The 144,179-nt window shown below is 43.1% G+C and overlaps 1 protein-coding gene across 2 annotated transcripts; it reads left to right on the forward strand.

Moving 5' to 3' along the window:
* Window positions 1-512: 512 nt before the first annotated feature.
* TAFA3 (TAFA chemokine like family member 3) lies at window positions 513-95,990 on the forward strand. 2 transcript variants are annotated; one of them, XM_083617652.1, is made up of 6 exons: window positions 513-777; window positions 31,074-31,162; window positions 32,359-32,474; window positions 78,017-78,166; window positions 86,566-86,690; window positions 93,971-95,990. In XM_083617652.1, the coding sequence occupies exons 3-6, from the start codon at window positions 32,360-32,362 to the stop codon at window positions 93,980-93,982; spliced, it is 402 nt and encodes a 133-aa protein (XP_083473778.1). In that variant the 5' UTR covers window positions 513-777; window positions 31,074-31,162; window position 32,359; the 3' UTR covers window positions 93,983-95,990. The 2 variants fall into 2 exon arrangements, with proteins under 2 accessions (XP_083473778.1, XP_083473779.1); XM_083617653.1 differs by lacking the exon at window positions 513-777 and adding an exon at window positions 1,245-1,263.
* Window positions 95,991-144,179: the final 48,189 nt, after the last annotated feature.

A 144,179-nucleotide genomic window follows, 5' to 3' on the forward strand; every position in this document is an offset into this window, starting at 1 on the left:
AGCGCGGATGGGAGAGCAAACTTGATCGACCTCCAGCGACCCCCAAAATGCAGCTCCTCACCCAAAGGCAAGGAAGGAAATGCATCTCTTTCCTTGTAGCCTTGGAAGCGAAGGGACAACGCAGGCTCGCCACTTTTGCTCTCGAACAGCCTCGCGTCAGGCAGACAGTCACGCTTTCCTTACCTCTGCACCAGCATGCCAGAGAAAAGGCTCCACCTGTTGAATTTCCGCCTGCCACACCGCTGATGCTGAAGGTTTAACGACTCTTACCTGCCGCGGGAAGAAGCGCAGCGCCAGCCCCTACGCCCAGACGGAAGGGAGGAATCTAGTAAGGGGACCTCCCTAGATCCCTGGAGCCTAAGACGCTCCTCCAAAAAACGGAAGAATGCCCCTGCCGGCCTGTAGGGGTCGCTGCGGTCCTTCCGTGCGCCCGCCTCTGCGCGCCCAGCAGCCCCCGGAGGAGGCTGAGGCTCAGGCTGGCAGCGTGCGGAGCAAAGGCAGCCGGATGCCGTGGCGAGCGGAGCCTCCTGCAAAGGCTGCGCGCGCGTGCCGAGCGGCAGCAGGGAGACGCCGGGCAGCCCCGCCGGAGAGACTGGCCGAGGCGATGCCAGCCGGCTCCGGGCGCCAGAGCCGAGGAGGCGCGGGCACGAGGCACCGTTGCTGACTCGCAGCCGCGACGGAAGGATCCCGACGGCCCTCCCGGGGCGCAGCAAGCTGGGCAGAGCGAGAGGGGCGCCAGAGCCGAGGGGGCCCGCCGCCAGGACGCGCCGCCCACCGGTAAGGGAAGCACGTCGGGGATGGCTCGGCGCGGCCGCTTCGGAGGGGGGCGAGCGCGCCAAGTTTCCTCGCGGGCTCTACGGGGCAGCGAGCCGCCTCTGGGCTCCTCTCGCGCAAGTTTGGGGGCTTGGCGGTGGTCCTGCAGCCGGCTGGACGGCGAGAGCTGCGCCGCTCCGTCGCGCCTGCTTGTGCCTGGCCGGCTCACCGGGGACGCGGTGGCTTCGGCCAGCAGGCCGGTCAGGGTGCCTGCGTTGCGCGCTCTCGGGGTTGGAGCGACGGGCGAGCTAGTTTGGGAACTGAACTTCATCGTTCTCAGCGCCGAGCGCGTTGTCGAGATCGGATCTGGGATGGGGGTCCCTTCGCTCTCGCTTCAAGGGAAACTGGAGCGCCGGCAGTCAGAAGAATGAAACGGGGTCTGCTAAGCCAGGCTCCGCTTGTAAGGGACGGCGATCGGAGTTCGCGGCGGCTCCGATGCCGTCTGGGCAGGTCTGACGTGCACTCCATTTTGGCTGGGCTTTGGCAGTGCGCACGTTTGAAGACAACTGGCGTTCTTGAGAGGTGTGTGTGTGTGTGTGTGTGTGTGTGAGAGAGAGAGAGAGAGAGAGAGAGAGAGAATGATTTAAAGCTTTCCGAACACGGTGGAAAGCAAAACTCCGAGTACAAAACTAAATGGCACCGGCCACTAACAAGAAATCCAGGAATTCTAACAACAGCAATTGCTCCTAATACTCCTCGGTCAGCCCTACTGTTAATTCAGCAGTCTTCCATGCGTAGAATAGGAAAGCACAGTACGGGCGGGGTATCTGCAAGAGGCAGTGAATCTTTGGAGGTCTTCATACCTTCCCCAACAATGTTTGCAGGCGGATTTGTTGAGTTCTCGTTCTTAGCATGCAAAATCAGCACCTTGCTCTCCGCAGAGGTCGATCTCGGGCCCGCATAGAACATAGGAAAGAACATTCCTGCCCCACTTGTGTCCTGCCAGTCCCAGATTCCGTTGCTGACTTGCATTCCCCTTGCAGCCTCACCCTCGTGCGAGGGAGCTCCCTAGCTGGCTCACAGAAGCAATGGAGAAGCTCAGGAAGGGTAGGATGGAGGCTGTTGGCATCAACCACAGAATGGAGAGCACCTCCTGGGTCCCCTCAGGAGAAGTGTTTACCTACAAGGGGAGTTGCCCTGTCTCACCCCTGATTATTATTATTTTTTTGGGGGGTGTTGGATCAAGGTAATTTTTTCTGCAGTAAGAGTGGCATTTTGTTGCATCACTTTCAAGATAACCCTGATGTCACAGTAGGTGGCAGAGAAGCAGGCTGCTGCTGAGGGCTGCAGCACAGCCACATGGAGGGCACCCCCAGCTGGGGCCTCCCCATTTCCCCTGCTGCTACTTTCTCTCAGGGCCACCCAACCTGCAGGTTAAGACACCTGCTTCACTGGATGCTGTTGCAGGGCGAACCCTACTATTAGGCAGAGGGAGGCGGCTGCCTCAGGCAGCTGATTGTGGGTGTTGTGAAAGGGTAGCAGATTCGTAATTAGGCGTGTTGTTGCATTTGTAGTTCCAGGGAGGGGAAGAAGCAGCGTGTGCTGGATTTTCTGCCTCAGATGTCGAAACAGCTTGACTTGCATGGAGTGTTTCACTTGTGATCTGCCCAGGTGGCAAAATGTCTTGGGCTGGCCTTGGAAGCATAAACCAAAATAATTTTGTTTCTCAAATTACACTCAAGGCATCTGTCTAGAAATGCTTTCCCCCTTTATCCTATTATACACTTAAAGTCACCTGTTTACATGTAGGCCTGTTTTGGTTTGTGAGCATCTGATCCTACAGTACAGGTGAACTTAGGAGGTGCTGGACCACCCATGCTTGAGTGGGAGACCCCCATGAGCCTCATGGAAAGCCACTCTCAAGGAAGAGCAGGACATAAGTAAGATGATGATGATAACATAGGCCAACTCATGAAAATGTTGTGGCTTGTGTCTAGTGGAATGATGGTCTCCTCGCAACACATTGCATTCCTTGGAATGTGAGTTCTGATGTGCACCATCCAAATTCATATTCTTTTGAAAGCAATGCAGTGTTGATAGACATTCTGCACTGGGATGTATATTTGGAGGTGCATACTGTTACTACTAGTAATTCTAACAGTGGAGGAAAGTTGGATTCAGAGAATGTCTGCTTAAAGCTGTGTATTTTCCAAGACTTATCTCCTCCTTTAATCCTTTCTCTCTCCCTCCTTCCACCAATCATTTAAGCTGTATGGGAGCAGTCCTCCTTGCAGCTTAAAACACTGTCCATTGTCTGGCGACCTCTTCTCTTGACTAGCAGAAACTGCTGGTCAAGAGGACCTCAAGAGGGCCATACTGGCCAAGACTATGTGCCCAGTTAGCCTCAGCCAGCACAATTTCCCTGCAGCATTTTAATTGCATTCCCTCTCTTTTCCTTGCCTAATTTCATGGATGCATGAGAACACCTGGCTTAGCAAAGCAATTGGTACAAGTGGCAGGGGCTTGTCAAAAGTTCGCTGCTGCTCACAATTGACAGCAGCTTGTGGCTGCAGTGAGCTGGGCACAGAATGATACCCTGATATGTGCTTAAGGGCCACAGGTCTCTTCTGTGTGATTTCAGGAATTGCAGGTCCAATTCTGTGTGCACTTGTATCTGTATAAATGCAGAACATGTTTTAGTTTTTCTTTTCATGGGCAGTAGCAGATGAGCCTATGTTGATCTCTACATTTCCTTCCCCCATAAATAAATAATGCTGACACCTTTCCTTGATAGGAGGGTGACATCACGGGGTAGAGACATTTCTACCACTTTTTCCTGGAGAAAATATGATGTTTGGAAGGCTGCTGTAAATTCACCCCTTTGGCCTTGCAGGTAGCAGCAGAGCCCTGATGCCATCTTACTCAAAATCTTGGCTGTCTCAAATCAGGTAGTCTTACTGAAATGAGTGGCTTGTGGCCATCAGAGTTCAGAGTATCTACAAAATTCAGAAATCTTGAGTCGTCTCCTCCTTTTGGCCACTAATCTGTTACACAAATAGAAGAGCAAATATCTTCTTTACAACTGTTTAAAATTATACATGGTCTCAGGCATGCTGAAACCAGGATGTTATGAGGTCACCAGCTGCCCACAACCAGATGATAAATATATTCAGCTGCCAAAGACGGAACCATCACAAAATTGACTGAGGGCAACTTCATGGCCAGATTCCAAAGAAACGTGCTTGCCCCAAAATGGCTTCGCCGGTGGTTGAACCATAACACTCTCAAGCTCCTTTATCACATAGTGATGGCAGCAATGGATCTGTAAGATGAAAGAGAGAAAATGGTGGTGGTGATTTGTTAGCATCCTCTGCTCAAGGTTTTTTTTAAATGGAATCACCTGCAGCATAAGGAGGATACAATTGAGAACCAGGAGCTCACTAAATTTTGTAGTGTACAAAATTGAGAAACTGATTATTTTTCATAGCGACAATACCGTTTAAGGTGCCTGACCCTCCCACTTTTACCACAAAAGTGTGCTTCTGTAGATGGTATCCAATTCCTTCATCTCACCAGTGCACAGATTTCTGCTTGCGCAGTGGGGTCCCCCCCATCTCCTCCCCCTGTGTGCCCTGTTCCCTCTCTAAATCTGCTCTGAAGATTTCAGAGAACCCCCTGAACAGATGTAGGGGCCGGGTGGAGGGAGGAGGGTCTTGTGACCCAAGTGAAAATCCTTGCCTTGACAGGACAGTTACTTACTGCTGCAACTGGATACTGTATAAGCCTATATTTTTCTGTGGTTGTTTTCTATAAATTCCTATATACTACAGTGGTACCTTGGGTTACATACGCTTCAGGTTACAGACTCCGCTAACCCAGAAATAGTACCTCGGGTTAAGAACTTTGGTTCAGGATGAGAACAGAAATCGTACCTCGGCGGTGCGGCGGCAGCAGGAGGCCCCATTAGCTAAAGTGGTGCTTCAGGTTAAGAACAGTTTCAGGTTAAGAACGGACCTCCGGAACGAATTAAGTTCTTAACCCGAGGTACCACTGTATTGGAATGTGGGCTAGAAAGATGGAGATGGAGCGACTATGAACATAGCAATGAGTAGGATAGTTTCCAATTCTGAGGAGTAGAAGGGCTTTGGGAACTATGTTTGTTAAGCTGAAAACAGAACAAAATGAGTGAGCACTCTATACTGCAACATTTTGCTACAGTCCCACTTGTCTGTAACTATTTTAAGGCATGAGAACTTACAGACACAAATTTCCCTTTAAAAAATTGTTTGATTTTTTTAAGGCCAGGGGAGCTAGAAACTGACACTGGGTTTCTAGTGCTGCTGTCAGTATTTCCAGTATTCCATGAGTGGGAAGTGGTCCCAGTCCTTAGGCTCAACTCTCTGGCTCTCCCCTGGCTAAGGATGCCATGAGGCTATTGTGGACAGATGCTGATGGCAAAGGAAACTGTGGAGAGGGACGATGAAGCAAAATCATAGCATGTGCTGGGAGATGCGATGGTCTAATTTCTGTAAGCCTGTCTGCTCTTGTTTTTATTATGGAATATTCCTTGCAGAATGGCCCTGGAGCATGTGGTGTTTTCTGAGGCTCTGCTTTCTAGGCTGGATCTTTCCAGCAGCATTACAAAGAGACTCCCAGGTTCTCCACAGCTACCTGTATTTTGTGGAACTTGCTGCCACAGAATGGCACTGAGGTTTAGGATTCAGCTGTGGGTCCGAGTGGTCATCGGCTGGATAACCAGTATAGGAAAGCTCATATTTTAAATATATGAGCAACCTTGCATGCAGACAGCTGTGTGGAAAATCTACTTTGTCCTGAGTGTGGACATTAAGGAAATAATGGTGTGTTTGAGGTATCCCTAATGGTTCAGATTAGGGCTGCCAAACCCTGCCTCGTGGGTTCTGTAAATGGGTGTAGTTTCAGCTGCTGGAGTGGCTTGAGAGATTACTCTAAACCTCTTACTGACTAGAGCAGGCATGGGCAAACTCAGCCCTCCAGATGTTTTGGGACTACAATTCCCATCATCCTGTTAGCTTTGGATGATGGGAGTTGTAGTCCCAAAACATCTGGAGGGCCAAGTTTGCCCATGCCTGGACTAGAGGCTTTCCTCTCCTTCCCCCATGAAAACCCGGAAATTGGCTCTCGGGGTGACAGAAGAGCCCACAGAACAGATTGCTCCATCTGGCCAGGTGATGCATTTATGCAGGTGGAACATTTGTAATAGAGTGATGTCCACCAGTGCACTAAGTGTGAGAGCAGGGGTTGGAAACCTCAGGCCCTGGGGGCCAAATACCACTCACCAGACCTCTCTGTTTAGGCCCTCAGGTCTATCTCCAGGCCCCACCCCCTCTCAGAAGTCCCACCCACATGTACTTTTGCTGGGCTGAAATACGTCCCTTGAACTGTATTAATACCTCTTGCTTGCCTGAAAGGAGGAAGGAGAGGTGTGTATGTAAGACCTCTGCCTTTTGCATGGCTGAGATGTAACCTACCGTACAAAAGCAAGGATTACATCCATTGCTATGTCCATTTTCATGTCTGGACCCTTCCATCCTTTGTATTAGTTCCACAGAAAGTTATCCACAAGGAAATGTGGCCCCTACTTTTAAGGCATTTTGTTGAATGGCATTGTATGGTGGTTATTGTTCAAAAACATGTTAGTTGGTGTCTTATTGTTGGCAGTTTTGAGGGCCATTGATGGGAAAGTGCACCATTAAATAGAATAAATGAAGAAAGCATAATGAGGAAAACATGATGTACCAAAGTGGAGAATGGTGCAGAACTGGCACTTTTTTACTTTTGTCCAAATAATGATATAACTAGTCTTGGCATAATTACATTGGAGTCATAGTTAGTGATTCATAATTAGTAGATTCCATTAGAGAAGGTTTTTCCCCTAAATGTTACTGCTAGGTTTGGTATAAATCTAATGCTGGCATCATGTTTTGTGGAGTAGTGTTAAAGCCCATTATATGCCACTCATCCATTTATGTGGAAGTCCTTCCAGTTGTTCATCTGGAGTCCGTTTCTGCAAGGTGCCAGAAATGACAGAAATCATACTTGGAGATTTAGCTTGGATTGTGTAGACCACAGAATTTGAGAGGAGTTATTGTTGTTTAGTCATTTAGTCATGTTCGACTCTTCGTGACCCCCGGACCAGAGCACGCCAGGCACGCCTGTCTTCCACTGCCTCCCGCAGTTTGGTCAGACTCATGTTTGTAGCTTCGAGAACACTGTCCAACCATCTCGTCCTCTGTCGTCCCCTTCTCCTTGTGCCCTCCATCTTTCCCAGCATCAGGGTCTTTTCCAGGGAGTCTTCTCTTCTCATTAGGTGGCCAAAGTATTGGAGCCTCAGCTTCATGATCTGTCCTTCCAGTGAGCACTCAGGGCTGATTTCCCTAAGAATGGATAGGTTTGATCTTTTTGCAGTCCATGGGACTCTCAAGAATCAACTCCAGCACCATAACTCAAAAGCATTGAGAGTTGTTAGATGATCCCTATTCCCTTCGCAGAGGTACATTTCACAGAATTCCCTGGGAAGCATTGTAGCTCTGTGAGGGGACTAGGGGTCTCCTAACAACTCTTAGCACCCTTAACAAACTATAGTCCCTAGGATTGTTTGGTGGAAGCCATGAATGTTTAAATAGCTTTAAATGTGTAATGCAGATGGGCCTCATTTTCCTCAATATTCTGTGTCACTGAGTTCTTATGAGGTTGTTTTGAGGGTCCTCCCTTTAGTATCTCCCACTAACACATTCACAAACCTCAGGGTTACTTTGAGTCTGCTGGAACCTTTCTCTTGTGTGTGGGTGGTGCAGTTTTGGCTATATAAACACAAGCATGAGGCGACTTGAACTGAAATTAGAAGGAACTGTGATGAAGAACATAAGATGTGATACCTGGTTGCAGAGACCATTTGTGTGGCCCAGCAAAGCTGTTAACATAGGCTTGTTTGCAGCACACAGAACTGCACTTCCCTGAACCCTGAGCATAATTCAGTGTGATAGGTAAAGGTAAAGGGACCCCTGACCGGTAGGTCCAGTCGTGGCCGACTCTGGGGTTGCGGCGCTCATCTTGCTTTATTGGCCAAGGGAGCCAGCATACAGCTTCCGGGTCATGTGGTCAGCATGGCTAAGCCTCTTCTGGCGAACCAGAGCAGCGCACGGAAACGCTGTTTACCTTCCCGCCGGAGCAGTACCTATTTATCTATTTGCACTTTGATGTGCTTTTGAACTGCTAGGTTGGCAGGAGCTGGGACCGAGCAATGGGAGCTCACCCCGTCGTGGGGATTCGAACCACCGACCTTCTGATCGGCAAGCCCTAGGCTCAGTCCCTCATTTACATCACGTACTGCCCATCAAGTAGAGTCTTATACAGTCTGGTGGAAAGAGGAGGGTGTATGTTTTACAGCAGCTTTTTTCCATCAGTGGTGGAGGGATGACTTGTTTTTAATGTTCACTCTGGACCATATAACCTTTTAGAAATGAAATCAACACTTTAGTGCTGAGATCATAATTTTCCTTGACTCTTGGTGATTAGCCCCTGCTAACTCACTGTAGCAATTTATTTCTCGCAGTTCGACGCTGTGGGTCTTTTGAAAAAAAGGACCGCATTGAAAAATTAAATAAAATGCCTTAATGATGGTGGCACAATAGGGGCTGAGTGGACCAAGGCTAGAAAATGGAATTTTTTATTATTATTATTTTAAAAAGTGTGCTCTATCACTTAGTAATTATTAGCCTTTGCTGGAATGGGGGCACTAGATGTGGCTTCTCTTTTATCTTGATAATATAATCTCATCAGTGTCTGACAGCCTCGCTAGCAGCACCCCTGGGGTATTAAATGCTTGGGGGATGAACACATGAAAATCATAAAAGTAAGTTGGAAAGCTGTGAGGGATAGTGAACCCTAGAAGGCATTGTGCCTCTCTGTCTTTAATATTCCTGTCAGAGCCCCTTTTGGCAACTGAGCTGACAGGAGCCCGTAGTATCTTAACTGGCATTGTCACAAAACGCATTGTCTGGCTTGCAAGTCAAGGCTCCATGCCTGGCTTGCCTCATTTGCTGATTACAATAGAGCATTTTGGCAGTGGTCATGCAGGCTTGGGGCTTTGAAGATTTAGGGGGTGGGGAGAAGAGGGGGTGGGCCTGTCACTGCTCCTTCCTGTTTTGCTTTGGGCAAGGCATCTATTCCTATCTGGTTTGTAGGGAGTGAAAATTCCCCCAGCAGGGATCACGAGAAGCATTATGCACAGTTGTGTGTGGGAAGAAGGGAGGAGGTTTTTCCTTCCTTTTTTATATTTCTCAAAAATGGAATCTGTAACACAGGGGCCAAAGGTATCATGTTGATATTGTCTGAAGACACAAATGGTACGCTGATAGGCCAATTTTACTGTGTAGCTCAAGAAACGGGTCTCAGGCCACAGATCCTGGCTTACCTGTGGACACTGACAAATGGATTCTGCATAACTTGAGGCATCTGTTAGAGCCGGCGGTGCCATAATTCAAAAGATGACATCCCCACAGAAACAAGTAATGCAAATGGAGTGCAGCAGTATCATTAATAACAGGGCTGTATCTTCCAATGTACCTTGCATTGCTGTTTCCTATGTCCACAACTCCAGGTGATGGGAATTGTCTTTGAATCTGTTGTGGAACCAGTATGGACGGATCTTGGGAGTCCTAAATATGCTTCTCCAAGCCTCCCAACAGAAAGAACAGGGTCTAATATTTTTGCCATTGTTTCATGGGGCCCACATCACATGGGAAATGTGTGCAGAAATGTGAGCCAACATTCCCTCTGTATGTCTGGGACGCAGAGGACTGTCTTTGGAAAAATATTCAATGTAATGTATAATAATAATAGTCATGTGTATTTACATCCCACCTTTCTCCCAGAACTGGGACAAACCGGGACTCAAGGCAGCTCACAAAAATCAAAACAAACACAAATAGAACTCAGAAAGCTAAAAGCCTATAAAAGATAATGGTAAAAAAAATTAAAGTATACATGTGTCAAATTCAGATATCCAAGAATCCCTTGCCAAACTAATTAGTGAAAACTGGCTTTTATGATGTGTTCTGCTGCTTTTCTTTTTTTACATTATCTGCTCTGTATTCAACCTTTGTGCTGCTCTTGTGTTTTGTAACTTAGATTATATTTTGCTTATATATTTGATTTTATGTTGAGGAAGAATAACAATAAAATAAAATGCTCAAAGCCAGCTGCAGGTAAAGCCAAGAGGACACAAGGCACAAAAACATGCAGTAATTGGTAGGATAAGGGAAGTTGGGAGGAGGTTATTTCCACTGAGCTTGAGATTAGCCTAGGACCACTGTGCAAGCCTCCAGGACTTCTCTTGCACTTCTCTTGCTCTTCTCTTGCCTCAAACAGGTGCTCTGGTTAGCAAATGTGAAAATGGAACAAAGATTGTTGCAGTCAAGTTGAAACCCCCTTCTGATCTATCAGCCGATTTCAGTTGAAGGTCTGCCTGGCCCTTCATTACAGGAAGGTGGTGATAAGGCTCCTCCTCCACCTCCTCCTTCTTCATATTAGTTTAAGTACTGCCTGTTGATTAACCCAATTTAAACACATCTTGCAGTCTTGTGGCTGGAGCAATAGGTCTTCCTTTCAGAAGGAATCTCTTGCTCCTGCCACATGGCTGTACCAGATGAATTTAAAATCCCTGAGTATGGTCACCATGCTAGGTAATGAGGCTCAACATTCAGAATGGGGAGTGTCTTTAGCATATATTATTTTCCATGTATTTGGAAGGAAGGGGGTTGAGATTAAGAGTGGAGGGTCAAAGAGTTGTGGCTGATGATGGTAAGATGCTTTCAGGGTGCAGGACAGCACGTGGTGTAAGCTGCCTCGTTGCTCTGTTCTTGCAACCTGGCTATCCCTGTGAGAGAACTGAATTGGCTGCTCTATATGCAGATGCTGCTGCTCAAGTAATTCATTCATGTGATAAGCATTTCTCTGACTTGCTCAAGGACAGAGACTCACATTTCAATTGCCTGGAGGATCTGCGAACATCTGGCTGTTATTGACTGACCTTCAGCAGATGGATGAGGCACCCAAGCAGGGAAAGGTTGGGAGTCCCTTATGAACTGTCTGCTGTTGTACCTCTTGGGGCTCAGAATAAGGAGGCAGGCTCCTTACTAGAGATGCTTTGAAAAGTGTGCCATATATATAATTTTCTGGCTACATTCTGGTATGAGGGGAAGAGAAGAAAGCAACACTCTGTGCATCTAGGCAGGTCCACTTCTCTTCTGTCTGATAGCAGAGGACTCTGATTGCCACAGCCACATTGCCATGCTATAAGAACATATACTGTAGTTTCTGTGTCCCTTCTGCATCTCAGCAACAATAAATGGCATATTCATGTATTTTGTTTTGGAACTGGCGTTTCTCTTCCAGATGCTCTCAGTCTCTTTTCTCTTGGGCCAGCTTGGTATGTAGGCAGGACACTACAGTGTGCAAGAAGATGTGGCTCTGTTCTGCCTTCAGCACCACTGGCTGTGGACAGCTGCCTGACTTCAAGTCCTATTGTAGAAGCAGGAGTGCCCCTAGCTCAGGCATGGCCAAACTTGGCCCTCCAGCTATTTTGGGACTACAGATCCCATCATCCCTGACCACTGGTCCTGTTAGCTAGGAATGATGGGAGTTGTAGTCCCAAAACAGCTGGAGGGCCAAGTTTGGCCATGCCTATCCCTAGCTGGTCTGATGCATTGTTACTACTTTTGCATTTACCATGTCAAATTGTGAGGGTCTTTCCAAATTATTGTTTCCCCTTCCCAGTACTCTTACAATTATACTGGCTCTAATGCTAATTCAGGCCTATTGTGGGTGGGATAGATGGTTAATCCATAGGTAGAGGAAGCGATTCAGCAAGGGCAAGCAGACTTTAAAGAACCATACCATTTTCTTTTCATGGAGATATAGGGAACAAGATTCACTTATGAGGTTGAGCATTCTTCTTCTTCTTCTTCTTCTTCTTCTTCTTCTTCTTCTTCTTCTTCTTCTTCTTCAAAAGAGCTAGTGACTGTTTCTATGCTTGAGTGCTAGTACCATCTTCTTGCTCTTCCTTTCAGAGAAGGGATGGGTGGACACCAAGTTTTAAGGATCTACTTTTTCTTTTTAACCAGACCCCTGAATTTTACCAACCAGAACCTAGTGCAAAACAGGGGTGGGCTAAAAAATAGAGAAGAGGGTGCCTCTGGGCACATGCTCAGCTCAGAAATTTTGCAGTCAGTTCCAGAACCAAGCCCAGAAGTCCCTTTCATGGAAATCCACTCCATTTCTTTCTTTTTTTTAAATATTCTTTTTCAGCCACCTAATTTTGGGGACAAACTTTTTAGTTGTTGCTATTGTTAGACAATTGGCAGCTGATCTGCTGCAACTCACTCAGAGATATACTAGTAGATCTCAATTTACCTTCTGTCCATCCCAGTTTTAGAAGATGGGTCTCTTCCCCCTCCTCCCAATACCTGAGCTTGCTATCAATTTTTGATACCCATTCCTTGATACTTTCACCATCCCTCTCAAGCAGGCATGCTGTTTTTTGGTTGTGGAGAGCCCCTTTCACTCGGAGTACAATGTCTTCTTCCTGTGGCCTGCAGGCATCTAGGAGCTCTGATGGGAAGCTGATAAATCAGCTGTAACATCCCTCTTATAATGCTGAACTGTGGACGACCTTGACAGAGACAGGCATCTGATGGCAGGTTGGTAAGTGCAGCTGACAAGATGTTTAATCCTGCAGAAATAGTGCTATGGAGAAGAGGCTCTTGTGACACTTCGTTCCCCTGCCTTGGTGGATAAAATTGCTCGCAGAGGTCAGGAGGTGGTGCTTCGTGAAAAAAACAACTGGGATGCCTGAAAGTAGTTTGGCCACTTCCTCATTACTCTCTCTATCCTAATTGCATTTCAATAGTGCTGATCATGAATGCACAATGACTTCTTCACCCTTTTCACAATGGTGTTTATGTGTGAAATAGATTGTTACACAGACAGGCTTAGATCCCTATATATATTCCATCCAGGCCTGTTTGTCACAGGAGAGATTGGAGATGCATATGGAGTAAATGTTTTGCGAGGGGCTCCCTAGTGAGTGGGTCAATTCCTTCCCAGCCACCCACAGGTCAAAGAAAGCGAATAATGAATTCTCTGCCTCCCCAGAACTGACTTTTCAATAAAGTCTTTTCCCTGCCGGGACATCTTTTGTTCATTACCTTTCTCTCTCAGAGAGAGCAGGAGTAGGGTGGGGAGAGAGAGATCCTTTTTCTGTGAGTTTCTCTTGTTCTAATTCTCTTTTCCTAAATCTTTTCTATTTCTATTTTTTCCATCAATGATTCAGTGATACTTGGGGGTGGGGGAGAGACTGAGCAAAGGAAATAGGACATAAGGAGAAAAAGGGAATCTTGACAGGAATCCCACTGAAGTTAGATACCAGTGTATATCTACTTTTTTGCTTTTTGCCTTCCACAATCATTTTCAGATTTGGGGGATTCAGACACTCCTGGAATGTGCATGTATATTTATTTTATAGACTTTTTCAAAGTTGGTCCTTGTATAACCAAATCTCACATGTGTGTTTGGAGAGTGGAGTAAGAGTGGTAAGAATATCTGGGGAGGCATTGGTTGAAGTTCCCATGCATTCACAAAATCCACTGTGTCTTTGAGCCAATCACTATTGGGATACCTGACAGTGTTCTTGTCAGGATAAAGTGGATTATTATTATTATTATTATTATTATTATTATTATTATTATTTCATTTATACACTGCCTCATTGCCAAGGTGGTTTCAAAATGGTTTGCAAGTGTAAAACCAATTACAGAAGCGCACATAATTAAAATGCATAATAAGACACTTTCATCAAAACATTAAAATAAGCACCTGCAATTAAAATGTACAATGAAACAATCCCACTCAAACAGCACAACAATCAGAAACCGTTTAAACAACCATAAAAACAGGAGTTTCAAGTCAGGAGATCAGGGGAATGCTAACAGGTGTGTCTTCAAGAACTGACAGAATGTCAATATCAATGGGCCTTTTATATTTCAGTAGGGAGAGCATTCCACAACACTGGTGTCACCAGTGAAAAGTCCTGCCTCTTTGTCAGCGAAAGCCAACAATCATCAGGTCATGGCAAAATGACGTGTTGGGTTTCATTTGTTTATCTTAATACCCTTGCTGTGGGTTGAAGGGGAAGACACCCTACCTCTCTGGAATAAAAGCGGGGGGGGGGGGACCCGACACAACAGTTTCTGACTCTTCCAATGCATGCTTGGGGCCAAGTGTGGGTCATGACTTCAGTTGAGTTCTCTGAATTCAGAATTGGGGTAATGGGGCTTAACAGTGGTTGACTGGAAAGGTGTGAGGGACCATGGTGGTTTGAGTGTCAGACTTGGATCAAGAAGACTTGGGTTCAAATGTGAGCTCTGCCATAACACTGATTGGGCTAGCCAGGTTAGGCAGTGAGGATAAAGTAGCAGTAACCCCCATGTATGCCATCCTCAGCTTCCCTCAACGTCAGGATTGTTCTTTGATGAATAAGCAGCTGGAAGGATTATTATTTAAGGGCAGCTAACCAATGCAAATGTGTTAATATCCTATTTCACATGCACTGGGGATTAAATCTGGCATTGAAAATCTATTTGGGAGCCGAGTCCTGGTGATTCAATCAAGCCTGGAGGAAAAGCTGCGTGGGGATTTCAAGTGACTTGACTGCAGCTTTCTTTGGACTTTGATGAATTGCAAATGGTTGGTACAAAAAAGCAAGGTAGTGGCTCTAGTTTGCTATTCCAGACTGTCCCCAGCTTTGGGCAGCTTTGTCCCCAGCCTGGCTCAAGTCTTGCTGCTCTCCAGTGTCACAGATGATTCTTTACAGCCAGGTAGCTCCCAATTTATGTGGGGATTACATTCTGAGGCACCGCACATTTCCGTGAAATTGTGTATATTTGAAAACACTATTGGGAAAGCCTGCAAGCACCCTCTAAACTTCTGGAAACCCTTGAAAAACACCAGCAGCACATACTAGATGCCAAACTCTACTGCAATTGCTCCATCCATACCTCCTTGCCCAAACTCCCAACTCTCCACAGGCCTCAAGAGTCAGTACAAAGGCTCCTGGGATTGCTAAGTACTGTTTTCACACATTTCCTGCCCTTTCTGGACTCTTTTAGGGCTGTTTTTGCCAGTCACTTTCAGTTTTGGTACAATGTGTGCGTAAATTAGAGAAAGAAGCACAGGCTTTGCTTTGAAATGTAATGAGCCCTTCCTGAGCAGTGGTCTTTCCCTGCTGCTTCCACCGAGAAATCTTCCTGGCTCAGCTGCCTCCCCTCTACAGCTCAAACCAAGTCTCTCTTTAAAAACAAAAAAGCGCAGAACCCCTTTCATGGTGCATGTTTGCCCCAAACCAGCCCCCGCCTCATCTCTAGAACCCCACATGCACATCTCTAGGTGGACCTAGCATGGGTTGCTCCCCGGTTTCAGAGATGCTCTTGAAAATGGGTTATCTGAGGGGAAGCTCTTGTGATAAGCATTCAAGCTACAATTCTCTTTAGCTTGTCATTTGAACCTCCTGCAAAGATTGCAGTCTCTGTACATTGTAAAAAGAAGACCAGGAATCCCCAGAGGCTGGGATAATATGGAACATGCCACGCTGGAGTAAGGAATGCAGAAAAGAACATAAAGGGCTTTTTAAAAAGAAAGCCAGATCCCTTTGTCATCAGTTAAATACATCAAGCAAGAGGGGTTGGTTTTCTCTTTTGCTTTTTTTGGGGGGGGGTGTATGTAACTTGCTTCATTGTGTTATCATATGCAACTAAACTTCAGAAATATGGAGCCAATAGAATTTAATATGAGGTCTTCTTAACATGAGGAAATTCTCTAAAGTACAGAATCTTTATTGCATTGGGGAAAGAGCTGCTTGAGATAAATATGGGTTTTTAATACATATGTGGAGAAAACAAAACTTGGGGATGGGCTATAGCTCTGTTGTAGAGCATGTTCTTTGCATGCAGGAGTTCCCAAATTCAGTGCCTGCCATCTTCCAAGTAGGGCTAGAAAGGAAAACGTACCTGAAACCCAGGAAAGATGCTTCCACTCAGCATAGACAATACAGTGGTACCTCGGGTTACATACGCTTCAGGTTACATACGCTTCAGGTTACAGACTCCGCTAACCCAGAAATAGTGCTTCAGGTTAAGAACTTTGCTTCAGGATGAGAACAGAAATCGTGCTCCAGCGGCGCGGCAGCAGCAGGAGGCCCCATTAGCTAAAGTTGTGCTTTAGGTTAAGAACAGTTTCAGGTTAAGTACAGACCTCCAGAACGAATTAAGTACTTAACCCGAGGTACCACTGTATACAGTACTGTTTACTCACTTTCCCACTGCTGGCCTTTGAAACTGAGAACACATTATCATTATTATTATTGAGTTTAATAGATAACAAAACATTCTTATATATGCTATTTCAAAAAAGGATTACAAATAAAAATCAGTTCGTATACAAAACATTTCACCACACATTCTTACATGAATACGTATGACTTCCCGCCACCCCCCAATGTATTCACATTTTCTATTATACAGTTATACAAATAGCTATTGCTTTATTCTAGTTATAATATCTTGTAATTTCTTACTACTTACAAAACCTTTTGCTTTGGTTTTATAGTTCATATATACAGAAATAATTCAAATGCTGTCATTGACGCCACACCACTATTGTATTTCATTAAATATTTCTTAAACATGTCCCATTTTTGAATAAAATTTTGATTTATATTGCCTCTCAGCCTGTTTGCCACTTGAGCCATTTCGGTGAACTCTACCAACTTATTTAGCCACTCTGTTTTTGTAGGAACCCTCTCCCCCTTCCAGTTCTGTTCAGTTAGGATTCTTACAGCAGCAGTTGTATACAAAAAAATTCTTTTACGTTTCTTGCTATCTCTCTATTTACTGTTCCAAGTATAAGAAGGCCTCAGGTTTTTTGGGAAATGTTACTTTTATAATTTTTTCCAGTTCATCATATATAACATTCCAAAACTCTTTTATTTTTGGACATGCCCACCACATGTGGAACATATTTCCTTCAGATACTCCACACCACCATCATTTGTTCGAACTGTTTTTGTACATCTTAGATAACTTTGACGGCGTCAGGTACCCATCTAAACTGCATCTTCATGAGAACACATGTTAGTCACAATCCAGATCTGTCCTGTGGTTTCTTGAGAAATACTCCTGTTGGAAACTCTGTTTCCCTTTGAACCAGTTTCCATCCAATTGGAAAACATTAGCCACATACTCACTTGGCAGTGGAAGCTGAGGTGTGTACAGTTGAGACAGCCATTGCACACATGGAGAGGACAGGCCATGTGCATGGAACAGCTGTATGGGTTGGAGTCTGATGAGGTTGCAGAGGTGGAGAACCAAATCAAGTAATGTACATCAAGGGAAGACATTCCTGCCCCTTCTGTGATGTGTACAGCAGCGTGGAATTGTAACCTGAAAAGCAGCAGGGCGTGTGTGGAAGCAATAATGCTGCATTTCAAGCCACTAATGCATACATACTCTCCCTCCCTCTCTCCTCTACCTCCCCTCTCAACCATATTCTGCAAGGCAGCTCACAATTTACTTTATGATATACAGTGGTACCTCGGGTTAAGTACTTAATTCGTTCCGGAGGTCCATACTTAACCTGAAACTGTTCTTAACCTGAAGCACCACTTTAGCTAATGGGGCCTCCTGCTGCTGCCGCGCCGCCGGAGCACAATTTCTGTTCTCATCCTGAAGCAAAGTTCTTAACCCGGGGTAATATTTCTGGGTTAGCGGAGTCTGTAACCTGAAGCGTATGTAACCTGAAGCGTATGCAACCCGAAGTACCAGTGTATTGTTTTTCAACAATTTTTTTTTCTTAAAGCCAAAACAAACCAACAATGGCTACTGTCTTAATCTCCTGAAAGGACATCATCACATGCCTGGGCAAAAAGCCCCAAAACCTGTATGTTTCTCTAGCCTGAAAGGCATCAAATTCTATGTCAGTCCAATAGATATGGGGAGGCAGTAATTCTACACATGTTGGACTGCAGAATGAGGCTTTCACAGTTGCGGTTGTCTTCTTCCCGGGGCTGAACTGCACTGAGAAGCATGTCCAGGTCCATCCTTGCTCTCTTTTTGCCAGCAAGTGAGTTTAAAGCTGGACTGGGGAGGAATTCAGGAAGGTTTTTCAGCATAATGCTGTTAAATAGCTTAAGTTGAGCTTGATTTTAAATGGAGATTTTATTGCTGCTGGTTTGCTAAACAGCCACTGGTTGGTTTGTTTTTTAAAGAATGCATTGCGTTAAACAGATGCATCTCCTCCCCTTTTGCTTCGCTGTACATTGCTTCGGGTGTTTTCCAGAGAAGGAGCTAATGCCTTTTTATGAATAAAAATAAATGCCGAGAGAGTATGAATCTTAACCTTTCAGTGGAAATGGGGTACTTTGTAGCAGGGAACGGAAATTGGTTCTGTGAGTTTTGTTTGCTGCCATAATGCCTTTTGGCAACAAGAGCTCTTGGCTGCTAAAGATGGGCAAGCCTAATCGGCCTAACAGTATAATATCTTTTATGAACACAATGGTATTGGGGTGGGTGGGAACTGGCCTTGCTACAGTAGGAAACTGTGAGGTTTATTGCATGTTTGACCTTTTCAGAACCATGTTAAAAGTGTGCTTAGTCACTTGAGTGTTTAGACAGCCGCCAGAGGCCCTGTTTCTTTCCCCCCAGTCTTCCCCCCAAAAGTGGGGCAGACCTTGTTAGTGGTTATGCCCCAGCAACTGCCTCCTTTTTAAGGCTTTCCAGTGGAGGGGAAAGTTGCTATTTTAGAATTATCATTATCATTATTATTTCCCGCCCATTTGGCTGGTCTTTTCCCCAGTCACTCTGGGCAGCTTACAGTGCTTCTGTCGTCAAATTTCCCATTATTTGCTGGTCATAGTTTTTACGATGCTATATGGGTGAGTTATGTTCTTTGTTGTCATGTTAAAATTATTTGTTTGTTTATATTTTTTAAGGAGAAAATCTTACGACCTTCACATTTTTATTTATGTTTCTCTTATTTAACAAAATTTATACTTGATGGTAAGAACCTCTTAAGTGGTTTACAAAAATATAAAATAAAGCATTTTAAAAATAAAATAAAAATAAAAACAGTTAAAGAGGGTATCTAAAAATCTTCAAAAGATGATAAATGTCAAAAAAAGCTAAAAAAAAATAAGCATGTAACTTCTACATGTCTGGATAGGCGTGCCTAAACTAAAATGTTTTTAGCAGGTGGTGAAAAGAGTACAGCGAAGGCACCTGCCTGATGTCAATAGACAAGGAATTCCAAAGTGTAAATGTTGCCACGCTAAGCAGTTTCTTACAAGTGCAGAACGAATGTCCAGTTCCACAGATTGAAGCAGTCAAGTGGGCACACCTGGGTAAGGGGCTCCTGCAAGTAATTGTGCTTGGGATTTTCAATTTGTTTTTGCCACTTTGAGCATTTTCTATAGAAATATGGGAGAATTATGTTTTCGGTAAATGGAAAAGAGAGCCCACAGCCCACAATGAGGGTGATGCTGGAGATTTATTTTTTTAAAAAACCCCCAGCTAAAACAACTTCATGGAATTAAGGGGTCATACTTCTTTTATCTGTCAAAAAGGTGCCTCTGGCTTAGTGCAGAACAGAGTGTTCAGCCTCCGAGAAGAAATAGGAAAAGTCCATAAAGAATTCCACATCTCAACCTTCGCCATCATCCTTCCCTCTGATGTTTTGCATAACATGGATTGGACATCTAGCTGTTTTTCTTTTTGTAAGGATTTGAAGACTTGTCACCCTCCATCCTTAAACATGCTCTTCCTGCCTTTACTCCCCGACAGGTCATGGAATGCAGTGCATATGAAGGTTTTGATGAACTCAGGATAGGGCGAGCCATCAGGTAGATGACACTAAGGAAGTCCCAGTAGGTTGAGGCACAAGGACCTAGGGAACGTATGCAGATTATTGGTTGTTTTTTAACCTGAGGGGGACAGCAGAATCAGGCAATCACCTAGTTTTCACATCACGGTAAACCATAGCTAGTTGATTATTGTGATTCTGCTGGTATCACTGACTTTGCTTTGGGGTGTGTGGAAGGAACACACCACAATCCCTGGTTTGGCGTTCTTGTTGTTACCTTCATTACCTGCCCTTCACCAGCACGGACTTTAGTGCGAATTTCTCCAAATAAACATTTTTTTGTATGCAGTTTCCCCAAGCAATGTCCCCTAATATAATGCATTATTTAATGTTATTTTCACTAATGCATACTTTGCTGTGCAGCGTTTTTGTATACCTTACTTGGCTGGAGACCTGCACTGCAAAATTCAGAAAAGTGTGACTTTCAAAGAGTGGCTGTGTTTCAGTTTGCCTGTTGTTTCAAAAAGTGTGACTTCTGTAGGTTTGCCTTTAAATGCAGACTGAACCTCATTTCTTGCCCAGCCTTTCTTGGGAAGCCTGGGCTTGTGTTATCTTATCTGAGGCATATGGCTTGTTGCCATCCGAGCCATTGGAGCATTCCCTTGTCCCTCTGTCTGCCCTAGAAATAACTCTCAGTGCCATTCTCCAAGCTTGACTGCTTTTTAAAAATAGCATTTGTTATCCCTCACTGGGGATCTTCTTTCCCCTGGTGAATCTCAGGGCGATCTTATTTGAGATGACCTTGGGGCAGGTAAAAAAAAATAATTGGGTGATTCGGAGGGAATAAGCAGGGTGGCGTGGTTGACTTTCATTAGGATCCCCCAGATTCCAGAGTCTGAGTTGCCTTTTCTTTGACACTTTCCAGAGTCACCTAGTATGCATCCCTCATTCATTAATATTTGCTGGGCGTGGTGTATATTCCCATGCTTCCACAGTACTGTAATAAAATCATCATCTGGGAAGCAAGCAAGGTCTGTTCAGAGTGGCTCACAGTGTACATTACATTTACCACTGCAAATTACCCACACCATCACTTAGCTCTGCTTGAATCATTTATTAAGTTAGGGTGCTCTGTAGCAATGCCTGGATGCTGGAAAGGATAATGAACCCTCCAGTGGTGAGAGCGCCTGGGGGTGCAGTGTGGGGAAACTATCCAGACCTTACAGGCTAAATGGAGATCCCTTTGGGACAGGATGCACTTTTTGCTTAAGGGTCTGTGTCACTCCGATCTCATTTCATCTCTCTGCAGGCATAAAGGGGTGTAAATGACACTGACACTTGCTCTAAGCCTCTTTACACTGACAATCCAATGCAAAGCAGCCTTTGTGTAACCGAGATCTCATCGGCACTCTGTGTATGTGTTTTTTCTTTCCAGAGGATCAATTAACCTGCATTAGTTAATGCAGTTTCACCCTCCCTCCTCTTCTTCTGGCTTTTCCTTGGAGCCTTCTCCGCACATCACATATTTATGATGCACCCACAAATGTGGTAATGCAAGCGCACACAGATTAATGATGGGTGACCTACCCACCACACAGTTCAGAATTGGCCTTGGCGAAATGAGTGATTTCCCTCGCCCCGAGAAAGTAAACAAAACCCCTTCATTATTTCTTGACCCTACTTCTGAATTCAAAACTGCATCGTGCTCCCTATGACATCAGGAGCACAACAGGACCCAGACACCTCTCCAGCCCAATCCTCCAGGTCTGAATTCAGAAGAACCCAGGGTCAATTTGTTATTGAATTGAGGCTGTTCAGACTTCAAGAGTTGGTTATTCCGAACTTCCCAAGTTTGGAATCTACTCTCATCACTTACAGAAAAACGCGCTGTAAGATTATGACAAATGCATGTTCAGGTTGGTTGTTAGTATTCAGCTGTCTTGAGAGACAATGGAGTGTGCCTCTGAGGGGGAAGCCAAACCACTGTTTTAGCAGCACCCAAGTTGTAGCATCACCAAAGTCTCCCCGGGGCAAATACCTGGGCAGTATGTATGGTGGTCCTGGGCTGCCTAGACAACACAACGCTGATGTGCTAGAGTGGCAAGAAAGGCTGCATGGCCACATTTCTGTTCTAACCTATTCGCTGTGTGGAGGATCCTCACATAATTTAGAACCCTGAGCACTCAAGAGTTCCAACTCCATGGGAAGCCCCCACTTACAGAGAAGATACAGATATATCTAAATAGATAGGTGTAGATATTGGGCTCAACACAGCAGTGGAAGAATAATAGGAGTAGAAGGAATGTGGGGTTTTGGGGCCAAACACATGGCTCCACAGCCCCATTCACTTTTCTTGCCCTCTATGTGCAAGTAAAAAGTAAGCAAAGGACCCCTGGGCAGTTAAGTCCAGTGAAAGGGTTACGTCCAGTGAAATGGGATGCGGCACTCATCTCACTTTCAGGCTGAGGGGGCCGGTGTTTGTCCACAGACAGCTTTCTGGGTCATGTGGCCAGCATGACTAAACCGCTTCTGGTGCAATGGGACACCATGACGAGTGCCAGAGTGCACATAAATGCTGTTTACCTTCCTGCTGCAGTGGTACCTATTTATCTACTCGCACTGGTGTGCTTTCAAACTGCTAGGTTGGCAAGAGCTGGGACAAAGCAATGGGAGCTCACCCTGTCGTGCGGATTCGAACCGCCAACCTTCCCTTCGGCAAGCCCAAGACGCTCAGTGGTTTAGACCACAGCACCACCCGTGTCCCTTAGGTTGGTTGTTAACTGTTTTGGACATCAGGCTTTTCCATGAATACAAACCCACACAATATAGTTGCCCCAAGTGGGATGCTGGCCAAGGCCCTCCAAGGAGTGTTAATTTGGTAGTAAGTAAGGTTTGCTGTCATGTAATGTACCATGGAAGATGTCTCTCAAGTGAGTTCAAAAAGGCTCTGTTGGTTGCAGAGTCTTGGCATGAGACTGTATCCTTTGATCATCATAGCCATTTCTCCAGTATGTGTTTTTTCTTCTTAAAGCAAGGGATGATTTGGCTCTTTTCCCAACCTTAATCCATTTAGGGCTGTCCAATCCACCACACACTGTAAGTCAGCACAGCAGGGGGAGGACTTGATGGTGTTGGCTGATGTGGGCTTGCTTTCGGAAGGAAGCAAATTGATGGAGATCCTCTCTTGCTCCTTCTGTGAGCAACACATAGCATGGCAGTTTCCCCATATAGGATAGGGTTCTGTCTTTCTTCGGCTGCATCATATAATGGTGTGTTATGTATTACATCTACTTAGGAGATGCATATTTTGCAGTGCAAGTACCAGGTGATTTTGAGAGACTTTCAAACTAAACGGAAGTTTCACTGCAAAGAGAGTGGGACTGACCAAGTGCATCTGTGTGTGTTCATTTATCTTTCCTTCATTTAGCTCTTTCACACAATGCTGGCATTTGAGCTTTAGATCTGTAGTGTTTGTAACATGAGCAGCACGGTTCTCATGATATGTTTGCAAGGGGCATTTCTGAGCAATCGGATGCAATCTTTCAGTTCATCCGAAGGTCACAGAGTGTCCGTATTCAGTTGCCATTTGCTCTTGGTCTCTTTGCACTGTGTTATCAGACAGTCGTGTGATTAGAGGCCTCCATATGGAGGTCTTCTCCATTTGTGGGGGTGCTGTTGACAATGAGGGTCCCGCATATTATGACTCCGCAGAACCTAGTCTTATCGTCCCCTACTGACACTCCTGCATCTGTCTGTGAGGTTTAACTGAAGATTATGGGACACACTACTCCATGTTCTCAGAGGTTCCAGATTGTGCAGCTGCTCTTATTGTGTTGATATGTGTAAGCTGCTGTATAATAACAGTTTTCAAGCACTTTCTAAACAGCTGCTTCACCACTTTGATGCATGACCAGATTAGCCGATCTTGTTGTTTCAACAGACATATACCACACAGCAGGGTGTGAGTAGTCCAGGCATGAGAAAATAAGCCTAGTTTTTTAAAAAAAAAAGTTTTAAGAGCTATAATGGAGCATTTTGTATTTCTTAATTTTCTTCTGCATTTTTTTTGGGGGGGGGGGGAGAAAAGCATTTATATAAACTCACATACTGCTCATATAAACTAAGATATATATTTTTAATGCATCCTATAGGAACATTTTATTATGAAGCATTGCATTATGAAATATATTGTATGTATGTTTATGTGTGTTATAAACATCTACCATTTAGAAAAAGGGCAACTTGCTGCATCTAGTTTCTGTAGCTCTAGTGTGGTGGGTTCCAGATGGACTACAACTCCCATCAGCTTGTATTGCTTGGGGCTGCTGTGAATTGTGGTCTGAAACATCTGGAGGCGATCACATTGGAGGAGACAGTTATAGCAAAATAAAGGGAGGGAAGGGGTCCTGGACCTTTAAAAACACTTGCACAGAAGAGTACCATTCACGAGTACTATATTTTATTATACATGCTATGTTATTAAAATTGTCAAAGATTTCAAACACTCGATTAAAACCGCAATAAAAAATAATGCAACATTATAAATACAAAGGCTAAAATGGAAGAAGCAGCCGTAAAACAGAACAAGCGTTAAATACAGGGGCGCATTAAAGTTACTCATTCAATGCCTGGACCAAATAAATAAACGAAAGTCTGCATTCCAGGTAACAAAGTGAGCCTCTGGCAAGCTACCCTGCATAGAGTTTTTTCCGAAGCTGCAATGTCGCAACCATCAGGCTCTCCACTTTCTGTGGATGCCACTTTCGAAAGGACCTTGGAGACAGGGCTGCTGATTGCAAACAATACATTTAATAAAATACCCTTCCTGTGAAGAGCTTTTTCCTGACCCACTGGTGCCAAGATGTACCCACTTGAAAGTGCAAGACCTTAGCAATGGGCTTCCCTTGCTCCCTTGCCGCCGCCTTCCATCTTTCTTTTGTCTAAGGTTCTGCACTAGATCTTTGTGTGTGACTTTCAATCAGTCAGAGCCCTAATGGCCACAGCCTCGCAATCTCTCTTAATTTCAAGCATATTAGTACCGCATGCAATCAGCCAATCATGCTAGTTGCCCCCTCAGCAGTGCTAGGAATGTGGGAAGGGCATGTATAATGATAGGTATAGAGCAGAAAGCGCTCAGCTTGATTGCCCTTTGGCCAGTGTTAAATCATTTCAGTGCATGCAAACTGTGCACTGCAAAGCACCAAAGCCATGTGACAAGCCCTGTGCAGGATGATTCTGCCAGAACTTAAGAGTTGAGGGCACGTTTTTTAGTCTGGAGCTCCCAGCTGCTGTGAGCAGCACTGCTGAAAGGACAGTGAGTTAGGGCTACAAGTTTTCAAACAAAGCAATGACAATAATCCACCAACAGCATACAAATCAATATGGCTAACCTGATCCCAAACACCCACTCACCCCACTCACACACGAAAACAAAGATCACCACAGCCAATCACAAACAACCACACCCTAGGCCAACTCCAACCTCTCTCACCACCAAAGGAACACAAGTGAACAGCACAAGCAACACTGACACCAAACCCTACATACATTAAGCATAACAGAAACATCGCCACCCGACCCCACCCCCACCCATCATCCCTCCCTCCACCCCTTCTTTCTTTCTTTTTTTTCTCCCCCTAATGTCTCAACAAATGAAACGGATTTGTAAAAATGTTACATGGAAAAAATATGAGACATTACACTTACGTCTGTAAAACAAGAAAATCTTTAATAAAAAAATTAATAAATAATAATAAAGCATTTATATAAATATCATGCCTGAGACTATAAATTTCCATCTGAACCTGGTAACATTAGGTCAGGAGGTTTTAGTCTTTTAGTCTTTGGGATTTCTAGTACGTACGCCTATACTCTGTGTGGCTCCTTCTTTTCCCCAGCTGGAAACTCTTATGCACACTTCTCATTTTTGGGTCAATGGCTTGTATACTTTATGGGGCAGAGTGTGCATATATGTGTATCTACATTAAGAGTCTGACTGTGAACCTCTGCTTGGTTCAGGTGTTCAGTGTTAGTGCTCAGTTAAATAGAGCTCCTCCCCTTTTCCAGCTCCAATCAGAATTAGGCAGAATAAGACTCTTCGTTAAGTCAGAACTCTGGCTTAGCTCAATCAAGTTTAACACCCTCTTTAAATTGGTTAAAATTCATGCAAGCACCCCTGCACTATTTCAGGATTAAGACATACAGAATAATCAAAATAACAAATCCTGACCAGTAGATTAAGTAATATTAAATTAGCAAATAGCTGAGGTCAAATGTGTCTTTGGGAGCAAGGCATATTTCTATTCCTTTTGCCAGAGTTTGCCAAGAAGAACAAGCAAATCAGCAGTGCAGATTTGCATCAGTGAGTTTGGAAAAAAACACATCCCAACAATCCTTTAAATTACTTCCAGTGGCTGTGATATCTAATACAAACAATGGAGATTTGATCGTGTAGGCACTGCTGTTTTCATACATTTCATGAAGAAGAGGAGCAGGTGAAGTTCAAATGCACTCTCCGGAGAATGAAAATATCTCACAGGGCAAGTCACTATTGTGATGTTTAATTTCATCCTAGGTGGGCTGGCTTAAAACTGTTTGTGGAGAGGATACTGCCAGGTTAAAAGATGCTACCTGATAGCTCCCCTGGGTTGCCCTACCAGCCACTCCTGCTCATCATGCTTTCTCTGGCATGGCATGCTCAGCACAGGATGCTCCAAGGAGCCGTTCGCCTGGCTACCACCCCCCATCGCCTGCTTTGCTCCTCTTGGGGTTGCAGACACAGGGAAGTGCCCCAGCTGGGACAGAGCATTGGTGGGTGGACTAGCTAGCTGGCAGCTGCCTCCTTGCTTGCTCCCGGTCTCCTTGCTTAGTGGGGTTTGGCTGTGTTCTGTGCTGCTGTTGCCTGTAAAGGGATGAGATTCCTGGCTGGCTAGGCCCACTATGAGTCCACTTCAGGGTACTGGGAGGCAACAGGCTAGCGGCCTGTTGCTTAATTGAAAATGGAACTGAGAGGAAGTGGGAATGACAAATAGTTCAGAAAGACCCTGAGTTGAGCTGGGCAGCCTATGAAGAGCCTCGGACTGAGGTAGGCTGTTTTCTGACATCCCAAATCAAGGTCAGAATTTATGTAAAAAGTTGGGTCTCAGTAGGTGCTCCATTAACTTTTTTGTGGTTGAGTGGGCAATGGATCTGTGTTGGTCATAGGATTACCATTGAAAAAGTACATGAAAACCACTTGTTTCAACACGCATGAATTCACAAGAACGCATTTAGAAGTCATCTTGTGTACAGCTGGTTCCGTGCTGGATTCGGCTGTTCCCTCTCTCCAACATTCCTCCTCATGAGATTATTGTTGCGTGAGAAGGGAGTGTGAGGCTCTGCTTCCTGGTTCCTTTCCTTCTGTTGCAATTCTCATAGCCCTCTATGTGTTGGGAGCTTTTTCTATTCTAGGCTCCCCTTGTGAGTTCTGAATAAGCTTGTAGCTAGAATCATATAAAATTGGGTCACTAAAAGGATCCCAAATGGCTGTGAGTCAACATTTTCCTTATTAGTTTGGAAATTCATGCAGGACCTTTTTATACTACCACTTTGCAAGTGGATCTCACCATTGTCTGACTAGAAAAATGTGAAGAAGGCTGTTTGAATTGAACATTAGTCTCTGTAATGTCTGTGTCATTGATTCCCATGCCATAGCATGACTTGCATGTTATGAGACCTTACAAAAAAATTATCTGAGAATAGGGAAAAATTGGAAGGGTTTGTGATTGTGCTTGTACAACTGAGTGCCCACCTGTCAAGGCTTGAATCGGTCAGCAACAAAATATATCACCCGAGGCCAGTTTTTATTCAAGAAAACAAACCACAGAGCTCCAGCCTAGTGGTCTCAGCAACTCTTCCTAGGAGGTCCTGCCCTGATGAAGCAGTTGCAAGCACCCTTTTCTAAGACTTCTCCTTTTCAGGGTTTAACCCACACAGTCTCAAACTGTGTCTGTGCACAACTAACCTCTTTTCATTTTTCTATGTGTTCTTGGAGACCAAGGGGGAAGGGGAGCTGGTCTCAGCAGGAGGGGGAGGCTCCCTGGATTCTTCAGCAAGCTTTCGACCCCCTCCTTTCCAGCCTCTGCTTCAGCCTCAGACACTGAACTGTATTTTGTCACAGACTCCTCTTGCTCACTAAACCCTGTCACCTGCTGCTGACACCTCCTCCTCACAGCCTGCTCCTTCTCCCTCTGACCGCTCATCATTGTCCCACCACCACTCCCCTGGTTCTGGGCCTTCCTTCCCATGGGGGTGTCAGTATATGGAAACATCACAGCTGCAAACAGCCAGATTGTTGACATCACATGATGCGCCTATCTGTAGGAAAGAAGAATTTCCCAGGAAGTTCACAGGCTGGAAAAGTCTCTGTGAAGAGTGTAATTTGAAACCTTCCATGTGCGCATGTACAGGAAGTTTGTTAGACGTGCTGGAAGAACTGAACTGAAAGGACGTGTTTGTCTGTAGTGCTGTAATGTCAGAAATAAACATCATGTAAATAGATTTCTGACTACTTTTCTTTCCCCTGCGGAAGCAGGAGGAGGGGGTGTGCATTTCCCCACGCTTGGGAGAATGTTGCCTATCAAAATCTCCCTGGTCTGTCTGGATGTCAGGCAGAGGAGGTTACCGGTAAGCAAGCTCCAAGGACAGTGAGAGGGGCCAGCCTCTGTGGAGGGGGCTTGCAAACCCTGGCTGGTGCCTCCCACCACTTCTCTGCATCCAGCCAGTCCATGGCATCACCATAATACCATAGCTATAAGACAGCAGGCGCTGGGGAGTAGGGCTATAAGAAGGCAGCAAGTTCCAATCCAACCTGTATTCATCATAATCCACATGGTTTCTGCTCTGCTGCAGTTCAGTTTCTGCCAAATACTGTGTTCGCCATCTCACAATCTGCTAGTTAACATAAGTTATGCAATTTATGAAACTATTCGTGTAACTTGCATTCATTTCAATGTAAAGGAAATGTCAAAAACAATGTATTCAAAGTAATGAATTATGTATCATTTGCATGTTTAAAACAACATCAATGTGAATGAATACAGATTATATTGGCTGGATTGAGTTCCGTTCCTGACCACAGGTGAACATACAACCTGCAGCCTTTCCACTTCCCTTTGCTGTTTTTGTCAGAATCCTCCAGCATCTCTACTGAGGGGATGGTGCAGTTGGTCATCAAGTAAACGGCATCCATTGAGACGCATAGCTCTTCTCATATTAAGCAACAAGCCCTCTTGCTAATGTGGCCCTAACTTTGTCCCCATGCTCCTCACAGATGAATTGAACAAGGGCAACACTGAGTCTGTGGGGGATGAAACCAGCAGGCACTGCCATACCCTGGGCTACATCTAAGTAAGAAAGCAGGCAAGGAAGGGCTCTCTGAGGGCAGGTGGGGGTTGGTAGGGCAATGCCGCATCCACTGTAATGGATCGGCCCCCCACTACTGGCCTTGCTTAACAAATACAACTCAGTAACATGGTGCATACACAAACTATGCTCCCCCTTCTGTGCATTCGCTACAGCCGTTTCAGAGTTTGGAAGGAGATTAGTTCTCATCCAAGAAGCCTTTCAGGCAGCCTCATAGCAAATACTGTACTGTGATTCCTGAAGAACAAGCAAATTAGAATAGTGGGCCACAATAAAACAAGAGTTTAAGAATTGCTGTCATAGAACGACAGATTAAAATGCTTACAGATAAATCATTAGAGATCCAGTGTTATGTTTTGACAAGGAACAGTTGTAAGCTGGCCCTGTGCCCAGGAAGGGCTCTCCATCACCACAAACAACATACACTCGCTCTCCAGCTCCCTGTTAATAAATTCTGATTGGGCACTAAAGTTTTACAGCTTCTGTGGTTGTTCACTCTGGACCCCGTTAAATCGCAGCAGGTGATATACAAGGCTGTGAATTGTCGTTTCCCCCCCATCCCTGGTAAATGGAGACTGCACAGGCAAGAAGACTCTATGCTCTGTGACTGCTTGCTGTCCCTTAACATTTCTACATCCTCATTCATGGGACTGAAACTGCATGGGTCGCGCTGGCTGATGATCTCCGGTGGGCTAGGGACAAAGGTGAAAGCTGTTTTCTATTGCTGCTGGATCTCTCAGTGGCCTTTGATACCATTGACCATGAAATCCTTCTGGACCGCCTAGAGGAGCTGGGGGCACTGTTATACAGTGGTTCCGCTCCTTCCTCCTGGGCCGTGTCCAGAAAATGGTGTTGGAGGATGTGTGTTCAGACCCCTGAGTGTTCAGACTTGTGGGGTGCCTCAGGGTTTCGTCCTCTCCCCCATGCTTTTTAACATCTATATAAAGCTACTGGGAGAGATTATCAGGGGGTTTGGGCTGGGTGTTCATCAGTATGCGGATGATACCCAGCTCTACCTCTCTTTTAAATCTGAACCAGTGAAAGCGGTGGATGTCCTGTGTGAGTGTCTGGATGTGGTTGGAGGATGGATGGCAGCTATAGGCTTGCCGTAGGATCTGGCGCTCTGGACAGCAGGCAAAAAAAGAAAGGAAACAAAATGCAAGAACTTTAGGTGCTAGAAATGCACTTTACAATAAGCGCAACCTGTTTTGGGAAAAATCACTTCCTCAAGGGCCCATTTTTAACAACATTTCTCACATCCAAGGTATAGAGCAGTTTGACTGGGATCCCCATATAGATGTATTCCAGCTGGAGTTACATGAATGGACACGCCCCTTTCACCTATTGCCCTTTAGCTGCTGCTCTCAGCCAGTCATTTTGTAGAGTCCAGAAAGAACTGGAAAAAGTTCCTAGCAGCAAGCTGCCTGGTACATCCTCTTCTCCCCAATCTGCCTCACAGAACGTGACACAGTGCAAATGTCCCATTTATCCTATGAGTGGGCTACCCTGGCAAAAATAGCTGCCACCACTGTCCTCAAGGGAAGAAGGGAAGAATAATACCTGACAGTCTTGCAGCTAAGGAGGACAGAATGCTGGACTAGGCAGGTCTTTGGTTTCCTTCAGCAGTGATCTTGTGCCCTTTTATCACTTTCCTGCCTTCCCAGATTTCTGTTCAGGTGTTCTATTCAACCCTTCAAAGAGAGGACTGTCCTCTGTAAAATAAGCACCCATGATGTTAGCTGAAATATGAGGAGGGCAGGAGAGGGACTAATAATAATAATAATAATAATAATAATAATAATAATAATAAACCCACTGTATCTGCAAAGAGGATTAGCCTCTGTTTACAAGCTACTGTATGTGTTATTCTAGAGTTTTGTCTTGGACAGTATGATTCACTGGTGCTTTTAGGCAGACGCTGTCCACTGTAAATTTAAGTAGCTGTTTGTTTGTTTGTTTTCATTTTTTAGATGCCCTGATGTTTGCCCTTCTTTGCAAATACCGAGTCTATATGAGATTGGCCAATGCACAAACAATAGCTGTGAAGCCCCAGTAGGAGGTAAGTATCATTATTCAAATACTTATTTCTATTATTTCACAAGAAAGCCTGTTGTTAAAAAGCTGAATGAATCTTGGCAAAATGGTGTGTTTTTTAAAGTGGCAGGAATCTATTTGGAACACACAGATCTTCCTTTATGCCACCAATTCCCTTTTCCTGGGCTGAATTTTGGACCAACTTATTTTGGCACCAAAAAGAAGCTCATTTTGCTCCGAAGTTATTTGGACTATATTTGTACAACTACTTGTGAAAAGAGAAAATACAAACATAGTCGTTGTGTGCTATGGACTACTGCAATGCGCTGTATGCGGGGCTACCTTTGAAGGTGACTTGGAAACTACAACTAATCCAGAATGCGGCAGCTAGACTGGTGACTGGGAGTGGCCGCCGGGACCACATAACACCGGTCCTGAGAGATCTGCATTGGCTCCCAGTACGTTTCCGAGCACAATTCAAAGTGTTGGTGCTGACCTTTAAAGCCCTAAACGGCCTCGGCCCAGTATACCTGAAGGAGCGTCTCCACCCCCATCATTCTACCCGGACGCTGAGGTCCAGCGCTGAGGGCCTTCTGGCGGTTCCCTCATTGTGAGAAGCAAAGCTACAGGGAACCAGGCAGAGGGCCTTCTCCGTAGTGGCGCCCGCCCTGTGGAACGCCCTCCCATCATATGTCAAAGAGAAAAACAACTACCTGACATTCAGAAGACATCTGAAGGCAGCCCTGTTCAGTGAAGTTTTTAATGTGTGACATTTTAGTGTATTTTTGGTCTCTGTGGAAGCCGCCCAGAGTGGCGGGGGAAACCCAGCCAGATGGGTGGGGTACAAATAATAAATTATTATTATTATTATGGCTGTGTGAGGGCATGGCCATGTTCAGGCCTGGATGCAGGCCCTGCCCCCAGCATCTCTGGACATACGTCTCCCTGTGTATGTTGGCCTGACCTTCTCACTTTCAGAGGGAAAGGTCTTCCGGGACTTTAATTTACATTTGCTTGAAAGTAAATCCTGGTTTATCAGGATCCCCAATTGTGCCATATGCTCCACTCGTTTAGTTTTGAAATGCTGAAATATGTTAAAATAAAGCTTGCTTGTTCCAGAAACAGCAACTTGATCTAGTCTGAGATGCTGGGATTTTTCTGACCTGTAGACGCCCTATCCATGACATGTGGATCTTAATGCAATTTCTTTTTCCTTGGCAGAATGAGTGAGAGGGACATCCGAAGCTTGAGCAAAGGGGTATTGGTGCTCTCTCTCTGCCTTATAACGCTATGGGGAAGGCTGACTCTAGCCTCATCACACCACAGAAGCCATTCAGGTAGGCCAAACAATCCCTCTTGAATCTCCCCTTGTTTCTTATTGCAGCGTTTTGACTAAAAGTGTGTGCGCAGGATTAGACTTCTTGCATCTCCAGACCTTCTGAGGACTTGCAAGATGCTACCAACTGGACTTCTGAAGAAGGTTCAGTTTTTTATGTTGAGAGGTTTAGAGCAGGAGTCACCCGTGTGTCCAGAAGTACCTCCTATGGCACCTGCAAGAAGTCTCCATAAATACTCCTCAGAAATCTACAGTGCAGCAGAGATTGTTTTCTCTTCCAGTTCAGTTGCTGTTTACACTGGTTTGGCTTCTCCTATACACAGCATCCATTTTGTGACTGGTGCCCTTGGTACTTTCTCAGAATTTCAAGTCTGTTCAAAATTCCAGGTGTGAGGGGTGTACTCAGATGTACTCTAGAGGCAGAACACCACCATTATTTTAGAATTCTTTCTCAGAGCATGCTCTCTCAATGCTATAACAGCTGCATAAAGCCAGCAGGTATTTGACACTGGGCACAGAGGGAGGGGGAAGCCAGCCACTTACTGAACTCAGTAAAAATGAACCTCAGACCCTCATCCCTTCCTCCTCTCTGCAAAAGGCCATTTTAATGATTGGAGAAGGTGGAAGAAACAACATTACATAGGTTCTTGCCTCAACACTGTCTCCTGCTGGGTGGAGTTCACATGAGCACGTGAGGTTTGGCACCTGCCAAGTCTCAAAGAAGAGCCTGGCTGCAGGGTAATTTCCTGGCTGCCCAAGCCAAGAAAGGCATTGGCAAATTGCGAGTGTACCTTAGGAAAAAAGATGCACAAACTTCAGAACCCTTGAGTTTTTCCTCAACATAAACCTCCTTTCTGAGACAGACTCAAGCCCCTTTCACACCTAAAATGTGCATTGTGGAGAATGGTGAGCAGCATTGCAGCAGCAGGCTTAGTCCCTGAATGACAGACATTCATTGTAATATTTGAAATGACTCCCACATATGTGATTGTACACATGGGCAGCTTTTCTCTGCTCGCTTGGTAGTCCTGTTTTTTCAGGGTTTCCAAATGCATGGACAGAGTCATCTGTGTCTGCAGTTGTTCTCATAGTAGTGTTTTCAGAAACTACAACGAATGTGCATGGGGTGGCTGGGTAGAACTTGCTGGAATGCTGCAGGCACTCTCCCATTTGTGCTTATTGTACCTGATATAGCCTCTGAAAATGACATCAGGCAAATGCAACTCCCAAGTGGACATCTCTGCGACAGAGCTCAATGTTCCATGTGCAGAGAAGGGTCTTCTCCCTGCAAGAAGTTCAGTCGCTTTGCTGCAATCAGTATCTGGTTGACCACTGTGAAAACAGGCTGGTGGATGAGATGAGCCTTTGGCATGGTCTAGCGGGGCTCTTCTTATGCTATTATTGTGTTTTAAATGGAATGCAAAACTCAGCAAAATCTGATTCAGCTAATGATTTATCATGGATGTGCAGGTGATAACTGCTTTGCTTCTCCCTTGCTGTCGGTGGGAGCAATAAACATGACCTCTGACTTAGCTTTATGCTCAAACCAGGGTTGCTCCAAACAAACCATGGTGTGTAGCCAAGGTGTGTTATTGAGAGTTAAGAGTTTGAGCAAAATAAACCACTATTCCTGGTTCAGATGTCAGGATACTCCAGGTATTGTGTATTATTGCTTGTGCTAGGCGAGGAGCAAAGCAGGAGTCATCTCTGCTCTTGTGGTGTACCATTAACTACTGTATGGTTCACTCAGATGTGTCAACTGGGCAATAACAAACTATGGAGAACTTCTGCTCACTAAGGTATAAAACTATTGTCTGTCCCCCACCCCACAAGCTTAGGGCTTTCAGCTGAAGCTTAGCCTTATGATATTTACATTTTGACCTGTTCATTATGTCCAGTGGGAATACTGTAGCGACATGCCTTTTTGCCAGAACAAGTAGTAAATAAACCTCAGAAATCGATGAATGTTCCCATGATTCTTGTATTTTAGTTTTTGGATTTTAAAACTGATTCTTAGGTTTTAATTCTAAGGAACTGGAAGTGTTCTTTAGTTGGGTTAATTCTTTATTTGTGTTAGTCATAGGGCTGACTCAAGTTGCAAATCCCACAAATTTTCTTATCGTGGGTAGCCATTTGGTTATCGCTGGTATTTTCCTCGGCTGTTGACTCAGTTTTGCAGCCTGTAATTTCTGTTGCATTTCTGGCCTGGTGCTGTAAATGCAGGTGGCAGTTCTTGTCAAGAGTGCTTTCTGCCCGTTCCAACTTATTTCAGCCTGCAGCCTGACTTGGAGAGATTACCACCATATGTACGTCTTTGCTGCAGCGAAGCTTGGTTAAGATTAGAAGTCATATTATGGCTTTATTCCTTGAAACTTCATCTGATGGAGAATGTGAGGAGCTTTGGGATCTGGCACTTCCACAAACTGTACCTAGTTACAAGTTTATTTTTCTGTCTATTTGAAGGTACAGTTCTATTGCTTAAAGCTGTAAACAGCTTTGAATCAGACTCCCCCCCAAATCACTAAACAATCTATCTCTCCTTGCCTTACTTGCCTTACTATCGCTAGATTTGGCCCCAAATTCTACCCTTAAATCTAAAGAATTAATTTCCTTCCTGTTCAGAGCAGCTAAACTAGTTATTACCCAACGATGGAAGAAAGCCTCTAATATACCAATAAAGGCTTGGATTAATAACACCTGGAGCATTGCTTTATTAGAATGCCTCACATACCATTGGCAACTAATCAAAGGCATCTCCAAGAAAGATACCTTTGGCATGATTTGGTCTCCTTTTTTCTATTTTATTGAAAAAGAACAGGATATTTTAATGCCACCATCATCACAGAGGTGCTGTGGAGGGGATATATTAATTTAAAATGTCCAGTAAACCAGATTGAGAGTATTTGGTGAGCCAACATGACAGTGACATGGGACTGAAGAATGGAGTGATCATTCTGTGATATTATGGTGATATTATGGCAGTGGATGAAGCTGTGTTGTAACTTTTGAATAAATGTGTTTTAATAAAGAGGGGGAGAGAGAGCTTTTCCTGGAGGCTTTAAAATGAGTGGCATTGGCAATTCGTGGGACGCAGGTGGCGCTGTGGTCTAAACCACTGAGCCTCTTGGGTTTGCCGATCAGAAGGTTGGCTGTTCGAATCCCCGTGACGGGGTGAGCTCCCGTTGTTCGGTCTCAGCTCCTGCCAACCTAGCAGTTCAAAAGCAGGTCAAAGTGCAAGTAGATAAATAGGTACCACTCCGGCAGGAAGGTAAATGGCGTTTCTGTGTGCTGCTCTGGTTTCGCCAGAAGTGGCTTAGTCATACTAGCCACATGACCCGGAAAAACGGTCTGCGGACAAACGCCGGCTCCTTCAGCCTGTAAAGCGAGATGAGCGCCGCAACCCCAGAGTCATCTGCAACTGGACATAACTGTCAGGGGTCCCTTTGCCAATTTTTATTGGCAATTCAGGCATGTTTTATAGGCGCTGCTGTGCAATTATGCCAAATAAGGCAAAGGGGTCACTTGATGTTCTTTCAGACTGGGACCTGCATACAAAGAACAACAAGAATAAAGTCTTGAAATGTATTCAGCCTTAAAAAGCAGCGGTACAATGTGTGTGCTTTTGCTGTTAGGAATATGCATCTAGGAATATGAAGCTATACCTGACCTACTTGCTTCTGTCATTGTCAGCATGGGTCATTCCCAAGTATGCCGTTGGGTGGAGGATGAGCTTCTGTTACACACAGAGTCATCTAAACATGGCAATGTAGAATTTAGATTTTTCAGAGGTGGGCAGTCGTGAACATAGTTAGCACACAACGGCATTAATGTGTCGTGCATGCCAAAAACCTGTCCCACTGTTTTCTGCTGTATCTGAACCGAGAGCTATGGAGCTGCAGGCAGTTGGAGTTCAGGATATGAGGACTTCAAAGGATTTCTGCCTGAGACTTGCTTCCCTAATTGCTCCATGCTACAGGGAGCAATTAAAAGTGAGTAGCTGCTCTGGTGCTCTTCCTATTCACAGGCTTGGGGGAGCCTCTTTAGTTTACCGCAGGTGCCTAAATCCCATTTCTGCTGTCTAGCATGTGTCTCGAAGTGTGGTTGGAATTTAGAGAAAGAGAGATGCATAATAAACACCTGTCTGCGGGGAATAAAGGCAAATGATGCTCCCGTCTCAAAGGTATGCTTGCATTGTAGCCATCCAATTTGCAAAAAAACCCAACGAAACATTTCTGTCATTTTCATATGCAAGTTGTTTTCCACATCATTTAAAAGAGAAGTTCTTTCTTTCGATGGGGAGAGCTGGTGGAATTCGGGCAAATTAATCTCCTGATTTGGATCTCAATTCCATCCACGTCTGTGGCGTACTTGCATCTCACACTGCAGTAATGCCTCTACAGTTTGTGTTTCTGCCGTTGGTTTCTGCCCACCATGGTCTGGCATTAAGGCAATCAAGCTTGGTGACCCTTCCCTGCGTTTTGGCATAGGAACTGTGTTCTAAACTTGCTTCTGTGCATAATAAAGTGGGAGGGCCATGTGCACATAGCGAGCTCCGTGAAAAGCACACAGATTATTTCCAAGATCATAGAATCGTAGAGTTGGAAGGAATCCTTAGGGTCATCTAGTCCAGCCTCCTGCAATGCAGGAATCTCAGCTAAAGTATCCATGACAGATGACCATCCAACCTCTGCTTAAAAACCTCCAAGCCCACCACATCTTCCAAGGGAGTCCATTCCACTGTCAAACAGCTCATACTGTCAGAAAGTTCTTTCTGATGTTGATTTGGAATCTCCTTTTTTTAGCTTGAATCCATTGGTTCGGGTCCTGCCTTCTGGAGCAGGAGGAAACAAGCCTGCTCCATCTTTCATTTCCTTTAAAAGTTGCAATACTCCTGGTTTGGCTCCACCCCGCTTAGGGCTATATTAATGAGTCCATACGTAGGAATTACCGTATTTTTCGCTCTATAAGATGCACCAGAACACAAGACGCACCTAGTTTTTGGAGGAGAAAAACAAGTAAAAAATATTCTGAATTTCAGAAGCCAGAACAGCAAGAGGGATCATCCGCTGCACAGCGAAAGTAGCAATCCCTCTTGCTGTTCTAGCTTCTGGGATAGCTGCACAGCCTGCATTCGCTCCATAAGACACACACACATTTCCCCTTACTTTTTAGGAGGGAAAAAGTGAGTCTTATAGAGCAAAAAATACGGTACTTACAGAAGTACTCCCATGTGTGATGATTATTTATTTATTTATGTGTGTATCTATCTATTTATTTATCAAGTTCTCTGTACTATTTCTGTGGAAAATGTGGTACATAATAAACCAATAATGCACTGCATTCAGTTTTACATATGAGCACAGAAAATTGCTTTAGGCCTTCTCAGTCTGTAGATTCTTTTCAAAATCCCCTCTGCATCCAGAAGCTGCTGATTTTACCATCTGTGGAACATATTTGGGCCACACATTGATGTTTTTCAATTTAATTTTAGCAATGTAAATTTGTGCATCAAGTATATGAGGGAAGATGCAGAAGAGTTAGACTGCAGCTGCATTTGCTAATGTATGACCTTACGTAGACCCCTGTTCCACTTCTGCCATTCCCCGCTATAGATAAAACAATTCTAATCCTATAATCCCTGATATCACTGCTCACAACTAACCTATATCTCCCAGTGTGACTATTCCAAACAATCAGTGAGCATTCAGCCCCTTTATCATCTTGCTAACCTGCAGCCAGGTACATATGAAGATAAACGTAACAATAATAATAATATCATATTTGGAGAGAATGCAGAACTTGCCTACAATAGTTGCAGTTTCCACAAGTGATCTCATGGGTGCGATCCATCAGGGGATTCCTAGGAAGGAGAACAGTTGCTGTAAATGAAGATAGCCCCAGTTTTGGGAAGATTTTGCATAGGGGGAGCTGGCATTCTGTGGATAGGAAAGGCTTGCAGTATTTAGATATTCATCATATTTGCATGTCACAGCAAGCCATAAGACATAGCTTACTGTGTGATTTGCTTCCTGACGCTCCCTGCCCTTGCTGGAAGGAAACAAACCATGACTGCTGACTCAGAATCATATCAGGAAAAAAGGGATTGAGGTTTGGTTTGCTCTGTAGCTAAGGAGTGGGTTTTTTTTTTTTTTTTGGCTTATTGATTGCAGTTTGTTTGTATTTTGAGCAAAGCCATGATCCCTGATTTGGGCAAGGTGCTGAGCCTTATTTCCACTTTGTATCATCATGACACTAGGTGACTTAACTTCAAAGGAAGCGCCAAATGTTGGAAGGATTAGCTCTGAAGGAGAAGTGATCCTAGTATGTAATGGATCTGATCTTTTGCTACCCTGTACAGATCTGGCCTCAAAACTCTGTGAACCACCCTGACATCTTATGATGACTGGCAGTATATAAATCTAATAAGTAAAATAAAATCAGAATTAAAAATTAATTTGGTGCCCAATTCAGAAGGCAAACCCTTTTCATGAGTCCCATTGAGATTTCTTTGCAGGGCTTTTCTGAAGCGGGAGGAGGATTGGGATGAGAATGCAGAGCTTGGATCTAGGGGAAGGGCCCTGTGGTTTGGGAGGTGCTGATCTGGATGCTAGGGAGAGGTTCGGTGAGTTGCCTGGAGACAGTCACAACTCAGTATCATCAGATGCCCCAAATGTCATGGTAGATCCTCCTGATGTGATTGTGCTTCCTGAAGCTAAATTGGAGAGTGAGCTGGCTATGCTGACTCCTTCTCGAAGGATGTTGTGATGGCTGAGACCATGCAAGTAGATCCAACCTACTTGCAGGAGTGCCTGCTTGCTTGCCCAGTCCTGTGGCTCAGGACAACCACCACACGGATGACTGCTCTTCCAAAGGGAAGCTCATTTACACATCAAATGTTGGAACCAAATCTTAGCATGCATCTAGCTTGTTCCTTAGAGCTCTGCTATGAACTTCTGAACCATGTAACCCAGGCTTCCTCAAACTCAGCCCTCCAGATGCTTTGAGACTACAGTTCCCACCATCCCTGACCACTGGTCCTGCTAGCTAGGGATTATGGGAGTTGTAGGCCAAAAACATCTGGAGGGCCGAGTTTGAGGAAGCCTGGTGTTACCTGTAGCCTGATCTATGTTTCGGCATTGTAGTGATTTTTGGAATAAAGCAACAACTGAGCTGTGAGTCCAAGACAGGCAAAAACACCCAAGCAGGCTGCAATGCAGGGCCAGGGAGGGGTGTGGCTTGGAGAAAGGGGGTGGAGCCTGGGGAGAATTCTGAGCACCTGGTTAATAAGCTGGGAGGGCTGCATTTGGCCCTGGGCCTGAGATTCTCCGCTCCTGCTGGTAAATAGCTTGATTGCTTTGTGAATGTATCCACTAGATTTCCTGCTGCGGAACAGAGCACCTGTTAAAGATCTACCCACTCACCCACTCCCCACTCCTCATCGACAGTGATGGATTTTTATTAAAGTAAGAATGGTATTATGATGAGGACTAATGATCGCAAGCCAAAGCTGCTTGACTGCATCCATTTAGGCAACTTAGGCTGGATATTCATTGCCTTGCTGAGCCTAATGCCACCCCTATTTCATGTGGAAATACCTTAATCGCATTGTTTGATGTATGCATCTATTTAAATGCAGCTGCTTGTTGAAAGCAGCTCTGTGGTGCCTTCTCATCGTGCGCTGCTTGGGCCTGACTGATTGGATTCAGTTTCAGAAAACCGATTTTAGAAAAATGATTGTTCTTGAACAAGCACATGCTAAACAGGAAGGTGGCGATTAGACAAGGCGACAGATCTAAAAGCCCTAAACAGTCATCTCGTTTCCAGATTCCTAAGTAAAGAAATCTATTTTGTTTAAATGCCATAGAATTAGTGAGGGGGTCTCCCTCTCTTAGCTCACATTGAATTGGACTGGAAAATAAGTAATTATTTTATTATTATTTTTAAGGAGGGGGACATAATAGCTGACTTTCAGACCCATAGCTTTGGATATCAAATTTGGAATTGCTGTGGAAATGGGAAAAGTTGCATGTCTTAAGTAGCCCTTTTTTTCTCGTGCACTAACAGCCTGATGGAAAGGAGAGGATAGTGAATGCTGGATGTGATAGTCTAGCTTCCGCTACAGCTGGGTAAATGTTGTGGGAGGGGGAAGTGTTTGGAGGCATTGGAAATGGTAGGTGAGTACACTGGAAATTCTTCTCCGGGTTGGATTTTAATCTGAGACAGATAAGAATTTGGGGGGCCTCTCATAGAATCATAGAATTGCAAAGTTGGAAGGGACCCCAAGGGTCATCTAATCTAACCCCTGCAATGCAGGAATCTCAACTAGTTTATACATGACAGATGGCCATCCAACCTCTCCTTTTGAAGTGACAATTATAAACCCCTGAATCTTGTAATTCTCACCTCTCCTTTGAGCAATGAGGTCAGTATCTAAGCTGGTGAACTTCACTAGCAGTTTTACTTGGAGTCAACAAAACCATTGTCCTTTTGCTGTGTAGATTTTGTACAGTGGCTCTGCATAGCCTCTAGTAGTATGTTTAAGCTGGGAACCATTGATTATGTTTATTGTAATAGGTTTTAGTATTTCTGGTCGGTTCGTAAGTAGCTTTGAGTAATTTCTATGAGTAAAGTGTCATTTCTGCCTCTGGCAGGGAAGAGTGCAGCTGCTCCCTTTGAGGGTCTGGATCTGGGCAAGAGTCTGTCAGTTTCAGGACCTCTACCACAGAATTTTCTAGAGGGGTATGGGTAGCTTTCCTCTACGGATGATGGCAAAGAGCAGAGAGATCACTCTGGCTGGAACCTGTAAGTCTAGAAAGAAACCCTTCTGGAATAGAAGCTGTTGGGTTTGAAACTGTTTCAGAGAATCTTTGTACTGTGTGGCCACCCAATTCAACCAGTCCACATTTATTTATATATTTAAAATACGTTTATATTGCCTGTGGTCATACTGGATTACTGGAAAGCTGTGATTGGCAGAGAGTTTTCAGTATCTATATGTGAGATAAGATGGAATTTATGCTTACAGTCCTCACCAAGGATGGTTGATATGGTTTAGCTACAACTGCAGGACAACCATTTTGCCAGCCCGATGGCAGACATTCATGTGCATACTTCATATAAACCGTGGCATAAAAGCTGAGTGCATGTATCATCCCCATGCAGATTATTTTTGCAATATGCTCTGCAGTTGATGTGACAAGATGATAAAAATATGTTTCCCCCCCTCTGTGCTCAGTTAAGGTGTTAGTAGTAATGAGCAGTAAAAACAGGTCTAGTTCTCTCTAGTAGCCATTTAATAATACATGTGTGAAAGGCAGAAGTGAGTTTAAAAACTTTAATTATTCATTGAATATTAGTAGTAGCGATGTGCTGTGCCGAGCACGGAATACAGATTTCTCACTTGGCCTCTAACTGGGATAGAAATGAGTGTGGGATCTTTCTATGGTAGAATTCATTATCTGATTTGATGTTTGGCTGTCGGAGAGCTAAGGAGCAGATGTTTACCACATCTCAGGTCAGTAGCCTGAAAAGCTTAGAATCATTAGCAGTGTGGAGGTAGTGCCAAAAGAAAGATGGGGGCCCTCCAACCATATACTGAAAAGCACTGATTCTACTCTGGAATGCATAAGGTAAAAGGTAAAGGGACCCCTGACCATTAGGTCCAGTCGTGGCCGACTCTGGGGTTGCGGCGCTCATCTCGCTTTATTGGCCGAGGAAGCCGGCGTACAGCTTCCGGGTCATGTGGCCAGCATGACTAAGCCACTTCTGGCGAACCAGAGCAGCGCACAGAAATGCCGTTTACCTTCCTGCTGGAGCAGTACCTATTTATCTACTTGCACTTTGACATGCTTTCAAACTGCTAGGCTGGCAGTATCTGGAATGCATAAATCATGGCAAAAACAGCACAGCCCCCATTCAGTTTGGGACCTGAATTTCGAGGTGGTTCCAGTCTGACTCAGGATGATCCAACAATGACCCAACCTGTATCCATGCCCTGAATCAAATAAAGAGGGCTTGCACAATGTTTATTTAGGGGTTTAAGCCACAATTAAGCATGTGGCTGGGAGTGGAGAGGGGAGGAGACACAGGCATCTTACGTTTCCTTCATTACCCCATTTCCTCATCACCCAACTTTTGACCATCCTGGCTTGTTCCAGGTGGATCTGATCCAACCTGGTGCAATTCAGGGCTGCCTCAACCTCCTCCGGCTGAATTTCAGGTTGACGTGAATTGGACTGATTTGGTTTGGGATCTGAGATTTGGCTGCAACAGTTCCACAGCCCTAAAAAGCAGCCTATTGTTTGATCTAGAGCAGGGGCCCAGGGTGGCCTGTTTTGCTGCGGTAGGCACAATCCAGCCCATTTAGCTGCCTGCACTGCCGCTGGCCCCACCACCACAACTGCACCTCACCTGCAGCTCCGCCTCTTCTGCTGCCGCAATGCAGTGCAAGCCATGATAGTGCCGTGTTAGCAGCGACTGCAAAGGTGCTGTGGCGCCAGTGGCAGTGGCGCAACAGCAGGGAGGGGGAGGCAGTCAGATCACCCCATGGAAGTGCCAGCCTTGGCAGGGACAGACAAACTTCATGCTTGTTGAATCTAATTCATATCTTACTAGGATTCCAAAGGGTACCAGCCACTTTTTTTAAACAAATAAATAAATACTAGAATTGCAAGTTTTAGATGTTTGTGTATTTTAACAAGAAACCCAAGATTTACCAAGCAGAGCCAGATGGAAAAGAGGTATATTTTGAAGAAGAGGGTTCCTTTGAGCATATTATGAGTCAATGGAGTTGTTTTCAGTAGCAGAACTGAACTGAGATCATAATTCTTGGTCTCAAAATTCCACTCCTATTTATTTATTTCAGCAGCCTAATTTCAGTGGGAAAAGTAGTTTTATTGATGTTATTGCCATCACGGCAGACAATCTTCCCCCTTCTCTTGTTTGCTTTGCATGCAAGAAGGTCCCATGTTCAGTGTCTCGCATCTCCCCTGCCTGACACCTTGGAGAGCTGCTCCCAGTCCTGATGTAGGCAATACTGAACTAGATGGAACAATGGCCTGACTCCGTATAAGGCTGAAGCAAGACTGAGCAAGCAGAGGGTTCTTGCTTTGGCTGCTTATGTTGTTTATGAGGAATGAACATGTAATTCCTCCTGATGCTCAGCCTTGCTTCCATTCCTAGCCCTTCTCTTCTGGGACTAGGGGTGGAAACAGGCTACTGATCCTGTTTAAAGCAGCAGATAGAAGTGAACTAGTTGCTCCCACCTTGATCAGGCTTGCAATTGGGGGCAGGGGCAGGGGTTGCAGAGAGAAGGAAAGGCTGCTCTGCCTCCCCGCCTTTTTCCTTTGACCCAGAAAGGCATCAATAAAACTGCTAGCACAGTTGCAAAGCTAGGCAGTGTCCAGTATGGTTTCAGACAGATATTAGATAGGATGGGGGACTGCATGTTGAAATTCCTGCATTGCAGGGGATTGGACTAAGATGATTCTCATGATCCCTTCCAAATCTACAATTCTATGATTCTATGAGTAGTGTTCTGGAAGTGAAATTATCCCACACTGTATGTCAAAGACAGAAGTGGTATTTCACACCCACTACAGACACCAGATATTTAGGGCCACCCCCAGCAAATGTTTCCATTGTTCACGCCTCAGATTCGCCAAGCATTGAATAAGTAAAACTTTTTTCAAATCAGAATGAGGCTGGCTTGTGGGAAACCACATGAAAACACAGGGGGGTGGTTGTATTCAAAGAAACTCTGTCTGTAGGTGCCTGTGGATCCTGGTTCACATCATGTGTTCAGGGCAGAAGTGGGAACACACTGGATCCAGATGAACCGCTGAGATTAACCACTGATGTATACAGACCCGAAGACTATGTATCACACATGGGAGACAGAATTCCCCAGTGTGAGTTAAGTCTGGCAACACAGTAATTGTCTGTGCATTTCTTAAAACAATTTGTGGATGCTGCTGTTTCTGTCTGTCTGTATTTGTGTGACAAGTGATATGAGGAGCAATTGTAGATCTCTGGAGAAAGACTTTGTCTTTCCAAGTAATGGCACAAAGAACGTGTTTGGCTGCTCAGTTAAAGGTCAGTCAGAATCGGGCATGGTTTAAATTTTATTTTGTACATCCAGGCTTCAAAAGCTCTGTGCTTTTACAATGCATATATGCTCCTGCAAGATAATGTGTTTTCCCCCCAAAGTTCTGGAGGGAAAATAACAGCTAAACTGGAGTGAAAAGCATTGCATACAGTGCAGGAAATTGTCCCAGGCTCTCAAAGGGTTTCCTGCTGCTCAGCATTAAACACTCTCTGATTTGCCTTCTCAGATAGAACTGATAGGAGGTTTCTTCCAGCTCAGCAAGAAACGGAAAGGGGGGCAGTTGCAGGAGAAGAAAAAACTATTACTCTCATTATACATGCTCTCTAGAGCAGGATCCTCTCTTTGCACAGATGCATAATATGAAATGAAAGCCGCATGCAGATCACTGGAGTTTTGTGGCAATGTTAGCTGCCACTAACAAGATAGACCCATTCCCATTGTCATCTGGCCATTACCATCTATGCCCCAATGTGTGACCATGAATATACTCCCCCTGACTAGGGATGTTTCAAGAATTTGTTTTTTGCAAATATGAACCACTTGATCTGCATCTCTTCTTTATCTTATTTATTTATTAACTTTCTATACTGCCCTTCATCCAAAGATTGCAGGGCAGTTTACAATATAATAACACAAAAGCACATACAATTATAACAAACGAAAACAATATTCCCCACCACAGTTTGTTTAATTAGCCAAAGGCCTGGAAGAAGAAGAATGCTTTTTCTGGGTGCCTAAAGATATGTAACAAAGGCACAGAAAAGGCCCATTCTGTGTTGCCATTCTCTGAACTTTTCTGGGCACACAAAGAAGGCCCTTAGATTATAGTTGCAGGGTCTGGGTCAGATACATCCTTGAGGAATTGCGGTCCTGAGCTGTTTAAGGCTTTATAGGTCAAAACAAGCACTTTTAATTGTGCCTGGAGATGAATTGGCAGCCAGTGCAGTTGGGCCAGGATTATAGAATTTTGAGGCTGCAAAATAATCTCTTTTTAAAAAAAAAAAAAATATTTATTAAAATTTTTAGAAGTACAAAAAGAAAATACAAAAAACATCATTTTAAACAAAAAAAGATAAAATACAAAAGAGAAAAAATAAAAATAAAAAAGAGAGAGCAGAAAATTAAGATCCATTAAGCAAAAAGAAAAATCAAGGAAAAATACGGCAAATCTTCCCATTACTTATCTTTCATTAGCTTATTTCCCTGACCTCCTCACACCTCCCTTTTTTGTATTCTAGGTCAATTATCCATTTCAGCAAATCCTTTCCCTCTTTTCAAATTTTAGTCCTGTAAATTTATCTTGATATTACTATAACTTTACTTTCCCTCCTTTCACCAATTAACAGTCTGTTTTTTCCTAAACCTTTATGACATTTCTGCTAAAATCACATAAATTCTTTCCAACATCATTCTAACATTCATTAATTTTGCAGTGTTTCTGTAAATAGTCTTTAAATTTCTTCCAATCTTCCTCCACCGACTCTTCTCCCTGGTCTCGGATTCTGCCAGTCATTTCCGCCAGTTCCATATAGTCCATCACCTTCATCTGCCATTCTTCCAGGGTGGGTAGCAGTGGCGTAGCGTGGGTTGTCAGCACCCGGGGCAAGGCAAGTAATTTGCGCCCCCTAATCCGTGGATTTGCGCCCCCTAACCCGTGGATTTGCCCTAACCCCAGATGTTGCGCCCGGTGCGGCCGGCCCCCCCTGCACCCCCCACGCTACGCCACTGGTGGGTAGATCTTGTGTCTTCCAATACTTTGCAATAAGTATTCTTGCTGCTGTTGTAGCATACATAAAGAAAGTTCTATCCTTCTTTGGCACCAATTGGCCGACCATGCCCAGGAGAAAGGCCTCTGGTTTCTTCAGAAAGGTATATTTAAATACCTTTTTCATTTCATTATAGATCATCTTCCAGAAAGCCTTAATCCTTGGGCATGTCCACCAAAGGTGAAAGAATGTACCTTCAGTCTCTTTACATTTCCAACATTTATTATCGGGCAAATGATAAATTTTTGCAAGCTTGACTGGTGTCATGTACCACCTGTGTATCATTTTCATTATATTCTCTCTTAATGCAAAATAATCTCTTGAGGCTGATTCAATTTAAGCACATGGGATCCCACAACTGGATATTCTATATAATTTAAAGTCATGGCATTCCAAATTAGAGGATCAATTTGCTTGTTAATTGTACCCATTGTTATGGTATGAGGTTCCATTACATTATGCTTTTCAATTCTGGCATCATAGCCTACAGATTTAAGCTGAATATATCCTTTTTTCAAATCACAGTATGTTTCTTTCAAAGGGAACAGCCAATATGGGGGTCCAGCAGTACCTATATTAGTTGTTTTAACAAACCCCCTAAAGTTCTTCCAGTCAAAAGTAGTTATTGAGTACTCTTATCTCATAGAAGAAGCCATGGTTAAAGATAAACTGTCGGCAGATCTCCACTCTCTCTTAGTTAACACAACAATTTGGAACTGTACTGGAGAATTAGGTGCCCAGGTAACTGCAGAAACCACCATGATGTTGCAGAATGGTTCCTCAAAAATATAATATCCATGGGTAACATTAAATTGAGGGTGACAGAGAAGCTTGGAATTCCAGGTATCATCCTTCTCCACAAAGCAATAGTTTACAGATAACTCTTCCTCTACAAAAGTCTACTTAATCAGCAGGGTGTCATCACATTGAGTGGTAGACACAATTGAAAATGGATGTGGGGGGACCAGGAACTTTTCCTTTCATGGATTCTCTCATTGGGTCTGTCAGTTCACATTTCAGCTTCACATCACTCTTCCATCCTCAAAGCACTTCCAAAAATTAGTAATCTCCCACACCTCAAGCGTCACTTGTATTGGTCTAGGTATTATGCATTTGGGGGCATAATCTGTCCTTAAGGTGAAAAGTGTGTTGGTTCCTTGAGAGTGTTGATTAATTCTCTTGGACTACTAATATGCAGATCAGGATGCAGCTTATCCTTTAGATTTCACACTTCTCTGGATTTTGCAAAGCACTTCTTGACTCAGATCCCCCCATCAAAATGTACCTTATTTCAATACGCATATGTCACGAGATATGCATTTGAAAACCCTTTGATTAGGTTATTCCCCCCCCTTTCCTCTCTGCATGTGCCCCAGGTGAATGAAGAAAGGAGTGGTTATTGCCATCTTGGTATGTACCCACCCAAAACATCACTGGGCAAGTGTGGCTACACAGCCTCCATTGCTGGGGGGCTCTGCAGCTGTTTTCAAATGGACACACTGAAGGGTAGTGCAGAATCAGTCTGCAATGAGCTTTTATTTTTTGGAATGAAACCAGTTTCCCAAAAAGCTCTTTTCAGGGGTAAGAAATATGCAATAAATTTAGATTGTGTGCCGATTATGTAGGAAAAAAGTACTTGGCTACCAGTGATTGCAGAATAAAACATTGTGCGTATGCAGCCCAAGTCATCTTATGATGCTGAAGCAGAGCTGGCATTTCTAAGGAGCTGGTGTCAGTGGGTCTGGTCTGAGCATGACTTCGTCAAATACCACCCATTAATTATACAACTAGCAGATAACACAAAGAGCAGATGAAAACCAGCACATGATTTTTTAAAAAAGTTAAGCTTCTACTTTTATCACATTCCACTCACCTATCTGCCAAATAATTCTTTAAATTGTCATAGTGCTGTGTAACAGCTTATCTTCCATTGTGAATCGAAACCCCTCTTTACGCTGGTTATGTGTACTTTTCGTAATGTTCCTTTCAAAACTACAGCAGACTATCTGTGCAATAAAGTTTGCACAGGGAAATAAAGTGTTCATGATTTTATGGATCCATGTTGTTATGTCTGCGGGAGCTGGAGTAAACGTGGTCTCGAGCTGCCCAAAATTAGCATGCTAGCTCTCCAGGAATAAATTTTGCTGACTGCTTAACTTCCCTTCCCTGGGAAAAGGCCTCTGCTCCACTGTCATGCCAGGTGCCTAATTTTCTTATGCCACTGCTGACCCACTTTTTTCTTTTATTTTTATCCTGGTGTGGCTTGGGTCTCTTTGGTTTTTTATGGCTCCTTGCCGGAGATCTGGAGCTCATTAGCAGGTGGGAAAATGCAATTAGCCACAGAAGAATGATCTGGCAGCAGGATAAATAGCGTGCCCTGACAGCACCCACTCCAGCATAGGGAATCAGAGCAGTTTCATACCTATTCTTTATGGCCCAATCTCCTCTCTGTGTCACCTGTTTACACTGCCTATCGATTCTGTGCTCTGCACAGCCTGTTCTCCGATTGTTATTACAGCTACAGATGAAGCATGGTCTATGTATCTTTCAGAGAAGGTAGCCTGGAACAAGCCCAATTTGCTGCAGGAAGAGATGTTGAGAAGCTTGCAGTGATGACAGATTGCTTAAATTTCAAATGCCTCTCGCTTTCTAAGAAATTCTCTTCTCTCTTTCAGTCTTAGACCAAGACATTAACTAACACAAAATAGCTGATTATGACCACTTAGTTTAACAGATTGAGAAGGTTCCTGCAATCTTCAGAAATCCCCCACCATGAAGTACAAGTATTACTGAGATGGAGATGTGCACCTATTGGCTAGTGCCTGTGTTGTCACTGATGATGGACCCTTTGCAGACTTGCCCAAAAAAGTACAATATGGAAAGAGGCTTTTTGTTTTCCACATTGTTACCCATATAGACCTTTTTTAAAAAAAGTGCTGCCTTCTCTCTCTCTCCAGAGCAGCAGTAATTTCCTTTAGTTTCAAGAACCATAGTTAATTCTTTCCTTTTTCTCTCTCTCTGAAGGATGCATACTTTCCCCCACCAGTATAAATTTCCCTCAAAGTTTGTTTCTTCACATGCATGCTAAATAAGTGAAAAGAATCAAATGGGAAGATATTCATTTCATCCTGAGATTCAAATATCATCTTACCTGTCTGCTATGACACACTTAAAAATAGTAGAAATTCCTACAAAATTAGGAATTGTAAATGAGAAATTCTCATCTCATTGTGTGTTGAAATTTGATTTGTAACGTTGTTTTTCTTTCTTTACAAGTTGTTCATTGAACTTAGTAATTTAATAATAGCCAGATGTTTTGGAGCTTTTAAAATAAATCTTAATAATCGAATAATAATCAATAATTGATTAATAATCAATTCATAACAATGATTATTGTAAAGCAAACAGCTATTTTCCCTGTGAAACTCTCCCAGCAAAATGTTACTACCGAGAAAACATGTTGGGGTTAGCAACATCCCTTCTGATGTTAGACACAGTTAGTTTCAGCTCCCAAGCCTGCAAATTGTTTTCTCTTCCATGTTTCTAAAGTGCCTTGAGATAAATGGATTTAGACTAGAGTTGTCTTTTCCCCCAGAAAGAGACTTTATGCATTTTTTTTGTATATTTATATTTATTTTCAAGGATAATATTTAGGTACAGAATAATAAAAATGCATTCAGCAGTACAGATATTTGTCATTTTTAGTCAATAACAGTTATTGCAAAGGCTGATGAATTCAACACACCAACTGACAATAGAACAGATAACTATTAACTCTGACTTCCAAAACGTTCGGAAACCAAAGTGTGGCTTCCGATTGGCTGCAGGAGCATCCTGCAGCTAATCGGAAGCCGCGCCAGATGTTTGGCTTCTGAAAATCATTTTAAAACCGGAGCACTCACTTCCAGGTTTTGATCATTCAGGAGCCGATTTGTTTGCAGCCAAGGCGTTTGGGATCCAAGGTTTATACTAAATATAATAATAATAATAATAATAATAATAATAATAATAATAATAATTTATTATTTATACCCCGCCCATCTGGCTGGGCTTCCCCAGCCACTCTGGGCGGCTTCCAAAAAAAATATTAAAATACTGTAATACATCAAACATTACAAGCTTCCCTAAACAGGGCTGCCTTCAAATGTCTTCTAAAAGTCTGGTAGTTGTTGTTCTCTTTGACATCTGGTGGGAGGGTGTTCCACAGGGAGGGTGCCACTACCGAGAAGGCCCTCGGTGCTGGACCTCAGTGTCCGGGTAGAACGATGGGGGTGGAGACGCTCCTAAATTGCTACCATTCACTTGATCTCAATCCCCAAGCCTGGCAACAAGTTTGAGGGGCCCTTGGGCAAGGTATCCTGCCCCTGCAGTGCTACTTAGACAGAGGTTAGGCCCCCCCCTGCTAATATCTCTCCAACCAATCTTGGCAGGTGGACCCAGGTGCTGCTTTGGGGATTGGAGTAGTGCTTCCCTCCATTTTAAGGGATGGGGAGGAAGCTGACCCTAAGAATCATATATCGAACAGCATGCATTAACGTTTTAGCAAGGCCTCCCCATAAAGCAAAAATAGGGACAGTAATTTACTTGGGTCAAGGAAAAGAAAATAAGGGCTCTTGCTGGAAGTTGAAGATAGCTTGAGAATTGAGGTATGTCGCACTAACATTTGCTAAACCACGGTTTAGTCCAACGTGAACAAGCCACAGTAATTCTTGGATACATGCACCCCCTATTCTACAAAGCCACAAGAAGCCTTCATTTTCACTTTAATTAGCCACAGTTAATTAAACCATAGGAATGGCTTTCTATTTCATTGTTCACAGTTACTCTCCTGCTGTATAACGCCTACCTGTTAACATTGACAACTGTTTGTTTGAGTGGATTTCTGGAAGAAAAAAATCTGTGTTATGATATCTCATAAGTTTTATCATACACCCTTTACCTTTGAGTGTCGCTCTAACCTTTCATTATCAAGTCATTTCATACTCCTCTGCCTCCCTTATTAAGTGGAGGTGGGGGAGAGATAAGATGTCTGCAAATGGAGCCTTTCTGTGCCATCTTCATCAAAAGTTAAGTCTCCATATGCAGAAACTTCCAAGAGAAACTTCGGATTCAGTTACACTAAGCTGTTTGAGGTTAAAAGCCCTCTTCAGCTTAAGCTCTAAAAAGTGAGGAAATGCACAGTTCAGCTAATCTTAACCTTAAGTTGTTATGACTGACAGTTTATTTTTTGTTCCTGTCAGCTACTATTTTCAGACCTTCAGATTTGCAGCAGGTACTGCTAGGAAAGTTACTACTTAGGTCTTCCATCTTAACTTATGGAAGACTTTGGCCTATCCCTCTGCATTTCATTCATTGGGGAAGAATCATAGAATTGTAAAGTATCATGGCTGACATGTTGTGTTATTTGTGGGATACTTTATATGCTTTAAGCACAGAGCTTTATCAAAGCTCTTATGAATTTAGTTCTATAATGGTGCAATGTGGGAATGGGAAATGTCAAGGTTTCTAGCTCTAGCTATTTCAGCCACTGTTGGGTTCCTGCCAAATTTCCCAGCATTGACACTCACCCTTTTGGGCCTCCCTGTGTGGCTAGGAGAGTCATTGGTTCATCCTGGACTTAGTTAACAAGTTGTTTATCCAAAAGCAGGAGTGTGGAACCCTTTTGACCCAATGAGTCAGGTCTTTATCTCCCCACTCCACCCCTTGCACCAACTTTAATACAAGGGTGGGGCTACACATCTGTCATTATATAAGAACATAAGACGAGCCTGCTGGATCAGACCAATGGCCCATCTTCTAGTCCAGCATTGTTTTTTTTTTCATAGGGGTCAACCAGATGTCTGTAGGAAGCTTGCAAGCAGGTCTTGAGCAGAAGAGCACTCTCCCCTTCTGTGGTTTTCCTAAACTGGTATTTAGAAGCTCTGCACTGTATTAGAATATTTTCTTTGCTGATTAATAATAATAATTTATTATTTATACCCCACCCATCTGGCTGGGTTTCCCCAGCCACTCATATAGTTGGCTAGGTTATAGGTCAGTATACTTCCCCATTTAAAACAGCCATGGACATCTGCACAGATATATATCTGTAATGGCTTTAGGGGTTGCTTGTGCGTAAATAGCCGCCGCTCTGGGCTAGGTTGGCTGGTTAAACCATTTCTCGCTGGACAGCCATCCACTACGTGGCTGTTCAGTCACTGGCAGAATCCGTCAGTGGGCGTTTCTTAAACCCTTTCCAACATAAAAGTTGTTTGACGCCCAGTCTCCTCCTACTCTCCCTGCGCGGAAGTCTTCTGCGCAGGGAGGGCGTGGGTAGCGGAGGACCTGTGCTCTCCCCGCTGGTGTCCAGTGAAGAGTCCCGGAGCCTGCTCTCTGCTTCCCCCATTGGCCCCCCTCTATCCCTGGTGTAGCGCTGATTTTCTTCCCCAACAGGAGACTTGCCTCTCTCCCTGCTTGGCCCCTCTCCAGCATCGTTGTGGGGCCTCGCCTCCTCCTCTAGTTCCCTGACAATATCTGTCCAATTTGATTTGTGTGTGTGTTTTGTTTTTCATTATTGATTTTTTGTGTGTGGCTGAATTTGTTGAACTGCATGAACTATTAAGGATAAGAGAAAACCAACTTTACTTAGCTAAATTCAACTGCACTTTAAAAACAACAACAACAAAACAAGCCATCCAGTTAAATTATTGGGTTGAACATGTGCAATTGTACAAAATTGAAACAATTTAACTCTCTCTCTGTTCCTGCTCCCTGCAACAGCAAAAAAAAGTAAAATCCTGTATGTGTTCTGTGTCATTACCGCTTGGATAAAGCACACAACAATAACTCCTTTTAGTCAGATTCCTGTGTGGTCAGAAGTCAGTGAAGGATTAGTTTCACATAGTACATCGTTAAACTATGGAACTCACTCCTACATGAGGCAGTGATAGCCACAAACATGGATGACTTTAAAAGAGAATTAGACAAATTCATGGAGGATAAGCCTATCAATGGCTACTAACCCTGTCTCCCTAGTTGACCACAGTAATGATTCTGAATATTAATTGCTGGAAACCACAGGAGAGTGTTCAGGGCCTGCCTGAGGGCTTCCCACAGGCATCTGGGTGGCCATTGTGAGAACACGGGCCTGCTCCCACAGACTCTTCTTATGGGGATGGACTAACAAATTTCAAATTTAATCCAAACAGACTTCTACACATTTGGACATTCAGCACGGCTGGAAGAAGACTACAGGTTCACAGCTTGGGATATACGTGCAGCAATGCAATGTCTCTTGTTAGTTTCCTACAACAAAGGAAAGGATAGATTTTCATTTATTTCTCCCATTCATTTCTGTAGGTTCATTTGTTCTTCATGGATTTTCATGAACATTCATTCATTCTAGAAATTGCATTTGAAAAGATTTCGAAGGGGAGAGGAAATTCTGGTGCATTTCTGCTGGGTGGGATGCAATGTTTTTATCGTGTTCACCTTACTTTCAAGGTGGCCAAGTTGTGTTTGTGTTTTTTTCCTTTCATTCCGCAATTCATCTCTCCAGTAGTCTTTACTTTGCAGCCTTCCTGCATGCTGGCATGTCCTGAAAACGCCACCATGATGTTCTCAGCTTTCCTGTAAGCATCGAAAGTTGGAGATACTGCATTTACTGAGCACGATAGTTGTTTTGTGATTTATTTATTTTTTAAAAAGCAAAGTCTTTTTTAGTTTGTGTTTTTACATAGACTTCAAAAACAATAAGTAAAGATTAAGAGGAGAAAAATGCAAACCAAACCACGACCAAATAAGGAACACAACACAAAACACCTAAGGACTTCCCCTCTTCTCCTACTCTGGTGTCCTTTCTTTTCTCTCTCTCTTCCACGTATTCTAAGTTACCAAGTTCTATCCTTCTTACTGATTATCTCCACTTCCTTTTATACTGCTAAATTTATTCAAGTCCTGCTAATCTGTTTGCAAAGCCAAGTCTTCTTTAAAGTGAAGTCCCTACTTGCCAGACATAGATTTTACCATCCCAGTGGGAACCTAAAACTGTGTGTTAACTACATACTGACCAAAGCCTTTCTATACACCAAACTTCACCTGCTGTTCAGAATTTGTCTGCCAAGGAGACGGGAAGATGAGTTCTAAGGAGTTTTCATTAGTTTGAATTTGTGGGATTCGGAAACAAAATAGATTCATTCTTTTAAAAAAATATGATTTCAATGGTAGAGTTATATTTCTGACATCTTTTGGAAGTTTTTGTTGTCAGGGTGCCTCAACATGATAAAAATCTAATCCATTCTCTACTGCCAAATTAAAAGCCTGCTAGAGCCTCTTGAAGAGCCCCTGAACAAAGGAGTTTTGTCACTTCACTAAATGTAAAAGCTCTTCAAGTGCTATCTTAAAGTAAAAGAGAAAGGGAAGGATTTCCATTCTTTGCCTGGCTAAGAGTCTTGGCTAAAAAGCTCTGCTAAAAAAATAAATAAATGCTAGTGAAAAAACAAAAGCAAACCCTAGTGTTTGCAGCTGCATGAGTAAGCATAGAGCATAGAGCAGGCCGTGTAACTGTATTAAGCTTGGCAAATTTGTATACATTCTTACAGCCTCTTTTAAAAGACTGTACCCTGGAGAGGATGGGAAAGAAAGAACTGAAGAGTTGTCTGGCATGTGTCTAGGAATGTGGTGTGGGGTCATTTCTGAGCATGATGTAGTTGGTTAGATGTCTCAGTAACTTGTATTCTGGAGTATGGAAAGAATCCTTGGTTCAGGGTGTAGGGAGGGAGGGAGGCCTGGAAATTGGAGATTGGCAGAATTGGTGTGTGTCCTTCAGTATAATTTTTGGGAGTGAATGAGATGAGTTTCCAGCGCATTCTTCTTTCCCAAGATGCTGTTTGAAATTCATGGCCCTTAGCAGCCTCCTGAATATTGTTTGGAAGTCTGATCTTTTGCTACCCAGATCGAGCCTCTAAACTTCATTGTAACATTGCTGGTTACAATATACAGTGGTACCTCGGGTTGCAAACACTTCGGGTTACAAATGCTGCTAACCCGGAAGTAGTACCTCGGCTTGAGAACTTTGCCCCAGGATGAGAACGGAAATCGCATGGAAGTGGCAGCGGGAGGCCCCATTAGCGAAAATGTGCCTCAGGTTAAGAACGGTTTTGGGTTAAGAATGGACCTCCAGAATGAATTAAGTTCGCAACTCGAGGTACCACTGTAGTGCCAAGCGAATGCTCTGTCAGTGCAAAGATTTCCTTCAGCACCCTGAATCAGATCTGAGGAGGGTGTGGAGCATGCATGGGGAGGGGGGGGGGAGAAAAGTCCAGCTGTACAAGAGGAAATCCTTGTGCAGAAGGGGCATGTTAGTTGCATACCGCCCAAGATCTTCCTAAGAGTTGCCTCATACACATAGTAAACCAAGGCTTTGGTTTTCTTCTCTAGTTTTTGTCGGTCACTTGCCAGTAGACAACCCCTGAAAGAGTAGCAAATATGAAAATGGGTGTGAACGTAAAAAGAAAATTGCAAGAACAGAAGTGAGATGGTATAAATTTGGTACTCTGTCACTTTTCCTCCTGAGAACCAGCTAATGCTCCACTGTCCTCAGGCACTGCTCCCTTCAAAAAATACTTGGTGGCTGCTCCCAGCAACCCCTGAGGCAGTCGTCCACATCCCCCAGGCTACTTACTTAGGAGCCTCAAACATGATTGAGCTGCTTGTGGAACATGAATGATAAGCACGCTCTGCCCATCTGGAGACTGTCAATTTGTAAGGGGAGAGAGGGTTGTTATTCTTGTGCAGCAGACCATCAAAGAAAAAGACACCCACTCTTCTCCATTTTCATTGTCATGCTGAGTGGTACTTAGGGGAAAACATAAGATAAATGGACTCCATTGTGTTGCTTGTGTAAACATAATAAGAGAAAGAATGTGCTCCAAAAGAACTTTAATAACCCACAAAGGCCAGGTAAGAGATGAAGTTTCTCATCATCATAAACACATAACCCATGTTCATGAAGCTTCTCCACTGATATGCTGGTTTGTTATTCTGGTTTGTTAATGGATGTTAGCCTGAGTCCCCTGGTTTGAATGTAACAGGAAACCAACTCAGGCTTAATACAAGCTTGGCATGAAGCTCCAAGTGGGATCATACAATGGAGGAGTGCTCAACTCTGATGCTCATGCATGGTTCATAAACCATTTCTTTCTTCATTTATATTCATTGCTTGTATCCTGCCTTCCACCAAAAGGCCACAGGGTGGGATGCAACACATTAAAACCATACAATACCAAAGCACAAAAAAGACTTAACGAAAATCCTTTAGTTCATTCAATTACAGTGCCTACCATATCTGAAAACAGTATTAGGGGTTTCATACTCCTACAAACCAAAGGTCTGGGAAAGCTAAAATGCTTCTGTTTGCCACTGTAACCCACTTAACATGGCTAAAATGTGAGAGGCGAAATAGAGATAAGCAGTTGTAGCTTGCATTGAATGTGCCTTCGAATACAGTTTAGCACTTAAAGTTGTTGGGTTTTTTAAAAGCAAAATTTGTATACTGCATCTAACTCATCAGTAAATAAGAGCAGGATTAGGAACTGTTACAGAATTAATGGAAGATTACACCTAAAGAGCTGTGTCAATTTAACAAAGCTGTAATAACAGCATTAGGTGTTATCCCTCCCCCAAGACAAAAGTGTGAGTTGGATGGGAAAACAGAGAGGATGCTTGTTAATTTGCAGAGGATAAAAAAAAAATCCTGGAAGGATTGCAAACAATAAAAATTATAGGCTCAGAATTCAGAATAATCTTTGCCAAATGGGAAATTTGGTCACATTTGAAAAATATGAACCACATTGTATCCATCTAGGAGAAAACCTAGGTTTTCTGAAAAGCAGTCTGGTGCTATTCTCAGTGGATATGTTGTCGCTCTTCTTTCTTTATTCCCTGTGTGCCTTAGGTACCCAGCCACCTCGCTCATACAACCAGTTCTTCTTCTAAGTCTCTGACTGTCATCCTGCAGGGCAGCTGCTCTGCTGAGGCAGCTGTGTGGCTCCTGCATGGATTTCTGAAGCTCTTTCTGGCTCATTGAGCACCTGAGACTCTTCAGCATTTTGCACATCTCTGAGCACCTGCTATTATCTCGAGCTCTTTTTTGCTTCCTAGCCTGGTTGCCAGATCTAATGAACAAATTGAGCTAAGCTGGCCAGAATCCTTTACTGAGACCTGTAAGAAGCTGGCAGAACTTGACAGAATGATGCAAAGGAGACAAGCAGCATTTAGCAGGCTCATTTGTGAATTGAGGAGAGAGAGAGAGAGAGAGAGAGAGAGAGAGAGAGCGCGAGAGAGCGAGCGAGCGAGCGCCACAGTCTTCTAAATGGGCTTTGTGTGGTGGCCAAGAACACTTTCGTGGCCTGTGTGGTTTGTCCTTATGGAACTATGGTATGCAAGCTCATGGATTGCCACCCAAGGTTCAGTGTTTCAGTTTGTAGCCTATTAGACTCACCCATAAACTTATTTTGTGTGTTTGGATGGATGTTCTCTTTCTTTATATAGTTCCAGAAGCTGATTAGGGATGGGAATAGCTACTCAGAGTAGATATGCAAATAGATAAATAATAATAATAATATCAATAATGCTTACAAGTTACACTAAGAGAAGCTTGCCTGGTGCCTTCATTATATATCTTTAAGCACCAGGGGAAAACATTCTTCTTAACCCAGGCCTTGGCTAATTAAATTATCTATGGCTAAATAAACTGTCTGTCATTAGGCTATGTATTTTTGTGTCTTTATACTGTAAACTGCCCTGTGATCCTTTGTTAAAGGATAATAAATAAATACTTGCAGAGGCTGTGCTCATGACACTTGCCAAACATATATATAGAGAGAGATTCTGCTGTGGGGAAACATTTCCCCAGCTGCTTTCTGAAGAGAAGTGGGTAGTTTCAACTTTACCACATGCTCTTAGATTAGAGATTCAGAGAAACCCTGTTTAGGCTTACAAAACTGCATAAAGTGAGCATGTGAGAGAGGGCTGCCATGATCAGGCCTCTGACATTGTTTTTGTCACTTTCTGCAACTTTTGGAAACAAGGAGCCTCCTCGGCTACCCTGTGCCTTCTAAAAACCTGGCTATCTACTTGTCTCTACACCCCCATGTGTTTGTTCTAGAGGGCTGACGTTACAAAGGAAAGATATTCTTAGGACTCGTATAGATTGTACTGTACTTTGAAAAACCATTGTTAGCAGATGGGAGGCTCGGTTTCTTTCTTTTTAATCTTGAATTTACTGTTCCTTTTTTTTAAGGGAGTATACAATCAAGGCAAGACGGGGAAATGAAAACAAATACATATATGTTGCGAAGAGATTCCACAGAGGCAATAGATGGGAACCAGAGTTAGATTCCCCCCCCCCCCAAAAGGGGAAGATTTATTGGGACTAAGCCAAATTGTACTGCTAGTTTGTGTACTCAGATTGTGAGTTTTCTTTTTTTTTAATAAATTTTTTATTGGTTTTTCAACACATATTAAAAGACAAAACAACACAATACATAAACAAACAAACATATAAACACGTATAATTTCTTGATCCTTCTTTCCTTAATCCTTCTTTCAACGACTTCCCCATACCTCCCCTTCCTGCATCCCTGTTTTAAATCATTCCAGCAACCCCTAATTTCAATTTCTTATAGCACTTTCTTTAAATCTTTTTTCTCATATCCAATTGTTTGTCACTGCAATTCTATTTTGCATTACCCAAGACATTTTAACATTCATTAATTTTACAACAATTCTTAAGATAAACTTTAAATTTCTTCCAATCTTCTTCCACCGTCTCTTTCCCTTGGTCACGGATTCTGCCAGTCATCTCCGCCAGTCCCATGTAGTCGATCACCTTGGTCTGCCATTCTTCCAGTGTGGGTAGTTCTTGTGTCTTCCAATACTTTGCTAAGAGTACTCTTGCTGCTGTTGTAGCATACATAAAAAACGTCCTATCTTTCCTTGACACCAATTGACCTACCATGCCAAGGAGGAAAGCTTCTGGTTTCTTCACGAAAGTGCATTTAAGCACCTTTTTCATTTCATTATAAATCATTTCCCAGAAGACCTTAATCCTAGGGCACGTCCACCAAAGGTGGTAAAAGGTACCTTCAGTTTCCTTACATTTCCAACATTTGTTATTGGGCGTATGGTAAATTTTTGCCAGCTTGACTGGGGTCATGTACCACCTATATATCATTTTCATAATGTTCTCTCTTAAGGCATTACATGCCGTGAACTTTATACCGGTGGTCCATAACTGTTCCCAGTCAGCAAACATAATGTTATGACCAATGTCTTGTGCCCATTTAATCATAGCTGATTTAACTGTCTCATACTGTGTATTCCATTTCAACAGCAAGTTATACATTCTTGACAGATTCTTAGTATTGGGTTCCAATAGCTCTGTTTCTAATTTTGACCTCTCCACCTGGAAGCCAATTTTCCTGTCCAATTTGAAAACTTCATTTATCTGATAATAATGAAGCCAATCTCTTACTTTTGACTTCAATTTCTCATAGCTCTGCAATTTCACTTTTCCCTCCTCATGTTCTATAATTTCCCAATATTTTGGCCATTTGGGTTCCATATTAAGTTTTTTCACTTCCTTAGCTTCCATTGGTGACAACCACCTGGGGGTTTTGTTTTCCAACAAATCTTTGTACCGAATCCAAACATTGTATAATGCTTTCCTAACAATATGGTTTTTGAAACCTTGATGAATTTTAACCTTGTCATACCATATATATGCATGCCAGCCAAATCTGTTATTGAACCCTTCCAAATCCAAAATGTCTGTGTTTTCAAGGAGCAGCCAACTTTTCAGCCAGCAGAAAGCCGCTGATTCATAATACAACTTTAAGTCCGGCAGGGCAAACCCCCCTCTTTCTTTTGCATCAGTTAGTATCTTAAATTTTATTCTGGGCTTTTTGCCCTGCCAGACAAATCTAGATATATCTTTTTGCCACCTCTTGAAACAATGCATTTTGTCCAAAATCTGCAATGTTTGAAACAAAAACAACATTCTCGGCAAAACATTCATCTTAATAACAGCGATTCGGCCTAACAAGGAAAGTCTCAAATTTGACCATGCTTCTAAATCTTTCTTAACTTCTGACCAACATTTCTCATAATTATCTTTGAATAAATTCACATTCTTAGATGTCAAATTAATCCCCAGGTATTTCACCTTTTTTGCTACCATCAAACCAGTTTCACTCTGAAACCTCTCTCTTTCAACCACTGTTAGATTTTTATCCAATACTTTCGTTTTCTGTTTGTTCAACTTGAATCCTGCTACTTGACCAAATACTTGTATTAGCTCTAAAACTCTTCTCGTACTAGTGTCTGGCTCTTGTAAAGTTAGTACTAGATCATCTGCAAACGCTCTCAGTTTATATTGTTTGGCTCCGACCTGAATCCCTTTAACCAGCTGGTCCCCTCTGATCATGTTTAATAAGACCTCCAAGACGGATATAAAAAGCAATGGGGATATTGGGCACCCCTGTCGTGTCCCTTTTTCAATAGCAAATTCTTCTGTTACTACATTATTTACAATCAATTTTGCTTTTTGTTCAGAATAAATTGCACCTATACCATTCTCAAAACCTTGGCCTACCCCCATCCCTTGGAGATTTTTTTTCATAAAACTCCAAGAAATATTGTCAAAGGCTTTCTCCGCATCCACAAATATTAATACTGCCTTAGTATTAATATTAACTTCCAGCAACTCCATAATATCTATTATGTTTCTCACATTGTCTGACAAATGTCTTCCTGGAAGAAAGCCCGCTTGGTCTTTATGAATCTCCCCCACCAAAACTCTCTTCAATCTTTTTGCCAAAATGTCTGCAAAAATTTTGTAATCCACATTAAGTAATGATATAGGGCGGTAGTTCTTAACCTGGTTCTTCTCAGTCTCTGACTTTGGTATAAGTGTAATATATGCTTCTTTCCACGTTTCAGGTGCCTTTTTCCCCTCTAAAATTTCGTTACAGACCTCCTTCAACGGTTGTATAAGCCAATCTTTCAAAGCTTTATAATATCTGGAGGTCAGTCCATCAGGTCCTGGAGATTTTCCCAATTGCATATTTTGAATGGCTCCCTCAATTTCTTGATCAGTTATCTTCTGGTTCAAAGTCACTTTACTTTGTTCAGATATTTTTTGTAATCCATATTTTTTAAGAAATTCTTCTATTTCTTTTTCATTCACCGGCCCTTGTGCATAAAGTCTCCTGAAATAACTCTGAAAACAGTTTCTAATCTCATTTGGTTTATAAATGTTCTTTCCTTCCACTTCCAAATTTGTAACCGTATTCTGTTTTTGTCTCTTCTTCAATTGCCATGCCAAAAGTTTCCCACATTTATCTGCCGATTCGAATGTCTTTTGTCTCATTTGTTTTATTTTCCATTCTATCTCTTGATTCATCAGTTCCATATATTGTCTCTGGTAAAACTTAATTTCTCTCAAGATTTCATGTGACTTTGGTTTAGATCTCAATCTTTTTTCTCCTTCTTTTATCTTTTCCAGGATCTTATCCTTCTTCTCATTCTGTCTCTTTCTTTTTATGGCATTCTGTTGTATTAAAAATCCTCGCATGACGGCTTTACTTGCGTCCCAAATTACCCTTTTTTCCACTTCTGTTCTCAGATTTATCTCAAAGTAGTCCTTTACCACTTTCTGGGCCTTTTTATAGACCTCTTCGTCTCTAAATAGGGAGTCATTCATCCTCCATCTAAAGGAGCCAGCTGTTGTTGGGTTCATCTCCATCTTTACAGCATTATGGTCGGAGCAAGTCTTTGGGCAGATTTCCACTTTCTTAATCTTTGATGCCATCCCACTAGTTACCCATATTTGGTCGATTCTAGTCCATGTCATTTTTGCTTCAGAGAAGAAAGTTCCCTCTCTCTCAAGAGGGTTCCTTGTTCTCCAGATGTCAATCAAGTTCATATTGTCAGTCATTTCAAAAAAAGTCTTAGGTAATCTCCCATCCTTGGAGATCACCTGTTTTTGTGCTTTGTCCATATTTGTAGAAACCACTCCATTCATGTCTCCCATTAAGATTACATTATAATCCAAAAAGTCTATTAGTGTCTCATGCAATTTCTTAAAAAATTCTGACTTCCCTTCATTTGGTGCATAAACTCCTATTATCAGTAATTTTTCTCCTTGAACTTGAATTTCAATTGCCAAATACCTTCCTTGTTCATCTTTAAATATTAATTTAGGGGCCAACTTTTCCTTTGCATAGATCACCACTCCTCTTTTCTTCACTTTGTCCGATGAAATAAATTCTTGTCCTAATCTTTTGTTCAGATTGTGAGTTTTCTAAAAGAGATGGTGTAGCTTATACTAGTTTACACACAGGTAAGAACCCTTCTCTTCCCTTGGAGGTCTGTCTCTTGCCCAGTGTGGCTTCATTTTGGTGCCAGGTTAAGGCCTGATCAGGGCACTGGGCCAGCTGAGAGTCATTGATTGCCACTCAGTTTTTGTGATCTGCTCGCTGTCTTATAGTTTATTGCTGATAATTGGTGGTATTATTGAGCTTTCATATGTTGAATTATTGCTTTTAAGAAGTGTACCCTTCCTGGATATTGATTGATATAGGGCATTATAAAATTAAATGAATACTGAAAAAACAGTGTGTAGGATCTTTTGGCCTTCAGCACACAAGATTAAATATTATTTATATGATTGCTTTGCCTCGCTCAAGTAAGATGATCCTCCAGCTCATGATCTGCATTTGTGCACATCTTCTCTTTCAATTTGGTTGTTGTTTAGTGCTAACCATAGATTGTCATTATGTGCATATTAGCAAACCATGGTCATTAGTTGTCCTTTACAACAAAATCAGAAATCCACTCCAAATCATGGCCGGAAATGGTTATAAATTCACAGGTAGAATCTTGTGAATGATGTATAGCCAAGTCATGCTCTGAGTAGACCTATTGATTTCAGTGGATCTACTCTGAGCATGACTAATGTTGGATAGCACTCTGTATATCTGGTATCAGCTAATTTCTGGGCAATCTTGCCAATGAAATATAGAGGAAGGAGCCAATGAAGTCAGCACTTTCTCATAATTGATTCCTGATCAGCATGAAAGTAAGCAGTTTGTTAAAGAAGCACTAAGCTTCCTAAGTCTTGCTTAGGTTTGAACAAGTGCATTGACCCCCATCTTTGCCACTTGTCTTGAAGCCTATTTCCTTTGTCTTTAAACTAAATTATCTGTCAATCAGCACATGACCTCACAGCCACCACCTTCCTTGTCACAGGATTTTTCCTTTCTTTTATACTTAGGGGAGAAAACCCTGAATATGGACACAACACCCATTCACCACTTTGCCCATCCATTCAGTTCATTTTCATTTGAGGGAAGAAGAGAGAGATTAAGTTTTAATCTTGCACACACCCCACTTACTGAACCTGCAAAGACACCACAGTATTCTCTTCCCTCTTATCACATTGAATAAAAATGATTTGGTTTGCATATGGGAGCAACTGCACACACACTTAGCATTATTAAACATAATACATCCTTCAAGTGCAGAAGAAGAAGCAACACACATGAATACAGAGGAAAATGCACAAAGGTCCATGAATTGAGGGACAGCTTGGAATAAACTAATGTGGAGATATATACTATATAATTATAGAATCATAAAATTGTAGAGTTGGAAAGGACCACGAGTGTCATTGCGTCCAACCCTCTGTAATGCAGGAAATGTTTGCCCAATATGGGGCTCAAATCCACTACAGAATGAAACATAGAGCTGCTTTATACCAGTGTTCCATCTGGCACAGTATTGTCTACTCTGACTGCCAGCAGATCTCCAGGGTTTCAGGTTGGAGACAATTCCCAGCCTTACCTGGAGAAGTGTGTGTGTGTGTGTGTGTGTGTGTGTCAATACTAGGACCCTTTGTGTATAAAGAAGATGCTTTATTGCTGATGCTTTAGGGCCCTTCACAGAAACAGATAATATTAAGCATCAGTTATGTTCAGACTTTCATAGGGAAATGTTTCAAAATATTTGAGAAATACCCAAGTTCCCACCACCATCTTCAGCCTTTGCAATTGTCCTCTTCTTCCCATTCATCTAACTGTCTTTTAATCCTCTTCCTCTTTGTCTCTCATTCCTGATTGCTGCCAGCCAATCTAGAACCCTTCTTGATGGAAGAGTGGGATAAAATTCTTTCAAATAAACAAGCAAGCAAGCAAGCAGACAAACAAATAAACAAATATTATTGGGAGATTTTTGTCTTAGGGTGTTTTTAGCCAACCGAGCTATAAGACATATTAAACAGCTTTCTCCGCCAGAACAAGGCTATTCTCTACCCTAACTCACCCTGCCCCATCCCATCCTGCAATTATCCTATTGTCACTGAAAAAAGTCACCTGGTGGATTATCAAGCTGTGACTAAAATGTAAGATGCCGTTTCACAGAAAGGTCTGAAACAGCACCAGAATTAAAAGAATGCATCAAGGTGGTTACAACATTGTGATCTTCAGTGAACACCCCTCCATTCACAAGGCGTGCTTTCAGTTAGGGTCACATTTCAAAACTGCATTTTGAATTGTTAGTTAATGAATTAGGCTATTTGCACATGCGGTGCTTTAAATTGGATTTTTCATTTTCCTCCTATTGAAAATGGAAAACGTACATCGAGGAGTTGGTATATATGATTTTAAAATAGCTTCCTACTGCCTTGTTTATACTGTACACTACATTTAGAAGTGACATGTTCTGGGCAAAACAATGCTTTCAGTGATATTTGTGAAAATGCAAATTTTCTAGAATAGTTCCCTGGAACCATTTTTTAAAAAGTCAAATTTCCCATTGTGGAACACCTTCTCCTTATCTTGTCGTCTGTTTCCACTCTTGCCATTTATATACCAGGTAAAAACTATTATTTTAATCTCTGCATTTTGTGGCATCTGTTGTTATTTAGTCAATGTATCAGCCAAGTACTAACATAAGGAATTTCTAACTGACTTGCAACATTTTAAGAGTATAAGCATAACATAAACTATAAAAGAACAATACATTACAATAACCCCACATACCTACTGTAATAAAACTGAAGCAAAAACATCAGTAGGAAAAAATTAATAATAATCATAACGTAAACTACAAAATCAGGCTTTTATTTTTTTATTTTTTCCAAGTGAATTTTTATTGTTTTCCTTACATATTCTTTTCCAACAAATTGTAATAACACCATACATTCCCTTTGACTCTGCCGAGTTGCGACCCCCCTCCCTCCCCACAACTGGTATATTTGACCCCTTTCCATCGCACACATCATTCTCATATTAGTACTATTATACATTGGAGGTATTATGTCAATCCTGCTAGTGTCTTCACCTCTCCACAATTCTTCTTCAAATATTCAATAAATTTACTCCAGTTATTTTGGTATCTTTGATCTCCCTGGTCCCGGATCCTCCCTGACAGTTTGGCAAGTTCTGCATATTCTGTCAACTTCGCCTGCCACTCCTGGATAGTTGGTATATCTTGTACTTTCCATCTTTGGGCCAGAAGGGTTCTCGCGGCAGCCGTAGCATACATGAACAAATTTTGATCTCCCATTTTAATTTCTGTTCCTACTAAGCCTAATAAATATGCTTCCGGTCTTTTGGGGAAAGTATATCTAAATATTTTTTTGAGTTCATTATAAATTGATTCCCAAATTTTTTTTACCTTATCGCAGGTCCACCACATATGGAAATAGTCCCCATCTGCCTTTTTACATTTCCAACATTTTCTTTCTTTTTTCCTATACATTTTCAAAATCAGGCTTTTATTAACTGAATTGCGCTGTTGTTCCTGCAGCTGGGTTGAAGTTATTATATTTTATGTGAGTCTTATGGCTGTGTTTTGCTAGGTTTCAGTGTTGATTTTTAATGATGTTTTTGTTTTAAATGAATGCTGTAAGCTACCTCTTAGACTGCAGTGTTACCTCTAAACATAGGTTAGAGATGTTTAAAATAAATAGCATATATATATATATATATATATATATATATATATATATATATATGGAACTTTTAATATGAAGGTGCAATCAGGTCTGTGATTCCACATTCTGACGTGGGGGAGTCCTGAATACCTACATCCTTGGTGACTTAAATTAATGGTGACAGCAGAAGCTACTAAGGCACCACCTCCAACTTCAAATGCTCCTTGCTGCAGTATTAGTAAATAATTAGCACACTGGAAGAGGAATGGCATCAAATAGTCTAATCCCAGATGCTTATTTAAATTGAGCAGCTGTCAAACTGCAGATTATAGAGGCATGTAGGCTGACTGGAAGAGTTTCCACATCATCAAAACGCCTTTTCCTAGACAAGCTAATGTAATCTGCATTAAAGAGTGACTGCACAGTGCTGCAATCTCAAAAGCGGGGGATGTTTTATGAATCTTTTGTGCTCTCTCACATGACCAGGAATGGCATCCACCTCTTAGTGGTCATGCTCACCTAAACTAGGTGGCATTAAACAAGGTTTTACTCAGAGTAGGGTTGCAATCAAAGTAGCACTTTGCGAGAATGACTCCACCCCCCCACTATCCTACCCTGCAGGCCCCCTCAATCAATTCTGAGTTTCCCCCCAATACCCTGAAGCAGATTTTGGGATAGTACACTCAGGGAGAGGAGGAGGGGAGTCCTGCTGTGCAAGTGGGAGCCATTCCTCACATACATTTAATAAGTTGGATACCACCCGCTGAAATTAATGAGCATGGACTTCCGGTCAGCGCCAGCAACTGTAATGGCGGATTTCCTCCGATCTCCGGAGGAAATCTGCTTCGTGGAGTTAGGGTTCTACCGCTACGGCGAAGCGGGGACCCGAAAAAAATCACAGGCGGGGAAGCCTGTGAACTGAAGGCTCGGCAGGCTCCATTTGCGTCCACCCCGCTGCAAAGGAGCCTTTTTAAAGGCTCCGGAGCAGATCGGGGGTGAGCGGCGCGGAGCTGAGAGCTGTTTACCCGTCTCCGCGAAGCGAAGCCGCATGCCATGGTTGGAGAGCGCTGACTTCTTCCTTTGAACATTTGGACTAAAAGTAACAACCCGTGAGTAATACGGAAATTGGATATTAAAAATCTCCTTTGTGATTCGGCACGAGCGGGGAAGGCGCAAAGAGGAAGTCCGTCTCCCCCTTTTGTAAACATTTTAAAGCAAGGACTAGATAACTAAGGTTGAAAAGAACATCTTCTTCGTGAGAAGTTAAAAGTAATTAATTTCACGTTTTGGCAGTATAAGTGAATGTGCTGGAGGATAAGAGTTAATTTTGAGAGTGGAATTGCCACCCCCCCCCAGGACCCGGGAGCGATCCGTGAGGGAACCTGGTGAAGAGATATAGAAGACTTTGACAGCTGTCAAACTAGCTGTCAAAGCTGGGAGGAAAAAAAAAAGAGAGAGAACTTTGTTTCTATTGCCTCGGCTGGTTATATTTGTTACAATTAGGTAACAAATTGTGGAAAACAAAGGAAAATAAAAGACTTTTGGATTAGAACTGGAAGGAATACTAAGTAACCAGTACTCCCCTAGAGGGGGCTCTGGGACATTACAGAATGGCTGTAAGTGGAAAAATACAGATGGAACTGGAGAAGATCTTTCTTCGTCTGGGAAAATTTCAAGAACAAAGCATTGTTTTGACTAGAAATGTTACAACATTGAATGAAAAAGCAAATAAACTTGCGGAAATTGGAAGGGACTTGACTCAAGCCTCTGTACCAGAACAAAAAGACTTTGCATCTGAGCTAAAAACTCTTGCAGCTGAACAAGAAAAGAAATTTGAGAAACTTGAGAAAGTGGGAGAAGATACACATGACAATTTAGAGGGAAAGGAAGGAGGAACTATAATGATGCAGAGGATTAAAGAGAGCCAAAGGCCTGTAAAGATGGACATAAAGGAAAAGACAAACCTGATTAAAGTGGAAGTTGGAATTTCTGGGACACTTGGACTTAAAAGAAGTAAAAAACAAGATTTGGATTACAATTCTAAATATGGAGGCCTGGCAGGAAGAAATATGGACCTTATTGGGACAGAGCTTCAGAGAGGAAAGGAGAGAGTAAGAGTTTCTGGGACACTTGGACTTAAAAGAAGTAAAAAACAAGATTTGGATTACAATTCTAAATATGGAGGCCTGGCAGGAAGAAATATGGACCTTATTGGGACAGAGCTTCTCCGAGATTGGGTGCTTATTATAAAGGACTATCAAAAAAACCGGCAGAGAGGAAAGGAGAGAGATTTAAGGGCCTCGGATGTGAGGTCACCAGGCTGACACCAGATAGATTGATGGACATCGGTTGGAGATTGAAACCGGGAAAGGCGGGGAGTGGGGTTTTGGGTATCCAAAGGTGGTATAAATATATTTTGTTTTTCTTGTAAATATTTTGTTTTGCTACTTAGATTAAAATGGGGAATTCGTGAAATGGAATTGGGATCGACTTTAGAAAAAGGTATTAAGAATAAGCTTTGATGCATTAAGATTGAAGTTTATGTTAAAATTGGTTAATTAAAAGGATTTAAATATAATAAGGTAAAATTTGGGGATAGGAACTTGTTGAATTAAAAACTGAATTGGAATACAAGAAGAGGAGATGTGGGGAAGTCAAGGAAATATGTTATTGAAAGAAAAGATTGTAACTATATGTGTGTTTTTTGTTTTTTTTCCTTGTTTTTTTCCTTGTTTTTCTTTAAACTTTTTGAAAATTTCAATAAATATTCTATTAAAAAAAAGAAATTAATGAGCATGACTGTCATGGACTGTCTGGACACAGAGGAATGTTAGAAGGCAGCAGCTGGGGAACCTCTAAGGAAAGAGGAATGGTGGTGGGACAATGATGAGTGGTCAGAGGGAGAAGCCAGGGAGGGGGAGGAGTCAGAAGCTGAAGAGGTAGCAGGAGAGGTAGCAGGGAGAGTCTGGGGCAGAGGGAAGTTCAGAATCTGAATCTGAAGCAAGAGAGGAGGAAGGCCAAGAGGCAGAGATGAGTCAGGCTGCTGAAGAAGCCAAGATGTCTCCCCATCCTGCTGTGGCAAGCTCCCATTCCCCCTGGTCTCCCAGGACCAAAAGAGGTATGAAACAGGAGGAGCAAAGGCAGACATGCTGGTGGAGTCTCAGGTTGCTTGGGAAAGACCTGGGAGAGGAGGAGACTTAGGTAGCTGTGAGAAGGCAGGGACCTTCAGTCTCTAGAACTGGCTTATAGGGGCAAGAAGAGTTTCTCATTAGATCTGGAACTCCTGAGCAGATCTTGTTTATTCTAATAAACTTACTTCATGTGATTTATTGCTGACTTGCTCCTGACAAAGACTGTTAGATTAATTTCAATGGGTCAAACTTAGTTGAATGCCACCCTAATAGATCTCTTATGATCTTAGTCGAAGCAGGTATTTGGAAATGATGAACAGCATCAGAAAACCCAAAAAATTGCATCTGGGGTATTGTAAAGTAATCCTAACCATCATATCTACCAGCTGGAGGTGGTAAGAGTGGGGTGGAGGAGCCCAATAGCAGAGAGCTGCTCTGCTTCAGTGGGGGGCACACATCCATTCCGTGGCATTCACTATGCTTGCAGAAAGCTCTGTGGCCATCGATCTACCACAGCCAGATTATCCACCAATGGTAGCCTATGAAGGCCCAGAAACAGGGTGTTCTAGCAACGGAGAAGAGGCAAATTGGATCACTGGAGCCAAAGTGCCTCTGTTTCCCTGAGAAGGGTTGTAGGGGTTTAGTGGCAGGGATTACCAGATAGTGGAGACTTAGCTATCCTACCTTGCCAGTCAGTTGTGCAATAAAGGGTGTAAGCACTCTCTTCTAGCCTGCCCCTTTCTTTACATGCTCCACCCTCCAAAGCAGATTTGGGGTGGGAAGGAGAGGGTATCCTGTTGTGCTCGCAGGCATTATCGCACTGGCTCCTGCTAGCACTGCAAATTAATTGAATACAGCCCTATGCTCCTAATTTCTAACGTGCTAAGTATTCCTAAAAGCCGCTCCTTTCATTAAATGCTTAAATAATTGACCACTTTAAAAGCAGCTTGCTAGGTTTCTTGAAATGGCATAAGTAGTTAAACCTTCTTGTAGGGCAAAACAGAACAAATGCACAACTCTCTTTTTTTTTGTCTCTAATCTTTAATAAAAGATCGCACTGCACTTTAGAGCATTCACTTGATCTTGTTAATTTCAAAGCATTCTTAACGTTCATTTTTAAATGCTTGTCAAAAGTACAGCTTAATTGCTCATGAAATGCCTTTTAAGTGGGTATTATGAAAAGTTTTAAAAATGACAATTTTGCTTGAAGAATGAGCAAATTCTTAAAATAAATTGTTAGTTAATTACAAACCTGGATTTATCTGCCCCTCAAAATCATTGCTGATAAGATCTGGACAGAACCAATAGCTTGGCAGCAATACTGAGTCATAATGGGTTGCATCCAGGGGTTTTTTTTGTTTTTTCTCTATTATTATTATTATTATTATTATTATTATTATTACACTCATGTAAGTTGGAACACCCCATTTTTGCTCCCCCCTCCCCACAGCTGTTACTTAGGATGTGGGGATCCTTCCAGAACAATGTGGAATATGATATACACAGCAGTAGAAGGCAGGAGAGATTATGACAAACTGGATTCACCATCTTGCATGGGTTTAAGTTTTTTATGCTAGCATAAAACCGTAATTGGAGAGGAAGAACCCCATGAGTCAAGGCTCTGTCTGATTAGCTATTTGCATGGATTGCATTTTTTTTTATTATTTCTGAATAACAGTTAACTGTATGATGGAGAAGAGAGGCTGTAGTTGAAAAATAACAAGGACAGGAAAGGGAATTTTGAACCCAGTGAAAGCAAAATAGCTTCCAAGATAGACAGAGAAGCTCTATCCAGGGTAGGAACTCTTCACCATGTTTAAAGGGTGTCAGATAGACTTTGCTTTAAGAGTGTGCATGCAGATCTTAGTAGCTGTCATAGAGCCATGATAGCTACCTAACTGGGAATATGCAGCCATCTGTGTGTTTGAGTAGCAGGAGAAAGAAAAGCATCCCAGCCAGTGAGTGAAGCATGCAGAATAGACAGCCATTCCCTGAGCACTTATTTTCTGGCTTTGCAATCCTTACCTGTGAAGTAGGTATTTGCTTAAGGCCTAGGATTCTTGGGTCCAAGCTCTCAATATCCAATGGTGCTATAAAGGCTCACTTTGAAATATCTTTATCAATCTCTTGTTATCCTTAGGATCTTCCTTCATCTCCTTTAGTTGCCTTCATCTTCCCTCAATTTGCTAAATTGAGATTGCAAGCTCTTCTAGGCAAGGACTTGCCTATTGCTTATGCTACTTTGTAAACTGCCATGCACAGCGATGGGAGTGCTAAAAATAGCTTGTAAATTATATTCTAGTCAATTAATTAATGAAAGCAGCAGACTGCATTGTCTCAAAAGCAGATTGGCTGACAGCCCTCTAGCTAAAACTCATGAACTTGGGGAAGGCACATTAGACACAAGGGTTAGATAAATGTTGGACTAGGCAAATGGGCTTACTTCTTTTAACCTCAAACTATTGAGGATGCAGGGACGCGGGTGGCGCTGTGGGTAAAACCTCAGTGCCTAGGACTTGCTGATCGTAAGGTTGGCGGTTCGAATCACCGCGGTAGGGTGAGCTCCCGTTGTTCGGCCCCAGCTCCTGCCCACCTAGCAGTTCGAAAGCACCCCTAAGTGCAAGTAGATAAATAGGTACCGCTTTATAGCGGGAAGGTAAACAGCGTTTCCATGTGTGGCACTGGTGCTGGCTCGCCAGTTGCAGCTTTGTCACAATGGGCACGTGACCCGGAAGTGTCTTCGGATGGCGCCGGCTCCCGGCCTCTTGAGCGAGATGAGCGCGCAACCCTAGAGTCGGTCACGACTGGCCCGTACGGGCAGGGGTACCTTTACCTTTACCTATAGGGGATGCATCAGGTTGTACCAGTAATATGACCCATTGATGTACTTCCTGAAGAATGCTGTGGAAAAGGAGAATCAAACATGTAAAAGTTAAAATTAACTAGCAGGAAGGACATTTCCAAAAAGTACAAAGTGACTCAGAAAATAGAGGTAGTTTGAGAGAATGAACAGAACTTTTCAGCCAAACTTGTCCGTCATCTGAACAATGGCCCCAAATATTCCAAAGGAGCCTCTGAAGAGCTTTCCCCCAAAGTCTTCAGGGGAATGAGGTGGGGAAATTGGATGCATTTATCTTCTTCACTGATCAGCCAGTGGGCAGCAGAGAGTGCAGGAAGAAAAGAGGTTGGAAGGTGCACGTAATCACCGTTGATGAGAGGCTGAACAATTGTCTGGCTTTAGCTATAATACAGAATATAGGGCTACCAAGTCTATAAAAGGTATTTCCTTTGTACCTATTGCACAATGGCACAGAATCTCCTTCGTTAACAACTTCGGACAAGATTGCTCTGATGGCATTTGCAATCTCCTTCTTTTAAAGGCTTAGGACTGTGTTCTTGAGGAGGGGGTGTAACACTTCAGAAGTTTGAGAGTTTACTGAAAGTCCCTCCTGCAGTATTGCACCTTGCACCCCAACATGCTGCTTATTAGATTATATAAGGCTGATAAGCAGCAGCATACACAGAGTGCCTTACAAGGAAGCATCCAACTGGTACAGTAAACAAACTGATTTGGGGAAGGCCCAGAACTCATTGATTTTGAGGACAAACAGGGGCCTTCTCTGCAAACAGAACTTGCAAACAGAAGGCAACTCTAGGTAGCGCTGGAAATGGCCCCTGTCTCAGACTCTGGAGGCCACTGCCCACCAGTGTGGACAGTACTGAGCTAGATAGACCAATTGTCTGACTCAGTGTAATGCAGCTTCCTATGTATTTTTAAATTGTTAGATAGGCTTGGTTGTGGTCTACAACACCAGTGCCATCACCAGCATTGATGCAGCTTCCTAGAAGGGAAAGGGGCTAGGCAGCAGAGAGGTTGGCACAGTGCACCGCATTGACCTCATTACCTTCTTTCATCCCTCAACACTGGCCATGGTGACTGGGGCTTGGAGTCCAGCAACATCTGGAGGGCCACAGGTTCTCCATCCCTAACATAAAGTGTCTCTGGTTTGTTTAAGGAGTCCTACAAGTATTTCAGGAAGCTGTTGGGCTCCATGTCAGCCCCATTAGCTTGTAAGGGTTAAAGAATATCCCATTACAAGTGTCAGCCAGCGTTTGAAATCTGCAAGCCCAGGGAAGCCCTTGGCTGACAGCCAATGAAGGCTCTGCATTACTACCATTTCCATTTAGCTTTATTTATTATTATTTCATGGACGTTTTCTACTAATGAACCATCACTTTCATTTCTGCCCATCATAATTACACAATTACCTATCCTGGAAGTATTTAGTAATAACATTCCTGACCATAAATTTGACTCACTCTTTTAAATACCGTCATAATTCAGTTTTAATGAAAGCTTGAGTATGCAAAAGAAAATGGGCTTTAGTGGAAGTATAGACAGCAAAGCACCATGTTACAGAGTAACCAACCCCATACTCCTTTCTCCGTGGTTAATGAGTTGTAGTGTGTAATTTGAATAAGCAATGACCCCTTGGATTTGTTTAATTATGAACGTTGGGAAAGGCTCTAACTGAATGGGTGCTCCAGGGAATTATATGAAATTGTATGGAAGTCACTAAAAGGCATGGTTTTCCAAAATGTCATATGAGGGTTTTGTCATATGAGGGTTTTGTGGTGTGGTGTTGCAAAGAGTGGTGAAACTATGGAAGGAATTGCAACTGATCATTGCACCATGAAGCTGACTGAAAAGACGTGTCATCAATTTAGACAATTTAGGCATGAGAAACAGTTTTGATTTTGTTTGCACTTTTAGGGGGAAATGTGGATTAAATTGTGTGTGTGTGCGCGTGCATTATTCTGTGCAAAAATACGTATAATAGTTAAAACTGCATACAAAAAAGTGTTCATTAGAAGAAAGGAATGCTAAAATGCGGGTGAATTTTCAAGAGGGTGATTTTTTTTTTAAAAAAAAAGAATCCAAATTGCTGTGGAAATTTGGAGAACTTAATTTAAGATTGGGAAACTGGGAAATTGACATATTTCTCCATCTCTAATTCTCAAATAATAGTTGGAGGATTGGAGGTGAGCCATGGGCTGCTCTGTTCACCCTCTCCCTTAACTAATCCCCCCCCCTTCTTTCTCATATGAACAATAGTCTTTGGACATTTAAGGAACTGATTTGAATCACTCATTCTTTGTTTGCTTAGTTCATTTACATAATGTTTGAACATTGGAAGAAAATGTCAAAAGGGATGTAATATTGAGCTCACTGAACCTGTTGTTTAATGTGGATAGTAATCTTCCTGTACTTCTGTTAATTCTCTGTTGTCCATATGATGTTGTCTTCCAAAACACAGCCAACCCACACTTCCCCTTCCCTCAGTCTAGATTTTCTCATACTCTCTCACTTTCAGAGTATCCCAAGTATAAGAAAGTCCAGACTGAGGGAGGGGGAAGAGTTGGGAAGGCAGTAATTTGGAGGAGAACATCATATGGACAACAGAGAATGAGTGGAGGTACAGAAAGCTTACTGTTCATGTTAAACAGCAGTATGGATGAGCCCAATGTATCTGTTTTTTAAAGATCCCACCACTGTGGGATCAAATGAGTGGTTTTATGTGCAAAGGCTCATGCCCTAAGCTCTGCCTTGCACTTTGTCTCTTGGGCAAGTTACTTGTCATTTGTGACTAGCCAGGCCCCAACAGCAGCCATTTTGTGGTGGTGCCTGCATCAATTTTTTGAATTTCCAGATATGGCCACAAATTCCAAAAAGATAGCTGCTCCTTTTATGCAAATGACTACTCAAAGGCAGTTACATCTAAGCAATCTCTCTTTCTGAGGCAAGTGAAATACAGTTAAATCCAACGTATTTGCACCTTTACAAAATGTTGGATACCATATTGTGAGAGAAATTACTACTTAAATAGGAACAGATAGCCCTTGAATGATATCTGTATTGTGAGACAGAAAAGTAACTGCTCAAATGAAAGACTCTCTGATGGTAATAAAAGGCAAATCTTTGAGCTGAAGAAAGGGTTCCCAGTTGAGTTTCCAAAGTCAGTCTCTAGACTGTTTTGTTTGGTATGTTTGTTGACAACTTTAGTGAGAAAAGGAAGAATGTGTCAATGAAATGGCAATTAGATGGAAAGAACAGTCAATTCAGCTGAGAATTGGGAAAGTATACATAATGTATTAGATGATTCATGAACTGCACAGCAAAAATTTAGTAGGGCAAAGTGCAAAATCATGAGCTTCAGAGCACTCTTGGTACCTGCCAGAAATAACGTATTGACCTGAGCCGAGGGTCTTGGGTCAACATGCATGACATCTATGAACCACTGGTGTGATGCATTATAAGGAAAATAAATACACTGCTAGATGTAATACAGGATCCAGTTTTAGTCATCCATCTCAAAAAAGGATTTTTAAACAATGGAACATTTCCTGAAGCTGCTAGGCCAAACTACTTAATTTAGCTTCCATTAATCTTTTTTAAAAAACCTTGCACACTGCCTAAATTTTACCTCCAGCTCTGTTAACACAGAAATGGCCTGACGTCTCTTTCGTCTTGTTTCCTACCTACCAAAGAGCCTGTGTCTTTTGCCTAAGGTTGGAGACATGCCTGGGTAACAGCTGGATTTTCTATTCCTGAAGATAAGGTTTCAGCCATTGCATTCCCTTCTTGCCATGAGCAGAAGTGGCTGGAAGGGCAGAGCAGCACCATGCAAAAGCCTCCTAGCAGAGGGATCAATGCCACTTACCAGGATGGAGGGGCGGAAGGACAGGGTGGCACTGAGTTCAGGGTGGCATGGACACACTAGTGCATCTGCATTGCCCAGCCTGGCTGTTGTCCTGCCCTACCCTTCCTGCTAAGTGATGCCACAACCCTCAGCACCACCTTGCTCTGCCAGTAGCTACTACCCAGCAGGCCTAAGTGCAACATACATGGAACCTATGGGAGACTCATTTGAATGTCGTCTACATTCTTCCACATCCCACTGGTGGGTGCACTAGCAAAGCCAATCTGGCATTCCCATCTTGCCATTGCTCCTGGTAAGAGGCAATGATGTTGCTACTGGAAGGCTGTTTCTGCAGTCCCACCCTGCCCTGCCAGCTGCTTCTGCCCAGCAACTTAGGTACAACCTGATCAGCATCTCACAAAGCTTTCCTTGAATGTTTGCTGCCATAGTCCACTCTGTATCCATGGCTTCACTACCTGCCAGGTTTTTCCTTTCCATTGCTTGCCTATTTTACCATCTAACCTAGGAGTGTTCAATGTGTTGACTTTCCAGCTGTTGTTGGATTACAACTCCCAGCAGGCCTAGCCAGCATGACACAATAGCCAGGGAAGATGTGAACTGTAGTCCGACAGCATATGAAAGGCACTGTGTTGGCTTTCCCTGACCGAGCCTGTTGAAAGGTTTTGGAGAACCTGAAAGTGTGAACACAGTTTTCTGATACGTAGGTTGGTCTAATAAACTGTTGTCTTAAAATGGATTTTGGAATGAAAGGAACAGGAATGTATGACAAGAATGGGATAGTTTTGTTGGTGAGTGAATGGTGTGCACTAGTTCCTCTCATCCAGCCAGGCTTCCCTAACTAGTTGGATTCCAACATCTAGAAGTCATTAGAACATAAGAAGAGCCTGCTGGATGAGGCCAACGGCCCACCTAGACAAGCATCCTGTTCTCACAGTGGTCATCCGGATGCCCAAAACAGGATCCGAGTGCAACAGCACTCTTCCACAATTGTGATTCTCTGGCATTCAGAAACATGTTGCTTGACAGTAGAGGCATAACATAGCCACTGTGTCTAGTCACTGCAGGCAGCAACCATTTTAGGCACATCTGATATGTGTGCAACTACACACGCACATCTTGCCGAACATAGAAGTGGCCCCAAAATGTCACCAAAGGGCCACAAAGAAGGGCAGCGCAGGGGTGGAAGAGGGTATTTGCATGCTTTTCAGTGGTGTTTCAAATATACGTGGTTCCCCACTTCTAATCTACAAGATGTGACCTGTCTGGAATGGGTGTGTACATTTTTGTGGTTTGTAACACATTAGATCCATGCAGCTAGATGCAATCTAGAAATTATGTCAAGGGCATCATACAAATGAGCTCTTTCCAATCAAAACCTTTTGCAGAGAGGTCTTTTAATGGGCATGGGTTCCACCTTTAGAATTAAAATTTTATACACATCCTAACAAGTTATCTCCCTTGAGTACATTTTACCTTGCCTGGATTTTTTTATTATTATTATTGCAAGTGCCAGCTGTTCTTTCAGAGTCAACAGAGCTCCAGCTGTCCAGTGGCAATCTGTGAATGGTTAGATTTCTGTACTGCGATTAGACTTCTGTACTGCTTCTAACTTGTTGCTGAGAAATGACAACCTTTTCCTTGGATCTTGTATACAGTAACATCTTTGAACAGACAGGATGGGTCCAGCTTGGCATTTTGTACTCTGAGGCCTGATCATTCCTCTAGAATGTATCACCATATGTTCAGCATCGTATGGCCCATTTGCTGCTGCTGTAACACAAACACACAATCCCCTTTGACTACCACATCCCTGTGTAATTTGCTGTGCCTTTCTTCCTTGCAGTGCACATAGAGCCTGGCACATGCGAAGTCATCGCTGCTCACAGGTGCTGCAATAAGAACAAGATTGAAGAGCGCTCACAAACAGTGAAATGTTCCTGCTTTCCAGGTCAGGTGGCTGGGACGACGCACGCTGCTCCTTCATGTGTAGACGGTAAGTGAGCAGGTCTCTCTGTAAAGTGTGCATTTGCGTTTGGAAATTGCTGTTGAATGGATTAAGAGTTCCACCCCTAGTTCTGGAGCCTTAATTCTAGTTAGGTGCGCCTGCTGGGAGATTTACATTGGATACTTCTGGCTTCGTAGTTTAAGCAAAATCAGCTGTATATTTAGCTGCAATCAGAAATAATCTCCTGCTCTTACCGGGTTCTTTATGAAAGCACCACACACTTTTCAAATGGGTAGAATTTATTATTATCATTTGACAGCTGATGGATGTGCATTTGAGAAACCAGGCCTGACAGCTTGATTCACTTTGAATAAAGTTACATTCAAATAAACGTAAATATCTTCAGGATCAAGAAGTTAGTAATTCAGCCATCGTCACCAAGCAAGCCATGTCAGTCCAGGTTTGCACAGCTTCAAATCACTTTGTACAGTAGTCAGCAATACTGCCTAAGTGGCGCTCCTATTTCTTACCCCGGTTTTGAATTTGTGCCAGCACCAAAACATCAGTGTGGGGTGCAGACACCACTTGGGGGCAGAGAGAGATAGTTAAGGCTAACACAGCAATCATGACCCACTTCAGTGGGACTTACTTCTGAGTACACATTGTTAGGATTGCAACCTAACACATGAAAATGGTTGAGGTCTTGGGCTGAGCTGCATGTTCTTCAGCGAACATTTTTGGTGCAAAAACCACAACACCACAACAACAACTTATTAATTCCACGTTCCCTTCAAGGAGCTTAATGTGGCATGCATGGTTCTCTCACTTCCCCTTTTGTCCTCACCACACCCCTGTATGGTAAGCTAGGCTAGGCTGAGAGACAGTGACTGGCTTAAGATCACCTAGATCACCTTAAGATCACCTTAAGATCACCTTAAGGCTTAAGATCACCTTAAGATCACCTTCATGGGTGAGTTAGCATTAGAACCCTGGTCTCCCAGGTCCCAGCCTGAGACACTGACCACTACACCGTCTCCAAAGGCTTTTTTCTTTCACACTGGTTCTCTACTCTTGACATCTGGAGTTGGCTTCTCCCTGTTAAAGCTGCCATTCCCCCCTCATGTTTCTGAACTAGTAACAAAAGCCACAACACCATTGCAGGAGCAGAGACTGAAGGCAGACTGGTAGAACATGGGGAACTATGTATGCTATCTCAGGGGAACAGAGTCATGGAGCCCATCATTACTGTTTGCTAAGATTTGGAATTCATTCACTCTCAAAAATGTCCCATTGAAGTAACTCGTTAGTTGTTTCACTTTCACAGTCTGCGTACAGCAGTCAAGAGGGCACAACTTGGGTTTTGAACTCAGTTTGCCTCATCCAGATCTAAGGCTCTATCCACTGGCTGCACATGGGGACCTTCTTGGAGCGATGTGTTTTCTGGCATATCTTTGCAACCATTCTTTAAACTTCTCAGGATAATTCATTGTTAGGTAATTGATTTGGGATTCAGTACTTGTGAAATTCTAGACTAGTGGACCACCTCTATTTTTGACTGTGATGGATATTGGCATTGGCCAGACATGCTCATCCTAGAAAACTGAGACTCCTGCTCTTCCTGGAAAACCGAGACCACCAACACTTTTGCTGCTAAAGGGAAGGGAGTCACATGCGGGATAGAAGTCAACAAGACTGACCTTTCCCATCATTTTTGTCAATAGTACAGTAGGCTATAGACAGCCCTCCCATAGGTCCCATAGATCCTTACTCTTATATCCAAAATGCTTTTTAAAAAAATAAAGGAAATTGGTATATAATTATAATTTCAAGTGCTCTTCTTCTTCCCTTCTCCCTGGCAAAACAAGGCCTACATTGCTGGAGAATACAGATCATGGAACTCCAGCATATATGATAGGTAGGGGATGTGACAAGGAAGGAACCACTGGGTGGTATTTCAGAATTTTGTAGCTCCAAAGGTTTTTAACACAATCGCGGCTCGGTTAATTGGTTAAATGTGGCACTGTTGTCAATTTATTTATTTTGCATTTCGCCCCTCAACATGAAGGTTCCATACTTATTCAGAAAGCTAAATCAGAGATTTTAGTAAGACTACTTAGAGATAAATGACTTGTGGGTTGATTTGCTCAGTTTTAAACTCCGAACCAATATTTAATGCTCTTGTATGAATGTTCCTTAGTTTAACTCTGAAAGGGGCTCACTTTACAGGGCTCTGATTCCTTTTTTTATTTTTTAGTCAGCAACCAAGTAACCAAGACTGGTTCTAAGGTCTATTGTTGATTTATTTTTATTTTTATTTTACTTAGAAAAGCCTGTTTCTGCAATGTAAGTGCTACCAGCATGAATAAGAACATGCCATCTAATCACCTGTGCAAAGCACTAACCCACCCACCCCCATCTATATTTTATTGAGCTGTGTCATTCTGGATCTATCTGAAGTGGCTGGAAGCCTCTGCTGGTGCATTATTGATCGGCTTGGCAGCTTGGCTGGTGCAAATGGATTTGTACATGATGCCAAGAAACTACTTAAAAAACACAGGATACAATTCCCATGAAAGGCTGCATCCCCAAGCAGCCTCACAAAGGTGCTTCTTATTTTGTGAACAAAGCTGTTTCCCTGAAATTATCCACTGGAATTTCACAGAAATTATCGTGCCCGCATCGGTTGCAGCCCAGACATAAAGTTCTTATGGATGCTCTACATACCTCAGCAATTAAAAGTGCTAAGAAAGCAGAAAAAGATTTCTAATACAATATATAATATGGTTCATATCTCCCAGTCACCTCATCCTTCAAACCAGTGGTTGAGCTGTTACTTCTGGGAATGATCAGAATCATTTTAACTGCTTTGGAGAAAGCTGTCAGCAATACAGGTTCTAGGAAGGAAGTGGAAGTCTAGCTTGGGTTAGCAACAAACTTCACCTATGGCCAGCCCCCCCCCCAAATCCCCCTGCTCACTCAAGACTTTCCCTGGCTAAAGGTGGACTTTTCGTTATAACAATCATCCTATCACACCAGCACCCTATCTTGAAAAAACAGTCTCTAGTGTAACATGACCACAGAAGAGTCAATTATTAGTACTGTATCTTATACTGTGGGCCACAGTTAGACTCCACCCCTTGGACTTTGCTCTGCTTTTCAGTTTCAGTTGTGTTCTCTACACAGCCAGCAAAAAAAGAAGCATGTTTGTTTGCCTGCAGTAAGAAATAAGTTTGTTTATTCTGTGGTTATGATGAGCAGGGGAGAATTGGTTCTCATCGCTGAAAAGGTGAACTTACCATTCAAAAGCTTTCTCAAATGTTTATCAAGCATTTTTATAAGTTTACAAAAGGAAGCATATTGTGCAGTAAATACAGTATACTGTACTACAAAGTTAAAGACTCAGACTCATGGACTTCAACAAGAAATTTAGGCATATTATTCTGAAGCACCGTTCTCCCTAATGCTGCACTGCAGTATGCTCTTGCTTGATTCTAAACCTGGTTTTATTCTTTTCGCATTGCAGTTTTAAAACTTTTTTTAAACAATAACAAAAACATGCTCCATACTTGTTTATAGTTTCTTAGTTATAGCACAAACTTTTGCTTGCATTGCATTTTCTGGTGTTTGTTTGGCAGTCATCCTGGTGTTCTTACTAAATTTTCTGTTAACTTGGCCTTTACATAGCCCATTATGTGAATTAACACACTCTGCATAGATGAGTGTGAGAGGAGGTCATTGCCTCTCCCTTCCCCTGGCCTGGCCCTCACAACTTCCACCAGTGAATATGGGCACAGGGTTGACTGGTGATATATGTGCCTCCACAGTCCAATAAATGCCCCACCTAGAAATGTGAGTGCCCCACTTAACTACAGGACCACCTCTTCCCAGAGAAATCTGGAAGTTGTAGCTCTGTGAGACGAATGGGCATCTCAACAGCACCTCAGCACTCTTCACAAACTTTGGTTCCCATGATTCTTTAGGGAAAGCCATGACTATTTAAAGTGGCATGATACTGCTTTAAATGTGTTGTACATATGGGACCTAGATGACATCATTCCTCCCTTCCATACTGTCTCAGAACAGCAGAAGGACTATTCACTTGACCTGAAATGTTCCCATTACATAGAAAGATGTCTTATACTGAGTCAGACCAGTGGTCCATCTAGCGCAGTATACAGTGGTACCTTGGGTTACATACGCTTCAGGTTACATATGCTTCAGGTTACAGACTCTGCTAACCCAGAAATAGTGCTTCAGGTTAAGAACTTTGCTTCAGGATGAGAACAGAAATTGTGCTCCAGCGGCACGGTGGCAGCAGGAGGCCCTATTAGCTAAAGTGGTGCTTCAGGTTAAGAACAGTTTCAGGTTAAGTATGGACCTCCGGAACGAATTAAGTACTTAACCCAAGGTACCACTGTAGTTGACACTTACTAGATATGGCTGTGGAACGTTTCAAAGACTTGTCTTTCTAGCCCTGCCTCGAGATGCCAGATACTGAACTTGGGACCTTCTCTGTGTAAAACATACCCTTTGTCCCACAGAGCTATGGCCGCTTTCCTCAGTTAGTTAGATCACCTTCCAAATAAACTGGGATAGTGGTTCTACCACATCATTTGTGATGCAAGTAGCACCTTTGTAAACATTTTTTTAAAAAACAAACAAACAACAAGACAAAAGCAGTTATTCGGATTACAGAGAGTTCTCTGTCAGGAGAGTCTTCTTTTCACTTTGCTTCAAGGCTCTTTTCAGTTGATTTATATCAACAGCTGGTTCTTGCAGGGCAGTGCAGGTAGATGGAAGAGGAGTTCCCTTCACTCCCCACAGAAGAGAGGTTCTGAATTACCAATGGATTTGGCACAACAAACTCTGGCTATTGCTGGATTTGGGGGGGGGGGGAATAATTGGCTCAGAGAATAAAAACTTCATCCCCTCAGTGAAACAGGCCTTCTCTTTTCCCAGTAGTGGAAATCTGCTGTTTGATTGGCAACCCCCAGCCTCTGAACGAGTGAGATTTCTTCTTCTATGCATCCTGAAGAATTAATGTGCAGAACTAGGAAGTTTTTTCATCTCCCGAAGTACAGCCCTACTCCTGCATGATTTTTAGATTGGCCTCAAAAGCCCTGCTCCCAATTTCTCCACCATCTGAAACAAGGCAGAGGTTTGGGTCTTTTCAGCTGAGGCACCTCACCTTTACAATTCCTTACCAGGAAAGTTCCCTTGGTGCCATTTTAATATTCATTCCAGGTTTTCTTTCAGTGCCAGCTGAAAACCTGTTTGTTGTCCCAGGATTTTGCAGTTTTTATCTGTTTTTAGTCTATTGTTATTTAACTTCATGAAAAAAATGAAGTATTGTTCTATTTCTTCTTGGTAATTTTGTTTTATCTGTTTTATAAACCACCTTGCAGCTTTTTTTAACAACCAGGTCGTATATAAAGTTTATGAAACAAAAAATATCTCAGCAATATATATAATTTAACTGCTTGCTGTGAATTCATTTTGATTGTTATTTGCTGTGTACTTACAGTTCTGTAAGCTGCTCAGCGAGCTTTGGCTGGATGGTAGCTGACAAATAGTTTAAATAAAATTAATTAATTAATCAGTCTTGTGTACTTGAGCTGTGAAGTAGAATTGTATCAACATTCACAGAAGTATTTACCCAAATTGCACCTGCTACTCACTCTGGACAAGTTCCAGGACCCAGTGCAGTCTTTCAAATGTAATGTTAACTCAAGGATGGAGAACTTAAGGCAGATGTTAGACTCCAACTCCCATCATCCCTGACCATTCATCACGCTGGCTGCAGCTGATGGGAGGTAGGGATCCAAGAATACCTGCAGGGCCAAGAGTGACTAGTGGGGTGCCACAGGGTTCTGTCTTGGGCCCGGTCTTATTCAACATCTTTATCAACGACTTGGATGATGGACTCAAGGGCATCCTGATCAAATTTGCAGATGACACCAAACTGGGAGGGGTGGCTAACACCCCAGAGGACAGGATCACACTTCAAAACGACCTTGACAGATTAGAGAACTGGGCCAAAACAAACAAGATGAATTTTAACAGGGAGAAATGTAAAGTATTGCACTTGGGCAAAAAAAATGAGAGGCACAAATACAAGATGGGTGACACCTGGCTTGAGAGCAGTACATGTGAAAAGGATCTAGGAGTCTTGGTTGACCACAAACTTGACATGAACCAACAGTGTGACGCGGCAGCTAAAAAAGCCAATGCAATTCTGGGCTGCATCAATAGGAGTATAGCATCTAGATCAAGGGAAGTAATAGTGCCACTGTATTCTGCTCTGGTCAGACCTCACCTGGAGTACTGTGTCCAGTTCTGGGCACCACAGTTCAAGAAGGACACTGACAAACTGGAACGTGTCCAGAGGAGGGCAACCAAAATGGTCAAAGGCCTGGAAATGATGCCTTATGAGGAACGGCTAAGGGAGCTGGGCATGTTTAGCCTGGAGAAGAGGAGGTTAAGGGGTGATATGATAGCCATGTTCAAATATATAAAAGGATGTCACATAGAGGAGGGAGAAAGGTTGTTTTCTGCTGCTCCAGAGAAGCGGACACGGAGCAATGGATCCAAACTACAAGAAAGAAGATTCCACCTAAACATTAGGAAGAACTTCCTGACAGTAAGAGCTGTTCGACAGTGGAATTTGCTGCCAAGGAGTGTGGTGGAGTCTCCTTCTTTGGAGGTCTTTAAGCAGAGGCTTGACAACCATATGTCAGGAGTGCTCTGATGGTGTTTCCTGCTTGGCAGGGGGTTGGACTCGATGGCCCTTGTGGTCTCTTCCAACTCTATGATTCTATGATTCTATGATTCTATGCATCATTTCCATGGATATTCCTGTCCTGTTGTGAAAATGCATGGTGGCACCTAGGCATCCTAGCTGCTTTGATTTCCTCGTTATCTTTTTTTTTTTTATGGATGAAAAGCTCTTGGATCACCTTGTGTAGTTGTAAGTTTACTAAGTACACCAATCCTGAAAGTTGTTCTCCTCTGTCCCAAAGGCCTCCTGAAACCACCAAAACATTTTGGCTGGGTGTAAATATTTGAAAGAAATCTAGTCTTAACTATGGTTGGTTTAAACAAGTCAGGAGCAAACCATGGCTTATGATCCAGGTTTGTTAACAAACCAGAATTTAAACAGTGTTCTCCCAGCTGGGATGTAATGCTAGTTTAAAACTGGAAGCTAAAGTGACTATGCTGGGAGAAGAAAGTGGAGAATGTGAACCTGAGGCTCACAGCTGTCTATGCATGTCTGGGCCAGTCTCTTCCTTCTTCCAAGTCTTTTCATTTCTTTTTTCTTAGCCTTTCTGTTGAGAATAAGATGACAGGCCAAGCAAAATCAGGCTCTGCAGTTTTGGTCTCCTACAATGCCACCTTTGACTTTAGCCCAATGTCTAAGGTCAGAAAGAACTTGAGAGAAGCAGACCTCACTCTGATTTTAAATTAGGGCCCTGGCACCATTAGGTACAACATCTCTGTTTCAGTTAGCCTCTCAAGGTTGCTTGCTCTTGCCCATTTGTCATTAACATGTATTTTGTCTTTGAAACTGTCAGGAGCCAGGGAAGCCCTAATTCACCAAGACAACTCTTCCCACCAATTCTGTCATGGTGTGTACTTCCTGCCAAGCTCATTCAATCCCCACACCTCCCTTTTGAACGGAACACTGCTGCTCTTTCATTACATTTCTTCCTCTCTGGCCCTGAATGATTTACCTGATGATCCTTCTGACTTTGGTAATGTTTGTGGCAGAACTTGGGTTGATAATGAGATGAGCTTTTCTTATGACCTGTGCCTTCAGATTATTCCAGTGTTGCACTGCAGGTTGGCATGGTAGATGGCCCCTATAGTGGGTAGAGAAACAAGTATTAAAATATGCTTTGGGGCTGCTTGGTTCATCTGTAGTACTAGCCAGCACTCCATCCTTGGGATGTGTGAAGATGCAGTGATGCTCCTGCGCCTTTTTTTTTAAAAAAAAGTTTAAGAGGATATTTTCTTTTCCTGCTAACCATGCTGCTTTAAATGTACATCTTGCATTTGATCTTAGTTAGTATTGTCTTATTTTCATATTTTGCAATGTTGTGTTTGATGCTTTATGTGCGATTGTAAACTGCTTGGAATTTTTCGAATATTAAATGGTATAGAAATTCATAATCATAACAACAGCAACGGCAACATGAATGAATGAATTAAAGGGAATTGACTTGAGTGTTCATATTGGTCCACTTTGGAGCTGACCTGATAACATTTAAGATTATGGTCAACGTTTCTTTCAGTTTCTGTTTATATTGGGGCCTTTTGCTGCCACAAAGAGATGATCCACTTCACTGACTGCATACACTTTCTCCTGAGGAGTAAATAACTGTATTGTCCAGCCTGGTGTCGTTGCTTTGCTTTGCTTTTAAAGTCCTATGCCTTTTGTTTTCTCCTAGCCTCAATAGTGCTTCAGAAGTGGTGGTGCCAAATGCAACCATGTGTAGAAGGAGAAGAGTGTAAAGTGCTACCAGATTTGTCCGGATGGAGCTGCAGTACTGGAAACAAAGTAAAGACCACCAAGGTATTCCTAATCCAAGATGGGTGAGAGAAGGCTGAGTCAAATAATGCTCCACCTCTCACCCCCCCCCCCAGAGGGCATTGTTGTGATCCTTTTTATGAGATCCGCATAGTGCATGATTTTGTGAATGACAATTGTGATGCTTTGAATCTATTTCAAATAGTTGACTCTGTTTCATAGTTGACTACTTTTTCTAATGCTCGGACACACATTCTGAACAAAGCTGTCAGGGAACTGCCATCAGCTCAGGGGCGAGAGGGGAAAAGCCGGATGGATTACAGAGAGCCCCCAAAGATCATGGGAAGCAGCACTTCCTCAGCGGAGGAAGGAAGCCACGCCTCCAGTGGAGAGGAGATGCAGGGCTTGGAGGAGGCGAGGCGGTACCAGGACACCTTGCCTGAGCAAAGCGGGGAGGGGAGAGGTCCCTCGTTACCCACGCCTTCCTTGCGCAGTAGGCTTCTGTGCAGAGAGGGGAGGCGCAGACTGGGCATCAAGAAACTCCTCTGCTGGGGAAGGTTTAAGGACCCACTCTCAGATTCTGCCAGTGAATGAGCAAGACACAGAATAGAGGTGCTCTGCATTCTAACGGTTTTTATCACCAATAAGAAACCTTTCAAACAGACTATTGAAGCATATTGCCTGATTGCTCTCGAGCAACCAACCAATACCTCTAACAAAAGCCATTTTTGTTCAAAATGGGAAATTTTTCTGTTTATTACTCAAAAGTCGGGTGTGCAACACAGTGTAGTGTGGATTGCTCTAGCAGTGTGTAATTCTAGCCAGTCAGGCCATCTTCCATGATCTTCCATAGTGGAGAGGAGATGCAGGGCTTGGAGGAGGCGAGGCGGTGCCAGGACACCTTGCCTGAGCAAAGCGGGGAGGGGAGAGGTCCCTCGTTACCCACGCCTTCCTTGTGCAGTAGGCTTCCGTGCAGAGAGGGGAGGCATATTGCCTGATTGCTCTTGAGCCATCTTCTGTTCCCCCCATCCCTGATTTTCTATTCTACCCGCACCCCCAACAGATGCTCAGCATTCTGTGGTTACTGAGCAGATCAGTCCTTCTTGTGCTGTTCGGGGGGGGGGGGTTGACCCTTTAAGTTTTCCCCCCTTAGTACTGTTACACCACATCCCAGTCTGAGTGGTGTGAGATTGCAGGGGTGCCAGGCAAGCCCCCAAGAGGGTCTGTTGCTTCTCCCATAGGCGCAGCAGTCTTAGATCCAAAATAGCAAAAAGCCATGCTCTCTGTCCCTTTTTCTGCCTGTCAGCCCACATGGTGCTCTGACTCCACTTTCTCTGCAGCTTGCAAACTCCAAACTGATCTTCCTGCTCGCTTATGTCAGGCCAAACTGAAATCCTAAACCTTTTTCAATCCCTTTTGTCTCTGCCCACTGACACACAGCTGGAGGAGGAGCTCCCTTCCCCTTGCTGTCTGGCACTGAATTTCCTGATGGCCCATCTTTTGTAAGGTTTTGTAAGACTTGGCCATCATCAGCTTTGTTCCACCAATGACCCACACTCAGCTAGCTATGCCAGGCTGGACTGGCTAGTTAGTATATGCTGAACCCAGCAGTGTTTGGCACAGTTTAATCAAACCTTGATTAATTCCAACTTTTACTAAATCCAGGAATTATGGGGAGGATCTGGCGCCTAGGAATTTAGGGGATCCTTGCCCCCCCAAAAAACTTACAACTGTACTTCTTGTGCTTTTTCAAACCTTGAGGAATCCTGAATACACACTGATACCCCCCTCTTGTTTCTATGGGGTCCCATTTTTGTGCAGTCCTGTTGGCAGGTTTTATTTGCTATTAGGAGTGATTTGAAAGTGCAGCTTTCATCAGAATTTACACAGCAGTAGAAAAGAAAATTTAGGAGGGAATTGGGGGAAGTGTGCTCTTTAAAAATGAACCTTCTCACTTCGAGTTAAATATCATTTCCTCAGAAACTCAAAAGCTTTTATTTTTATCCGCTGGAGATGACTTCATTCAAACAAGTTTCTTTCCAGATTTATCCTATATATCTTGCATAGCATTCAAGAGCAGAGTGACAAAATAAGAAGTGGATGTGTAGAGTGAGTCATCAGTTGCAGAGTCAAAGCAAACGTGAGCCGGTTGATGGAAATGGGTTTTGAGGTCTCCCCTTCTAATATGTGTTTAGCAACAGCATCTTATGCAAGAGCAGTTAAGTGTGTAGATGAAACTCCTCCCAGTATCCCAAGAAATACAATAGTGGAGGATGGTTTGCCTGTAAGACGTCTGCCAGCCTTGGCTTGTTGCAGCCACTTCCCTCTGCTTTGCATCACGTTCCAGCCAAGGACTTTCCAGCCTGTCACAGCTCCTCCAGTTGGAGCAATCATCTGTGACAGAGAGCTACATGATTATTATTTTCATGGCTTGCTGAATACCCTGAAGAACAAGGTATAATTAAAATTTTATCAAACTCATTAGTAATTACATGTATGTCATGGTTAATCAGTTGCATAATTTTGTAATCATTGTTCATACAGTGGAGCATAATTATTCTTCAGGCTTTGCTTGCTTCGTGCTTCCATCTCCTTTCCACGCAAACACCCCATAAAATTATCCTGCAAAATAACAGCCTGTTGTTCCTTCCTTATCTTTTACTCGACAAATAGCATGTTCACACTGAAGAGCTTTTAAAAGAAGAAGAAGAGAGGGAGAAGGTATCAGAGCAGCCTCCGTTGGCTCAGGAATCAAAATGCTGCTGAGTAATCAATCACAGCAACTTCGCACCACCAACCTTTCTTTATCTGTTTCCCCTTTGCTTGCTCCCCACTTTTCCTGGCAGTGTTACAATTTGACATCATTCATGCACCCTTTGTGCTCTCAGAATGTGGAGCACTTGGCAGTAACCCATCTGGCCCACAGCCAGGCTCTCATTCTGGCTTACCCCCTCCAAGAGGAAACAACGCACTTTCCTTCTTGTAGCACTGCCCCCCCCCCCGTAGCTCTAATGCCTTGATCCATCTTTCACATTCCAGAGACATACTGCAGAAACCTAACCCAACCCTACTCTTTATTGTGTGGGGCAACCCATGCTCTTGCAACCATGCTGTGTGTGTGTGTGTGTGTGTGTGTGTGTGTGTGGAGGAAGGGCTTTGGTTCTTATGTGCCTGCTGCACAGAAATAGCAGGACAGAAGGAACAAAATGTAGTCTGATGAGACTGCAGGGAGGCAGGAAAACAGCAAGTTCTGAGTAGGCTGAAGAAGAGGACAGGTGATGTATTCTCTTAGGGCTGAATGTGATTTGCAGTGACAAGGAAGAAACCAGTCGCCACGAAGGCACTGCTCAGTTGAACCTCTTGACACTCCTGCCGCCTTCAGCAGTTCCTGGAGAACTGTTTCCCATATTACTTCTTTAAAGACACAAGCAATATTTGTCTGCACTAAGCATTTGGATACCATGGAGCAGGGATGGGGAACCTGTGGTGCTCCAGATGTTGTTGGACTCCACTTCCCATCATCCCTGACCATTGGCAATGTTTCCTGGGGCTGCTGGGAGCTGGAGTCCATCAAAGGGCCCCAGGCTCTGTATCCCCGCCATAGAACATGGGTACTACCAGATTGGGGATTATTTGGGACTGGTGTGTGTTTTTTGTTTGTTTGTTTTTGTGTTTTTTGCAACATCCACACAAGGTCTAATTTAATCTGGATTTACCCTTCCTGGGGGATAGCTGATGACCATTTTTTAAAAAAATACCCTCTGATGCCAATGTCTGGTTTGCAGTATCTCAGTGACCTGCTTGCAAAGTAAGCAACTGTCTGGAAGCACCCTGTGACTTTTGTCTGGGAAATGAATGAGGGTTTGCCCTTCCTTATCTCTATGTGCCTTCAAAGAGCAAGATGAGTTGCTTTTCTCAATCTGGTCATCTCAGCCTCTGCATTAAAGCGAACTGCCTCTGTTTGTTCTGTCCACTTTGAAGCCTGGGATCTAACCGCTATGGTATTACTGGATGGGCAGTTAAATAATAAGCATATCTTCCCCCCTTAGCTGTGGGTCTCTGCTGCGTACAAATTGAGCTTCTCTCTCTCTCTGATGCTCTCAGTTTGATCTCCTTGCCATTTTTGCAATGGATTTGCTAAATTGTTCCTGCTGAAATGTGTCTCTTGTTTGGCATGCACACAAGGGCAGGGATAGAATTTAAATAGCAAAATTTCAAATGCATCCACAGCTCTGATGGCTGCCTTGACAGAAATCGCTAGTCCTACTGTGAAATCCATAAGAAAGGACATTGTAATGGGTAAATAGGGCTCGGTACATCTGAAGACTATGAAATCATCCACAGCCATTGGAATAACCCAGCATCTCAAAGCCAAGACACAATTTTCAGGCTGCTGTTTAAGAATTTGTTTAGACTATTTACCGTGCACATACGACACAGGGCAGCAAAGAAAAGCAGGCTCTGGGCTTAATATAAATTATTGCCTGCATGTCAGGCACACCTTTCTCTTTTACCCCCTCCCCTCCGCAGAGCTTCTCTTAATGATTTCTCTTGTAAAATGCAGACACTTGCTTTAAATTCTTTTGAAAGGCTCACACACTCTATGTTTTCTCTGCAGACAGAGTCATGTAAATGTAGCTATGTTAGATGAATGCTAAAGAATGCATAATAATAATAATAATAATAATAATAATAATAATAATAATACCTAGCACCTCTGCTGCTAAAAAGGTCACTTAAGGTAATCTTGGAACTGGAAGCCTTGAGGTACTTGAAAGAATTAACATGTTAAGTTATGCATTTTTGAACAGATTCCATTTTGGCCTGCCCCAAATAAATCTTCCCCCCAAATATCCTTAGCTGTTGCTCTTCAATCTTAGGTGCACAGTAGGTATTTTAGATTTGAAAGATTTGGCTGTCTTTCACTGCCCCTCTTTGTCTATATGTATGCAAGAAAAAATGCATGGCTTGAGCATGTGGAGCAGAGGCCAAGCAGACAAGCACAGGAGTAGACTATTTTGCACCCATTTGCAAACCCAGTATAAGATCATGTTCATTTGGTGGATGGAGGATCCTGCCTTAAGAGACGCAATTGCATCAGGCTGGATTTGTGTGCCTTTCCAGTGCTGAGAGTGATTCTGCAGGATGCTGTTACGGGGCTGAACTTGTCACTTTCAAATGTCAATGATATTTTTCCAGGGCTGGCTTTTTATTGATCCCTACATTGATCTCTGGGATTTGGTGACTGATTCCCCTTCATAAAGATAATAAGCCACTGAGAGTCTGAGGCGCTTTAAAGGTTAACAAAGTTATTGTGGCCCAAGTTTTCATAGACTGGAACCTACCTCTCAGCAGACAGTGGCAGAGCTGGCAGGACCAGAATAAAAAGTGGGTGGACCAAGAGGTGATTACATCCAGTGGGTTACATTCCAGCAACACAGAAGCCAGAGGTCCCAGCACACACACACACACACACACACACACACAACCACATCACATCTCTCAATCCAGGCAGGCAAGAGGCATGATCATAGTCAAAGGATATATTCCAGCCAGTCAAAAGGACATGATGATGTCATAGCAGAGGGCCATCCCACAGAGGGGTCTGGCCTAAGCAAGGGATTTGACCTTGGAGAGACCCGAGGGCCAGTTAGAGATGTCTGGAGGGTCATGTTTGTTTCCCCATCCCTGATTTCATAGAATTGTAGAGTTGGAAGGGACCCCAACCCCCCGCAATGCAGGATTTAATGCATCTAACAAAACGGGAACTTGCCTACAAAAGTTCATGTGACGATAAATAAGGTTAGCTTTTCTTTTTAAAAAATCCTTTTACTCAGTTGTTTTTCTGCCCTTCCCCCAAGAAGCTGCAAGCACTATACATGGTTCTCGCCTCCTTTTTTCATCACAACAACCCTGTGAGGTATATGTGGCTGAGAGATGGTAACTGGTCCAAAGTCACCCAGTGATCTTCGTGACTGAGAGTTTGGACTTGGACCTTCCTGGTTCTAGTCCAGTTCTCCAACCATATAATCATGCTCATACCACAGTACTCTGTGGGGCGAATAATCTTAACTTCACATACATACTTATAGGGCCTGAATTGGCTGTAATTGATCACAAAAGAAATATTAGGTTCTTGGTGAATATCTCTATGAAAATGTTGAACCTGTGTGTGGCAGCCATGAAAATGGCAAAGGGATTGAAAATAAAGACTGCCAAGATACTGCTATACACATTGTTGTGACAAACAAAACTATCCAGGGAATGGAGCAAATCCCTAAGAGAATAAGTTACAATGTTTGGGGCTTTTTTAATTTTGAGAAAAGACAAGTAAGGTGGGGAAATGGAGCAAATATAGAGAGAGGCTGTCAGCGTCTCTCACTAAAACCCAGGATTATCCAGTGTTGGAAGATTCAGGACAGCATGTAGTCAAACTTTGGAATTTGCTACCACTTTGCACCAGCTTTCAAAGCAGACGGACAGATTTGTGGAGGATAAGGCTGTCTGTGACTGCTAGTCATGATGGCTGCGTACTGTTGTAGGTGGTGTGCCTCTGAAAACTAGTTGCTGGGGAATGCAGCTGGAGCAAGTGCTGTTCCACTCATGCCCTGCTTGTGGGCTCCCTATGGGCATCTGCTTGGCCACTGTAAGAATAGGATGCTAACCTAGATGGGCCTATGGAGTGATCTGGCAAGGTTGCTCTCTTAAATTGCAACATATTAATATGGCTATGTATTTTGTGGTTTTATCTGGTATTTTATGCTGGTATTTTATCTGGTATTTCTGTGGAAGGACGGTACACAAATTTAATCATCATCATCATCGAATAATTCTGATGTACCACAACCTTCCCTCGTGGACTTAAATTCATGTCAGAATGCAACCATATGCTTGCTTAAATAACTTTGATATGATTTTCCTACGTAAACATTTGGGCTTGTCTCCTCCCTCCCCGCCCCTCCGTTTGCTTCCAGAATTGTTGACTTCTGAAAATTACATGTTTCAGTCAGCTCACTACTATGGGATGTTTTCTTCTCCCCACAAAATGAAAGAAAAATGTTTGGGGGATTGGTTATCTTATGAGGAACAGGTCTGCAAAATCTTGTTAGACGTCTTCTGAATGCTGAATAAGAATGGTCGACTTATCCTCTCTATTCCTGCAAACTCTCAGTGCATCTTTTTCAATGCAGAGCAACTTCACCTGCAAGGAAAGCCCATTCATGCAAGAGCTCTGTGTATGCACTGGGATGCACAGGAGGTTCTGGATCAGAGATAATTCCTTAGATTACCAGATATCTGTCTAATGCATTTTCCTTTGTTCCCAGGTGACAAGGTAGATTTGAGAAGATCTGCTCTCATCTGATATGCATCTGTGTTGACATGGCTGGCACTGCAGAAATGGCACAACATGGCTTTTCTCCAGGTGCAAGATATTCCTTCTATGTTCTGAAGACCTGGAAACAGAAGGACCTCATTGGCACAGGATAGGATGCAACTGTGGTATAGGATGCCTATTTTTCATGGGCACTTTATTGTTCTTCCTCGTGTACACCTGCCAAGGGAGTGGTGCTGCAGTTTGCTCCCTCCTGGAAGAACAGCACCAAGGATTACAGGAAAGGGGTGACGTACCTGTCTGGGCAGAGATCTTGGGAAATTTCCCTTGTTTTTGAAGATAAAATACTGCATCAACCACTGATTCAGGGCAGCCTCTAAGGTATTTAACCATCAGCTGCTACTAAGTCTACAATTATGGGTCTTGAATGCAGTTACAAGAACTGCTCCACATTCTCCTTCCATACCATGGATATACCTGCAAAAGAGAAGAACGTATTTCTTCCCCTAGTGCTCAATTAAATATTGGAGTTGCATAGAATCTGTTGATAACTACAAAGGAGGGGAAAGCAATTTTCCTTCCTCTGAATTCTCCTGTGTCTGTAGGCTGGCTCTGACGATCACTAAAGAGAATCAAGGTGTCGAGTGGGTGTCAAGTTCACGATTCAAAATAAAATTCGTGTTTTTACAAAATCTTCCCAATTCATGTTTTTGTCGCTTTCATAGAAGACAGGCTTTGAGTTCTGGAAACAAGAAACCAAATTATAATCTTGTGTTGTGAAATTAGAGGAACTCCAAGAAAGACCATGCAGTTGCTCCAACATTTACCCAGTTACCAGCTTCAGATTCTGTACCTGGACGGATGGAAGAATCTACAGTACAGACAGAAGTTCATTACACTTTGTTGGAAGCACAAGAGATGAGAACAAGTATTCATAATTCTGTCTCTTTCTTTTTCATGAGTCACCCAAAATGTTCTCTCTTGGTCTTTTCCTCTCCTGTTCAGTAATTAATCAGGCTTATACTCTCATCTCTTCTGTTCCTTCAAAGTCACACAAATTACTGTTGTTGTCAGAATTCTATTGCAAATATTAGAAATTGCGAGGGGGGAAGGTGTGTTCTTCTCTTTGCTATGTTGTGTCTGCTACAGTCTTAAATTTTACTCAGAGAACTGAGAGAGCTTAGTTACATTTAGTATTAAATAAAGACTTGTACTTGGCAACTGTAATGAGTGCAGATCCCTCTCAGGGACCAATTGATTGCTCTTATACCTCCTCACAAGAAAATATTATGAGAACTAAGTTAAACTTCCCAGCTTATGATGCCATTGCTGCTTCTGCTGATATAAATGGAGGAGAGGATCCACTTTAATTCAGTGGGATTTGACAAGGAAAGGGTAGGAGAAGACAATAGACAGAGAGAAACGACATAGCTCTGGTGAAGTTCTCTCATTGTTTCTGGATGCACAGGACATCTAAGCCCCAAAGTGGAAATGCTTATTCAAAGCTTACTTAGCATTTTTCATAGCAAATTAGAACAACAGGCATATAACAGAAAGGTTAGGGTTTCTTAAAGACAAGTCATTGCTGATTTTTCCTATTGGAATGTTGAGATCTGCTCCCAGCTAATTGGCATCCATAAACATGTTCCATGTCTGTGTCTCATTATGTCTACCTTGATCATGAAGGTTCATTGGTTTGACTTGGGGGAGGGTGGTGGCTGAGGCTGAGAATGATTGCTTACCCTTGCTAAGTATAACCCAAAGTGAACACCTGACTCCAACTCAACCAAGATGGATGTCAGGAGCTTCCGGAGAGAATGGGCAAACACTGCACCTTCAAAACTCTGCCTTGACCTGTCCAACTTGGCACTGGCCTGGCCTCCATGCTGTGACTGTATGACCTGCTGACTTTGTTATCTAAACGTTTTTTTGTAACAGACAATGTTATACCTGCTTCGGATGCGATGTAAATACCAGGCTGTGAAATATTAAAGTTCGTTTTAATCTCTGCAGGATGGATTTGTTCATTTAAATATGAGCTTGTTTTTGAGGCCAAGTGGGGGAGGAGAAGCTGTGGGCTTTCTGAAATCATCTTCAAGTAATCGAAAAAGCAACTGAGCAGTTTACAACAGGGGGGTTGTTCTGATGGAGGAAAGAGAAGAACCTCATTATGTGTACCTGCTTAAACCATGTCAATCTATTACCTTAGCTTTTTGGCAAAGTAGTGTAACTCTTTCTTGAGTACAAAAAGCCTGTCAAAATGTTGCTGGCTCCCCAGGGGTTTGTAACGACTCGGATAAGGTTTAGTCCAATTCACTGCCAGTGACTTGTCAGTGGGCAGAAGTAACTCTGTAAAGCAGGGGTGATAAACCTGTGGCCCAACAGATGCCGTTGGACTTCCATGAGTCTTGGCCCATAACCAATGGCCAGGGTCACGCATGCTGAGAGTTGTAGTCCAACAAGATCTGGAGGTTCTCTATCCCTGTTATTCAGCAAAACAGCCTTCTTTCCTAGCACAGATGCAGGCACACAATTGATCCACTCAGGGAATTGGAGGCTGGTGTGCTCCTGCCATATCACCCTCTGGCCCCTTCCCTTCCCCTGTGTAAAGGAACACATGCTCCAAGCAGAGGGGCAAGTTGCATATGAGATGTGTGCACAGGCCTCCTTACCCTGTAATGGCCTGGAATAGTGTCTGTACTCATGTCATAGAGGGGAGGCTTCTGGTTCCAACTCATATATATGCTTGATCAGACAGTGGTAATTTAGTGAATGTGTTTGATACAGGAATCTCTATTTACATCATTTTGTATTTATTGAACCTCACCTGCTGTTCAGTTATCTCATTTATTATTTTGAAGCTCCTTCATATGTTTGGAGCTTCGCTGTCCTGAATAACTTGGTGTAGTCCAGTTCTGATTCCAGGTCACGTATGCATCTTAAATAGCATTGCCCTTTATACTGATCCATGGCAGACTCTTCCTGGCACTGTTTACTTCCTAGCATTGTCAAAACTGTCATGAGTTTTAACACACTGTGCATGTTTCCCCCAAATCAGTTACTGATCCATAAGAAGGCCCATGCTCATATGCTCAGACTGCAAAGTATTATTGGGACTTTATCAAACATCTTTTGAGAGTTCTAAAATATACACTATCCATGAGATCATATCTATCCATTTGCAGATATTCTCACAAGATTCTAAGAGCCTGATGAGGCATGACTTCTCTTTGTAGAAATCTGATTCTTCTTCCGCAAGACTTGTCCTCCTTGGTGCCTGGCTTAAAAATGTTGACAACAATTTTTCTGGGATCGGTATTTGACTGACTCTCTTGGAGTCCTGGATCCTGCCCCCATTTTAAAAATTGGCATTACCCTGCCTACTATCTAATCCCCCAAAGAGCTTCCTCCACCTTCAGTGTGTTTTGCATCAGGATGTTACTCTGTCTCTGCTCTTTGCATTCTGCTCTTTGCATTACAGTGGAAGCCATGACTGTAGCTTCAGCATTAAAGAGTCGGTTTTCCTGGACAAAGCAGCAGGGCGAAACAAGTACAAAAAGCCCTTTGACACAGAGCTTTAAAGCACAGACCTGTGCCTAGAAAGTGCAGGGCAAAAGGTGAGTGTGGCTGAGCCCTGAGTGACAGCAGCTCTCCATGATTTCAGACAAGAAGACTCACCCAACTGTACCTTGACATGCTGGAGATTGGACCTGGGACTCTCTGCATGCAAACCAGATACTCTCCCACTGAGTTGTGGCCCTTCCTCCTCCTCCTGTCTAGTTTAGCCCCAAGATAACAAGAGTTTATCTCCAACAGCTCAGAAAGGAGTAAACTGTGGTTATACTTAATCTGATCATTATAGCTGAAGTGAGACAAATCAATTCACCTCTTTGCTCTTCTGGATTTCTCTCCTGGCTTCCCTCTGGATTCTAGACTCTGGCCTGTGTTCATTGTGTAGGGAAACCAAAGCAAATTTCATGTGCTGGAAATTCCAGCATCCTACTGAAACACTTGGCAAAAGATGTTGCTGCCGTTGGGAGATTTGGCAAAAGTGTTAGCCTTGTGTTAATTTCATTAATCTTTAAGGCAGCTTTTAAACTGAGTTAACAGAGCAGCGAATAATCAGGGCTTTGCCAAGCCTTGAAATGTGCAAATGCACATAGAGAGTGTGTGGATTTACAATGCACCCATTCATATAGGTGCGTTTTGTTTGAAATATTTCTAGAGAATGCAAGAGTTTAAGGCAATAGACAGAAAGTCTTTTATTTGCCACCAGCAGCTGTATTTCCACATGTGTAAGGAGGGTAGAGGAGTTACTGGTGGCGGAATGATTAAATTGTTGCCCTGGGAATTCTGATTAGTTAGAAGGAAATGTAGTTAAGACCAGCAGACTAGAGTATTGATGACAGTACCCCGAAGGAAGCAGGAAAAAAATGGAAGGCAGAGACTAGAGAGACAGGCATCAGAGTCTCACATGAGGCTTGTTCCTATGCTACACTGAACACAGATAGAAGCTGTTTGTGTGAAAGAGCATACAGCTGTTGATTTGTACAGCTTAGCTATTGAAGGCACAGGTACACAGACCCTACATTTGTTGAACCATGTCATTTAAATAACTACAAATGTAGAACCAGCTATTGTGGACAACTACACTGATTGTACTGTACACTTGTTTAATATAACCTGTGGATGCTCATATAGTAATGTGAAGCCTCAGCTTATGCAGATTTATTTGGAAATAAATTCTACTGTGTTCAATGCAGTTTACTGGCAAGGAAGTGTGCATAATATTGGAATATGGAGCACTGTAACTAGGCCTTTTGGAGTTCTCCAAGCTGAATGAAGCAGCAACAGGTGAGATTTAATGTAAATGTAAAGTGAAAAGTGATCTTAGCTTCCTTCATATATAGACTGATGAGAATTGAACTAGGAAATAGATTCTGGAATTGAGATGCAAAATCCACGGAAAATGTCAGCTGGCACCAAACTAGATGGAATGTTAAATATGCCTTTGCACTTAACATACATTTTCCCTGATAGGCACCAGCAGAGAGGGATTGGTGCCAATGCAGGAAGTGGGATCCCTGAAAGCAAATATCAACTTCAAATGGGCAGGGGGGGGGGCGTGTTTCAGGACCACAGCAGCAGAGAAAATAGTTAAAACTCCTCCCTGCCTTCTGCAATACCAAATATTATACCCCTCTGCTGATGCAATTTGCCTTTGGGGAGAAACGAGCACCTCACATTTAACATCATGTCTAGTTTGGCCCTCAGTGTGCTTTAGCAACACTCTGTAGTTTTACCTGGTCACTTTATGGCTACTTCCCACTGTTTTCACTAATGCAGCTGGGGTGGGAGAACACATGGGCAGGGGATAAAATGGAGGGCTGCCACAGGTCTGGATCTTCCCAGACATTACTGGGATTTCTAAGTTGGAATTGACATCTAGGGGGGAATATTTGAAAGGCAGTGGATCTTAGGCATGTCATATTTTTTCTGCTGTTTTTGTAAAAAAAAAAAAAAGCTCCACAACTTTTTTGGGGTCCTAAATAATATGATAGGGATGCGGGTGGTGCTGTGGTCTAAACCACTGAGCCTAGGGCCTGCCGATCGGAAGGTTGGAGGTTTGAATCCCCACGATGGGGTGAGCTCCCATTGCTCGGTCCCAGCTCCTGCCAACCTAGCAGTTTGAAAGCACGTCAAAGTACAAGTAGATAAATAGGTACTGCTCTGGTGGGAAGGTAAACGGCGTTTCTGTGCGCTGCTCTGGTTTCACCAGAAATGGCTTAGTCATGCTGGCCACATGGCCCAGAAAAACTGTCTGCGGACAAACATCGGCCAGTTAAAGCGAGATGAGCGCCGCAACCCCAGAGTCGTTCGTGACTGGACTTAACTGTCAGGGGTCCTTTACCTTTAGCTTTTTTAAATAATGTGATTACTACAACACAACCAGACTCAGGGGAACATTGCACATGCATGGGATGCAAATAGGCATAGCACTCTCAGGTGGTCTCCCTGTTATACACATTGCCTGCACCTTTTGGGAAGCAGAAGTCATGGCACATGGCACATGACACAATGCTAAGAGGTGGGATTTTCTGCTTTATTTGGTAGTTGCTGCTGCTGAGTGAAGGAAATTCTTCAGGAGAGAGCAAAGGTTTTGGAATGAACTGTAAAGTACCATGAAAGCATTGAAGTTAGGAATATAGCCAGACCACTGGCCCATCTATCTATATCACCCAGGAGCAGCTGAAAGACAAGAGGCAGTGCCATACATCTGGCCTCCCATCAATGGCATTTGTGCTGCATACTGAGAAGCAGAAGGGGAGAGGCCAATCCAGCACTCCTGCTGGTGTGCCTATACCACACTGACCTCCCCACTGCTTCACCCTTCACCCTCCTGACAAGTAGCAGCAGCATCATTGTGAGGAAGCCAGATAAACAGTGCAGCCCCTCCTAGCTAGGCCCTCCTGGCAGCAGCTGTCCCAGGTTTCAGTCAGGAATCTTCCCAAGCCCCGAGTGCCAGGGATTGAACTGGGGTTTCCTGCATGCTAAATTATCAACGAAAAAGGTAAAGGAGCCCTGACAGTTAAGTCCAGTTGCAGACGACTCTGGGGTTGCAGCGCTCATCTTGCTCTATAGGCCAAGGGAGCCGGCGTTTGTCCGCAGACAGTTTTTCCAGGTCATGTGGCCAGCATGACTAAGCCGTTTCTGATGAAACCAGAGCAGCGCACGGAAACACCGTTTACCTTCCCGCCGGAGCGGTACCTATTTATCTACTTTCACTTTGACGTGCTTTCGAACTGCTAGGTGGGCAGGAGCAGGGATCGAGTAACGGGAGCTCAACGGTTACTCATCCCGAGTAACGGGAGCTCACGGCGGGGATTCAAACCGCCGACCTTCTGATTGGCAAGCCCAAGAGGCTCGGTGGTTTAGACCACAGTGCCACCCGCATCCCTAAATTATCAACTACTGAGCTCTAAAAAGACGTAGTTTTGAAGAAAGTCACATGAGTTCCAAGGATGTGTTTTATTAGCAGAAGTAGGAAGAATTACAGACCTGAGAAGAGCTACACTTCTGGTGAAGAACAGAGTCGCAAGGTTTCCTGAACTTTTAATTTACACTTTTGAACTATGCATTTCTCTGGTGTCTAAATCAATCTTCCCAGATGAGCAATGAAATGGAATAAGAACAGTCTTGCCAGCCTGGTTTAGAGAGAAAATTAAAAATGATGTGGGAAGAATGAATGCTTGGTTACAGACAGTGAATCTTTTCCATAAATGATGCTTATTTTATATGTAGATGAGTGATTAATGTGATTTTTTTGGTTTGGTACTTACTTTTTGAATGTGGAGCACAATATTTATATAAAAAATGAGCTGAGCAATCTAGATTCCTGAGGGGGGGGGGCTGATGAAATACATGTTCCTTTTCACAGGGCTGTTATTGTTGCCATTAAAGCCTTCCTGCCTAGGAGATCAAGGTCATTGAGATGGATTTGTTCCATCATGCATTTTGGAGCAGATTTTTCATTACATATTTCACAGCTGAGTGTAGTGTTTGCACCTTCAACTATATATTCTCATGTATATAGTTCAAGAATACCCTTCTTGTTTGTCCTATTCTGTGGCCAAAGGTAGCACTTAAAATCTGGGCTTCTCTTTGTCTCTGTAGTTGATTGGTGCATTCACTGGGTTTGATAATCCCACAAACACCTGGTTAAGTGCATGCTTTTGTATGTGACCAGTTTTTGAGCAAATCCCCAGCACTGCAGCCTTGACATCAAAGAGTGCCTACTTCTGACTGTTCATTTTGCTTTGCAAGTAGTGGTCAAAATGTAATTCAGGTTTTGTTGCTGAGAGCTTCATGCTGGCTTTAGAAGAGGGAAGTATTTTTCAACTACGACAAAATCCATTGGACGAAAAGGTGGATTTTGAGGGAAGAAGAAGGCACATGGGTGTAGCTGGGGGACCCAGAGGGGCAATTCCCCCCCCCCCCAGATCAAGTAAAACAATAGAAATACTTAACTAACTGACCAATTACATTGGTCCTGCCCCCAAACAAAGTCTTGCTCCCCCCAACAAAAATCCTAGCTACACCCATGAGCAGGCAGATTTTTATTTATTCAAATCCATAGCTTGCCTTGCTTCTAGGTTTGGAAGTGTGGAACACTGTATTGAACGGTAATTGTAGAATATTATTATTATTTAATTCATTTCCATACTGCTTTGTATTTTAAAGGGAAAAAATCTCAAAGCAGTTTACAACACATTTAAACATCAAAACAATCAAGAGAGGGGCATGGGTGGTGCTGTGGGTTAAACCACTGAGCCTAGGATTTGCCAATCGGAAGGTCGGCAGTTCGAATCCCAACGATGGGGTGAGCTGCCGTTGTTCAGTCCCAGCTCCTTCCAACCTAGCAGCTTGAAAGCATTTCAAAGTGCAAGTAGATAAATAGGTACTGCTCCGGCGGGAAGGTAAATGGCGTTTCCGTACGCTGCTTTGGTTCACCAGAAGCGGCTTAGTCATGCTGGCCACATGACCGGGAAGCTGTACGCCGGCTCCCTCGGCCAATAAAGAGAGATGAGTGCTGCAACCCCAGAGTCAGCCACGATTGGACCTAATGGTCAGGGGTCCCTTTACCTTTACCTTTTAAACAATCAAGAATAAAACATTACTGAAGAAAGACAAATATACATTCAAAGCAACGTAATTAGCAAGAAATAAAAATATTATCTTAAAACATTTCAAAAGAAAATATTACTAAAGGAAGTTAAATATAAAGAGCATATTTAAAGCAGTATAATTAGCAAGAGAGTAAGATAGCATCATAAGCATAGAACATTGCTGCTGCTGTCGCTGCCAGTCCTGCCAATGGTGGTTCATGGCAGGCTGCGGCTGTAGGAGCTCAGGCTCAGTGACCTAGGTCTGCAGTAAGAGACAGCCAAGATGTTGTTAAATCAATCAAAATGATGGGCTGTCATGTTCAAGTCCAATTTAAAGAACTTCAACTTGATGTAGAGATTGTTTAAAAATAGTTCAAATAATAAATTACAAAACTACAGCTCCAAGGTTCTTTCGGGTAAAGGGAACGATAGGGAATCAAATATTCTGATTGCAAATTTTGGAGCCTTTTGTAACTCAAGCGATAGGTTCTTCTTTCTAACTCATGCCCTGTGCTTGTCACTTCCCTGTTTTCTCAGGGTGGCCAGATAGAAAACTTGATGGGGCTTCTAACACCTTTAATAGATTTGTAGAAGGAAGAATTTCAGCAGTTGTAGCTTACATGACAAATTGCACTTGCTGAAATGCCTTCTCCTACACAACTATTAAGGGTGGAAGCTTTTCGCATCTGGTCACTCTCGACACTACCCTTTGCGGTTATAGCACTCTTTGGAAATAGTAGGACATGTTTTAAAACAATGGCAGAAAAAAAGGGAAACATGAAATGTTTTAACTTTAAGCAATGAGATTTGATTTTTCATTTATTTATTTTTTTACAATAGTTCCCTAGTGTAACATATCCCACTGTTACAATTATGGAACATTAATGTCACCTTTGTTTCAATAAGAGGTTAAGTAGTTAAAAAACGAACCCAGTGTTTTTAAATCTATGGATACTGATTCTGTAGCTGCGATTGTGCAGCTTCATCTTTTTTTTTGGTATAGAACAGGCATGGAGCTGCTTCAGAATAATTCCTGTACTAAATTACACTCTTTGCCTGCTGCTTCCAGCTGCACTGGAATTAAACAGAGGGACAAAGACAAGGTGGAACATCAGGAAGAACTTGCGAACCATGCAATCTGGACAAGGCAGAGGTGTTGCAAGTGCATTTGGCCCACGAATCACTAGAAGGTGTTGCTTTCCCCCTGAAAGAGCAATGTGGGGTTGTATTTAGTTCCAGTCTTGCAGATGGACAACCAAATTAGGGTGTGTGTGGCTTCTCGGACCTGCAGCCAATGTGTTGATGCGTCACCAGCTTCCTAGTGAAGCACATTTCAGCCACAGTTATCCATGCCCTGTTAATATTCAGACTTGACTAGTATAATGAATTATTTGTGTGGCTGCCAATGAAGACTTTTCAGTAACCAACTGGAAAAAAATAAAACAGCTGGGCTGTTAACTGCAACACTGAACCGCATATATTTCGCCATTGATTACAGTTCCGCACTGGCTATCAGTTTGCTTCTAGGTACAGTCCCACACAGTAGTTAAGGATATTTTGCCATATAAAGCATTATATGGCCTGGGACCTGACTACCTGCTTGCTTATGATTTGTTGAGGGAAACACTGGCTTCATTACCTCCAGGTGGGATGGGTAGTCAGCAGAGATAGCATGATGTGCCCTACTTCTCCCCTAACACCCCATATACCCCACCCATACAAAATCAAAACAAAACTTTGCAACACTATTCACAGTGGCAACCTGTAGAAGATAGCCCCTGTGAATAGCGGTATGAGGTTTTTTTGGTAGAGGGGGGTTGACTGTATGCCTGAATCCCTTCTAATTCCTGGGTCCAACAATAGCAATAGTTTCTTGGTAATGGCCTAAGTATGGGCCCTTAAGGTAACAAAGTAGCCTCAACTGTCTGTTAGAAATACAAAATCGAGAGTTGAGGATTGTGTGCATGAGCTAGAAGCCAGAAGTAGATTGCAGGCTGGGCAGCTGGGAGACAGAGCCATGCCTGATTTTCTGCAGGAATCCAAGGCTGTGGTTATGGAAGCAGCAAGACCTTATTAGGGTGTTAATGTTGTGAGCCCCTCCACTGTAGGCTTAGGTTGGATATATGTGTAAATAAACCATATATCATAAGGACACCACAGTCTCCGCTGTCCCTCATTCTGAGGAAACCAAACCCTGGGTACACAACTGGATCGCCTGGAATCTCACACTGCTTTGAAATTGGGGTGCTATGCTACAATATCATAATTGGTCATTTGGGAACAGAGAGTGAGCAAGTAAGTGAATGTGCAGATCAGCATTTGAAACTTGTTGGGTTGACACCCTGCTACTTTCATAATAGTTTTTTGTTGTTAAGGTATTTTCTCCATTAACAAAGCTTAAAAATACAACAGTTAGCATGTGGGGAGTCTGAAAAAAAACCCTGTGGTAAAACAGGGGTCCATGTATTCATAAAGGTTGGTAACTGCTGTATAGAGCTTCTGAGCTAGAGTCCTCAGAGTCCAACAAGGGCAATGAAACCACCTTGGGAGGGGAAGTAGAATCATTTTGGTGATTCTAGTTTGTATGTACAGTGGGGGCTGACCATTAAAAAAATCACCCCTCCAAATCTATAGCCTTTTCCCCCCGAAGTAAGAGAGTCTGGCCCCAGGGTCAGAACCCCCCCCCCCATGAAATAGGCATAAGGTTCTCCATTGAGCTTCATAGGTAAGGAGAGATTTGAACCTGTGCTTTTTCCCATATGTAAACTAAATGTTCTATTCATCATAAATAGGACTGGTCATACTGGTTTTGGAGCCTCTAACTTTGGACAAGCAACTGCATCAATAAAACCTGTATGTGAAAAAATAATTTGACTGCAGAATTGCATCTCATTGCAGAATTTCCCCAGGGAAAGAAAAAGCTAAAAATCAAATTCACTGGCACAAGAGATGGGGAATTGTGAAATCCAATCTTCATCTCAGCAATTCAAGAAGCAAGAGCATATGCCTGCTGTCTATCCCTAGGGCTAGCATGGAGAACCTGTGGCCCTCTAGATCAGGCATAGGCAAACTCGGCCCTCCAGATGTTTTGATACTACAATTCCCACTATCCCTGACCACTGGTCCTGTTAGCTAGGGATGATGGGAGTTGTAGTCCCAAAACATCTGGAGGGCTGAGTCTGGCCATGCCTGCTCTAGATGTTGTTGAACTCCACCTTTCATCAGATGGTCAGGGATGATGGGATTTAGATAACACCTTGAGGGCCCCAGGTTCCCTGCTGCTGCTTTAGGGAGAACCTTAAATTTTATTACAGCTCTAAAAAGTGAAGAGCGGGCAGTCTACGGGAAATACGTTTTTTCATACGGGGAACCTTCTTTTCCCAGCAAAAGCTCTCTGTTCGTTGTTGTGGCTTGTTAGACAGAAAGCAAGTCGGTGCAACCTCTTCCTAGTGTGATAAGATCTCTGCTGCTGAACTGGCATTACTGTTAAAAGAATCCCCTGCCTTGCAAAACAGGTGGCAGTGCTAGCTCTAAAGTTACTTATTTGATGTTAATGGTCACAGGAAACTGCCTTATTGTAAGTCAGAGCACTGGCTCATCTAGTGTTGTCTACATTGACTAGCAATGGCTCTCTGGGGTTTCAGACAGGAGACTTTTGGAGCCCTACCTGGAGCTGCCAGGGATTCAACCTGAGACCTTTTGCATGCAAAGTATATATTCTGCCACTGAGCTATAGTCCCGGTGCCCCTAAGTGCCTTGCTGGATTATGGCCATGGGCAGAGAAATGGGATGTTGTTGGTTTTTTGTATGAGGCTGGCAGTTTGAAAAGATGTAGCCTTGCCCAGGGAGTGACCTCTGTCTGGCTTTTGCATTGATCAGTTGTTTGTAAGTGTAAATAATTTATTTAACTGCTTTTCAGACTATTTGATGCGGTAGAGAAAAGGAATTAGCAGGTATAGTAAACAAGGCATATATATATGGATTGTGTACTTCTGAAAGTCTTTTCTCTCTAGACATTGGAACTTACAGTTTAACTCTTCCACCTGTTGTTCCCTTAAAGCCAGAAGCTTAACCAAAGAATTAAGCTGCCCTGATTGGATGTTAATATTAGGACTAGCTCGTCTTTGTCTTTTTGCATCTTTGTAGCATTTAGTTTGAGGTTTACTTTTAACTCTGTGCATTAACGAAGGCTTGTGCCAGTGAATTTGTTTTTGGCTTATTCTTTGTGCATAATCCCTTCATAAAATAAACGAGCCTTGAACTAAAAAGTAAAAAACAACATCAACGAGAGAACAAACATTAGCTCAAGTACTAACTTTTTAATGATGTTTTTAAAAAGTCTCCATGAATGGGGATGGGCTCTGAGTGAACATCACCACAGGGTCTGCAGACATGTGGGTGCTTTGATAGACACGGACATATTACTAGCTACTGCTCGCAAGAACAAATTCAAGGACAAAGAAAGCCCCATTGCTGATTCAGAGAGCTGAAAATCTAGAGTAGTCCTCAAACCAAATGGTGGGAAAGTGTGTGGAATACCCACTGACAAATACCCCTTCCTCTTGGTTCATGTGGGAACCAATGACACTGCAAGCAATAGCCTCCAGAAGATCAAAAGAGACTACGAGGCTCTGGGCAGGAAATTGAAGCAATTAAATGCACAAATTGTCATCTCATCTGTCCTCCCAGTTGAGCGACGTGGCCCAGGGAGAGAGGGAAAAATAGTGGAAGTGAACAACTGGCTTCGCAAATGGTGTAAACAGGAACGGTTTGGATTCTTAGATCACGGACTGCAGTTTCTTAAAGATGGACTTCTGGCAAGCGATGGGCTGCACCTCACAACGGTTGGGAGGAATGTTTTTGCCAAAAATCTCAGAAACCTCATCAGGAGGGCCTTTAAACTGACTAATGTGGCGGAGGGAGACAGTGCTCCTGAAGGTAGGAGTCTATCAATTGATGAAGATGATCATCCAAATGTCATAGACCAAATGGAGCAAACAGCACGCAGACCTAGTGGTGGGAGGAAAAAATCCTTAAATAAGAGACACGGGGGAATGATTAATGGACTTCAATGTCTGTACACTAATGCGCAAAACATGGGAAATAAACAAGATGAGCTTGAGCTCTTGGTACAGCAAACTAAATATGACATAATAGGCATCACTGAAACCTGGTGGGATAAGTCCCACAATTGGAATGTAATAATGGAGGGGTACAATCTATTTCAGAGAAACAGACCAGACAAGAAAGGAGGAGGAGTGGCGTTATATGTCAGGGATGTGTATACCTGTGAAGAGATCCAAGATTTAGAACCTCAAAGCCAAAGTGAGAGCATTTGGGTCAAAATTAAGGGAGAGAAGAATAACAGTGACCTCATTGTGGGAGTTTACTATAGATCCCCAAGCCAAACAGAGGACATAGATGATGCCTTCCTGGAACAGATGGCCAAGCATGCAAAAGGAAGGGAGATAGTAGTAATGGGGGACTCAGCCAAGAGCATAAGGTCAAACAGATTCCTCACTGGCCTTGCAGACAACTTCATTGTCCAGAAAGTGGGAGAAGCAACAAGAGGAACAGCCATTTTAGATCTGGTCCTAACCAATGTTGATGACCTGGTTAGTGGGGTAGAAGTGGAAGGATCATTAGGCGCGAGTGATCATGCTCTTCTGAAGTTTACTGTACAGCGGAAAGGAGCAGCCAAGCATACTAGGACTCAATTTCTTGACTTTAAGAAAGCCGACTTCATAAAACTTAGGGAAGTGCTGGGTGAGATCCCATGGACAGTAATACTAAAAGGAAAGGGAGGTCATGATGGCTGGGAGTTTGTTAAGAGGGAGATAGTAAAAGCACAACTTCAGGCAATACCAATGAGACGGAAACATGGAAGGTGCCTAAAGAAGCCAGGGTGGCTATCTAAAGAACTTTTAACTGAGTTAAGATTAAAAAAGGATGTGTACAAAAAATGGAAAAGGGGGGAAACCACCAAAGAGGAATTCAAACAAATAGCCAGCACGTGTAGACACAAAGTCAGAAAAGCTAAAGCACAGAATGAACTCAGGCTTGCTAGAGAGGTTAAAAGCAACAAAAAAGGCTTTTATGGGTATGTTCGTAGCAAAAGGAAGAACAAAGAAACAGTGGGGTCACTCAGAGGAGAAGATGGTGAAATGCAAACAGGGGACACAGAAAGGGCTGAACTCCTCAATGCCTTCTTTGCCTCAGTCTTCTCCAATAAAGAAAACAATGCCCGACCTGAAGAATTTGGAGCAAATGATTCAGCAGAGGAAACACAGCCCAGAATAACTAAGGAGATAGTACAAGAATACTTGGCTAGTTTAGATGTATTCAAGTCTCCAGGGCCAGATGAACTGCATCCAAGAGTATTAAAAGAACTGGCAGATGTGATCTCAGAACCACTGGCAGTCATCTTTGAGAATTCCTGGAGAACAGGCGAAGTCCCGGCAGACTGGAGGAGGGCAAATGTTGTCCCTATTTTCAAAAAGGGGAAAAGAGAGGACCCAAATAATTACCGCCCAGTCAGTCTGACATCAATACCAGGGAAGATTCTGGAGCAGATCATTAAGCAAACAGTCTGTGAGCACCTAGAAAGGAATGCTGTGATCACCAATAGTCAGCATGGATTTCTGAAAAATAAGTCATGTCAGACTAACCTGATCTCATTTTTTGACAGAATTACAAGCCTGGTAGATGAAGGGAACACAGTGGATGTAGCCTACCTTGATTTCAGCAAGGCATTTGACAAGGTGCCCCATGATATTCTTGTAAAGAAGCTGGTAAAATGCGGTCTTGACTATGCTACCACTCAGTGGATTTGTAACTGGCTGGCTGACCGAACCCAAAGGGTGCTCATCAATGGTTCCTCTTCATCCTGGAGAAGAGTGACTAGTGGGGTGCCACAGGGTTCTGTCTTGGGCCTGGTCTTATTCAACATCTTTATCAACGACTTGGATGATGGACTTAAGGGCATCCTGATCAAATTTGCAGATGACACCAAACTGGGAGGGGTGGCTAACACCCCAGAGGACAGGATCACACTTCAAAACGACCTTGACAGATTAGAGAACTGGGCCAAAACAAACAAGATGAATTTTAACAGGGAGAAATGTAAAGTATTGCACTTGGGCAAAAAAAAATGAGAGGCACAAATACAAGATGGGTGACACCTGGCTTGAGAGCACTACATGTGAAAAGGATCTAGGAGTCTTGGTTGACCACAAACTTGACATGAGCCAACAGTGTGACGCGGCAGCTAAAAAAGCCAATGCAATTCTGGGCTGCATCAATAGGAGTATAGCATCTAGATCAAGGGAAGTAATAGTGCCACTGTATTCTGCTCTGGTCAGACCTCACCTGGAGTACTGTGTCCAGTTCTGGGCACCACAGTTCAAGAAGGACACTGACAAACTGGAACATGTCCAGAGGAGGGCAACCAAAATGGTCAAAGGCCTGGAAACGATGCCTTATGAGGAACGGCTAAGGGAGCTGGGCATGTTTAGCCTGGAGAAGAGGAGGTTAAGGGGTGATATGATAACCATGTTCAAATATATAAAAGGATGTCACATAGAGGAGGGAGAAAGGTTGTTTTCTGCTGCTCCAGAGAAGCGGACACGGAGCAATGGATCCAAACTACAAGAAAGAAGATTCCACCTAAACATTAGGAAGAACTTCCTGACAGTAAGAGCTGTTCGACAGTGGAATTTGCTGCCAAGGAGTGTGGTGGAGTCTCCTTCTTTGGAGGTCTTTAAGCAGAGGCTTGACAACCATATGTCAGGAGTGCTCTGATGGTGTTTCCTGCTTGGCAGGGGGTTGGACTTGATGGCCCTTGTGGTCTCTTCCAACTCTATGATTCTATGATTCTATGGCCATTAGAATGAGCTAAAGCTGGTTGTATGAGCAGGTATCAGGTCACCTTTCATCCCCACTGTTCTTTGGCTGACTCCAGACTGACAGTGTTTTATGGGAGGGATTCAAGTGCATACTGGAAAGTTAGGTGCACACCATTAAAGTAGATTAAAGCCAGAAGTGGCTTGCCAAATGGGGCAGAGCTGCTATGTTCCCATCAGGGGAGTTGCTGTTGCTTAACAGGAGGGAGAAGGGGAGAGGGGAGGCAGTAGAGAAAAACGTGCAGGGCAAACACACCAGCAAGGATGCTGGTTTGGGTCTGCCAGTACATTTGTACCATATGAACCTCCCTTCTGCATTGCTCCTCATTCTCCTCTCCATAAGCAGCAGTGATGCACCAGTTGGGAAGCAGTTGCAAGTAAGCCTTTTCTGATTAAAGTCCTCTGTTTCAACAGACCCACATCTTAAAACAAAAACAAAAAAACAAGCCTGTTTTGTTTTTTTGAGGTTTGGAAAGTGACAGGGAAATGCACTGAAAAGTGTGGGATAAGCAAGTGATTAACCACTCAAATAAATTAGGACAAGTATTTATTTTATTTTATCTATAACAATATTTACGTACCACCCACTCATATTAAAACATCAAGGCAGTGTACAACAATATATGCAAATACAGTAACCTCCCTGCAAAGAAATCAGAATGAGTGCTCAATACTCAAGACATGACCGCCCCAGATGCTCTTTTTATTGTGTTTTCATGCTTATTTGTGCTCATGATGGTATCAGAGCAGTTACAGGGGACCCCACTTTCAATAATGTTTGTGTCTGCAAAACATTCAGGGCAAACATGCTGCTTGGTTTCCAAGCAGTGCATGTCCTGTAGCTTCCTGCTGAAATTCTTTAACTTCTGATACCACAGGTGTCTGGGGGCAGGAGGAGCTCCTCCAGACCGCAGTGATGTGGTAACACGGGGGAAACACTGCAGGATAATGAATAAAGCAGAATGATGTTCCTTTTTAACCAGGCCTTTGGTTGATTTGATTGACATTGTATGCCCTTTTTAAATGTGTGGGGGGTCGGTTTGGGGGGGAGGGATTATTGGGTTGTCGTTTTTATTTTGATTATATGTTTTGTGGTTTTATATTTTGATTTTGTTCTGTGAACTGCCCTGAGACCTCCAGGTATAGGGTGGTAATTTATTATTAATAATAATAATAATAATAATAATAATAATAATAATAATAAAGTGGGACATTCTGGGATCAAGTCAGAAACCGGGTTGGCTTCTCTAAATCATGGATGTCCCTGGAAAATAGGGACACTTGGAGGGTCTGAGCTTTGTGCAAACACATTGAGATGTATGCTCAATAAGCAGCATACATCTGGACTGGAGGAGTCTTTTCTTCCTAGCTTCTACTTCCTTCCCTCGCTCCACTCATTATCTCTGTCCCTTCTTCCCCAAATCCTGCATCGTAACACAGCCAGCAGTACCCATAGACTGGTCAGGTCACACTACACTATTTCCACAATCACTGGCCCATTGCCACCAGCTCTGATAAACATGCCACCCTCCCACTGACTCTTGCCAAAGCAGAAAGGAACAGCATGCCTCCTGAGAGTCAACAGATAAATCAGGAATAAATCATAGCCTAATACTGAAAATGTGTAGCTTCACCAAAGAAAAGAGTACAAACTCAAAGAAGTGTGTACCGGTATATGCAGGATTTTTTTAATGTAGGCTATATATAAAGACTTTTACTTTTTGCACCCTTGGATGATGGTTTTCCACACACATTCTATTCTTTTGTCCAAGAACAGTTTCTTGTCATGACTTATTCTTCCCTGACAAAGATCCGGCTAATTAAGTGTTGTGTCTGTTTTTGTGTGTGTGCCTCATTCCAGAAACGTCCCTTATATTGTGGAAGTAGAAAATTAGGGATCAAGAAGGCCTTTCCCCCACTCCCCCAATATATTTGACTCTGGTTTTAGGTCTAAAAACAACTGAACCAATGGCAGCTCCTCATTTTAAAGAATAGCAGCCAGGTGCTTTAGACAGCTGATTTATAACCAGAAATGTAGATAGGAAAATGGGGCGTGTCTACAAAGACAAATGGTTGGTATGGTGGCTGGGATATAAGGGTGAAAAAGAACTGGCTGGTCTTCAACGAATATTTCACAAATTTAACCCACCATTAGACTTTAATTTTTATTTTCAGAGCTCTTTCATTTTTCCAAAGGAAACCAACTTTTTACAGCTAGCCAACCAGAAAGGCTTTTCCTACATATAACAAAACGAATCAGTAATAACATCACAGCCTTGGTAGCTATGAAGCAGAAGGCACTGAAAGTAGACCGTAAACCCCTCTGGTACCAGTAGGGCCTGGATGTGCTGCTGTAGCTCAGTGTTTGTTCTCTGGGGCTGGCTATGGAGCAGCCAAGAGTGGGTGTAGAATTTCGAAGTGTGCTCAGCGATGAAAACAAGAGCAGATGGGGGTTAATCTTTATTCAACGAATGACTGCTTCAACGGTACTCAAATGGGAACAGCAGCACGCTTCTTAACCACAAACAGCCTTGACAGACTACTATCATGGCAATCAATAGGGCTGGTTGACTGGATTTCTGAATTTTCCATGCCACGACAAATATTTCTCTTCCTCACCTGCACCACCAATTTTGTTTCTTTGTTTTCATTCATGGACAAAGAAAAACAATATATATAAACTGGAGGAAGAAAAAATGACCAGACTCCTCATTTCAACAGAAAAGTAGAAAAAAATACTGTCAATGTGGGAGGCAAAGTGATGAATAAATTGAATAAACCTGAAAGAAATGACAGATAAATGATCACAGGCTCAGTTAGGTTTAGGAGTAGGAATGAACTGAATCCTAAACTTCATTATTCCAAAAATGAATAAAAAAGTTTCCATTTCACTATAAATTGATTATTTTCTATATCCCCCTCTAACACTAATTATGTTTGTAGGCCTGATCATATCTTATAATCTTTAAACCCATTTATCGATAGATGTTAGGTTAATCTCCCATTTATAACTATAATTATATGTATCACTACTACTCTGCAATCTGGGAATATTGTACCTTTTGCATAACCCAACAGAATAACCAGTGGGCCCATTGGTATAATACTTTAGTTTTCATTTCTGTTATTACAGAGGCCAAAGACATTGTGACTTTGAGGCAAGTCCAGAAAATAGCTATAAACAAGCACGACATATCACTAATGTAGCCATCAGTAGGATTGGCTGGCTGAGGTTTGGATTTTTCCATGAAACATATTTGGTTTTTTATTATTATTTAAAGACTGAGGGTTGTATTCAAAGGAATGCTAAGTAACATCTCCCATGAGCACAAGGATTCCGTCTTGTGCAACAGGATGTCTCAACCCCTGCCCCATGCCTCGATAAATCAGTTCTGGTGGTTTCCCCAACCTGCAGGAACAGATTTGCAGGACACATGCTAGCAGAAGGGATGTGAGAAATTCCTGTTGCATAAGCAGAAATTCTTGCACAGATAGAAGGATTTAGTTGGTGCCTTTTGTCTTTTGGCCCAAAAAAATGGGCAAACCTCTCTCATCTGAACCTGAATAACTTGGGCAAATCAGAGCCATTCTTCTTCTTCTTCTTCTTCTTCTTCTTCTTCTTCTTCTTCTTCTTCTTCTTCCTCTTCCTCTTCCTCTTCCTCTTCCTCTTCCTCTTCCTCTTCCTCTTCCTCTTCCTCTTCTTCTTCTTCCCCCACAGCTCACAACAGAATATTTAACATAAGACAAAATATCAAATATTAAAAAGTTTCCCTAAACAGAGCTGCCTTCAGATGTTTCCTAAGAGTCAGATATTTATTTCCTTGACATCTGATGGGAGGGTGTCCCACAGGGCGGGCACCACTACCGAGAAGGCCCTCTGCCTAGTTCCCTCACAGCGAGGGAACCGCCAGAAGGCCCTCGGTGCTGCACCTCAGTGTCTGGGCTGAACGATGGGGGTGGAGACACTCCTTCAAGTATACTGGAGCGAGGCTGTCTAGGGTGATGATAGAGTGGGAAATGTTAGCAAATGTTATAAGCAGCCTTGTGTAGCGTTAGGCTCCTGGTCCCCCCAAGTTCTCCTCACTTTTACTGCATCATCAAAGGAGGCAGGTGAGAATGGTGAGCAAAGACACAAAGCTTTTTGTTTTCTTTTGTGGATTTTTCATGCCCCTAAAGCAGAGCCATTTATTTGAAGATTAGGCAGTGAAGAAGCTCAGAATGCCTTTTCGGCAATCAAAGGGTTCCTCCACAGGCGGCTTCTGCCTGCCATGTGTTCCACTCTGCTACCGTCTTCCACAGTTTCTGCTTTTGTTCCTTTATCTTCAAATGCAAACAAACAGCTCCTTTTTTTTCTACTGGGAAAACAATTGATTAGTCACTTCTAAAACTGAGCACATACCTCTGCAGATGTGCCCAAAGTGGTGCTAAGACAGTTGTGACAAAAGAGGCTGGTATTAAAGTTTGTAGACTTTTTCTTCCCCTTGGGTTAGTTGTAACTTTTCTGAATTGTCTGGGGTGGCATCCAGAAACAACTATAGTACAAATAAAAAAAAGTTGTGCTAAAGGCATAGGCTTGGATCCTATGTTGCTCTTCCATTTGCACAAGGAAGGTGGGGGAGATATCTGGTGACTTTTGCCATCTCTTCCAGATAGCAGTTGCTAGGCACCCACTACAGATGGTGTCCTGCTTATCAGCTTCCAGGGGCATCTGGCTTTTGCTGCTCAAAGACAAATCCCCACCAGCTGTTTTTCCCCTGCAACCCAATCCCCATTTTCCTCAGTTTAGAATCAGAAAGAGTAAATTCTGAGTAGCATGGAGCATGTGCTTTGCATGCAGAATGTTCTATCCTCAGCATCTCCCAGGTAGGGCTGGGAGTGATTCCTGCTTGAGATCCCAGGGATCTACTCCTGGCAATGTACACAGTACTGAGCTTGATGGACTAATGGTATGATTCTGTGTTGCTGCAGCTTTCTATGGCAGCACACTCTGAAAGTTTATGTTCTTCTGGCACTGCCTCTAGGCAAATCTGTAGCCATCCACTAATGCCTTGATAGCCAGCATGAGACCACTAGGTCCTTGCAGATTTTACAAGGATATATGTCCCCTCTACATGCCCTCCAAAATCTAAGACACCAGCTTCCTGAACACCATCTTCCCATTTTTTATTGCAAGAGAACAGTGGCCATTTTGGTTGCTGTGATCTTTGCACAATTTTGCGTTGCCGTTTCTCCCCACCCACCCAAAAAAGGTGCTTTTGGGGGCATGGGGCCAAAAAAAAATATGTGTGTTTGTGCTGCACAAGATTGTGGCCCTGAAAAAAGCACTTTTCACAGGGAAAACATTGTGCCATGAAACTGCACGAGATCATGGCAACCAAAATGGCCGCCGTGTTCTCTAAGTAAAAAACAGGATGCCCGGTTTTTATGGGACACTTGTGGGGTATGCCTCTGTTGTTCTGATCTCTTTCTTTTGGGTGATGCATGAAGAAAAGCAGGTGGGAGTAATAGGGCAAGATGAAGCTCTTTAGATATGGCACTTTATTAAGGGTGAAGTTCAGAGTAGTGGTAAGAAGATTGCTTTGTCAGTAAAGCATTTCTGTTTGCCTGATGGAACAATATCTCCCCTCCTCCCCCATGTGCTATTGGGGGACGCACAGGGGGTGCATGGGTGGGGAGAAAGGGTAGCCATAGCCAGCACAACAATTTAGTTGAATCTGGACCTAAAGGAGCCCAGGGTGGTAAACACATCATTTATTATTATTATTATTAGTAGTAGTAGTATTTATTTTTACCCCAGCTACTCTGGGTGGCTCCCAATCGAGTGTTAAAAACAATACAGCATTAAATATTAAAAACTTCCCTAAACAGGGCTGCCTTCAGATGTCTTTTAAAGATAAGATTAGCTGCTAATTTCCTTCACATCTGATGGGAGGGTGTTCCACAGGGCAGGTGCCACTACCGAGAAGGCCCTCTGTCTGGTTCCCTGTAACCTCACTTCTCGCAATGAGGGAACCTCCAGAAGGCCCTTGGCGCTGGATCTCAGCTGAACAATGGGGGTAGAAACGCTCCTTCAAGTATACAGGACCGAGGCCATTTAGGGCTTTAAAGGTCAGCACCAACACTTTGAATTGTGCTCGAAAACGTACTGGGAGCCAATGCAGATCTCTCAGGACTGGTGTTATATGGTCCCACTCACCAGTCTTGCTGCCGCATTCTAGATTAATTGCAGTGTCCAGGTCACCTTCAAAGGTAGCCCCACATAGAGCACATTGCAGTAGTCCAAGCGGGAGATAACTAGAGCATGCACCACTCTGGCGAGACAGTCTGCGGGCAGGTAGGGTCTCAGCCTGCGTACCAGGTGGAGCAGGTAGGCAGCTGCCCTGGACACAGAATTGACCTGTGCCTCCATGGACAGCTGTGAGTCCAAAATGACTCCCAGGCTGCACACCTGATCCTTCAGGGGCACAGTTACCCCATTCAGGACCAGGGAGTCCTTCACACGCACCCACCGCCTGTCCCCCAAAAACAGTACTTCTGTCTTGTCAGGATTCAACCTCAATCTGTTAGCCGCCATCCATCTTCCAACCGCCTCCAGGCACTCACACAGGACTTTCACCGCCTTCACTGGTTCTGATTTAAAAGAGGTAGAGCTGGGTGTCATCTGCATACTGATGAACCCCCTGATGATCTCTCCCAGCGGCTTCATATAGGTATTAAAAAGCATGGGGGAGAGGATGGAACCCTGAGGCACCCCACAAATGAGAGCCCAGGGGTCTGAACACTCGTCCCCCAACACCACTTTCTGGACACGGCCCAGGAGAAAGGAGCAGAACCACTGTATAACAGTGCCCCCAGCTCCCAGCCACTCTAGACGGTCCAGAAGGATGTTATGGTCAATGGTGTCAAAGACCGCTGAGAGATCCAGCAGAACTAGAAAACAGCTCTCAACTCTGGAGATCATTGACCAGCACGACCAAGGCAGTTTCAGTCCCATGGTGAGGCCTGAATCCCAATTGAAAGGGATCCAAATGGTCTGTATCCTCCAGGCATGCTTGGAGTTGTTCAGTGACCACCCACTCAATCACCTTGCCCAAGAATGGTAGATTTGAGACTGGGCGATAGTTGGCCATATTGGCCGGGTATAAAGATGTTTTTTTAAGAAGCGGTTTAATGACCGCCTCTTTCAGCGGGTCTGGGAAGGCTCCCTCACAGAGGGAAGCATTCACCACCCCGCAGAGCCCATTGCCCAGCCCTTCCCGGCTCGCTTTTATTAGCCAGGATGGGCCAGGATCAAGGAGACAGGTGGTCGGTTTCACTTGTCCAAGCAGCCTGTCCACATCCTCGGAGGTAACAGATTGGAATTGATCCCATGTAACATGACTAGACAGGACTCTAGCACTCTCCCACCCCAGCCCTGCTCCCACGGTGGTGTCTACCGCCTTGCGAATCTGAGCGACTTTATCTGCAAAAAACTTTGCAAAAGCATTGCAAGAGATCTTGGGGTCCCTACCAGGCCCCAGTGACGAAGGTGGTTCCGATAGATTACAAACCACCTGAAAGAGTCTCCTGCTGCTGTTTTCTGCAGATGCAATAGAGGCGGTGAAAAAGGTCCTCTTCGCCATCGCCATTGCCACTTGGTAGGCTTGACGTTGAGCTCTAAACCATCTAGGTGCTCTGTTGTGATGGGAACATGGCAGGCCTACATTGCAGTTCCCTGTGAGACAGAACACCGTGTCCCATATTATATTGCACATTCAATGTTAATGCTGAAGTTTCTTTCATGCTTTCACATGAAGGAGAAAAGACTGTCATTTAGTCAGTCCTCTTTTCTGATAAGATTAAATATATATATCTTGCTAGGTCCTGAAACAGTTGGCATTTTATGTCTGTCTGATTATGTGCTACATTTCCACCTCAGTGCCTGAAAAATCAACCTATGCAATCCTTTTAAACTCCCCGTACATTCCCCCACTTTTGAACTTCTTAACTTGCTCCCTGTTCTGCCCTTTGAGGACGTGCTAATGGATTTGGGATTTCTAATTAATTCTTCTCAGTAGGTCAGTGCTGACATTTTCTGTTCAAGTGACAACTGACAAGGCGCCTGTCATTATTTCTCAGCCAGGCCTTCCACTGCCACATTGCTTGGGGTTAACCTGAGTGTCAGAGATTCCCCAGGAAGGTGCTTTAAGAAGAGTCATGATAAAACCTGAGGCACACAGAAATATGTGGTACAGACCAAACAACAAACCCTCTGCAAACATCAGCCTATCCATCATTTTGTGGAGGGGTTTGCTTCTTAGAATGAGCCATCTCTTCTCTGTCTGCTTTCTGCCTTCAGGGGCTCGGAAAACTACATTTTTTATTTTAATTTTTTAAGCTGATTAGGGAAAGTTTATGGTCTTTTCCTTCCCATTTTCTAATTCTGGCCAAGAGGGAGCACTCACTTACATAAGGTTCCTATATGTGTAAAATTTTATTCCTACTGAATTTCTGCCTTGGTTGGAAACCCAAATAACTGGGGGGAAATACATTAGCTCTATGTGTTTCATGTGATCATAATCATGAATTGGGAAGATAGGACTGGACCTGCTGGCCTCACTGCTGGAAAAGAGTCCTCCTTGCCCTGAAAAATTGCTGTCAGTTTGTGTAGAGAATACTGAACTAGATGGACCAATGGTCTAGCTCAGCGCAAGGCAGCCTCCTAGGTTTCCCTTGTTTAACCAATGTTTGCAAATAAGGAAAATGGTGCCAAAGCTACTCTAAGACAGGGATTTCTTCCTGATGGAGTCCCAGCTCAGCAGCAATAAAGATGATGCCAGACTGCCATGCAGTCAGTCAAGTTGGACTACATGTTGATAGTACAATGCCAAACCTGAGTGTGACACACAAACATTGCCCTCACACTGAATAGGTATCCTGACAGTGGTTTGGAAGTTTCATGTACAGTGAGGGGGAAAAGTATTTGATCCCCTGCTAAATTTGCCTGTTTGCCCTCTGATGAAGAAATGGCCAGTCCATAATTTTAATGGTAGGTTTATTGCAGCTGTGTCTGTGTGTCTGAGAGAGAGATTAAGAGACAATCTCAGGACTGGCTTTTTGTTATTTAGAAATGTACATATAGCAGGAATGCCTATTTTTGTGACATTGATTTGCTTTTAAACTTCTAATGTTACAGAATTTTGATGCTCATAGTATGATTTACATATATATATATATATATATAACAGATGATCTTCGTAGACAGCTGGATCGAGGCGGGTCGGGGCTGCTGATTCTTCTAGATCTGTCAGCAGCTTTCGACATGGTCGATCATGAACTTCTGGACCACCGCCTTGCCGACGTGGGGATCCAGGGCACAGTCCTTCAATGGCTGCGCTCGTTTCTCTCTGGTCGGGGACAGAGGGTGGCGCTTGGGGGGGAATTGTCATCGCGCCACTCCTTGGTGTGTGGAGTACCTCAGGGTGCGATACTCTCCCCAATGCTTTTCAACATCTTTATGCGCCCCCTCGCCCAGCTTGTCCGGAGTTTTGGGCTGGGTTGCCATCAGTATGCCGATGACACCCAACTCTATCTGTTGATGGATGGCCATCCTGACTCGGCCCCAGACACACTGACCAGATGTCTGGAAGCTGTGGCTGGATGGTTACGTGGGAGCCGGTTGAAGCTAAATCCTTCGAAGACAGAGGTCCTGTGGCTGGGACGGGACGATATGGGATTGGGGGGGCAACTCCCATCTCTTGCGGGGGCGCAGTTAGTGCCAGCACCGTCCGTTAAGAGTTTGGGTGTAATCTTCGACACCTCCCTTTCCATGGAGGCGCAGATTGCAGCTATAACAAAGGCGGCATTTTTCCATCTCCGCCAAGCTAAGCAGTTGGCTCCTTACCTCTCTCGCCCTGACCTAGCCACTGTGATCCACGCGACGGTCACCTCCAGACTGGATTATTGTAACTCGCTCTACGTGGGGCTGCCCTTAAGACTGACCCAGAAACTCCAGCGGGTGCAGAATGCTGCAGCGAGACTCCTTACGGGGTCTTCGCTACGAGATCACATTCATCCGGTGCTATATCAACTGCACTGGCTCCCGGTGGAGTACAGGATCAGGTTTAAGGTGCTGGTTTTAACCTTTAAAGCCCTATACGGCCTTGGACCCTCGTACCTACGGGACCGCCTCTCCTGGTATGCCCCACAGAGAAACTTACGGTCTTCAAATAAAAATATCTTGAAGGTCCCAGGCCACAGAGAAGTTAGGCTGGCCTCAACTAGAGCCAGGGCTTTTTCGGCTGTGGCTCCGACCTGGTGGAACACTCTGTCACAAGAGACTAGGGCCCTGCAGGACTTGACATCTTTCCGCAGGGCCTGCAAGACAGAGCTGTTCCGCCAGGCCTTTGGCCAGGGCACAGCCTGACTCCCTCCCTCGGCAATCTTCGCGGAGCTCTGGCCCAATAGTGGCCAGTGGCTTGAACTTAATTAATTTTATAATGAATGATTTTAGAGCGTTGTTTGTGTTGTACTTTTGTATTGTTTTATTGTTGTTAGCCGCCCTGAGCCCAGCTTCGGCTGGGGAGGGCGGGATATAAATAAAATTTATTATTATTATTATTATTATTATTATATATATATATATATATATATATATATATATATATATAATTTTCAAGAAATTAAAATATTTTTATACTTTTCTGAAGTAAGTGATATGCACTGCAATTCTATTAATAGCTACTCAGAGGTAATCACCATTAAGCTTAATGGTACTTACTCCCAGGTAAATGGCTTGCAACTGCAAGCAATTAGTTTACAGCCATGCTTTTGACATTAGAGACCCTTTTGCAGGAGGCATTTGTTTTAAAAATCCACACTTTGGAATAAAATCCACACTTTGAAATGATGCTTATTACATTAACTGAGGACTGCTTCTGTTATCTTTTGCTTGTTCTCGATGCCAGCTTAACCAGGGCAAGATCCTTGCCTTTACAGGTGAATTTGCACTGTGCGTAATTTGACGGAGCCGTGATTCTGACTAGTGGTTCTGATCGCTCTAGCATTATGAATATTTATTGATATCAGTCGCAGCTCATGTGTAGTATTGCCTTCCTTTAGTGGCCCAAACCGCTGCCTGATTATGCACTGTGGTTAACCTGTTTATAATTCCAAGGATCTTTTCTTCAGGAGATCTGACTTTGGTGTTATAAACCCATTTTATTGTTCACATTACAGCCACCTCTGATGCTCATTTTTCACTTCCTGCAGTTCTTTAGCAATGCAACAGCCCCTTGGTGTCAGCAGTAACTGCTGACCTTGCATCTTCCACTCTGCCACCAAGGTAATACATATAAATACAGAAAATCGCCATCTCTTGTGCTAATTTCAAAACTTTCAGGAAGCAGAAGCTGCTGCCTCAAGACCAGAGGAAGCCAACGGCTTATCCCATTGCCATGCCCTTTCCTACTCTTTCTCATAAAGAAAATAATATCTCATAAAAGTGCATGATAATACTATTTTCCCCAAATTAAAAACAGAATAGTTTCCGAATAGCTCACTCATTTTTTATATATAATATAGCTCAGGGGTCAGCAACCTTTTTCAGCCATGGGCCGGTCCACCGTCCCTCAGACCATGTGGTGGGCTGGACTATATTTTGTGGGGGAAATGAACAAATTCCTATGCCCCACAAATAACCCAGAAATGCATTTTAAATAAAAGCACACATTCTACTCATGTAAAAACATGCTGATTCCTGGACCGACCACAGGCCGGATTGAGAAGGCGATTGGGCCGCATCCGGCCCACAGGCCTTAGGTTGCCTACCCCTGATATAGTCCCTGATATAAGACTGCCCTCCATGTATTGGAAGGAAAAGGTCTACAGTGGCAAGCTTGGTCTACTTCATATATAGGCTATCCTTGCAATTTGGAAACTGGCACAATCTAAATCACACAAAGAGACAGTTTCCTGCTGTCGACCTGAATACTCCAAGACACAAAGGCTTGTGATGTCATAAACTGGGCCTGCAAGTATAGCCCTGTTCCCTACCCAACTCTAAGCATGTGAGAGGTGAATGCCCACATAGGGCTAATAATGGTTCGCCCATCAACACCCACATAGTGATTTTAAGACTTTCCAGATCCAGAACCTACTTTTAATACCAACCTCCATCATGGGACCCACTTGACCCTTACATGCTTGTGTATCTCCTACATCACTTTCACCTTCTCATACATGCATGTGCTTTCTGTCAGCTGTTCTCTTTCTCTGAGTGGCACAGAGTACTTACAAAACTGTGGATCAGAACAGCCACACCCAACTTGGTGCCCTCCAGATGTTTATGACTGCAAGTCCCATCATTGGCCATTCGTGGCTGATGGGAGGGTGCCAGATCAAATGGGGAAGGCTCTGTTGGAGTGACTAGCAGGCACATTATCTTTGGAAACAAACACCCCATGGTATCTTCTCTATGATGCAGCATAATTACCTTATGGCCCACCACCATCACATTGTGCTGGTCCCGAGGGTTAACTGTGCAGTGAGGTCCAAGTCTAGTCTGAGGTCAAGGGTGCAGTATGGAGGCTGTCCATCAAAGCTGAAGCTGGGTCCAAGGCAAGGAGTCGGGTGAGGTCAGGAACTCTAGCAGAAGAGCAGGACAGGGTGCAGGCTGGAACAGGCTACCAACAATGTTGCTCCCACAACCTGGGACTGGGGCTGGCTGGCTTTTATCTGCCCTGAGGCATAGGGCGGCCCCAGTCCACAGGTGACTCGCCTCTCCTGGCCTGGAAGCAAGCACTCCTCCTGCGGGAACTTAGTTCCCTCCGCCTCTCTGCCCTGAGCCTCTGCAGCTCAGGAGAGGCTGGAGGGTTACCAGACCCAGAGGCAACCTCAGCTTCCCCTGACAGGGCTGAGAGTGGAGCACCTGCAGGCAATGGGTCCTCCATCACCTCAGGGGCCAGAGCAGACTCAGCTGGTGCCTGCACCTGAGGATCCAGCACAGGTGAGGACCCTTCAGGCTCAAGCCCCAGCCCCGGCTCAGCTGGTTCTGGAGGCGGGGACTCCTGTGCAGGCTGGGATTCCTCAGGTTCAGCCTCCGAGTCTGAATCCCAGGCCATCACACACATTAAGTCATCTATCCACTGGTCTTCAGGGGCATGATGATGATGATGATGATGATGATGATGATGATGACTGTGTTCCACATTGGAAGCTTCTCCAACTATGGCATCTTGAGCATTTAGAATTAACTACAGAAAAGTTGCTTTTGGAAGTAGCTACTTGGTAATTGCAAAATATGTAACGACCCCATGCATCCCTCATTCCACAACATTGACATTTCAGTGACTAAACCTCAGGAAGGACTTTCTGGCAGTAAGAGCTGTTTGACACTGGAACAGGCTCCTTCTCCCTCATTGAGCGTTTTTAAGCAGAAATTGGATGGCCATCTGTCATGGGTGCTTTACTTTAGGTTCCTGCATTGCAGGGGGGGTGGACTAAATGACACTTGGGATCCTTTCCAACTCTACAAATCTATGATTCTATTATTCTTTGACAGGGACATAACTGTGGGAGCAGGCTCAACAAGCACATCTCTGCCTCCCCTTTCATTCATGAAGGTTAGAGAGCCTGAATAGGGCTTTCTGAATTGTCGGAAGTTATATCCTCTCAAAAAAAAATTATCACATAGCAAGCAAGTGGCAGTGGACACAAATCTGAATTTTAACACCTCCTGTGTTATCTGATGTAGACACTTTTAGGCAGTGCTTTTTTCTAAAAAAATGTTTAGGGGTACAGGGGTAACTTGGTTCTCAAACGCCTTGGTTCTCAAATGCCTTGGTTCCTAAACACCGAAAACCCAGAAGTAAGTGTTCCTGTTTTCGAACATTTTTCGGAAGCCAAACGTCCAATGCAACTGTTGGCTATTGTTTCCAGGGCACCTTGGTTTTCGAACATTTGGGAAGTCAAATGGACTTCCGGAATGGATTAAGTTCGAGAACCAAGGTACCACTGTATTTGGCACTTTTGTTTTTGCTATTTATTTTGCGTTTTTGTTTTTGAGGCTTTTTTGTTTAATTTGTTTTTGCGACTATGTGGAACCCAGTTCAGCTACTGATGGATTGTGTGACTGTGGAAATGGATAAAAGCTCCCCATCCAAACAATGACTATCATTAGTGCAGGTAAGAAAAAGCATTAATTTTAATTTTTATCATCTACAATGCGGTCTTATTTATTTTATAGTACAGTACATTGATTATTGCTTTCATTTTATGGATCAATGATCTCGTTAGATAGTAAAATTCATGTTAAATTGCTGTTTTAGGGGTTGTTTTTAAAAGTCTGGAATGGATTAATCCGTTTTACATTACTTTCTATGGGAAAGTGTGCCTTGGTTTTGGAATGCTTTGGTTTTGGAACAGACTTCTGGAACGGATTAAGTTCAAGAACCAAGGTACCACTGTACTCTCATTTTCCTACTCATATTGAAATACTGTCCCTCAATGTGGCCACAAAATGTTTAGGGGTATGCATACCCCCAGAAAAAAGCACTGCTTTTAGGCACAGGAAGTTTAAGGGCCTTTTAGGTGCAGGACTGTCACTATTAAGGTCATCTTAATATCATCTCCTGGGGTGCTATAATTATACGTAGCTCAATTAGTTTCTGGAGAAGGGTGGTTAGATTTTTTTTTGTATTAAAAATCCTTGATATAGAATTATTAGTAAGTGAATTAAAAGGCAAGGATTTCATTTTATTTCATAATAAAGGCATCATGTATAAAATATGCCCAAATTGCCAGCCAACTAAATTTAGAGCTATGTTAGGAGGTGAAATGAAAGGTAAAACTGGGGGGGAAACCCCATCAAGCAGCTAAGAAACAATGAACAAGAGGAACATTATCTAAGAAATAAGATGGAAACGTAATTAACCACCGAGCATTATGCTGAAAGGTGTAAAATTGAAATGGGAGGAAAAATTAGGTGAAATGGTATAGCCAGTTTCAGGTTTTTTCCTGCTTTATGAATCTCTACTATCTATCACAGATACTACAGATTTAGCTAAGGACAGGATATTGCTTTGTATTGTGGTGGGGGTGGTGAACAATTTAATGGTACTTACCATTGTTTCTGAAATACTCAGACAAAATGCTTCTCCTACTACTATGAATTGTGGACTGGAGACTGTAAAAAGGCTTTAAATATGTTGTTGGAACATTAGTGTAAGCTATTCCCAGTGACTTGCCTTTGTTAGGAAGAAAGCTTGGGACCACCCTGCTGAGAGCCTGAAGGCCCTGCTCCTGCCTCTCTCCACCTGGCCTAGGGCAGAGCCTGACAGGTTTTATAACAGGCATCCCCAGCCTGTGGCCCTCCAGATGTTTTGGCCTACAACTCCCATGATCCCTAGGTAACAGGACCAGTGGTCAGGGATGATGGGAATTGTAATCCAAAACATCTGGAAGGACGAAGGTTGGGGATGCCTGTTTTAAAAGGACTGCTGCTGCTGCTCCTCAGCAGAGAGGGCTTCTTCTTTTAAATTGTTTTTTATATCCTTTTAATTTTTAATTTTAGTGTTTTAACTGTTTTTAACTGGGTTGTAAGGGCACTTGGTGGGATGTGCCTGGGAGGACAGCAGGGCAAGGCCCAGTTACAGTGGTTCTGGGTATGATAGCCTGGGACTTGGGCTCGGACTCGAAACCAGAGGAGTCTCAGTCTGCACCGGATCCTTTGCCTCAGGGATCATCTGAACCAAGTCTGGGGCCTGACCCTGCACAGGTTCTCCTGCAACAAACACTAGCTGGGCCGAGTCAGGGGCCTGAGCCTGCCCTGGCTCCAGATGCAGGGATTACCTCGTTGCCTTCAGCTGGGCCATCACTTACAGCTGCTCCACTACCGGTTTGGTCAGGGGAGGCTGAGGCGGCCCCTGGGTCTAGTAACCCACCGACATCTCCCGAGCTGCAGAGACTAAGGTCTGAGAGAAGGAGAGACCTGAGTACTCGCAGGAGGAGTGCTCGCCTTAGGGCAAAACAGGGAGGTGAGTCACGGGGATCTGGAGTGGCCGTTACCCCGACAAAGATAAAAGGCTGTTGGACCCCCACCCCAGGTTGTGGGAGCAACATTGCTGTATGCCAGATCCTACCTGAGGTCCTGTACCTGTCCTTGCCTGGTTTCCTGCCTTGGTGTCCTGCCTTGACCCTGTTGGACTGACTCCTAGCGGAACCTTCGGATTCTAGACCGGACCTGGACCACGGTTCTCAGGTTACCCCTGGGCCCAGCACACTGGGTAAAGGGAGGTATGGTGTGGGAGGAGGGGCAGGCTGGGTAAGGGGCACACAGCACAGGCAGTTAGTGACTGTGCCATGTGCCAGGCTCTCCTCCAATCTGGGGGAACTGTGGTTGTCATATTAGCCAACCCTCGGGTCTGTGACTGCTGCTGTTGAATGCCAGGTCAGCCCAGAATAAAATGATCTGATTATGGATGAGGAGGCTGATCTGGCATGTATCACTGAAACCTGGGTGGGTGAACTGGGTGGAGTTGGTCTCACCCAGCTGTGCCCACCTGGGTACTCAGTGCAGCATCAGGCCAGACTTGAGGGTCAGGGAGGGGGAGTTGCTGTGGTCTATAGAGATTCTCTTTCTATGTCCAGGTTCTCTGTCCAGTTGGGCGGTGAGAATCTAGAGTGCGTGTTCCTGGCGTTAGGCAATTGGGACAGATCAGGGATTCTGCTGGTTTACCGCCCGCCTTGCTGCCCAGCAGTCTCCCTGCTGACAGAGCTGGTCTCGGAGGCAGTGTTGAAGACTCCCAGACTGCTGATTCTGGGAGACTTCAACGTCCATGCCGAGGCAGCTGGCTCTGAAGCTGCTCAGGACTCCATGGCCACCATGACAACCATGGGGCTGTCCCAACATGTCACTGGTCCAACGTACATGGCAGGCCACACTCCTTTCTTGTAATTTGGAGCCATTACCTCGAGTCCTACTACCCTCAAGAGCATGCTCTCTCTTCCATGTGACAGCCCGTAAGATATTTGAAGACAATTATGACATATCAACAAAAATTTGTGTGAATACATCCAAGTATGCAGTGACCTGAAAATGACCCAAAATAGTGAGTGAGGGATTTGTATGCTTAAAATGCTGCTGTCTGGGATCCTCTATCTATAGATCTAAAACTTGCTGTTTCAGTCTAGCAACTACAGTCTAGCAACTCTGCATATTGCTGGTCATATCAGCAATACCTTATAACCTAACATCAGCCTTTGGCTAATTAAATAATCTATAGCGTTTTAAACTGTGCGGGACTTTTACTGTTTTTGTTTATGTATGTTTGTGTTTTTATATTTTAAACCTCTCTGTGATCTTCGGATGAAGGGTGGTATATAAATTTAACAACAACAACAACAACAACAATGGTATATTAATGCATCATTATCCTGTGGTTTTTCAAATGCTTGCTTCCCCCACTTCAGTCTGTTTTTGACCATTGCTGTGGGAAGGAGAAAATTTTCCAATGGTCTCAAGAGAGTCAGGAATAGACACCTCATCTCCTCACTTCTGGGGGTACGTGCTTTGAGTCTTTATCGATGACTATACTCGTTTTACTATTCCAGAAACCCAAAAGCTCCTAGGAACACATCTTGCTGCTAAAGTACATGCTATGTGACTCCATTAGAACAATGCTATAAGGATCTGAACCCTGAGTGTTTGTTCTGCTTAATGAAACTGTGATGGGGCCTATTCAGGGGACAGCCAAGGAGGTGCCAAAAACATGGTCTCATGTTTTATTAACATGCACATCAGTGAAGATGTTCTCATGGAACAGAGTGAATGAAATATTCATGCTCACACTTAATGTGCAATAAAAGACATTGCAAGGGGTGGTAACTTGCTGCAGGCACCATTCCACTGTACAATCTTCTGGTATCCTCCATATGCCAATTAACACTCCTACCCTCCCTCCTGTCTTTTCTCACATGTTCTAGCCAAGCTTCTGCACTGTGGACAAACAATGTCTCAGTCACATGGTTTCCTCCCTGTTTCTGGGGTAAAATACCATTTAAATAACTTTATATCCTTCAGAGAATCCTGGGAACTGTAGTTTGTTAAGTGTACTGGGAATTGTAGCTAGCTGAGAGGACTACAGTTCCTAGGATTCTTTGGGGTAAGCGATGTGCTTTAAATGTCTTCTTTCTTTCTTTGGCAATCACTCATAGCCAAGTAAGATTGTCTTCCATGAACACAGTCTTAACAATGAGTCTGTAAGTGACTGTGGAGGCCAATTCTGGATCCACACGTCCTTCCACAGTGGGGACATACGTTTCCGGGCGGGAGTTGATCATGGCGAGGCTTTTCCAAACTTCCTCTTAGCACATTTTCCCTTTCATTCTGAGTTTGAACGTCTTCAAAGTCCATGACACCATTGGTAAAAGCTGTTCTCCAACTGGAGTGCTCGCAGGCCAGTGTTCCCCAGTTGTCAGTGTTTATACTACATTTTTTTTAGATTTGCCTTGAGAGAGTCTTTAAACCTCTTTTGTTGACCACCAGGATTACGCTTTCCATTTTTAAGTTCGGAATAGAGTAGTTGCTTTGGAGGACGATAATCAGGCATCTGAATAACTTCTGAATAACCAGTCCAACAAAGTTGATGTTGAGGAATCATTGCTTCAACATTGGTGATCTTTGCTTCTTCCAGTACACTGGCATTAGTTTGCCTGTCTTCCAAAGTGATGTGTAATTTGTTTTGGAGACACCGTTGATGGAATCTTTCAAGGAGTTGGAGATGCTGTTTATAAGTGGTCCATGTTTCACGAGCATACAATAAGGTTGGTAGTACAAAAGCTTTGTAAAAAAGCATTTTGGTTTCCCTGTGGATGTCCTGGTCCTCAAAAACTCTGCACTTCAATTGGGAGAAAGCTGCACTCTCAGAGCTCGGGTGATGCTGGATTTCAACATCAATGTCCGCCCTTGTGGAAAGATTACTGCCTAGGTAGGAGAAGTGATCAACACTTTCCAACGTTACACCATTGAGTTGGATTTATGGCACTGCAGAGGGGTCTTTTGTGCTTGTTGGTGCAGCACTTTGGTTTTTTGGGATGTTGAGAGATAGGCCATGCTTTTTGTAAGCTTCTGCAAAGATATTTAGGATGGCTTTGGAAAGCTACTGATAGAGCTGGCAAGAAAGGTATGGATCATTTTAAATAAAGCAGAAAGGGAGATATATTTCTTTATTAGTGGCTTGGAAAATCAGATGTCTTGTGAAAGTAGTTTTTATTTATAAAATAAAATGGGGGCAAAAATCAATTGTTCTCTGAACAATTAATGCCAGTCAATTTAACGTCCTGACTCCTATGTAAGTCATATTGCTGACTTGGACTTTGAACTATACTATGTGTGAAAGTACATTTATCCTTGCACCTAATAAGTAGGTTTTAAAAATATATATACATAAATATGAGTTCTTATAGATTGTTGGGTAGGGTGGGAGGACGCAGGGGGCTTCCTCAGCAGGAAGCACAAGGTCAAAAGTAGAATTAGTAAAAGGCGAAAGATTTATACGATCTGAGGTGAAACCAGAGAAAAAGTAGAATTAGTTGGCTCTGCCTCCTATTGCTTTGGCTAAGGTAAAACACTCCTTGTACATTTGTATACAAAAACACACACACCTCACACCAGCCCAAATATAACGTGAGAAATGGCTCTTAGAATAAGGTTACCAGACGTCCCTGTTTCCTGGGGACAGTCCCCGGATTTACAAATTAGTCCTCTGACAAAATCCATCTATTTAATAGGAAGTTGAAAAGTGTCCCCGGGTTCATTGAACAAATCTGGTAACTTCATCTTAGAAGGAGAAAAGGAATTGGGGGTGGGGGAATTTTGCCTCAGGAGAAATCCAAACAGCTCCCTATTCTTTTGTCTTTTAATGCCCTTGCATCTTATTAAGCAAAGGTTTCCCGCCAATGTTTGCCTACCACCCTCTCTCTAAATGAAATCCAGATTGGATACTGATGATTTCAGCATCCTGTGAAATATTCTGGTGGTTGAAAGTAATCTGCGACGACTCCAGCACTTTGCTAATGGCTGCATGTGCGATACTCCTGCGCGGGAGAGCAAAGGCACTCCAGCTGTTAGAGAGTGCTCAAAATAGTTTGCATCTTGTATGGATTGCCTTTCATCACACACCTCTTCGCTCCCTTATCTCCCCCTCAGGCAGTTCTGCACCTCCAGCATCGTTAGCCAGAAGGCATACCCACTAGGAAGAGGAGAGACTACACCTATCATCGCCCTCACCATGCTGATCAATATCCTGCAAAATAGTCTGGTATGGTTCACTTATGGAAGGCTCCCACTGCACTCTGCACATTGTCAGCTGCTGCAAAGGCAAAAAACATAAGGCAAACTTAATGAGCCTTTACTAGGGAAAAGGAAAGTATATAGCAAGCTAACCCCACTTCTATGACTTATATTTATTTTATGCAGTGTTTATTCTCTCTGTGGGTACTTAAGGGTACACAGTACAGGTACCTTCCCCCCCACCCAAATTTTCAAAACGTGACTTACTGTAACAACTTCATGGGGAGTACTGGTGACTTTTTTCTTAAGAAAGAAGAACAAGCACTGATTTTATATACATTTAAGTTGACCTTCAGCATTCTTATCAGGGTAGTGTATAAACAAGACTATTATACACACACACACACATACACACACATTTCATGCCTTATGGAAAGCAGTTCATGGATGAAACAAACAATAATGCTATTGGTATTATTCTTTATAAATTAGGATTAGAAGGTTTCCCTAAATATGAGAGTGCCCTAGCCAGTCTGTGCCTGTGCCACTCAGCTGGGATATGTATTCTAAAGCATTTCAGAAGCAGCTTGGGCACCAATACCAGACTGGAAATGGCTTTTAACATTTCAGATTGGTAATGACAAAACAAAACAAAAACCTGGTAATCTTGGCATAGTATTGTCACCATTATGAAACCTCCAGTTGCTAGTTGTGTCTCTGACACCCGGGGATTGGAAAATCCAAATTACTCTGGATGCATGTGTCATTGGCTAGGTTGATGGAAGAATATTATTGGGCTCAGGCCTGCCATTCCACAGTATCTCATCTCAGAATGTTTAATGCATCCTATCTCAGATTCCACTTGAGTAGCTATTCCCATTATGTCCTTGGGGTACAGAAATTGAAGCGTAGAGATGAAGTGCAGTGCTCAAGGCCAGAAAAGGAATCTGTAGCCATTAGACCAGGGAACTCTCTCATTTCTGCCCTAAATGCCCTTTTTTTTTGCTGCTTGTCTCTTAGCCCTGGTCTTTTTCCCAGACCCAAGAAGACAATGACTCCCAAGTCTTCAGCTTTATTTATATGACCCATTAATTAAGTACAAAATGGAGAAGTAATCCACAGCAGATGAGCACTGGATGAGTGACTTCTGGCTCTTGATAATGCCTTTATTACGAAACAATGCTGCAGAAATCAAATGGCTGCAATAAATCAGGAGATTAATAACGGGCTGAAAATGTACAAATTAAATTGTGTGCCTTGCACAAACCTATGGCTTTTTTCCTTGCCCCATCCAAAGCAGCAGGAAAACAAGGTTAGAAATCACTTTATAAAAATGAACATCTACTTTAATCCTTGATCCAATCAGTAAATAGAATTGGCTCAGAAAGCAGCCAGCCCTTGTTCTGCCCTTTGCTCTCTCTCTCTCTCTTTTTGCTTTTTTTTGCCAAAGACATTAGCTAGGAAATGGGACCACAATGTCTTTTTTAAGGGAAATGGACTTGAACTCAAAGCTAAAAATCTCAGTGCCCAGCTTGAGCTGTAAGAATAGTTTGAGAAATCTTTTTGTAGAACTCCAGGATAATACATGCCTCACAATGTATTAGGGCTGATTCTGGTGGTCTCACATCTTAAACAGGTGTGTATGGTACTGTGCAAAATATGGCTGAAGTCATGTAACTTTTCTAATCTCAAAGAGGTCGCATCAGACTACAAGAAGCTCAAACACTGGGGAAGTCACAAAGCATTAGGAGATTTGGGTCTCATGTTCCCATCTAACACTTCCAATTTAATGAAGATGATGCACCAGTTTCTAAAATGTATTTTTTAAAAAAAAAACTATAGAAAATGTACCAGTTACATGGCAGTTTCTGACAGTCCTGGTTGGGCACCATAGCACACAGTGACAAACATGAGAAGTGATTTATCAAACACAGATCCCATTTCTCCAACACTTTACCTGGCAGGCTCCATTGAATTTCAGGAGGCAGAATAGGAGGTGGTTGAGCAATATAGCAGAAATAGTGACAGGAGTTGTAGGAATGCCTCTTACACCCATTGCCTTGTGTGGCTTTGTTAAGGTATTGGAATGTTCAAATAATAATAATAATAATAATAATAATAATAATAATAATAATAATAAATTAAATACTAGGAATCCTAATTTAGAACGTTGTTTACTGAAACAAACCTAGTGTAGATAGAGCCTCTTTCCAAATTCAGGCTGTAGTGACATTTGGGTACTATCATCAGGGGGTGAGATCAATGTTGGAAGCCATATTTGTATGAAGCTGTGATTCAAAATAGTAATCAGATAATGGATACTTTTTTATTTTTGAATGGAGGGAAATGTTTTGCTTTTTGACCTAAAATCGCCTAATGCAAGTGGGTGCAATTTTACATAAGCAGCTTCCTATGCGCAATTCCCCTATGGTTTCTCATTTCGGTGATAGCTAATCCACTCCAGTAATGTCTGAAGCAGACCTAGGCAAAACTAGGATCACTAATGCCACTTACAAGCCAGCCCCTCCACAGTATTTTCCCAACCAGAAGTTCATCGCTGCTTTGTATGCTCAACATCCTTTTCTTTTTCATTATATTTTGACCTCTCTTGCAATCTAACAGCCCTCCACGGTTATTCAAGTGGGACCAGTTTCTTCTGAATTACTTAATTTGATTATAGCATCCAACCTTAGCCTCTTTCATTACATGTGAATCTCATCCTACATAATTAATAGAGGCTGGCTGCACCCAGGTGTAGATCCATATACTTTGCACTAGGCAGTTATACTGCTTAGTGGAGTCTGCCCGGTGGGGGGGTAGAGGGTGGGCTGGCAAAGAACCCACCCAAAGCCATGTTAGCAGTACAGCATATGGCAATGGAATTGGCTTCATGATTTTAGCACATAAAGATGTGCATACCAATGAAACCCAGAGGTCAATGACTGCAGTATTTGAAATGTTCCTTCAGGTCAGAATAGCCAGAAACCTTGGAATGTTCATCAGTATGCAGATGATACCCAGCTCTACCTCTCTTTTAAATCAGAACCAGTGAAGGCGGTGACTGTCCTGTGTGAGTGTCTGGAGGGAGTTGGGGGATGGATGGCAGCTAACAGATTGAGGCTGAATCCTGACAAGACAGAAGTACTGTTTTGGGGGGTCAGGGGGAGGGCAGGTATGGAGGATTCCTTTGTCCTGAATTGGGTAACTGTGCCCCTGAAGGACCAGGTGAGCAGGCTGGGAGTCCTTTTGGACTCACAGCTGTCCATTGTTATTTGAACATTCCAATATCTTAACAGAGCCACACAAGACGCAGATCAATTCTGTGTCCAGGCCAGCTGTCTACCAGCTCCATCTGGTATGCAGGCTGAGACCCTACCTGCCCATGGACTGTCTCGCCAGAGTGGTGCATGTGCTAGTTATCTCCTGCTTGGACTACTGTAATGCACTCTACTTGACCCAGAAGGTGACCTGGAAATTACAACTAATCCAGAATGCGGCAGCTAGACTGGGAGTGGCTGCTGAGACCGTATAACATCGGTCCTGAAAGACCTACATTGGTTCCCAGTACGTTTCTGAGCACAATTCAAAGTGTTGGTGCTGACCTTTAAAGCCCTAAATGGCCTTGGTCCAGTATACTTGAAGGAGCATCTCCACCTCCATCGTTCTACCCGGACACCGAGGTCCAGCTCCAAGGGCCTTCTGGCGGTTCCCTCATTGCAATAAATGAGGTTAAACCAGGCAGAGGGCCTTCTTGGTGGTGGTACCCGCCCTGTGGAGCACTCTCCCATCAGATGTCAAGGAAATAAACAACTATCTGACTTTTAGAAGACATCTGAAGGAAGTTCTGTTTAGGGAAGTTTTTAATGTTTGATGTTTTATTGTGTTTTTAACATTCTGTTGTGAGCCACCCAGAGTGGCTGGGGAAATCCAGCCAGATGGGCAGGGTATGTATGTATGTATGTATGTATGTATGTATGTATAAATAATTTTCTAATGCATTTTTTTTTTGGGCCAAAGATACCACTGAAAAGGTAATATTGTTCATGGGTTGCCATTGGGGTGTTTGTGGGCCCTCATGTGTCCATTAATGACTTATGTGGCATCCAGAAAGCCCCTCCTCAAGGCTCTCCAGTCCAACTTCTTTGGTTTGCAAAGAACCAGAGAGCCTTAATAGACCAGCCTTCTACGCAAACACAGCTTTAAAGCCTTAAATAGATAGGAACAGAAGGGGGGAGACAAAGAAACCAACCCAAATGTTGTCTCTATAATTATAACCTGCCCAGCTACGCTTTCTTTAAACTAGCAAAAAATAACTCCAAACTCCAGGATCTGCAATTGATTGCTTTCCCACAACTCCTGCCCTACTTCTCTGTGTGTACAATTTCCTTAGTCTGTCTAGACACAGTGATAGCAGTATTTATGTGAGAAGACAGGCATGGCTGTGATGGGCTGCCATTATGGAGAGAGCCCCAGCACCTCCCATGCTGCTGGAGACTGCAGATTTGTTGTTTCACTCTTAAGAGAGGAATCTGGATCAAAGGTACATTCAGACTATGTAAGACAGTGTACCTTCTTTTAAAATGGAACATAAATTAGGTAAGAGAGAGCAGCCTTCACCAACCTGGTGATCTCCAGGCATTGTTGGATTCCAATTCTCAGCAGCTCCAGCCAGCATTGTTGATTGTCAGAGATAATGGGAGTTGTATTCCAAGAACGAGGGACGCGGGTGGTGCTGTGGGTTAAACCACAGTGCCTAGGACTTGCCGATCAGAAGGTTGGCGGATCGAATCCCCGCGATGGTGTGAGCTCCCGTTGCTCGGTGCCTGCTCCTGCCAACCTAGCAGTTCAAAAGCACGTCAAAGTGCAAGTGGATAAATAGGTACTGCTCTGGCAGGAAGGTAAACGGCATTTCTGTGCGCTGCTCTGGTTCACGAGAAGTGGTTTAGTCATGCTGGCCACATGACCCGGAAGCTGTACGCCGGCTCCCTCGGCCAATAAAGCGAGATGAGCACCGCAACCCCAGAGTCAGCCACGACTGGACCTAATGGTCAGGGGTCCCTTTACCTTTTCCTTTATTCCAAGAACATCTGCAGGGCATCAGCTTGGGGAAGGCTGACACAGAGTCAGGATTGGAAACTGGTGACCCTTTAGATGTTGCTGGACTACAACTCCCAGAATCCCTCATTATTTGTCATGCTCACTGGGGTTGACAGGAATTGCAGCCCAACAACATCTTGGAAGCAGGGCACAGGCTCCCCACACTTGTCATAGAACTACCACATCCCCGTTTAATAAAAAGGTAAATCTCATTGGGTTGGCTGTCCAGAGAGCAGATCAAGAGATTTATTTCACGCTCTGTAAAAGATAATAAAACTTTTATAGTTTCCATGGGTGTCATCTGAAATGAAGGGTTCATCCACACCATGCTTTTGCACCATGTTTTCTAGCCTTGCATTAAAGTTCCACGCCCGAGCACTTTATTTTTGACCTACTGCCTTCCCTAGGAAAATCCACTCTTTAATGCTGAATTGGAACAAACAGCAATTTGGTTTTTCCGTGGATTGTTGTTGGCTCCAAATTAGCAGTAAAGAGTGAGGTTTTTGTGAGGAAAGCACCGGGACAAAAAATAAAAAAAACACATCTGGGCATTGAGCTGTAAAGAACAGAATTGTACCTAAAAAGCAGCATGAAAGGAAGTCTGGATGAGCCCTAAAATATTATTAAGTTGGCTTGAATATGAATTAAGCTAAATAACTTTAATAAATGCTTGGTAACTGGAAACAGGGCTGTGGTTCTGCTGCTTTCGTCCACCCCTAAACATTTGTAGAATTTCTGCTGCCCTGACAAAATAAATTAAAACACCATACTTTTCTGTGTATAAGTTGATAATAATATTAAAAATGGGGGGGGAAGGTCTTATACACGGATAGTGCATAGGGGGAATGTGTGATTGGTTTCAGCTGTGAGCAGGAGCTTGTGAGCGGCAATTGGCTGGGCGAATAGTGTCTGTGGCAAGGGCTGCTTCGGACTGGCTGTCGCCGTGGCAAGTTGGCTTCCGCTACGTGTGCGATTATTAGTGTGAGTGATTTTTTGGTTAGTGATTTTCAGCATCCCCCCACCCAAAAATCGCTCAGGTTAATCCCCCCCCAAAAAAGCTCAACAACTCTGGGCAATCCTCCCCAAAAGAGCTTAACAAATCTTGGCAATCTCCCCCCCCCCCCATTTTCTTAATTTGGAGTCCCCAAAAGTAGGGGGCGTCTTATACACGGGGGCATGTTATACACGGAAAAATACGGTAATCATCACCACCACCACCCATATGTGGATCTTGGCCTAATTTCATGTGGGTGACAAGGAGGAAAAAAGTTGGGAGGATGATTGGAAGAGAGTGAAAACGGGTCCCACCCACCATTGCAAGTGACACCCAAAATATTACCCCCAATGTAGGTAATGTGGCCCTTGTGAGAAAACATGTTTGCCAACCCCCATAATAAGCATTGTTGACAAAAGAAAAGCAATTTGCTTTTATTTGTTTTTATATTGCTGTTTTACTGATTTTAGGTTGTATTTTAATGATATATTCTCTGTTTTTTCAGATGATACATTGCTAAGATTTTTTGAAATATTAAGTGGTCTATAAATGCTTTTAAATGAACAAAATTACATTAATTTTTAAGTCTGAGTAGAAATACATAGAATAGCACAATTAATATTTAAGCATTGAGAATATTTTTTTTATTATTATAAATCTGGCTAGCTTGAGCTTCAGTGCACATTAGGCTCAATGAGGTAAATGTGTATAGGATTAAGTAGCCTTGAATAAATTAACATATACAAATTAGCACTGTTATACAAAAGGAAGCAGTCACACAACATAGCATGAACACTTTGCATAAGTAGCTGCCAGGATATTTTCTTAGAAATATAAAATATACATAATAAAATGTGAAATTGATTTACAAGGAACATGATGCATAGCACAGTGCTGGGATCAAGCAGTGATCCAATTAAATACTTGTTGATGCATTTGTATTAGTGTGAAATGTCTAAGACAATCAATTATTCAAATATCCTGGGAATCTCATCCTACGGTTAATAAACGGGCTGAAATTGTCTTCCATTCATAACAATAATAAATGTTATGGATGCACACTTCTAAGCAACGTTCTGTGACTTTAGAAATAGTTGCCTGTGTTGCAAGGCTGAGCGGGTATGCATATGGATCAGTAAAATTATTATACATTTCAGTGCCATGGGACAAAGTTAGATGGCATTTCAGTATTCTGTAAAAAAACCAAGAATGAAATGTAGGATATGAAAATGCTGGCAATAACTAACTACAAAAAAAGCCTGAATGCTCAGAAATTTCTGCTGTGTACATAAAGCTTTTGATGGCCCAGAGGCAACGGTATGGGTTGCACATTTTGTAATGAGTGCAAATATTTTTATTTCTTTATTTAAGGGACACAGAAGTGTCCCTTAGTTAAACTGAGCAATAAAAGAAAAAAGTTCTGCCATTATAAACCCCAACATGCGATATAGCATCAAAAAATGGTTTTAAAGGGGTTAAAATGTCAATTTGCTGTACTTTTAACTTGCTGTACCTGAGGTAATTTGTATTGGATCAGTTTGAAATTTGGAATTTTTATATACTCCATTACTATAATAATAATTTATTACTTATACCCTGCCCATCTGGGGTCTGTCTGTCTGTCTTTCAAGTTGTTAGCTCAACAGGTGCCATTTTTTCTTTCCAATTTTGGGCTTACGGAGGAAAGCAAGCCTTTTATTGGCTGGGTGTAGTTCTGCACAGTCCTTCAGAAGTTATTTCCCTGCCCCATTAATGTTTGTGGTAAGCAGATACTGGGGAAATCCGGTAGGGTGTGCCCAGATCGGATTTTTGAAGTGAACATTTTGCAGATATTGCAATGTTTCCAGAGGGAACGTATTTGAATGCAATGTGCCCTGTCATTTCCTTTCTTTGTGAAATAAGACACACCAACCTTTTGGGGCTCATAGATATATTTGGAAACTGTGGTCATAAGGGACCACATCCCACAGTACCCTTGTATGATGGGCTACGTGCAAACAACTGGCAGCTTCTCTTACATTCTTGCCCTGCGTCCTGCATCTCCTCCCCCGGTTCTGACTACTCAGACTCTTCCCCTTTCTCCATCCCTGGCTCCTGTCTTGCAGGAGGCACAAAATCGCATAAATCGCTGCTCACTTCCCCTGGATAAGCCTCTGGCCCTGCAGCCTCTGCCACACACTCTTTGGAGCCCTGCCAATCTCTGGCATTTTTGCATCTGGTAGAATGGAGGTATGAAATTGCCACTATAAAACAAGCCCCCTTGGTGGCGCTGTGGGTTAAACCACAGAGCCTAGGACTTGCCGATCAGAAGGTTGGTGGTTCGAATCCCCGCAATGGGGTGAGCTCCTGTTGCTCAGTCCCTGCTCCTGCCAACCTAGCAGTTCGAAAGCACGTCAAAGTGCAAGTAGATAAATAGGTACCAGAGGGAAGGTAAACGGCGTTTCCATGTGCTGCTCTGGTTCGCCAAAAGCAGCTTAGTCATGCTGGCCACATGACCTGGAAGCTGTACACCAGCTCCCTTGGCTAATAAAGAGAGATGAGCACCGCAACGCCAGAGTCGGCCACGACAACCTAATGGTCAGGGGTCCCTTTACCTTTTACCTTTAGTAGCTCTACACCTTTATATGTGCATATAGCATGAATATCTGCAGAGGTGGAGTTGCAGGAGACCCCAGGAGGGGAGAGTGCGCTTGTTCTCAAATCCTGCTTGTAGGCTTCCCATAGACATCTGGTTGGCCACTATGAGAACAGGATTCCGGACTAGATGGGCCATTGGTCTGATCCACTGGACTCCTTACCCTCTTCTTATGTTCTTAAGATGCCTAAGGCATCTTAGTAGCATAAAGCAGCAAATCCCACTTCTAAGAATGGTCCCAGAACAAGCTGGATCAGTCTGAACCTTTATTCAGAGACAAATGGAAAACAAACGCTTCTCAGAAACGGAAATCTGCCAAGTAACCTGGGAGCCCAATTAGCATAAATGAATGATGGATTTTTGTTTTACTGTTGCAAAATTCCTGGGGAAGAAGGAAATGGCTGCTCCTGATGCTGCAATTCACACGACTGATCTTCGTATGCAGCCACTTGCCTATTCCCTCTTATCCTCTTTAAGAGATTAATCTCTTTGTACAAAATCACTCTGCTTCAGAAGCAGCAGAAGGAACCAAGCCAAGCAGCATGTGGAAGGCCCTGCTAGGGACATGCATCTTCATAAAAACCAACCCAAAAGGACATTATGAGGCTGTGGATCAGATGTTTCTCTGAGTGACGAAGGAAAGGATGCAAGGATGAGCTCACTGGAGGATGCTCTCTTGACTAAGTATTTCTCTTCACCAAATCCAGATGGCTAGATGTTCTTGCACAAAGCTTTAGTTTCACCTTCATGAATCATTGGCGGAGGGTGTGTTTCACCCAATGTACACTGTCAAACAAAAATAGGCACGGATGTTTTCTGCTTGTCTATAAAGAATTTGATCGATCCAGAGACCTAGAGAAGTTATAGAAAGTTGAGTTTGGTAATAAATCATCAACCCCTACTTCCATTGGGACTTTATTCAGGTACTAATTTTCCATCCGATTAAGACAACATATTAGGGTAAACATTACTAGGGAGTGAAGATTAATGGAGATATGGAATGCCAATATCTTTCAAACTCTTCTCCAAGCAGGACACTATCAGTAAGGATTTGATCTTAGAATTACAGAATAAGGACTCCATTTCAGCACTCTTTTACATACCATAAGCATGCCTGAGGAAAGGCATTAGCATTTGGAAGTTATCCTATTTAGACTTTAACCCTGTGCAATTTTCTCACAAGATTCCATCAGTGTTTGTTCACTGAAGGTGCCTGAACAATTATTTCCATTGGGTAGCAATTCATGCTAGTATTGTCTTCTGGGCAAAGGAAGCAGGGTTTGCCAGTGTCGCTAACTGACTGATCATTGGTGCCTGCAAATCCCCGAGCCTTTGTCCACTGGCAAAGGAAAATTCTGCAACTTATGCTATGGTGACATGGTGTGATCCAGTTTCCCCTTGCATATACATTCACTGAACATCTAAAAGGGGACAGTGTCTAGTAAGAAGCTGGCTTTTTAGGACAGGTGTTTTATTCCAGTTGTATTCTGCAATTTGCTCTTAACACAAAAATAGTGCATTAGTGGTTTAGTTTGTTCTGCAATGCTTCCCCAGTGCTCCCCATATTATTAATATCTGGAACAGCTCTAGCGCAACTAAAGTGGAACAAAAATTAACCAGACCATTTGTTGTATATATATAAAAAAGGAGGAGGCTTAGAAATATACTGATGAAGCAATGATTTAACCTCATAGTTCTCCCAGTTATCTACACAATTCTTTAGTGACTAGGCTGGCATTTTCAATTCAATCATTTTCTTTTCTAATGTCTCCAGAGTAGAATAACCCACTAGGGTAATAAATACTATTTTGCCTTTGAGACTGCGATGAGTTTTATTTCAAATGCCCTAAAAGTGATAATTTGATTAATAAAATAGTGAGATTTGCAGTTCAGAAGGGCTTTTAAACTCAAAATCAATTGTGATACATTCATTCCTCAGTGCTAGATTCACTACATGCATTGTTGAACTCACTGAAGAGTGTGTTAGTAAAATTAAGTAATTAGTAAGATTAATGCCTTAGTAGAGCTATAACCTGGGCAGAATCGAGATTCATTAGATTTAATTATCTTTTGCTGGTTTAAATAATTAGTATTCAGCTGTCCACAGAGAACAAGCAAAAAGCTTTCCATTAGTACTGGATCTTGACACATCAAAGAAGTGTTTCAGTTTAGAGCGTTGTAAATTTAAACAGGGAAAACAGGCAGAGAAAAATGGGACTCCAAATTGCCATCTGGTGGCATAATGTTATATCACATATACAACGCATATAAATCAAAACAAAAAAATTTTTTTTCCTTCCAGTAGCACCTTAAAGATGCAGTAGCACCTTCAGATACACTGAGTGTATCTGAAGAAGTGTGCATGCACACGAAAGCTCATACCAAGAACTAACTTAGTTGGTCTTTAAGGTGCTACTGGAAGGAAAAAAAAATTTTTTGTTTTGACTATGGCAGACCAACACGGCTACCTATCTGCATATAAATCACTTTTTCTTTACCAGTCTAGCTGAACCTGGTAACTTTGTGTAGGGAAAACTACATAAAAAAGAATGAAAATGGCTGGTCTTAAGGTTTAAGCTTAGATAAAGAATCTCCTAATTCTAGGAGAAAGGTTACAAATACGATGTTCACAAGGGCTGAACCAATATTGCAAGGAGAAAATCATATTTATCACAATAACATTCACTTTTTGAAAGTTGTTCAAGTACATTAATTGCAAATCCTGTACATTGCAGTCTAGATCCCAAAACTGCCTGCTCCAAGCAGATATTGTGCCCTAGCATTATTCTGCATCTAAAAACTTGAAAGTTTGCACTTTGGATTCACAATTTGCCCTCCTTAAATCTGCACATGTTTTCATTAGTATAGTAGATCAGAATATATTTGAAAACCAATTTAGAAACCTCAGTTTTGGGGGGAGGGGAGAGCCACAAATTTATATTTTTGAATTTACTCTTCCTGCAAAATTTCCATTTTCTATACATGCACAATCCCTAATCCAGATTATAATGGTTGATAAGTAATAAATTTAATAATAAATCAATAAATTTATAAATACCACAAATGCTGGAATTATTTCAGAAATGATTAGTTCTTATATCTATATTGTTAATCTCATTTACTTTTTTAAGCGGTAGTTTCATATTTGACCCAACACAGGCCACACTTGGAAATGGTTGTAGAAAAAGGTGAGTTATCTTTGTTTCTCATTGTTCTAATCTTTAAGTTTATATATCAGAATGCATTTTTTTAAAAAAAAAACCCTCATAAAAATCAATTAGCATATTAGTGTGCATTTGTTCTAATATATACATTTTTGTGTCCAATTTTGCCCCATACACATATTTTTGCAAGCAATTTTGCCTAATTAATAGTGATTTGAGGCCCCTATAATGCATTTTTACCAATCTATGCACACGTTCCCCTAATGCACACCCATTTTGACTGGAGAACAGCAATGCACAATTCAAAAACATGTAAATTTTGAAGGACTGCTGCATTTTGATCCACATATTGTTTCGGGAAGTGTGAACTAGGTAGGTTTGCATTAACATATGAAGCAAACCAAATTTCTCCCCCCAACTATGACAGAATTAAGATCCTTATACATTTGCTAGTTTTGACAGAATAAAATAGAATGTTTCTTTAAAAATAAAAGCCATTCTGGTATCACTGACAGGAGTGTTGTCTCATTAGAATCCCTGGAAGTACTCTGTTGTATGTGTTACTGACTGCTTTCCAACAGCACCCCATTCCTGGGTGCGAGCAGTGCTAAAAGTTTCCTGCAAATGTGAGCTGCCAAGCCAGCAGACATCAAACATCTCATTCTGTTATTTCAATGCAGCAGTGCTTGCAATCTAGGGAAATGAAAAGGTGAGAATGCATTATTGATTAATTACTTAGTCGTCGCCAAATGGTTATTGAGCCTGGCTGTGACTTTGACAAATTACTCTTCAATTTTTGTGACTGATATGCAATTTGAATAATGCAGTTTTACCATTCGCCTGTCAGAGAGTGACACTGGATATGATTTGAGTGGCTCACAGAAGGCAAGTGATGTCATGTTTAGGTAATGGATGATATTTGCAAACGGTTAGCAAGGGAGGAAAATAATTAAAGGCTGTGATATTTTGTTTGAAAAGAACACTGGGTTAATTACCAGAGCTGAAAGTGAAACATCAACTTTCTTTCATAGCCATATCTAACAAGCAGCTTCCTGGGATATTGAAGATTGCTGCGCTGAAAACTCAGAACTATCTGATCATCGTACTGGATCCCAGTTGATGCATCTTGTCCTTCACACTCATGTAGCTTCGAACCAGATGTTATGGCCATGGCGGGTGTGGCTGCCACCAAAAGCAGCAGCTGCCTTGCACCCCTCCTCTTTTCCCTGGTAATTTCATAATGCAAACAGTGTGGTCTGAAGTGCGATGGCATGTTATCACCTTGGGAAGTTTCCCTACCTCTGCAATTGGCAGCCAGTTAAGTGGGCAGGAAGATGGGAAAGCTTGTAATGTGATGGTGATGATATTATACCACACATTTTGCAAAACAACACAGGGATGAAATGGAGCCGGTGGTTTGGGAACGGTGCCTTTGAAGATAGCTGTCATCAGCTGCAGTGCAATACAGCAGAGAT

Source organism: Podarcis filfolensis, assembly GCF_964270895.1.
Source record: "Podarcis filfolensis genome assembly, chromosome: 6".
NCBI lineage: Eukaryota > Metazoa > Chordata > Lepidosauria > Squamata > Lacertidae > Podarcis > Podarcis filfolensis.

Coding starts and splice junctions, on each gene's coding strand:
- TAFA3 (XM_083617652.1), top strand. CDS start 32,360: ATGAGTGAGAGGGACATCCGAAGCTTGAGCAAAGGGGTATTGGTGCTC. Junction 32,475..78,016: donor ACACCACAGAAGCCATTCAG/GTAGGCCAAACA, acceptor TCTTCCTTGCAG/TGCACATAGAGCCTGGCACA. Junction 78,167..86,565: donor TGCTCCTTCATGTGTAGACG/GTAAGTGAGCAG, acceptor GTTTTCTCCTAG/CCTCAATAGTGCTTCAGAAG.